General features: G+C 46.5%; 3 protein-coding genes and 1 non-coding gene across 5 annotated transcripts; 2 read left to right on the top strand and 2 right to left on the bottom strand.

The window, feature by feature from the left end:
- The first annotated feature begins 26,551 nt into the window (after positions 1 to 26,551).
- On the top strand, positions 26,552 to 42,803 carry COL9A2 (collagen type IX alpha 2 chain). Its single transcript, XM_041737843.1, has 32 exons — positions 26,552 to 26,661; positions 27,552 to 27,626; positions 28,862 to 28,897; positions 28,982 to 29,044; positions 30,042 to 30,095; positions 30,213 to 30,248; positions 30,348 to 30,371; positions 30,695 to 30,748; positions 30,979 to 31,032; positions 31,138 to 31,185; positions 31,365 to 31,421; positions 31,504 to 31,557; positions 31,807 to 31,860; positions 32,258 to 32,311; positions 32,404 to 32,457; positions 32,560 to 32,613; positions 35,912 to 35,965; positions 36,380 to 36,433; positions 36,656 to 36,709; positions 37,597 to 37,641; positions 38,024 to 38,077; positions 38,623 to 38,676; positions 38,957 to 39,010; positions 39,095 to 39,166; positions 39,389 to 39,424; positions 39,705 to 39,749; positions 39,832 to 39,864; positions 39,970 to 40,116; positions 40,274 to 40,328; positions 40,574 to 40,762; positions 41,692 to 41,769; positions 42,020 to 42,803. Exons 1-32 carry the CDS (start codon positions 26,599 to 26,601, stop codon positions 42,217 to 42,219), a joined length of 2,058 nt encoding a protein of 685 aa, XP_041593777.1. The 5' UTR covers positions 26,552 to 26,598; the 3' UTR covers positions 42,220 to 42,803.
- Positions 42,804 to 50,808: 8,005 nt separating this feature from the next.
- Positions 50,809 to 88,984, bottom strand: ZMPSTE24 (zinc metallopeptidase STE24). Of its 2 annotated transcripts, XM_041739032.1 has the most exons (10): positions 88,710 to 88,982; positions 86,292 to 86,438; positions 81,086 to 81,172; positions 78,972 to 79,088; positions 78,188 to 78,340; positions 76,811 to 76,952; positions 70,890 to 71,074; positions 59,038 to 59,142; positions 55,915 to 56,058; positions 50,809 to 52,532 (listed from the first exon to the last, which is right to left on the bottom strand). In XM_041739032.1, the coding sequence occupies exons 1-10, from the start codon at positions 88,824 to 88,826 to the stop codon at positions 52,308 to 52,310; spliced, it is 1,422 nt and encodes a 473-aa protein (XP_041594966.1). In that variant the 5' UTR covers positions 88,827 to 88,982; the 3' UTR covers positions 50,809 to 52,307. The 2 variants fall into 2 exon arrangements, with proteins under 2 accessions (XP_041594966.1, XP_041594967.1); XM_041739033.1 differs by lacking the exon at positions 86,292 to 86,438 and having other exon boundaries at positions 88,710 to 88,984.
- LOC121481708 lies at positions 58,102 to 58,205 on the top strand. The gene has a single exon (XR_005985378.1). It is a non-coding gene; the product is annotated as a small nucleolar RNA U13 (small nucleolar RNA).
- A 6,681-nt stretch (positions 88,985 to 95,665) lies between the features above and the next one.
- On the bottom strand, positions 95,666 to 98,266 carry TMCO2 (transmembrane and coiled-coil domains 2). The gene is made up of 2 exons (XM_041738017.1): positions 98,021 to 98,266; positions 95,666 to 95,980 (listed from the first exon to the last, which is right to left on the bottom strand). The coding sequence occupies exons 1-2, from the start codon at positions 98,264 to 98,266 to the stop codon at positions 95,666 to 95,668; spliced, it is 561 nt and encodes a 186-aa protein (XP_041593951.1).
- Positions 98,267 to 103,724: the final 5,458 nt, after the last annotated feature.

The raw sequence follows: 103,724 nt of genomic DNA, 5'->3' as shown, positions 1-103,724 counted from the left end.
AAAATAAATAAATAAATAAATAAATAAATAAATAAATAAATAAATATCCTTTCCTTAAACTCTCTTCAACTGCCTCTTTTGCATCAGCCATAAGTTTCCTCTTGGAACTCTAATCAGGTCACCTCCCCTGCTTGTTTTGTCAAAAATGACCGAATAAACCAAGAAAAGGGAAAACACCAAGTCCAGAAAACAGAGCATTTAGCACAGGAAAAAGACAAAGGTCATTCCCAGTGTGCTGGTGAAGGGGAATTCCAGGGTGATGATTTTGCAGAATGCCTACTCCAGATTGGAGCCAGAGGACAGAAACTTTAGAACAGGACAGAGCCAGGAAAAAGGAAACATATAGATGAGCTGATGTGTTGGAACTAAAAGGAAGTTCTCTTCTGTCAGAGGATGAATGGATGGATTAATCAGAGATTCATAGAAGATGAAGCAAATAAAAAATGGGGTGAGTATTGAGTGCAAGGGGAAGAAAGTCTAACCAGAAAAGAAATGTAATCAGAGTTCATCTGTCAGTACTAGTCATTATATCACAGGTATTGAGCATTAATTTAACAAAACATTGTTACCTAACTATATTGGGGAAATGTGGGAGAAGAAGTTTATGGCATGGAAAGGAGGGAGGATATATAAAGAAATCTAAATTCTTATCTTCCATAGCAGGAAGTGAATAAACAGAGATGAAAGGGTATATAATGATCTTATAATCATGTCGTTTAGGTAAATTCATAAATTCTAGAAGAAACATTGCAAAAGTTGAGAGGAGTAGGGATCAGTGAGGGGTAGAGGGTAAGGGTGGGCCATGGCATTATCATGTGTCATTATAAGCCTTGTATAACTAATTGGCTTTTTAGCTATGTACAAGTTTTTTATTTAAAAAAATTTAATTAACCTAATACTTTTCAAAACCCCATAACCTTAGTATATCAACACTCACTGATGCTAAGAGATATTTCAAAATATTTCCTGTCGAGGCAGTTTTTATTCCATTCCAGATTGGCCTTAAATGGGCACTCACCTAGATTTTGTTCTCCTTTTGCCTGTTCCACAGTGCCCAGCTCTCTGTAAGTTCAGAATGCTTTTGAATGTACATTATAAGAAAACCCAACTAAACAAATATCAACAGAACAAGAAATACAGAGGCAGAGCAATCATATACATTTATTCAGCTCCCTGACAAGGCCGTCAGCATTTAGACTCTAGCACCCTATTTTGCCATCATCAGCCTGTGGAATTTTCATCCATGTTCAGTAGATCTTTTTTTTTTTTTTTTAAAGATTTTATTTATTTACTCATGAGAGACACAGAGAGAGAGAGGCAGAGACACAGGCAGAGGTAGAAGCAGGCTCCATGCAGGGAGCCCGGTGTGAGACTTGATCCCAGAACCCCAGGATTACGCCCTGGGCCGAAGGCAGGCGCCAAGCTGCTGAGCCACCCAGGGATCCCCTTGTTCAGTGGATCTTAAAGTGTGTTCCAAGCCCAACAGCATCAGCATCACCTGGAAATTTGTTAGAAATGCAAATTCCCAGCCCTGCTCCAGACCTAAGAGTCAGAAGTCTGGGAGGGAGGCTATATAAAATTTATACTATAGGGATCCCTGGGTGGTGCAGCGGTTTGGCGCCTGCCTTTGGCCCAGGGCGCGATCCTGGAGACCCGGGATCGAATCCCACGTCGGGCTCCCGGTGCATGGAGCCTGCTTCTCCCTCTGCCTGTGTCTCTGCCTCTCTCTCTCTCTCTCTCTCTCTCTCTCTCTGTGACTATCATAAATAAATTTAAAAAATAAATAAATAAAATTTATACTATAAAACTTAAAACATAACACTTATATTTTAAGTAGCCCTCTGGGTGCTGCTGATACACACTCAAGTTTGAGAACCACCGTGCATGCAAATCACCTCATGGTCACAAAATAGTTGCCACAGTTCCAGACATCACAATATCTTTGAAGGCAAAAAGGAGGAAAAAGGAATGTCTCCAGTGTGGCTGTTCCTCTTATCAAGAATTAAAATGTTTCCTAGAAAGTCCCAAAAGACATTTCCCTTAGAACTCCTGGGCCAGAACTAGATTTCATGGCTCAACACCTAACTATGAAGGCAGCTGGGAAAGTATGGACCTAGCTTTCCAGCCCCTCTGGGGGGAGGCAGCAGGAGAGAAAGGGCTGGGAATGGCTGGGGCCAGCCGGAAAACAACGCCTGCCACAGTACCACAGTCAGGGCCACAGATACCATCACTCCTGACTCCCACCTCGGAAAGCGGCAAAAGATCCTAACACTTATCTGCAAAAGTAGGCTTAGAACTTCCAAATTCTTCAGCTGGGAGAATTGAAGACATAGAAATCTCATTCTTACTGTCATCTGCCTCTCATGGAACAGTGGCTCTGATCATAATTCATTATGTTAAAGGAACCCCTTTCCATCAGAAATGAGTGGGGGAAAGAACAAGAGAGAACAGAGAAACCCATCCTGCCCTAGCAGCTTACAGCAAACTTCCTGCACTTTAACATGGAGATTTGACATTGTGGCTACTTTGATACCATTGGCCAAACAGCCCAGCAAAATGTCCTGAGTGGGTACACATCACACAAGAAAAGAAGTGCTTCACTCTGCCTTCATAGTGTTCATCATGGTTTCCAGGCAGCCAGGGAGAAGATTCCAGGCAGGGAGATTAGCATGCAGAAGTAGAAAAGAAGAACCACAAGTTGTTAGAGAGGATGCAGGTGGTGAGCATCAGGAAAAGCTGAAGAAGGGCAGGGGTCAGATCACAAAGGGCCCTCCCTGTGTATGTGCTGAGGAGGTTGGACTCCACCTTTCTCCTGGTACCATTAAAGCTTGGAGAGCATCTTTACCTAGGGCCACAAATGGCCTTTGGCACTTTGTCAAGGCTCTGCAACGATCTGACAAGTTTCATGGCTGTGTGGGTATGTGCACTTTTCTGAGGAGTGGGTGCTACATGTGTAACCCAGACTAATTTAGGAATCGCTTCTCTCAGGAGTCAAGGAATTAGTCATTAACATTTTTTTTAATCACCAGAATACATTCAGACTCTGGTTTCTAGATCCAGGTTAACTGGAAAAGGATAGAGTTCTGACTAGACCCAGGATTCCATTTTCCCATCCAGAACCTTTTTCTGTGCAATGTCCGCAATGGACAATCTCCAACAAGTGCCAAGAGAGGGACAGGTTCTCCTCAAGCATGGGAGAAACGCTTGCCTGTCACAGAGGTCCTTTTCTCTCCAAAAACCTCTCAGTCTTGTCACCATTCCCATACAAGGAGAAAGGAAGACATGGGATATCTGTGAAGAGAGATCTACCAGCTTTCCATCACAGCTATGGCGCTCCAGGATGGCACCCCAGGAAGGCACCAGAAAGTGGAACAGGTGTGGATTTTTCCAAGGGTGGGGGGGCAGGGGTGGAATGAATGCAAAGGAATTTGCCTATGATTTACCCCTGTGATTCCTGGTAAAAAGTAAGATCAGTGGACCTGCTCCCCACCTTGAGTCTTAGAAGTCTCAACCCTGGAGGCTCATGATCATTATTTTAATAAGTGGGCAAGCATGGTGGGGCCAAATAGTATCACTCATTTTTCTTGACTCAAAAAGAAATCACTTTACAAAAATCAAAACGAACAACAGAGCTTTAAAAAATGTTTGTTTTAGAAGAGGACACAGAAATGTTCTTCAGGTGACCAAACCTGCTCCCCCGTGGTGTTATTTTGGTTCTTTTGGATTAATCCCCGAGTTTAAGAAGACTTTTATGTTCTTGGCCCTTTAAGTACCACACACTGAGAATATTCACCCAAGTAAACTCAACAGACCTCAACAGTTAGCACCCTTGATTAGGTAGGAACTTCCCTCGACCCAGCTTACAGGGCCCTACTTACCCAAACATATGACACAACTAGTGCCTGAACAGGAAAGGTCCAGATTTGCAAACCACCACACAAATTCGGTTTTGCGCCAATGATACTGTCTTCCTCTTGGCTTTATTTCTTCCCAGAAAGAGACATGTCAGCCCAGTTTCCTCTTTTCCCAAAGTCCTCACTGATTCCTGGACCTCTTCCGGTCATGCTCTTACAGTGTCCTTGGGTAGGGACACTGACCTTTGTAACCTTTGCTAATCTCCAACACCGTGTGACGGGTCCAATCTGAGCCTTGCACTCTGAGGCACAGGCACTCTGAGGTTCTGTTTGGGTGTCTGCTGAAGGTCATGGCTGGAGAAACCAGTGATTTCTCTGCTGGCTCACCTGGCCTGGTCTCTAGTACTAATGATGTCCAACCGTTGGCTTCATCATGTGGTACATTCATTGAATTCAGAGCACCTAGCTGGGCTACCATTCCACGGCTTTTTGAGATGAGCATCCCATGGCCACCTACCTGCCCCTCCTCACGAGAGGGAAATTCACCCTCACAGCCTCTTAGAGGGCTGGAGAGCCCACTCCACCAATCTTGACTCTATGGAATGGTTGGAGACAATGCTTGTCTTCTTTCTGACTTACCAGCCCTCTGTCATTTCCAACAGCCGCCTATGAGCTGCCACATTGGGAAAGGTGCTCCGGTAAGTGACCTTAGAAAGGATGAGGAAAGGGTGCTTGGACTGCAGAGAAAATAACATGAGGATTAGAAATAGTAAAGAGCTCTCCACTTATTCACTGCGTGACCTCAGACAAGATACTTAACCTCTATATGCCTCAGGCTCCTATCTTTAGCATGGAATTAAGGGTGGTTATGGGGGCACCTGGGTGGCTCAGATGGTTAAGCATCTGCCTTCGGCTCAGGTTGTGATCCCATCCTAGAATCCAGCCCCTATCCTGAGATCCCCCTGGGATCCCAGCTGAGCGGGGAGTCTGCTTCTTCCCCTCCCTCTCCCTCTGCCCCTCCTCCTGTTCCAATGCTCTCTGTCTCTCAAATAAATAACTAGAATCTTTTAAAAAATAAGAGCTGTTATAAAATTTTGAGATAATGTATGAGACGTATCTGGAATATTGTAGGGTGTTTAACAAGTGGTGCCTATCTTTATTATTAATTATTAATTTTAAACAGCAGGGCTATTTTGACCTTCACCCTATCACTGAAGTCATAAAAGTCTTTGCAGTAAATAACACAGCAGCAACATTGACCACAAAAAGCAGAAATAGTAATCTCAGAAAATTTTACAGAAATGCAATTGTGAGAGAATTTAATAAATTGAAAGTCCCAATAGAAAAACAGGGTAGGGGATATGAGCAAGTGCTTTGATTAAAGAAAAACAAAATGATCAATAAATATGAAAAAAACTTTCCTCTCATCAGAAAGAAATACAAATTACTGGAATAATCAAATTCAGTTTCATCTGTTATGTTGGCAAAGCTTTTAAAATTATGATACTGGGATCCCTGGGTGGCGCAGCGGTTTGGCGCCTGCCTTTGGCCCAGGGCGCGATCCTGGAGACCCGGGATCGAATCCCACGTCGGGCTTCCGGTGCATGGAGCCTGCTTCTCCCTCTGCCTCTCTCTCTCACTGTGTGCCTATCACAAATAAATAAAAATTAAAAAAAAATAAATTCAGTTAGCTTGAATTTAAAAAAAAATAAAATAAAAAATAAAATTATGATACCCTCATTTGGGCTAGGGGTTGAAAACCAGTAATACTGTATACGGCTGGGAGGAGGGGTGTGTGACTTATTAACCCAACCTCCCAATCCTGGGAACAATTCAGGAATATATATTAGATGTCTCAGAATAGTGCATATCCTATCATGATGATTCCAGTTTCAGGAATTTATCCTTAAGCAGTAATTATAGCTGAATGCAAGGATATTCTTTAAGCACTATTTATAATACTGAAAAATTGGAAACATACCAGAATCAATCCGTAAAAGGTAACTTTCTAGAGGTTACCACCACAGAGTTTCCTAAGCACAAAGACATAAAAGAATTCACATGTACAAAATATTTCAATCTATATGTTAAAAAAATCAAAAAGTATATTTACAAGCAACCAACAAGCTGGGAAAATATGCACCACAAATTGGCAGAGGGTTAGGATCCTACTACACTACAAATAAAAAAGCCTTCCAAAAGAAAGATAAAGAGTTAGTTAGCTGAAGGCAATTCACAGAAAGAGTATAAATCGTGAATAGACATAAGAAAAATATTTAGCCTTATTGGAAGAAATACATCAAGTCAGCAAAAGAAGTTTAATTATAATACCCAGTGTTGTTAAGGATATAGGGAACTATATATTTTCACTAAGTGCTGTTGGAAGTTTGAATTGGTTTAATTTTTTTTTCTGGAAAACCACCAGTGGTATATTAAATACCTTAAAAAAAGAAGAAGAAGATCAGACCCTGTGCTCTAGGGTCTGTGCTTCTAGCACTAGGAAGGAAATGACTCCAAAGGAAATGATCCCCAAAATCCATAAAGAATTATGTATTGTAAAAAAAAATAATTATGTATTGTAACTTTCTTCACAGATTTATTCACAGTTTTGTGAACATAGAGGCTAGTTGAGTAACGTATTTCTGTAGAGGTGGGAGGTTAGGGCAGGGAAATCAGTTGCATGAGTCCCATTGTTTAACTCCTCATGCATACTCTGGTGGACACCACAGATAGATACAAAAATGATTTGAGGGGCACCAGGGTGGCTCAGTTGGTTAAGTGTCTGCCTTCAGCTCAGGTCATGATCCCAAGGTCCTGGGATCAAGCCCCACATCAGGCTCCTTGCTCAGTGGAAAGCCTGCTTCTCCCGCTCCCTCTGTCCCTGCTTGTGCTCTCTCTCTATAAAATAAAATAAATAAAATCTTATTAAAAAATGATTTGAAAAGTATAACATATAGAAAAATACCAGGTCTGAAGACTATTTTTCTAATATGATCTATAAGAAGAGGAAGAAACTTTGACTTCACACTTTTCTCTCCCTCTGCCCTCCAGCCAGATACAATTTCAGTTCTTCCAGAAGTCAGGATTCTCCTCCCCTCTGGGCCTCCATTTGCTGTTCCCCCTGCCTGGAAGATCACACCTTACTCCACACCCCTCATCCCCACTTCATCCCTCCTCTTCCTTTGGCCAGCTCTCACTCAGATCTAGAACCCAAATCATGAGAGGAAACCCTAGAAACATAAGGGTTGATTGTATTTTTAAAAAAAGTCAAACCCCTCTCAAGAATGTGTATAACTGTTGGGTGGGAATGGAGCGCTGAGACTCCAAGGCTTTGCTCACGAAACCCCTGAAGGTGATGCAAACAACTTTATTTTTTATCTTTTTTTTATTTATTTGAGAGAGAAGCATGAGCAGGAGGAGGGGCAGGGGAGAGGGAGAAGCAGGCTCCCCACTGAGCAGGGAGCCTGATGCGGGTCTTGATCCCAGAGCCCGAAGATCACAACCTAAGCCAAATACAGGCGCTTAACCAACTGACCTACCCAGGCACCCTGCAACCAACTTCTAAAAAGGATGGATGAGTCTAGTCAATAGCACAACTTTTGTTTTGCAAGTCTGGGGCCAGAGCTGAATTGCTTAGGATATAATGAGAAAGAAAGAGAATACATCCCCCAATAGGCTTTCTTCTCCAACCTTTATTTATATAGTATTCATCCTCTCTGCTAAATAAAATTTGAATAAATATTTAAGGACTATTGACTTAAGGGCTGCCAAATTAATATCCTGCCCTAGACATTCAAGGAAACATCCAGGTGTTTCTGCCCATCTACACAGTGCAGCTGAAACATCACTTTCACTGTAGCAGGCTCAGTACCGAGCACTCTAAAAAAAGCTTATAGGATAAATAAGTAATAGGATATAGTAGAACAGAGAAATGACTGGTTCTTTCAGAGAGATTTAAAACTCAGAACCTAAAAAAAAAGATCATGACGTAAGCCCACTTTGTAAACTGGGGTGTTCTGTTCTCCACCAGCTGCTTCCTGCTGGGGGCAGGGGTACATGACCCGGTAGACATAGTTCACAACTGAGATTCAAGGAAGCTGATTTCTTTCTTTTTAACATTTTAATTCCAGTATAATTAACATACAGTATTATATTAATTTCAGGTGTACAATGTAATGATTCCACAATTCTATTCATTAGTGCTCATCACGGTAAGTGTACACTTAATCCCCATCACCTATTTCCCCCACCCTCCTACCTACCCCCGCTCTGGTAACCACCAGTTTGTTGTCTATAGTTATGAGTCTGGCTTTTGGTTTGTCTCTTTTTTTTTTTTTTTTTTTTTGGTTTGTCTCTTTTTCTTTGTGTGTTTTCTACCTTAAATTCCCCGTGAGTGAAATCATATGGTATTTGTCTTTCTCTGACTTATTTCACTTAGCATTATACCCCTCTAGATCCATCCATGTCATTGTAAAAGGCAAGATTTCGTTCCTTTTTATGACTGAGTAATATTCCATTGTGTGTGTATACACACACACACATACACACACACACACATATGACAAAAGAGACTTTCTTTATCCCATTGCATATTCCTGCCTCCCCATCCTGTATGTGTACGTGTATTTATGTATACCACATCTTCTTTATCAGTTCATTTATCAATGGACACCTGTTGACTCCATATGTTGACTATTGTAAATAATGCTGCAATAAACATAGCGGGGGGGCTTATATCTTTTCAAATTAGTGTTTTCATATTCTTTGGGCAGTAGAATCACCAGATCAAATGGTAGTTCTATTTCTAACTTTTTGAGGAATCTCCATACTGTTTTCCAGTGCCTGCACCAGTTTGCATTCTCACCAACAGTGCACAAAGGTGCCTTCTTCTCCAAATCTTCACCATCAGTTGTTTTTTGTGTTGTTGATTTCAGCCATTTTGACCAGTGTGGGGTGGTATCTCACGGTGGCTTTGATTTGCATTCCCTTGTTGATGAGTGATGTCGAGCATCTTTTCATGTGTGTGTTGGCCATCCACATGTCTTCTTTGGAAAAATATCTGCTCATGTCTTCTGCCCATTTTTTTTAGTTGGATTATTTGGGTTTTTTGGTGTTGAGCTGTATACGGTTTTCATATACTTCAGATACTAACCCTTTACCTGATATGTCTTTTACAAACAACTTTTCCCATTCAGGCAGTTGTCTTTTAGTTTTGCCAATTGTTTCCTTCGCTGTGCAGAAGCTTTTTATTTTGGTGCGGCTCCAAAAGTTTATTTTTGCTTTTGTTTCCCTTGCCTCAGGAGACATATCTAGAAATATGTTGCTACAGCCAATGTCAGGGAAATTACTGCCTGTGCTCTCTTCTAGGATTTTTATAGTTTCAGGTTTCACATTTAGGTCTATAATCCATGTTTAGTTTATTTTTGTGTATGGTGTAGAAAAGTGGTCCAGTTTCATTCTTTTGCATGTAGCTGTCCAGTATTTCCAATACTATTTAAAGGAACTTTCTTTTTCCCATTACATTCCTTTGTCATAGATTAATTGCCCATATAATCATGGGCTTATTTATGGGTTGTGTCTTTTGTTCTGTTTATCTATGTGTCTATTTTTGTGCCAGTGCCATACTGTTTTAATTTCTACAATTCTGTAGTATATCTTGCAATCTAGGATTGTGATGCCTCCCGTTTTGTTCTTTTTCAAGGTTGCTTTGGCTATTTGGAGTCTTTTGTGGTTCCACACAAATTTTAGGATTATTTGTCCTGGTCCTGTGAAAAATGCTTTTGGTATTTTGATAGGGATTACATTAAATGTATAGATTGCTGGGGCACCTGGGGCACCTGGGTGGCTCAGTTGGCTAAGCAGTTGACTCTTGATTTTAGCTCAGGTCATAGTGTCAGGATGGTGAGATCAAGCTCCAAGTCAGGCTTCACACTCAACATGGAATCTGCTTGTCCTCCTCCCTCTGCTCCTCCCTGGGTCATACTTGTTCTCTCTCTGTGTCTTTCTCTCAAATAAATAAATAAATAAATAACACATTTTTTTAAGTGTAGATTGCTTTGGAGAGTATATACATTTTAACAATATTTGTTCTCCGAATCCATGAGCATGGAAGTCTTTCCATTTCTTTGTGTCATCTTCAATTTCTTTCATCAGTGCTTTAGTTTCCAGAGAATAAGTCTTTTATCTCTTTGGTTAATTTATCAAGAATGCTGATTTCTAAACCTACCTCTGCTGCTTCTCGTGCAGCTTTAGGCAACTCACTGGACACTAGACATGTTGAAGGCATTAGGTCTATAAAGCACTTGGTATGATTCTGATTAAAACATTTATACTAAAAAAAACATTTATACTCATAAATACAGGGTGAAAAACTCAACTAGGTCAAAATGGTGCAATCAAAATGCCTTGCACAATCTCCCTAATAATGAAAGAAGAAGTTACTTGGCTCTTGCACATTTTTTCTATCACAGTAGCTCACTCGTAAATGATAGACAAGAACTAGAATTGATGAGGGTGTAGAGAAATGGCCAGGCTCATAAACTGTAGCAGGAGTAGAAATTGGTTCCAAACCTCTTGAAAGTAGTTTGAAACATTTTTGGAGTGGATTTTCAATGCACATACTATTGGACCAATCAACTCCTCTCCTAGAGATTGATCCCCCAGAAATAATAGCAGAGGCACCAGAAGAAGCATATCCAGTGGCATTCACTGTAGCATTGCTTGTGTGATCCTAACACATTCCGGGACTCCTGGCAGCCCAGTCTCCACATGGAGTCACATTCAAAGATGTTTAGCCATCAAAATTAAGTGGCAGTAGAGAAGAATGATAAGGGGATCCCTGGGTGGCTCAGCGATTGAGCATCTGCCTTTGGCCCAGGGTGTGATCCTGGGGTCCCAGGATCAAGTCCCCACATTGGGCTCCCTGCATGGAGTCTGCTTCTCCCTCTGCCTGTGTCTCTGCCGCTCTCTGTGTGTCTCTCATGAATACATAAGTAAAATCTTTTTTTTAAAAAAAAAAAAGAAGAATGGCAAGCTTGTGTCTCTCAAAGAGTGATAAACTTTTCTGTAAGCTGTGACCATACCCCTCCCTAACTTCCAATGACACTGGTCCTTTCCCTGGCCAAACCACCAAATGCAAGCCTCTAACTTTCTGTTCTCTTCCTTTCCTCCTGCCCCATCTCTCCACCTGTTCCTGATCCTGAAGTACAAAGCCTGGGACAGGACGGAATTTTGGGTAGGAGGCAAGATAGTGGCAAAGTGAGGGGAGAAGCTGAGCGAAATGAACTTGAATTTGGTTGGGGAGAGACCACTACTAAGATTTGGATATGGGAAAGCACACGGGTAACTGCAAAAGATTGGAGGCAATATCAATGTCCTTCATTAGTGGGATGTGGCTTTAACATTATGCTGTTATACATAATAGATGCAGGTATTTAAAAAGAAGGGAAATTTTTATGCACTTAGTAGGAAAGACATTCATGATATCTTGACATATTGAAGAAAAGTAAATCGTGCACAGGTGCCTGCATGTGTGTGCGTGTGTGTGCTTGTGTTTGTAGAAACCACTCAAGAGAGACACAGAGGGAACATTTTTAAGAGATGGGAGTCTGAATGCTATTTATTATTTTTGGTTTCTTGTAAAGATGTATTTATTTATCCATGAGAGACACAGACTGAGAGAGAGAGGCAAAGACACAGGCAGAGGGAGGAGCAGGCTTCTTGCAGGAACCCTGATGCGGGACTTGATCCTGGATCCTGGGATCATGACCTGAACCAAAGGGTGGCGCCCAATCGCTGAGCCATCCAGGCGTCCCTATTTTTGTTTTTGGTTTTTTGGTTTTTTTGTTTTTGTTTTTTTTTTTTTTTTACAAACAACAATAGACATCAAAACAAAATAAGTGTCAACCTTTTCAAGTTCCTTTCCATTAATGGAAACTCCTCCTGGACTAATCTGGAGGGTGATGGTATAGTTGAAGTGTTGGCTCCAGACCTGGGAATCAGCTGACACCTGCACAGTCGTCAGTGGCCCTGCCCACCGCTCAGCCCTCTCACCCCACCCCCATTCGCAGCTCGGGTGGCTCCCACTAGCGTGATGATTGCCTTGAACACCTCTGCCAAAATCCTCGAGCACATCCTGCAGTGAGAGCTCGAAGAACAGAAGGTGTGAGCTGGAAGGAATCGTGCCCATTACTTGCCAGAGCAAACACTCATGAGGAGCCTGTCTCACAGGGGATCTTGGCTGGCCACCAAGGACACAGCCCTGCCCTCATGGCCCTCGCAGTCTACTAGGGGAGCTGAGAAGTCCACAGTCATGCCAATGCCACACGATGCATTCTGATGGGGGGGGGGGGGTGCTGGAGCATGTGGCAGGGGGGAGGAGGGCAGGGGCAGACAACCCAGGGATGGCTCTGGAAAAGGATGATGCCTCCACTTGACCTGAAGAACAGTAAGTGTGAGCTAGCCGAACCGGGAGCTTGATGGCTTCGTGGAAACTGCGCGGCTGCCAGGAGGCAGCATGGCTGCAAGGCCGGGCGCTTGAGGCCACAGGGAGGGAAGGCGAGAGGCAGTGTCCTCCAGCAGTAATGATCACAAAGGTTGTTCTAGATCAGCTGATGTAGGAACTTGGTCTGTACCCCAAGTCCATGCGGAGCCCTTGAAGAATTTCAAGCAGGAGACAAACATGACCGAGTCCCTTGGGAGAGACCACGTGGGTTAACTTTTGGAGGGTGTGGGAGGCAGAACAATGTTCCCTCCAGGTATCTGGGGCCCAATCCCGGGGACCTGTGACTACGTGACATGAGCCAGCAGGAAGGGCATCGCAGGTGCGATTAAAGTGAGGATCCAGAGGAGGAGCCGGTCCTGGATGAACCTGCTGGGCTCAACCACAAGCATCCATGAAAATGGACAAGGGAGGAAGAAGAGGGATGCAGAGGGGACTTTGTGCTGGAAGAAACGGTCAGAAGGATCTATCGTGGGCAGCCCAGGTGGCTTAGCGGCTTAGGGCCGCCTCCAGCCCAGGGCATGATCCTGGGGACCCGGGATCAAGTCCCAAGTCGGGCTCCCTGCATGGAGTCTGCTTCTCCCTCTCTCTCTCTCTCTCTCTCTCTCTCTCTCTGTCTGTCTCGCAAGAATAAATAAATAAAATCTTAAAAAAAGATAAAGAAAGAAAGAAAGATCTATTGTTGCTGGCTTCGGAGATGAAGGGGCCACAAGCCAGGGGATGCGAAAGCCTTTAGCAGGTAGAAAGAGGAAGGAAATAGACCTCCCTAGAGTCTCCAGAAAGGAAGGCCGACCTGTTCACATGGTGATTTTATCCCAGGGTTGGACTTCTGACCTACAGGACTCTGAGCTACCACATTTGTATCCCTTTAAGCCACTAAGGGTGTGGTCGTTTGGTACAGGAGCCACAGGAAACGAACACCTGGCCTAGACTGCCCTGAACTGACTTAGTAGCGGTAAGGATGTTATTGGGGGTGCCTGGGGGGGTGCTCAGTCTGTTGGGCATCTGCCTTCGGCTCAGGTCATGATCCTGGGGTCTTGGGATCGAGTCCTACATCGGGTCCCCTGCTTAGCAGGGAACCTACTTCCTCCTCCCCCTTGGCCTGCTGCTCCTCCTGCTTGTGCTCTCTCTCTCTCTCTCTCTCTGTCTCTATATCACATGAATAAAGTCTTTAAAAAATATATAAGGATGTTAATGACTCTGCCACTGTAGACTCGGAAGTGAGGGGCACGGAGGAGAAAGCATAAGCCACCCCTGAGGCCACCCGCGCCGTGGGCACAGCCTGGGTGTGAGGATGGATGTTACAGGTGCTGCCGGGAGAGTTAAGAAGGAAACAAAGAACGCAGTGTCAGAAACTCGGTCCAGGGGATCCCTGGATGGCTCAGCGGTTTAGCGCCCGCCTTTGGCCCAGGGCGCCATCCTGGAGTTCCTGGATCGAGTCCCACGTCGAGCTCCTGGTGTGGGGCCTGCTTCTCCCTCTGCCTGTGTCTCTGCCTCTCTCTCTCTCTCTCTCTCTCTCTCTCTCTCTGTCTATCATGAACAAATAAATAAATAAATCTTAAAAAAAAAAAAAAAAAAACTCGGTCCACAGTCGCAAGAGGCCTCGAATTGCATGTCCTGCAGGCGTGTGGAAAGCAGAACTTATAAACAATGAACTACGGTATGTCACCGAGATTTCCAAGCAAAGCGTTGAAGGATGTGGCCTGGCTCCTTCCTGCCGCTTGCTTTAAAGACAGGGGACACAGATCCACCGAGAAGAAACAGTCAAACCAACTCAAACCAGGGCTTGATGATGCGGAGCAATTCTCAGCCGATCTGGATTGCAAATGATATCAAGACGAAAAGATTCAGTATCAGGAAAAGTGTGCTTTTTGGGGATCCCTGAGTGGCTCAGGGGTTGGGCGCCTGCCTTCGGCCCAGGGTGTGATCCTGGAGACCGGGGATCCAGTCCCACCTCCGGCTCCCTGCAGGGAGCCTGCTTCTCCCTCTGCCTGTGTCTCTGCCTTTCTCTCTCTCTGTCTTTCATGAATAAATAAATAAAATCTTTTTTAAAATAATAAAAATAAAATAAAATCTTTTAAAAAGAAGAAAAGGAAAAGTGTATTTTTAGAGAAAAAGCTGAGGGTGTGACCAGACAACCTTTTGTGAACATCTCAGAAAGATCCAAAAGTCCAAGTATTTGGTCACCATGTAAAAGGCCTTTTTTTTTTAAAGATTTTATTTATTTATTTATTCATGAGAGACACACAGAGAGAGGCAGAGAAACAGGCAGACGGAGAAGCAGGCTCCCTGCAGGGAGCCCAATGCGGGACTCGATCCCAGGACCCCGGATCACACCCTGAGCCCAAGGTGGTCGGATGCTCAACCGCTGAGCCACCCTGGTGCCTCGTAAAAGGCCTTTTGAAGAGACTTAGTGTGTGACTCATAGATCACATCGGCTGTCTCAACAGAAGCCAAAAATAGAAACTGAATTATCCAGGGAGCATCTATGAATGAGCCTCTAGCCTAAGGGAGCAAAAATCTGAGACCTACACAAGAGCCCCACAAGGTTCTTGAGACTTTCACACCAGGAGACACAGTGGAACCCAGATGGAGAGGGACAAAGTCTGAAATGAAAGAAGGCTGCGAGGCTCCCAAAATTCTGCAGGCAGGAAAGAGGCTGATAAAATGGGCCTACTGAAAGCAGGTGTTGTCTTTCATGAGAAAGAAAAGAATGACTCACAGGGCTGAGCCTTGAGCCAGAGTATTATCCCTACGCCTTGATGCTTAATGGAATTTGTAATTTCATTTTGAAATTACATGGGACCCACGACTCCTTTATTTCTTCCATTTTTTCCCTCTTTTATCACAGGAATGTCTGTAACTGTGACCATATGTCAATCCCGACCTTCTACTCTGGGAGCAAAGAACTTGTTTTCTGGTTCCATGGGTCCAGAGAGGGAAAGCAGCTCCACCCCAACATAGATTACACCGAGTCTCATCTGATACCTAATAGAGATGATAGGGATGATGAGACACGAGAATGTGAGCTGATGAGACTGAGATTTTGGACTTTGAGTTGATACTTTAATGGGCTGAGATTTAAATAATAATAATAATAATAATAATAATAATGGGCTGAGACTTGAGGCACTTTGGGGAACTATCCCAAATGAGGTAAGTATATTTTGCATGTAGGGAGACATAAATATTTGGAGGTCAGAGAGAAGACTGTGGCAGGCACAATAGGAGCCCTCCAAAGACGTCCACACTGTAGCCCCCAAAACCTGTGAATTTATTTGTTAGATTACAAGGCAAGAGGGTCTTGGTAGATATAATTAAGTTAAGGATCTTGCAATGGAGAGATTATCCTGGATTATCTGAGTGGGTCCAATGAAAACATAAGGGTCCTTCAAAGTGGAAGAAGAAAACAGAAGAGAGCAGTGTAGGGACATCTGACCAAGGAAGAATGGTCAGAGAGATGTAAGTCTTCTTTCTGCCTTCGAAGATGGAAGAAGGGAGTCATAAGTCAAGGAATGAGGGAAGCTTCTAAAAGGCAAAGATGTGGGATCCCTGGGTGGCTTGGTGGTTTAGGATCTGCCTTCAACCCAGGGTGTGATCCTGGAGACCCAGGATTCAGTCCCACATGGGGCTCCCTGCATGGAACCTGCTTCTCCCTCTGTCTGTGTCTCTGCCTCTCTGTGTGTGTGTGTGTGTCTCATGAATGTATAAATAAAATCTTTTATAAATAAATAAATAAATAGTAAAGATGTTAGGAAATGGGCCCTCCCCTAGAGCCTCCAGAAGGGAACATAAGAAGCAAAGGGTAAAACTGAAGCCAAGAGTCAAATTCAGAGGCGGTTGTAATAATCCAAGCAAAAGAGGATGGTGTCGGGGATGAGGCGGTTGGGGGTGGGGGGGGGGATGCGGACAGGTGGAAGGATTAGATAAACATATTTGAGTACCCGGACTGGAGCGTGGTGATAAAACCAGGGGAGGAACGGGGCAGAGTCAAGGCCGACACCCATATTTTTGGCGGGAGCAACGGGGCAGAGTCCTACACCGCTGACTGTGGGCTTGGGAGCCAGCAGATAATTTCATTTTGAACATAGCCCCAGCCGGTGGAACATCCGAGAGGCAGCTGCGCAGGCCGGGCTGCGGAAAACAAGGTGGGAAGCGCACAGGTGATAGCGGAAGCCAGAGGAGGGGGCAGGTGTCCCAGGAAGCACATGGGGAGGAAGAAGGTGAACAAGGGCGTGCAGCACAAGGAAATCCCCACGGGCTGCAGAAGGAACAGCCAGAGAGGTGGGAGGAAAACCCGAGCACTATCATAGCTCGTGGAAGCCAGGGCCACAGTCCAGCAACGCAGCAGGGCACCGGGAAAGCCCAGTGGTTGGCACCTGCGGCCCCAGTAGAGTGGCCAGATCCGAGGGAGCAGACCTGCTTGGGGCCGCAGCTCAGCCTATAACGGGCAGCAGGTTCCCTTCCGGGGAGGGACTCACAGGGAAGGGGCATCAGGTCACCTACCCTGTGCTCTGAACACCAGCCCTGGTCCCCGCCTTTGCTTACAAAGTTCCCTCTGCCTAAAGTAAAGGTCCAAAGCTTGCTTGGCACCGTCCTGGGCATCAAGGGGCATCGGTGTTCTCCCCGTCTCCCAAACGGGGAAACTGAGGCTCCGGGGACTGAAGTGCCTTGCGCAGGGTCACACAACTAGCATGCAGTCCATACAGGAGCCGAGTCTAGCTGAATGCAGACTCTAAGCTCTACTTCCCCCAAAGCCACGATCTCTCCCTCGTTGAGTTCCCACTGTGTTTTATCTTCTCTCCCCGTTTCATCTCTCAAGGATTTTTCTCCGGGAGAAAGTACTCAAGTACTCCACTTGGCCCGGTTGCCGGCCGTGTTGCTGCAGCAGAGACCCGCTAGGTGGCGCCAAAGTACCAGACGGCCTGACATCCAGCGGGGTGGGGTGGGGGTGATGGGTGGGCAACCCAGGGGCCCCGCCTTCTCTTCTCCCCTCCATGCCCAGTCACCCACCCCATCAGAGCCGGGGAGAGAAAAGCAGGAGATTCGAAGGTTAGAGATTAGAGGACTGAGGAATGTACACTGGAGTGGCCTGGGCCTCAAGTCAAATAGAAGATTCTAAGAATTCTCTAAAAAGAGCTGGGACCTGCAAAAAAAAAAAAAAGCTTGTGGCAAGGGCTGGGTGTCAGCCCCCCTCCCCTGTCTGCCCCTGTCTGTCATCCGTTTTTTTTTTTTTTTTGAAAGGTTTATTTATTCATAGAGGGGGGGGGGATAGGGACACAAGCAAAGCAGGCTACATGCAGGGAGCCCCGACGTGGGACTCGATCCCACGACCCCAGGATTCTGCCCTGTGCTGTAAGCGGCGCTAACTGCTGAGCCACCTGGGCTGCCCCTCTGTCATCTGTGTTTGCACAGAGCCCAACCTGTACAGCCCTACGCTGTGATCTTCCCGGGAAAAGGCAGGAAATGCCCATTATTGGTACCTACCATGAAATGGTGGAAATACAGCTGGGTGCCCTTGGCGAAAACCACTTACTCCTCTAAGCCTCCGTCTTCACATAAAATGGGGATTAATCACAGGACCTACTTCACTGAATGGTTGTGAGGCCTTAACCACAAAGTGCACAGAACGGACTAGTACTATGTATGTCATAGAGCAGGTGCTCAAAAAGTATGATTAGAAATATACAATAATTATAATAATACAAATATGTAAATGATAAATTGTATTATTAATAATTAGTAGTTCCTGGGGGCACCTGGCTGGTTCAGTCCGTGAAGCATGCAACTCTCGATCCCAGGGTTGTAAGTTCCAGCCCCAAACTGGTGTAGAGTTTACTCTTAAAAAAATAAAATAAAATCTTTGCAGTAATTAGCAGTTACTAGCTACCTTTTTTTTTTTTTATAATTATGTCAATTATTTAATTATTTCCTCACCCTATAGGCATGATACACAGTAGGTCCTCGGGAAATATTAGTGGGAGGGAACATTAAAAAAATAAATTTCATACGCCCCCCTCCTCTTGTCAGTCCTTGCCCAATAAACTTAGGAGAACCCCCCTTCTCCATACTGAAAAAAAATAAAAAATAAAAATAAAAATAAATTTCAGTCACATTCTCTGGGCTGTTCCAACTTGTAGAGTCTGGAAAGACTTTTTAGAGGTGGAATCTTTAAGGACCACCTAAAGATAATCACACCCTCTTTGATTTACAGAGCAGGGCCTGAGGACAGGAAATGCTCAGTAAATGCTTTAAAAGATTTTATTTTTATTTATTCATGAGAGACTCAGGGAAAGAAGCAGAGACACTGGCAGAGGGAGAAGCAGGCTCCCTGGGGGGAACACCCTGTGGGACTCAATCCCAGAACCCCTGGGTCATAACCTGAGCCAAAGGCAGACACGCAACCACTGAGCCACCCAGGTGCTCCTGAGTAAATGCTTTAGAAAGAAGAGAGGGAATGAGGAAGGAAGGAAAGAAGGAAATGAGGGAGGAAGAGAGAAAGCAAGTAAAGGAAGGAGAGAAATGAAAGAAAAGCTCAAGGAGGTTTTGAGTTAAGAATCTCTGAGAAGGGGCTACAAACAGGATCCCTAGCAAAATGCTTAGTAGAGTTGATATCAATATATGCTTGGTCCCAGGGCACCTGGGTGGCTCAGTCGGTTAAGCGTCTGCCTTTGGCTCAGGTCAAGATCTCAGGGTCCTGGGATCAAGCCCCACATCAGCTCCCTGCTCAGCAGGCACTCCGCTTCTCCCTCTCCCTCTGCTCATGCTCTCCCTCTCAAATAAATAAATAAAGTACAAAATAAAGAAAACTATACACCAATTGCCTCATGACTACAGATACAAAATCCCTAACAAAATATTTGCAAATAAAATTCACCAATATATTAAGAAATGATACATGATGATTGAGTGGGATTTATACCGGAGATACAAGGGTGGGTCGATATTAAAAAATCAAACCAAAAAAAATCAATCAATGTAATCCACCATATTAACAGACTGAAGAAGAAAAATCACATGGTTATATCAATTGATGCAAAATAAGCACTGGACAAAACTCAACCCCCATTCATGATTTAAAAAACAACAACAAAACAAAAAACCTCTCTGCAAACTAGGAATAGAGAACTTCCTCAACTTGATAAAAACTATCTACAAAACCAAGTACAGCTAACATTATACTTAGTAATGAAAAACTAAATGCTTTCTTCCTTATCCTTCAGGGTTTAACCAGAAGGAAAGAATCAGGGGCACCTGGGTGGCTCAGTCCGGTGAGTGTCTGACTGACTCCTGGTTTTGTTTCAGGTTATGATCTCAGGGTTATGAGATCTCAGAACCCTGAGATCCACTGGACGTGGAGCCTGCATGGGATTCTTTCTCTCTCCCTTTCCCTCTGCCTCTCTCTCCGTCTCTAGAAGGAGAAGGAGAAGAAGAAGAAGAAGAAGAAGAAGAAGAAGAAGAAGAAGAGGAGGAGGAGGAGGAGGAGGAGGAGGAGGAGGAGGAGGAGGAGGAGGAGGAGGAGGAGGAGGAGGAGAGGAGGAGGAGGAGGAGGAGGAGGGGTGTGAGGAGGAGGAGAAGGAGGGAGACTGAGAAGAGGAGAAGGAGGAAGAAGAAGAAATGAGGTGGTTAGGGCACTGGAATCCGAGGTGCTAAGGAGTCATTCAAGAAGATGATGAAGAACCCCAGGTGCCAGGACTCCGAGAGAAGGGCAAGATGTGACGCAGGGGCCCAAATCATTGGTGAGTAAGGAAAAGTGACCCAGGGCAAAGAGGAGAGGTGATAGGCCCCGTTGGCACATGAGGGAGCAGGGGCTTCTACAAGCATGTATCTGGAGAAACACTTAAACAAATCATGTGGACACTGAGCCCACATCCTGACCGCGAGGGATGGGAGGCCTCCATCTGCGACGTGGCCGGGAAGCAGCTTGTCAGGGAGGATCACTTGGAGGTCCAGGCTTGGAGGTGGTCAACACGGTCTGAGAAACTGAGAACAGTCAGAAAGTTTGGTGATCATTGAACCAGTGTTCCAGAAGTCCCAGTGGAAAGGTTGGGATGGGAGATTGGCTGAGAACTTGATGCAGGTTTGGGGGAGGGGAAACAGCAGCAAGGAGGAAAATACTTTGTAAAATGGCTGGGAACCCCCCACACTCTCCTTGCTGGACAAGGTAACTTTTAGGTCTTTGTTGTTCTGATGTCTATGGTCCCAGACATTCTCCAGTATACACACTCAGTCTCAGTGTACACACTTACACTGACTTGTCTGAAATTGCTAACTGAGCTTGACCCCATAGGTCTTGTGCTTCGGTTATGTCATGGGGTGCATGAACCTTTCCTGTCAGGAGCTTTGAAAGATGATGAATGAGAGAGGAGGAATTGGAGGGTTCCATGAGGGGAATGCCACCAAACTAATGACCTGAGTAATCAAATGGCAATAAATATATTCCTATCAATAATTACTACGAATGTAAACGGACTAAACACTCCAATTAAAAGACATAGGGTGACAGAGTGGATTAAAAAACAAGACTCATTCAATCAACAACAGCAACAACACTGACCAGGTGTGTTTAGTCAGGTGTAAGAGGATTTAGGCATTTACTCCAAACTAAGTTCTGAGACCCTGCCCCTGAGAGAGAAGGGACGTGGTTAGGGAAGGTCCTAAGGAAAACCTTGGCCTGTGGATCCAGCTGGGGCTTGATTCGCTGATCAGTCACTTGCTCACCCAAAAATCTATAGTTTGGGAGCACAGATGATGAGTCATATTTAGTCTATGCTCAAACATAAAGTATCTCTATGATGAAAACTTAAAAATTTGGGGCACCTGAGTGGCTCATCTGGTTAAGCATCTGAGCCTTCAGCTCAGGTCATGATACCAGGTCCTGCTCAGTGGGGAGCCTGCTTCTCCCTCTCCCTCCACTGCTCCCCTGGCTGGTATGTCTCTCTCTGCCAATAAATAAATAAAATATTTTAAAAAAAAACAACTTAAAAAAATTTTTTAAAAAGTAAAAAACAACTTAAAATTTTATTGAAAAACGGAAACAAAATTCTGAGTTCATTCAGATGAAAAGGAAATAGAAGGGGGACACCTGCATGGCTAAGTGGTCAAGCGACTGCCTTTGGGTCAGGGAATGAACCCCAGGGTCCTAGGATCCAGTCCCACATCAGGTTTCCTGTAGGGGGCCTGCTTCCCCCTCTGCCTAAGTCTCTGCCTCTCTCTGTGTGTCTCAGGAATAAATAAAGAAAATCTTTTTTAAAAAGGGGTTGGGAATAGAAGGGACATTTCTCCTCCTCCTATGTCTTGCTGGAGCCCATAGTGAGGATGCATCCAGGCTGTGTACACTCTTCGGGAGAGATGAGGCTGATTGTGGGTGGCGGGAAGTGTCAAGGCTCCCTTCTGGTCCACGACCTGGGATTCTTGGGCCACCATTTTCAGGCTTGTTCTTGCCAAGTGAATTACTACGTTAAGTGGAAAGACAAAAGGAAACATTTGAGCTTCTTTCCCCTCCCCCAACCCCACATCATTGAGATGATCTTAAGCTTTTCTTCTAACTTTATTTTTATTATTTTTTTAAGATTTTATTTTTTCAAGTAATCTCTTCAACCAATGTGGGGCTCGAACCCACAACCTTGAGATCAAGAGTCACATGCTCCACCAACCAAGGCAGTCAGGCGCCCCTAGATTTTCTTAACTTTGGATCATCTTTACTTTCTTGCTGTGAAACCAACTCGGTCATGATGTACCTTTCGAAAAATTGCTATATTCAACCTGCTAATACTTTCAATAGGATTTTTCCGTCCGTGTTCATAAGACAAATTGGCTCTAATATCCTTTCTTGTACCACCCATCACTGGTTTGAAAACCAAAGTTATATTAGCCCGTAAAATGAGTTTGCGTGTTCTTTGTTTTTCTACTCTTAAAAAGCTTGTAGGAGATTCAAATTAGATATTCCTTTAAATGTTTGCTAGAGCTTGCTTATTGATTTGTAAGACCTCTTTGTGTTCAGTTGATTCCCCTTAATGGAGGAGGAGGAGGAGGAGGAGGAGGAGAGGAGGAGGAGGAGGAGGAGGAGGTGGAGGAGGAGGAGGAGGAGGAGGACGAGGAGGACGAGGAGGACGAGGACGAGGAGGACGAGGAGGACGAGGAGGACGAGGACGAGGAGGACGAGGAGGACGAGGAGGACGAGGACGAGGAGGACGAGGAGGACGAGGACGAGGAGGACGAGGAGGACGAGGAGGACGAGGACGAGGAGGACGAGGACGAGGAGGACGAGGACGAGGAGGACGAGGAGGACGAGGACGAGGAGGACGAGGACGAGGAGGACGAGGACGAGGAGGACGAGGACGAGGAGGACGAGGACGAGGAGGACGAGGACGAGGAGGACGAGGAGGACGAGGACGAGGAGGACGAGGACGAGGAGGACGAGGACGAGGAGGACGAGGACGAGGAGGACGAGGAGGACGAGGAGGACGAGGAGGACGAGGAGGACGAGGAGGACGAGGAGGACGAGGACGAGGAGGACGAGGACGAGGAGGACGAGGACGAGGAGGACGAGGAGGACGAGGACGAGGAGGACGAGGACGAGGAGGACGAGGACGAGGAGGACGAGGAGGACGAGGACGAGGAGGACGAGGAGGACGAGGACGAGGAGGACGAGGACGAGGAGGACGAGGAGGACGAGGAGGACGAGGACGAGGAGGACGAGGACGAGGAGGACGAGGACGAGGAGGACGAGGAGGACGAGGACGAGGAGGACGAGGAGGACGAGGACGAGGAGGACGAGGACGAGGAGGACGAGGACGAGGAGGACGAGGACGAGGAGGACGAGGACGAGGAGGACGAGGACGAGGAGGACGAGGAGGAGGACGAGGAGGACGAGGACGAGGAGGACGAGGACGAGGAGGACGAGGACGAGGAGGACGAGGAGGACGAGGAGGACGAGGACGAGGAGGACGAGGAGGACGAGGACGAGGAGGACGAGGACGAGGAGGACGAGGACGAGGAGGACGAGGACGAGGAGGACGAGGAGGACGAGGACGAGGAGGACGAGGACGAGGAGGACGAGGACGAGGAGGACGAGGACGAGGAGGACGAGGACGAGGAGGACGAGGACGAGGAGGACGAGGACGAGGAGGACGAGGAGGACGAGGACGAGGAGGACGAGGAGGACGAGGAGGACGAGGAGGACGAGGAGGACGAGGACGAGGAGGACGAGGACGAGGAGGACGAGGAGGACGAGGAGGACGAGGACGAGGAGGACGAGGAGGACGAGGAGGACGAGGAGGACGAGGACGAGGAGGACGAGGAGGACGAGGACGAGGAGGACGAGGACGAGGAGGACGAGGACGAGGAGGACGAGGACGAGGAGGACGAGGAGGACGAGGACGAGGAGGACGAGGACGAGGAGGACGAGGACGAGGAGGACGAGGAGGACGAGGACGAGGAGGACGAGGACGAGGAGGACGAGGACGAGGAGGACGAGGACGAGGAGGACGAGGACGAGGAGGACGAGGACGAGGAGGACGAGGACGAGGAGGACGAGGACGAGGAGGACGAGGAGGACGAGGAGGACGAGGACGAGGAGGACGAGGAGGACGAGGACGAGGAGGACGAGGAGGACGAGGAGGACGAGGAGGACGAGGACGAGGAGGACGAGGACGAGGAGGACGAGGAGGACGAGGACGAGGAGGACGAGGACGAGGAGGACGAGGAGGACGAGGACGAGGAGGACGAGGAGGACGAGGACGAGGAGGACGAGGACGAGGAGGACGAGGACGAGGAGGACGAGGACGAGGAGGACGAGGACGAGGAGGACGAGGACGAGGAGGACGAGGACGAGGAGGACGAGGACGAGGAGGACGAGGACGAGGAGGACGAGGAGGACGAGGAGGACGAGGAGGACGAGGACGAGGAGGACGAGGAGGACGAGGACGAGGAGGACGAGGACGAGGAGGACGAGGACGAGGAGGACGAGGAGGACGAGGACGAGGAGGACGAGGACGAGGAGGACGAGGAGGACGAGGACGAGGAGGACGAGGAGGACGAGGAGGACGAGGACGAGGAGGACGAGGACGAGGAGGACGAGGACGAGGAGGACGAGGAGGACGAGGACGAGGAGGACGAGGAGGACGAGGAGGACGAGGACGAGGAGGACGAGGAGGACGAGGACGAGGAGGACGAGGACGAGGAGGACGAGGACGAGGAGGACGAGGACGAGGAGGACGAGGAGGACGAGGACGAGGAGGACGAGGACGAGGAGGACGAGGAGGACGAGGACGAGGAGGACGAGGACGAGGAGGACGAGGAGGACGAGGACGAGGAGGACGAGGAGGACGAGGAGGACGAGGAGGACGAGGAGGACGAGGACGAGGAGGACGAGGACGAGGAGGACGAGGACGAGGAGGACGAGGACGAGGAGGACGAGGACGAGGAGGACGAGGAGGACGAGGACGAGGAGGACGAGGACGAGGAGGACGAGGAGGACGAGGAGGACGAGGAGGACGAGGAGGACGAGGACGAGGAGGACGAGGAGGACGAGGACGAGGAGGACGAGGAGGACGAGGAGGACGAGGACGAGGAGGACGAGGACGAGGAGGACGAGGAGGACGAGGAGGACGAGGAGGACGAGGACGAGGAGGACGAGGACGAGGAGGACGAGGACGAGGAGGACGAGGACGAGGAGGACGAGGACGAGGAGGACGAGGACGAGGAGGACGAGGACGAGGAGGACGAGGAGGACGAGGACGAGGAGGACGAGGACGAGGAGGACGAGGACGAGGAGGACGAGGAGGACGAGGACGAGGAGGACGAGGACGAGGAGGACGAGGAGGACGAGGACGAGGAGGACGAGGACGAGGAGGACGAGGACGAGGAGGACGAGGACGAGGAGGACGAGGACGAGGAGGACGAGGACGAGGAGGACGAGGACGAGGAGGACGAGGACGAGGAGGACGAGGAGGACGAGGAGGACGAGGAGGACGAGGACGAGGAGGACGAGGACGAGGAGGACGAGGACGAGGAGGACGAGGACGAGGAGGACGAGGACGAGGAGGACGAGGACGAGGAGGACGAGGACGAGGAGGACGAGGACGAGGAGGACGAGGACGAGGAGGACGAGGACGAGGAGGACGAGGACGAGGAGGACGAGGACGAGGAGGACGAGGAGGACGAGGAGGACGAGGACGAGGAGGACGAGGAGGACGAGGAGGACGAGGACGAGGAGGACGAGGACGAGGAGGACGAGGACGAGGAGGACGAGGAGGACGAGGAGGACGAGGACGAGGAGGACGAGGAGGAGGAGGAGGAGGAGGACGAGGAGGAGGAGGAGGACGAGGAGGAGGACGAGGAGGACGAGGACGAGGAGGACGAGGAGGACGCTGTACGGCAGGGGGCCTGGGCAGGGAGGCTTCAAGGAGAGCATGGCCAAGGGCGGCTCCAGGAGCAACAGGAGCTTCAGTGCTTCCGGGGGCACTAAGAAGGCCTGGGGCTCGCTTGTGGCCTCCAAGAGCCTGACCTCCTAGCTGCGGCGGGAGCAGGGAGGTGAGAGGGAGATGAGGGGGTCTGGAGGTGGGGCGCAGGGTGCATGGGGGGGCTCCCGGGACCTCCGACCCAGAAGGCCTGTGGTAGGCTTTCCTGCGGAAGAGGCCTGCCGGTCTGTGCCGCTAAGCCAGGTGGGTGGAGGCCTCTGCGACCAGGGGTGCAGGACCCGGGCGGGTGGGGGCCTCTGCGACCGGGGGTGCAGGACCCGGGCGGGTGGGGGCCTCTGCGACCGGGGGTGCAGGACCCGGGCGGTGGGGGCCTCTGCGACCAGGGGTGCAGGACCCGGGCGGGTGGGGGCCTCTGCGACCAGGGGTGCAGGACCCAGGCAGGTGGGGGCCTCTGCGACCTGGGGTGCAGGACCCGGGCGGTGGGGGCCTCTGCTACCTGGGGTGCAGGACCCACGGCTCGCTCTCGGCCTGCGCCCTGGAGCAGAGGAGCGACGGCCGGGGCTAGGCCCGGGGTCAGGCTGCAGGGGCCCCCCCGACGGCCGGCGCCTCCCCTCGGGGGCAGAGGGTGGGCGCTGGCTGCGGCGCCGGGCGGGGCGGAGCTGCGCGCGGGCTTCGGCCCCTCGGCCGCCCTCTCGGGTGACGGGCCCCGCGGCCCCCGCCCCGCCCCGCCGCATATTCAGGCGCCCGCCCGCCCCTCCGAGAGCAGCCCGCGCCGCCCGCCCGAGCCTCCGCCGCCCGCCGCCCGCCGCCCGCCGCCCGCATGGCCGCCGCCCGCCGCCTCCTGCTGCTGCTCCAGGGGCTCGCGCTCGCCCTGGCGCAGATCGTAAGTGCCGCGGCCGCCGCGCGGGGGCCGGGGTGCGGGTGCGGGGGCGGGTGCGGGGGCGGGTGCGGGGACCGGTCGGGGTGCTGGCCTCGGCGCTTCCCCTCGGCGGGGCGCACAGCGGCCGCGTCCGGGCGCCGCGGAGGGAGGCGGAGGGGCCCGGGGAGCCAGGGGGACCCTGTCCGGAGCCGCGCGGCCCGGCCTGGGACCGGCGGCGTGGCCGGGAGCCCCGAGAGCCCAGGTGGCGGGCGAGACAATGGTGCCCATTCACTCCGGTGCCCCGGCGCCGCCTCCCCCCGGGCGGCTCCAGCCAGACGCCGCTCGGCCCCGCTGCCGGGGCCCCCGGGGCGCGGGGACCCACCGGGACCGGCCCGGGCGCCAGCCTGGCACCTCGCTGCGCGGAGGGCGCGGGGCCCTGCGGGGGGCGCTGCCCCGCGGAGGGCAAAGGGCAAGCCAACGGGAAGCGGAGGGGCTCCGGGCAGGGGCTCCCCCGCGCCCCCCGCATGCTCCTTTCGGGTTACGCGCGCCAGGCGCAGAGGGCAGGGCACCCGCTCACCGTCTGTACCTGTCGTGCGAGCGAGCGGTCCCGGAGCCCGCTGTCGCCTGCCCGCTGGGACCCGCGGCGCCCTGGCGTCCCCCCCTCCGCCCTCCGCCCTCCGCCCTCCGCCCTCCGCCACCGCGCACGGGCCCCGCGGGCCAGCGCACCGGGATGCGCTCCGCGCTCGCGCGCGCTCTCCGTGAGCCGGGTCCCCCCGCGGCTAACCCGGGCCCCGCCTCCGGTCCTGAGCGCCGCACAGTCGGTTCCCGTGAGCGCGCCGCGCCCCCGGGGGGGCTCTCCGCAGGGACCCCCGCCCCCTGCACCGTCTGAGGGCCTCCCCCTTGTGTGTTTTCAGAGAGGTCCGCCCGGAGAACCGGGGCCCCCGGGCCCCCCGGGGCCGCCGGGAGTGCCTGGATCCGACGGCATCGACGTGAGTCTCTAACCTGGGACGGGGGGGGTGGGGAGCTGCGGACAAAGGGGGACTTTGTGAGCCTCCGGAGGCGGGGGGGTGGGGGGTGCAGCGCCCCCTGCGGTCAGTAGGCGGCGCCGGCCTCGCCACAAGGAGCCCGTTTGTTCCTGGAAAACCCCGAAGCAGCCCGGAGAGCCGAGCGGGTGGCCGCCGCCCGCCGACAAGGGGCTGCTGTCCCGTGGCCGCCGAGCTCACAGCCGCAGCCCCCACCCCCGATCTCTTCCCTTGGGGGCGGGAGCCGCCCTAACCTCCGGCCCTGCCCCCGGCACGTCTGGATGCTTCTTGGGGTGGCTGCAGCCTCGGTCAGACCGCTGCCCCGCCGAAGCCAGACCCCGCTCTTCCTTTGCCTCCTCCTCCCCGATTTAGAAGCACGGGGCTGTCGCCGCCCTCCTAGCTCCCTAGCGGGCGGAGGGTTAAATGCCCCATTCAGGAGGCTCCCCCAGGAGGTCAGCTCCGTGTTTACCCATCTGGACAGACTTCTATTGAACCTGGTGCGCCGCCCCCCAGCCCCGGCCGCTGGGTCCCTGCCAGGCTCCCTGGCTGCCGCAGGCCCTGAGCTGCCTGAAGGCCGCTCTGGGGCTAAATATGACTTCACTGGCCCTGTCTGTCCTTTGTCACTATGAGTCCTTTGTCATGGGAGTGGGGGGGGGCCTTCCTGCCTTGGGAACGGATTGGATCGGAGCCCTTCGTAGTCCCTCTTGGCCCTTGTCCTTGTCCCAGTCTCTTCTCTTCCTGACCCCAATCCAAAAATAGCTGCTGCCCACCCAGTTCATGTCCCCTTTCATGTGTTTCTGAAAGTCCCACGTTTCTGCCACACTTGCCCAAATCCAAGAGGCGCCCACGCTCAGATAACTTGGAACCCACAACCCTCTCTGTGGGTCCTGTAACTGGCACCTTAGCAACAGCGGTGTGTCTATAGCCTGCTTGCATGTTGACAGAACCCTCTCCAGCCTGGCTAGGGTTGATCTCAATCCACCCATGATTTTGGGGGGGGGGGGGGGCGCGGGGGAAGGGAGCTATTTTCATAAAAAATAAAAAATTAATAAAAATATAAAAATACCAGGCTGAGGGGAACCCAGAGCAGAAGAGAAGAGAGTGAGGAGAGGGCATGTGGGACCAGCCAGCCAGGGCCTGTGTGTGGCCATTTGGGGTAGCGTGAGCCACAGGGTACTATTTGACCGACTTGTATCTTGCAGGGTGACAAGGGGCCCCCTGGGAAAGCCGGCCCTCCGGTGAGTACTTTTTCTACTTTGACCTTTGACCTTTCTGGGTCTTGCCCTCCTCTGGCTAATATTTGCCCCACCTCTGTTTTTAAGGGACCGAAGGGAGAGCCTGGCAAACCCGGGCCAGATGGGCCTGATGGGAAGCCTGGGATTGATGTGAGTACCTGAGTGTCGGCTAAAGCAGGTTAGGGCTGCACTCCCTGACTTTCAGAGCCCAGTTCTGGCATCTTCCCTGCTTTTCTGTTCAGAGCAGGGCAGCAGGATGGAGACTGTACAGCTATGAGTTCCCTTCACCTTCATGTGGCTCATGACCTCACAGCCACCCGGAAGCATGGATCGCAGGCACATGGGGTCCCAAAGAGGGGTTCTGTTCCTCTGCAGCAGCTAATGGATTTACTCTCACATTTCTGGCCTCCGAGTACAGATCGAATGCTGTGGATGGAGCTGTCCCTTCCTTCCCTGCCGTACCCTACTGCCTCGCAGCCCCAGGAGAACTCAGGAGAGGAATATTATTGACTGATACCACAAAATTCCCAGGGACGCCAGGGTCACAGGCTCCTGGACACAGCTAGGACTACTGGGACAGTCATCTGATTGGGGAATACACTTGGGTTAATCACTAAAAGATGGAGGACAAAGAGGTCCCATGAGTTGTCTTTGTCCTGCTGGCTCAAGAGGTGTCATCAGAGCTATGAGCAGCCCCCAGGGCCCCTCCAAAATTTTCCACACCCTGCAAAGATTAAAAATCGCATGCCTTCCACTAGCGCCTTGGTTCTCACATCTATGCAGAGAGCTGAACGTGATTAACCCATTTTGCAGATGTGAACACTAAGGATCAGAAGAAGTTGCCAAGGGCAGGCCTACCTCTAGGTCTCCCAGGCTCCTAACCTGGCAGGTGTGAGGCCTGGGCAGACAAATCCTTGGGCCTTGGTTTCTCATCTTTCAAAAGAGGGGAATCACTCTGCCTGCTTGCCTCCCACGGTTGCTGTGGGAACTGGCAAAAGGGAAAGCAAGGTGTTGAGGCCCCTTGGCCTTCTTGGAGCAGGTGAAGGGCAGCTTGGGCCCACCCAGGAGAGACCTCAGGCCCTGGCTTGTTGCATGGTTCAGGGAACAGGTTTGCCCTTCCCTGATCTACCTTCTCTTTCTTCCCCAGGGTCTAACTGGAGCCAAGGGGGAGCCTGGCCCCATGGGGATCCCTGGAGTCAAGGTAAGTGGCCTGCTGAGGACTCAGCTTGGGTATTCCAGGGGGGAAGGTGGGCTGTAGTAGACAGGAGCAGGGACATAGGAGACCCCAGCCTCTGAACCTGTCCCATTGCTCCTTCAGGGCCAGCCTGGGCTTCCCGGTCCCCCTGGCCTGCCGGTGAGTGACATCTGGGCTCCAAGGGATGCTTTTACGGGGGGGCAGGGGAGGAACTTGGAGAAGGAGCCATGAACCCGAACTCCTTTCCTTCTGTTCCAGGGCCCTGGCTTTGCTGGACCTCCTGTAAGTCTTCCCGGATGGAACAGGGTCCCTGAGACTCTTGGGGAAGGAGGACACAGAAGGGCTTCCAGGGGACTGGCCATGAAGGGGAGGGTGTCAAGCACAGGCACACTTGCCGGGAGGACTCTGGGCCAGCTCACGCTGGGCCTGTCTGCCGGCTCTGGGATTCTCCGGCCCCTAAAGCCCTAAGCTGCCAGTGTCTCTGGGCTTGGCTGCAAAGTAAAAGTGGGGAAGGGGCCTCTGGGTAGCAGAGTCCCTACCTTTGTGTCAGGGTGAGCTAACCCTCCGAGGCATCCTGGCCAGTGACAGCTCTGCTCTGCTCCTAGGGACCACCTGGACCTGTTGGCCTCCCCGGTGAGATTGGAATCACAGGCCCCAAGGTGAGCCCCAGCCCCCACTCCGCACTCTCTGCCTCCTGCCCTTTACCTCCAAGCTCGCCTACTTCTGGGTCTGAGACAGAAACCCCTCCTGCTGAGCCCACCCTGCCGTAGAACTTTCAGGCAAAAAGAAGCCGACCTGGAGGACGGAGTGGGCAGGGCAGTAGCAGGAGGGGGGCAGAGTGACCTTGGCAGTGCCAGGCAGAATAAATTTTGGCCCCTTTTGCTTCCAGGGGGATCCCGGACCAGATGGGCCATCGGGGCCCCCGGGGCCACCTGGCAAACCGGTAAGTGTCCTCGGACCTCCCACATGGGTCAGGATGAGGGCCTCTGGCACAAGCCTGGGGTGGGAAAGGTTGGGGTCGGGCTCCTTCTTCATACATCTCCCTCAGGGCCGACCCGGAACCATCCAGGGCCTAGAAGGCAGCGCCGATTTCTTGGTGAGACGCGGGCCTGGGGCGGGTGGGCTCTGGAGGTGGAGTCACGGGGAGGGGGAGAGGCTGCGGCTTCAACCTAGAGGGGTGAGAGGAGGGTTCAAGAGTTGGCAAGATGGGGGGCACGGCCCCGCTGGCCTGAGGCAAGCTAGTGACCCCAGAACCTGGCGGGATTTTCTTTCCAGTGTCCAACCAACTGTCCGGCGGGGGTGAAAGGCCCCCCAGGGCTGCAGGGGGTGAAGGTAAGCCACTGGCGCAAGGCTTTGGGGGGCAGAGCAGGTGTTTGGGGGTGGACCTCACACTGAGCTCCCTCCTTCCCTTCAGGGGCATCCTGGCAAACGCGGGGTTCTGGGCGATTCTGGCCGCCAGGGGAAGCCGGTGAGTGTGAGGGCAGAGGCCCGGCAGGTGGTGGGAAGAGGGCTCACAGGGGCCTCCCGTCCTCATCCCCCCCTCCTTCCCTTGTGGGTCTCTGGGGCCCGAGCCTTGAGCTGAGAAGCAGGAGGCCCAGTGTGTCCCTGGGCAAGTCCCTTCTCCTCCTGGGTGTCCATTTCTCCTCTGTCTGTCACACATGGGACTGTCTGGGTTCTAGGGTCCTGCCTGTCTGATCACTCATTCCTGCCCCCCTAGGGTCCCAAGGGAGATGTGGGTGCCTCTGGAGAGCAAGGCATCCCTGGACCACCGGTAAAGAACACTCGGCGCCCCCCACCCCGGGGCCCTCCCCTCCTCATCCTAGGGCATCTTAGTGGAGCCACCCCCTGGGTCTGGCCTCCAACCTGAAAAAGAAACAGCCACGTGCAGGTGGCATGTCTCTGCGTGGGGGAGGGAGGCCGAGGCGGTCAGAAATCGGGGGACAGGAGCCAAGGCTGTCAGCCAGCAGATCCAGCCGAGGCCCAGGTTTGGCAGTGTCCCCCGAGTGACCCTGGTGAGTCCCTCCCCGGTCCCTGAGCCTCTTTGTCCCCTCTCTGAGGTTGGGACTATGCCCCCTGCCTCAGAGAGGCGTGGTGAACAGCAGGGGTGGGGGTCAGAGAAGCTGCAATGAAGTGGAATTGCCATTGCTGTCATTCTTCTGTCTTGACAGGGTCCCCAGGGCATCAGGGGCTACCCGGGCATGGAGGGACCCAAAGGAGAGATGGTAAGTCAGCCGGGGGTACTGCAAGAGTCGTCATGACCTGCCCTCTGGCCTATGCGCTCCAGCAGCACTGACTGTCCCTCTCCTGTCCCCAGGGTCCTCGTGGGTACAAAGGCATGGTGGGCTCCATTGGTGCTGCCGGGTCACCCGTAAGTGTCCTCTTGCTCCCGCTGGAGCTCCTGGGGCTACAAAAGGAGGGTGGCTCCCCCCGAGCCCGGGTGACCTGGATTCCCCTTTGTCCTTCTTGCCAGGGTGAGGAAGGTCCACGGGGGCCACCGGGCCGAGCGGGGGAGAAGGGCGATGTGGTGAGTCCTCAGCCACCGCTTGTCGGGTCGGGGCCCCTGGACAGCACTGGGCGGGACTCAGCTCCCCCTGGGGCTCGAGTGTGAGCGGGTGTGTGCGCGAGTGTGTATTACTCTGTGTCTGTGCGGATGCATGGGGGTGTGTGCGGACTCCGTGCTGTGCTGCGCAGGTGTGCACACATGGGTCACTCTGCACGTGCGTGTGTGCGGGTGTGTGCATGCATGTGTGCCACTCTGTGTCTGTGCGGATGCACTCTGCATGTGCGTGTGTGCGGGTGTGTGCGTGCGTGTGTGTCACTCTGTGTCTGTGCGGATGCATGGGGGTGTGTGCGGACTCCGTGCTGTGCTGTGCAGGTGTGCACACATGGGTCACTCTGTGCGTCTGCACGTGCGTGTGTGCGGGTGTGTGCATGCATGTGTGTCACTCTGTGTCTGTGCGGATGCATGGGGGTGTGTGCGGACTCCGTGCTGTGCTGCGCAGGTGTGCACACATGGGTCACTCTGCACGTGCGTGTGTGCGGGTGTGTGCATGCATGTGTGTCACTCTGTGTCTGTGCGGATGCATGGGGGTGTGTGCGGACTCCGTGCTGTGCTGCGCAGGTGTGCACACATGGGTCACTCTGCACGTGCGTGTGTGCGGGTGTGTGCATGCATGTGTGTCACTCTGTGTCTGTGCGGATGCATGGGGGTGTGTGCGGACTCCGTGCTGTGCTGCGCAGGTGTGCACACATGGGTCACTCTGCACGTGCGTGTGTGCGGGTGTGTGCATGCATGTGTGTCACTCTGTGTCTGTGCGGATGCATGGGGGTGTGTGCGGACTCCGTGCTGTGCTGCGCAGGTGTGCACACATGGGTCACTCTGCACGTGCGTGTGTGCGGGTGTGTGCATGCATGTGTGTCACTCTGTGTCTGTGCGGATGCATGGGGGTGTGTGCGGACTCCGTGCTGTGCTGCGCAGGTGTGCACACATGGGTCACTCTGCACGTGCGTGTGTGCGGGTGTGTGCATGCATGTGTGTCACTCTGTGTCTGTGCGGATGCATGGGGGTGTGTGCGGACTCCGTGCTGTGCTGCGCAGGTGTGCACACATGGGTCACTCTGCACGTGCGTGTGTGCGGGTGTGTGCATGCATGTGTGTCACTCTGTGTCTGTGCGGATGCATGGGGGTGTGTGCGGACTCCGTGCTGTGCTGCGCAGGTGTGCACACATGGGTCACTCTGCACGTGCGTGTGTGCGGGTGTGTGCATGCATGTGTGTCACTCTGTGTCTGTGCGGATGCATGGGGGTGTGTGCGGACTCCGTGCTGTGCTGCGCAGGTGTGCACACATGGGTCACTCTGCACGTGCGTGTGTGCGGGTGTGTGCATGCATGTGTGTCACTCTGTGTCTGTGCGGATGCATGGGGGTGTGTGCGGACTCCGTGCTGTGCTGCGCAGGTGTGCACACATGGGTCACTCTGCACGTGCGTGTGTGCGGGTGTGTGCATGCATGTGTGCCACTCTGTGTCTGTGCGGATGCATGGGGGTGTGTGCGGACTCCGTGCTGTGCTGCGCAGGTGTGCACACATGGGTCACTCTGCACGTGCGTGTGTGCGGGTGTGTGCATGCATGTGTGTCACTCTGTGTCTGTGCGGATGCATGGGGGTGTGTGCGGACTCCGTGCTGTGCTGTGCAGGTGTGCACACATGGGTCACTCTGCACGTGCGTGTGTGCGGGTGTGTGCATGCATGTGTGTCACTCTGTGTCTGTGCGGATGCATGGGGCATGCGTGTGCGTTACTCTGTGTCAGTGCACGTGAGCGACTGGTGTGGGGCAGGAGCCTTTGTGCTGGGAGCCCCGCACCCCAGCAGCACCACTCCTGCAAGCCCAGCCTGCACTGAGCAAATTCAGTTTGAGAGAAGCCGCGGGATCTGGTCCCAGGCCCGCGGCGGCCAGACAATGACATTCCAGCGGATCAGCCACGGGGCTAATGGGATTTGGGCCACATCCCAAACCTCTGAACTTCCTTTTTTTTTTTTTTTTTTTTTTAATTAATTGACTTCATTTTTGAGCAGTTTTGAGTTTAGAGAGAAGTTGAGCAGAAAGTAAATGTTTTTTGGCCGTGCCAGTCTTTAAACGTACATAGAAGTAGAGAGAATTCTAGAACGACCTCCATATACCTGTCTCCCCAAGGTGACATTCTGTCGCAGTCAATCCACCACTTTGTGGCTCATGTTTCCAAGCAAATCCCCTCATATGTCATTTCACCCCTAAATACTTCTTTTTTAAAGACTTTATTTATTTATTTGTGAGAGACACACACAGAGAGAGAGAGAGAGAGGCAGAGACACAGGAAGAGGGAGAGCCACCCGGGCGTCCCACCCTTAAATACTTCTGCATGTCTCTACATACAAGGACTTTTACAAGGAAAAATAAGGACTTTTCCTCCCCCAAATCACACTATCCTTCATTATCATACCAACAAAATGATCAATTATTCCTTAATGTCCGCAAAATAACCAGTCTGTGTTCCGTGTTTCCTAATTATCTCAATAATGTCTCTTCAGAGGGCACCTGGGTGGCTCAGTTGGTACGTGGCTGCCTTGGGCTCACGTCATGATCCCAGGGTCCTGGGATGGAGACCACCCCCTGCCCCCCACCCCCGTATCTGGGCTCCCTATTCATTGGGGAGCCTGCTTCTCCTCCAACTCCCTGGCTGTGTTGCCATCTCTGTCTCTCTCTCAAATAAATAAATAGAATCTTAAAAAAAAAAAAAGTGGGATCCCTGGGTGGCTCAGCGGTTTAGCACCTGCCTTCAGCCCAGGGTGTGATCCTGAAGTCCCGGGATCGAGTCCCACATCGGGCTCCCTGCATGGAGCCTGCTTCTCCCTCTGCCTGTGTCTCTGCCTCTCTCTCTCTCTTTCTCTCTCTCTCTCTCTCTCTCTCTATATATATATATATATATATCGTGAATAAATAAATAAAATATTTTTTAAAAAAGTCCCTTCAAGGTTCTTGTTCAAATCAAGACCCAAAGTCCACACATTGTATTGAGTTGTTGTGTTTCTTCAGTAAGTGGAGCTCAGAGCCCAGGTGGGGGAGGTCCCAGTGAGCACCAGCTCCTTCCCCTGGACGTGCTGCGTCCCATTTGTGCGGGGCTGACTTCTGCTCCCGCCCCCCCAGTTCCCAGGCCCCCTCCCTCAGCTTCTGCTCGGTGTTCCTGTGCCAAGAGGGATCCTGGGCCCCACACCTTCTCATCACCTCTCTGAACAGCCAGGTGGGGGTTCGGCACCCTGAAGGTGACCTCATTTCTGTCTACTTTGCAGGGTGGCCAAGGTCTCCGAGGACCTCAGGGCATAACAGGCCCGAAGGGAGCAACCGTAAGTGGCCCAGGGCTACCCCGACAGAGAGCGGGTCAGTCTGTCCCAGCTCCTAGAGGACCGGGAGCCTGGGATTCTAGGAGGACAGAGGGCCGGCTGCTCTGTGACCTGGGAAAAGCCCTCTTGCTGGGCTGTAGTTCCTTCACCTGCAAATAGGGTGATGGTGGAGCAGAGGGTGGGGGGATCTTGCGGCAATCTGGGACACTTGTCCCCCACTCAGAGGAAGGACTGTGGTCTGTCCCCCCAAACCCTCCTCCCATTTCTGCTCCCCTCCCAGTTGGCTGGTGGGGGTTCTCGAGATAACCAGACCCACTTCCCACCCGCACGCTGCGGCCGTCACACAGGGACGTGTGCGTGGCCTGACCCCAGGCGTCTCCCCACTGTGAGTCTCCCTTCAACTTTCCTTCTGAGCAGGGGCCCCCAGGCATCGACGGCAAGGACGGGACCCCAGGCATGCCAGGCATTAAGGTAGGAGTGGGGACTGCCCGTTGGGAGGGTCGGGGTCCCTCCTGGCTCAGGCCAGTCTCATCACACTGATCCCGGAGGCCTAGGAGCCTGGGATCCTCAGGTGTGTCACAGACACAGCCCTACTTGCCTCTGGGCCTCAGTTTCCCTACTGGCACTTGGGTGGAAGCCATGGACCCTCTTGCTGGGGCTTTCACTTGTGCTTCTGTTCTCCGTGTCTCCCAGGGCAGCGCGGGACAGGCAGGGCGGCCAGGAAACCAAGGCCACCAAGGCCTAGCGGTGAGTGAGGGGGTCCCAGGGGCTGCCCCACGGGCACACTGCTTCTCCTCAGGGCTGCCCACTCCCTCATGGCGGCATGGGTGGCTGATGAGGCTGGGTGTGAACACACACCCAGGGTTCTCGCTCTAGTCCTTGTCCCCACGCAGCCCAGGCCCCATCACCATCTCTGTGGCCACTCAGATTCCCCATGTTGGCTCCTCCCCACTGAAGTGCTCTCCGTGGCCCCCATTGCTTCCAGGAAAGCCATTCCATCCAGTGCTCCAAGACAGACAGAGTCCCCGGGGCACACTGAGTGGCAGGGAGAGTTGTGAACAGGACAGCCACAGTGCTTGTCCTCACAGCCCACCCTAATCTGACGCCACCCTACCCTTCCATCCTCATCAGCCACTGCCCCCGGGGTCCTCTCCTTTCTTGGCTGTTGGCTGTTCTAACCCCACACCTTCAGGCCCTTGCAGGCGCTGCTGCTTGGACCGCCCTTCCCCATCTCTCTGGGCCTTGTCACCGTTCAGGGCCACCTCCATCCCACGCCTTCTGGGAGCCCAGTCCATGGGCGCCTCGCCTCCCTCCCTGCTGGGGGTACTGAGGCCAAAGCCTGATAACATGCTCAGGTGCAGAGCACGTTCCTACATGCGTTCACGTGTGCCTGTGAGCGCAGGGGCCTCCTTTCCTCCCTGCAGGCTGCAGGCCCCTGTGGCCATCCCTCCACACACTTCCACACCCCCCCCACACACCCCCAATCCCACCAGGGCTCAGGGCTCAGTCAGGTTTGTGAGGCCAGAACTGGGCCTCCCAAAGGAGGGGTCTGGATTGGGGATGGGAGGTAAAGCCGGAGATGCCTGGGGTTCCCCAAAGCCAGGGTAGAAACTGATACCAACTTCTTTCTACAGGGCGTGCCGGGCCAGCCTGGGACAAAAGGAGGCCCGGGAGACAAGGTATGGTGACTCCAGGCTGGGGACAGAACTGGCTTCATCTGAGCAAGGGAGCCTGCGGGCAGGGTCTAGGGGCATGGCTCAAAGACTGCAAGGCCAGGTCTCACCCCAGGCTCAAGGACATGGCCTAGACACAAGTCCCCTTGGGCCTCACCACCTCCCGCTTGCCCCCTCCCCCTGCCCTCCGTGGGGACAAGAGACACGGCTCCCAATCCAGAGGAGGAAACAAACACAGGAAAATCTGTGGACTCCAGAAGACCTGACCAAAAACACCGTATCCCCAATTCATGTGGTTCTAGATTCTGTTTAGGGTTCACCAGGCTCCCCAAGGTCAAGGGCTTGCCTGGGCCCGCCAGACTCACCTTAAAACTGTGTTTTCCTGCAGGGTGAACCAGGCCAGCAGGGCCTCCCTGGATTCTCTGGTCCTCCTGGGAAGGAGGTAAGTGCTCTCCCCAGAACACAGGGCTCTTGCACCGGCCCCCCTCCCAGGCCTGAAGACCCTGCACCCAGCATATGCGGCCTGGGTGAGGTGTGGGGTGAAGCCCCAGTGGCGGGGGGTGCCACTGACCCCACTGACCCAGGGGTGCTCCCTTTTCCTCTCTGGGTGGTCGTTTCTCTATGTACAATGCAGTGATGGTGGGGATCGGTTCTGTCCTGTATGGGTGTCCCCTCCTCCGATGGCCACACTGACCCGAGCTAAGAATCCAGCAGACAGTCATTCATTCATTCATTCCATAAACATTCACCAAATCCCTGTAGCTGTGTTGGACAAGACAGTCTCTCACTCAGAGCTAAAGTGTAGTGGAAAAGGCGGATCTTGAACCTACGATCACAGGATAGTAACTACAGCTGTGGGTCCTATTGGAGGAGGAGTACGGGGACCCGAAGGACAGAGCACAAGGAAAGGCTTCCCTGATGAAGTGACTCAGCTGAGGCCCAGGGCGGCCAGGGGCCAACGGCTCACTCCCAATTTCTGTCCCCCAGGGAGAGCCAGGACCTCAAGGAGAAATCGGACCCCGAGGCATCCTGGGGCAGAAGGTGAGGGCCTGGCACAGTGGTTTCTGCCGCCTGCCTGCTTCCCGGGCACTCGGGGACCCAGATGTGGGTCCTACTAAGGCTCCAGCACCCGCCTAGTCCTGCCCAGGCTGCGTGGGGCCTTCCCAGCAAGGGCTGATCCCTGGTGTGTGACGCGGAGCAAGGGTCTCCAAGCTGGGACAGCGGAGGGGAGGGCACCCTGACCAGCAGGATCAGGGTTGGAGAGGGGGCTGGGGGGGTGCCCTGCTGACCCCGTGCTCCTCATCCTCTCTTTCCGTTTCAGGGTGACCAGGGTGAGAGGGGGCCGGTGGGGCAGCCAGGCCCTCAGGGACGGCAGGTAAGTGGAGGCAGCTGGGAGGGGCAGCAGGGAGCAGCCTGGGCGCCCCCTGCCATTTACTGCTCTGGATTCTTGTCTCCTCAGGGCCCCAAGGGGGAGCAGGGCCCCCCCGGAATTCCAGGGCCCCAAGGCTTGCCAGGCATCAAGGGAGACAAGGTACAGAAGGGGCTGGAAAATACCTGGGAGCAAGGCCCCAAGACCTGCGGGGAGCGGGGGATGGAGCGGGCTGGAGGGGCGAGGCGGGCTGCAGGGGGGTGTGGCCAGAACGGGGGCGGAGGAGGGGGGGAGGGGGGGCGGAGGAGGGGGGGGGAGGGGGGGCGTGACCCCACTGGGACGGAGAGGGGACCTCACCAAGTCCTGCCTCCCCGCTTGCTGCAGGGCTCCCCCGGGAAGACCGGCCCCCGCGGCAGCGTGGTGAGTAGCAGCGTCCTGGGCAGCGGCGGGGTGGGGGTGATGGGTGATGGGGAGTGGGGGTGATGGGTGATAGGGGGTGGAGGTGGGGGTGATGGGGGGTGGAGGTGGGTGTGATGGGTGATGGGGTGGAGGTGGGTGTGATGGGTGGGGGTGATGTGGGTGGAGGTGGGGATGGTGATGGGTGGGGGTGATGGGTGATGGGTGGTTGAGGTGGGGGTGATGGGGGGTGGAGGTGGCTGGGCGGCCGCCGCTGCTCTGACCCGCGGTGCTTAATCCGCAGGGCGACCCGGGGGTGGCCGGCCTCCGGGGAGAGAAAGGCGAGAAGGTGAGCGGGCGGCGGGGGGCGGGCGGGGCGGCGGGGCGGGCGGGGCTTCAGCACCCGGTGACCGAGCTGCCTGTACCTGCAGGGCGAGTCCGGCGAGCCGGGGCCCAAGGGACAGGTGAGTCCAGCCCCTGCGACGCCGCCTTCCCCCTACCCGGGGCGCCCCCCCCCCCCCCCGTCTCCCCGGCACGTGCGAAGTCTCACCCGCGCTCCGCCCCGGCAGCCAGGAGTCCGCGGAGAAGCCGGCTACCCGGGCCCCAGCGGGGATGCGGGCGCCCCGGGGGTGCAGGGCTACCCCGGGCCCCCCGGCCCTCGAGGACTGGCGGGAGACCGAGGCGTGCCCGGACTGCCCGGGAGACAGGGCGTGGCGGTGAGTCGGCCGGGCCGGGGCCGGGGCCGGGGCGGGGGCCGGGGCGGGGGCGGGGGCGGGGGCCGGGCCGGGGCCGGGCCGGGCCGGAGGGGGCGGGCGGGCCGCGGCGGGGCCGGAGCCGGCGGGGCTTCTTCCTGGAGGCCTCCTCTGCCCGCAGGGCCGGGACGCCAGCGACCAGCACATCGTGACCGTGATGATGAAGATGATGCAAGGTGAGGGCGGGCGGCCCCTCCTCCCCCAGCTCTGCTCCCGCAGGGCCCGCGGCTGCCCCGCCTCCGCCGTCGCTGGTCTTCGGTTTCCGCGAAGGCAGGGGAGGAGGAGGGGGCAGGACGCTCGTGGCTCACGCGTCTCCACACCTGGGGGTCTTCACACCTGGGGCCCGGGGCCCTGCGCCCGCTCCGCCTTCGGGCTGGACTGAGCTGACCCCCATCTCACTGACCTCCCTCCCTCCCTCCAGAGCAACTGGCAGAGGTCGCTGTGAGTGCCAAGCGGGAGGCCCTGGGTGCCGTCGGGATGGTGGGTCCGCCAGGACCCCCCGGGCCTCCTGGGTACCCAGGCAAGCAGGGACCCCATGGGCACCCTGGCCCTCGGGGCGTTCCTGGCATCGTGGGAGCCGTGGGTCAGATTGGCAACACTGGCCCCAAGGGTGAGTGCTGATCAGGGTGCAGGTGGGGTTGTGGGCTCTGTGGGCTGATGGCTCAGCCTCTTGGTTTCTCTCCTCATCCCCCCTCAGGATCCCCTGTTCCCTCTGCCAAGGGTTCCAGAAGTCATATGTGACTCCTGGGCTTTCTCAGTAGCAAATTGATGGAAATGAATGTACTATTTTATAACTTGGGGTTTGGGGGAGGGGGGGTTGTAAATTTGCTTAGTGGTGCCCCGTAAACATCTGTGTCTCTGGAAGCCACGTAGCAAAGTCGTAAAACACGCAAACTCGAGTCACAAGACAGGTGTCTGTCCAGACTCTGCGACTTTCCCCTTGTGGACCTGGACAAGTTCCCTGATAATCTCCCTGGGCCCTAGATTTCTCATCTGTAAACGGGGGGTTAGTAAGCACCGCCTCATACAGTCCTGAGGATTACACATGGAGGTAATTTCGGTAGCGTCGGCACATGGTAAAGGCTGGCTGGATGCTCATTAGACGCTCTCCGTAATGAACCCGACCGGCTGTACCTTCCATTCTGCCTGGACTTTCCTTTATTTAGTTTTAAAAGATTTTATTTATTAATGAGACACTCACACACACTCACACACACACACACACACACACACACACAGAGGCAGAGAGACACAGGCAGAGGGAGAAGCAGGCTCCATGCAGGGAGCCTGACGTGGGACTAGATCCCGGGTCCCCAGGATCACACCCTGGGCTGAAGGTGGCGCTAAACCGCCGAGCCACCTGCCCTGGACTCTCCTCTGTGTAACCAGTTCTACCAACATTTCCAACTTCTTTTTAGTATAAAACTAGCACAAAACAGGAATAACTGCTGCGTAGGAAATAGACATGAAATAGCAACCAAAGTCGCAAACTTTGAATTTCCAGTTCTGCAAAACGACAGCTCCTTTCTTTCTCCGCAGGAAAACGTGGAGAGAAGGGTGACCGGGGAGAGATGGGACGCGGGCACCCCGGGATGCCTGGACCCCCCGGGATCCCAGGTAAGACCTTGGCCCTGCCCCTGGGGCCCTGGGATTCATGACCCGCAGACACCCGGTCTCTGCCGTGGAGGCCTCTCCTGCTCGCCCGCGCCCCATTCCTCCAGCTTCGGCGTCCCTCTGGAGCACCCAGGAGCACTGGGTGGGCTCCGTCCTGCCCACCCCCCCACCCGCCTCCATGAAAAACAGCACTTGCCCCCCTGGCGCTGGGACAGGCGGTGCCCCTGACGGCAGGGTCTTCTCCCTTCCACAGGGCTCCCCGGCCGGCCCGGGCAGGCAATCAATGGCAAGGACGGGGCCCGCGGCGCCCCAGGGGCCCCGGGGGAAGCAGGCCGACCGGGTCCGCCGGGCCCCGTGGGGCTGCCCGGCTTCTGTGAGCCCGCGGCCTGCCTGGCAGCCTCGGCCTACGCCTCTGCGCGCCTCACGGAGCCCGGATCCATCAAAGGGCCATGAGCAGGAGGCCAGGACAGAGCCTGATGGGCATCCTGGTGGGGGGGGGGGGGTTCTAGATTCCCGCGGGGTGGACACGCACCCCATCCCTCAGACCAGGAAGCCAGCTTTCCAGGCCCTTCCATCCGGGACCCTGGAGTCCTGAGGAAAAGGAAATTCTAAGATTCGGGGGAAGCGAAGGGAGGGCATTGGGATGAAAAGGTGAGGCCAACAGATGTCAAGGGTCACTGGAGAGTCCCAGCTCCAAAGAGGTGGCTTTCCTCCCAGAGCACGACTCACAAGGTACCAAAGCAAATGTCTCCGTAATCTGTGCTGTCCTCCAGCAGCCACCTCTTTGGGGCAGGTGGACTGAGGTCTCTGCCGGTCCCTGAGCCCACCTTCCTCCCCTGGACTTGCTGGGTGACTGCTGGTGGGTGACCCACCCAGAGGTGGCCGTCTGAAGCGGCCCCACTACTTCCTCCCTGCGTCCCTCCCATCTGAGTATTTAAGCACCCCTCCCCCTTCTCTTCCTGGCCTTACCCCCACCCACCCTGAGATCCACCCCAGCCTTTCTGTAAATTAAAGCCCCCCGACTTGGGTACAAACTAGGATGGGAGTTGGAGTTCATTTCTGGTGGACTGGGGGCGGGAGGTTGTTGCCTGGCACCCCCCCACCCCCCCCACCCCCCGTCTGGGCAGGAGGGTCAGGGGTCCTGGAGGGGCGGCATGTGCTTTTTTCGGGGCACCCTGAATGTGAGCATGAGGACCAGGGGACATTCGGGGAACATCTGTGGGAAGGACCTGGGGCGGAGTCGGGACAGTGACCTGCTGTGTAACTTTGGGCAAATCCCTTCACGGCTGTAGCAGGGACCCAGCCAAGTCCCAGGAGGACACACCCAGCGTCTTGCCGGGCCCAGCAAGGTCCTCTGGAGACCCACTGTGCTGGCCCTAGTGCGGGAGCTCATAGCGAAAGACCCAAAGACTTGGTTCTTGCCTTCAGGGGTTCCCAGATCTGTGGCACCAGATGAGAGTAGAAGGGACATTCATGCCACTTTCCCTTGAGAGATGTCCAGGGGAGACTGGCTCACATCTGATCTGTGCCCCTGGGCACTTCCAGCCTTAGAGCTATGTAGGCCAGGAAGGCTGCTCCGGGCAGCAGGGGCAGCAAAGTGGGGTTGGGGGTGTGTGTGGGGTGGTGGTGGGGGGGTCATGACAGGTACCTTGGACCCTGCAAGGATGAGAGATTTTAGGGTACCTGGGTGGCTCAGTGGTTTAGCATCTGCCTTCAGCCCAGGGCATGATCCCAGGGTCCTGGTATCCAGTCCCTGCATCAGGCTCCCCACAGGAAGCCTGCTTCTCCCTCTGCCTTTGTTTCTGCGTCTGTCTCATGAATAAACAAAAATCTTAAAAAAAAAAAAAAAAAAAGGATGGAAGCTTTTGCTATCCAGGGAGTGACCAATCCCCATGCTCCATTATTGATTTGGGCATTTGTTCCCAAACAAGCATTCTGCTGTCCTCAGCCCCCCCCGTGAAGGCATAGGCCTCCAGTGTGAGACCCAAGCATTTGCTGAAGTCTGGGTCCTCCTACACCTCACCCTAATGTTGGCACTAGGTCCCCAAGCAAGCCGGGGCGCCCTTCCCCTCCGACCAGCAGGGCAGAGAACTCTCACTAATGCACTCCCAGCCCTCCCTCCCCTCCCCCATCACACACACACCAGTGAGGTCTCAGTCCCCTTACCCCAGCTAAGGGACAAAAGGAAAGATAAGGTGACATAGCCCCTAGCTCCAAGGGCCACAGAGGTGGCTTCACCCTCAATGCTTTGACAAATCCTGTATCACAGCATCCCAGCCCCCCACCCCCCTCCCCCAGGAGGCCCCACTTCTGCTGCAGCTGCTGGAGCAGGCTGGGGGGGGGGGCAGGGGAGGAGGGTGGGAGCAGCAGGTAGGGAGGGGGGCTCCCTTTCCCTAGGCCAAGTCACAGTGCTTGTCCTAGTGTGTGAAGACATGGCTCAGCCGGGGTGCACCTTGAGGTTTCCCCGTGTGCTCTGGGCTCTCTCCGTGGCCCTCTCTGCAACTTTTCAGAGACCATGTCCACTGGGGGATTGTTGCCACGGGAGGAGGGGTTTGAATCCTATAGTTACACCTCATTCCTTCTGACTCCAGCATCTGAAAGGGCTGGAGGGGGGCTGTGGATTCCTCGGCACAGGTGCCCCAAGACTTCCTGGAGGCTGAATCTCACTAAGGAAAACCCCATCTACGGGACTCTCCTAAGCGTCTCTGACCTCATGTCTCCACTGGGACCCTGGTACATCCCACTCCAGCCATGCCAGCCCCTCAAACATGCTGTGCCACACATGTTTGGGCCCCCTGTTGGGAGTGTTCTTCCCCAAAATACCATCACTGCCAGTGCTCTCACTTCGGGTCTTTACTCCAAAGTGGCCTTCACATCCCCACCTAATATTCCAGATTCCCCTCCCATGCTTTATGTCTTTACACTTGTCACTATTTGACAATATCCTATAAACTCTGCAGGGCAGCAACTTTGGTCTCTCGTTTGCTGCTCCATTCTGGAACCTGCACATAGAACAGTGCCTGGTGTGAGGATCTAATAACATGGTGACTGCAGTTGGGAACAGCATACTGTATAATTAAAACTTGCTAAGAACAGAACTTAAGTGTCCACACACACACACACACACACACACACACACACACGAAAAAAGCATTTGAAAAGAGAAAAAGTTTCAAAACCAGAAACATGCCTGTCACATAGCAAGTGCTCAATAAGTAGTTATTAAGTAGATGAGTATGTTCGGGATGCTGAAAGGAAGACCCCACCAAGCCTCACACTGGGAAGGAAGGGGTTTGGTCTCCGCTTGTATGGGGCTGAGGCATGTTCCAAGAGGGCCCACAGCGTCCAGGCTCCTCCCTTCACCAGCAAGAATGAACCTCCCCCAACTGAACCAAGAGACAAAAGTCTTAGTGTAACAGAAACAAAGTAGGAACTCAACTCCCCTGTTAGTAATTAGGAAAAGGGGGATTCGGGCGGCCTAACGGAGCACTGCATCAAGTGGGCCCGGCTCCTTCATGGAGGAGGAACCTCCTTCCCGGAGGCTCAGCAGCTTCTCCTCCATCACGTTGCCTGTGAGGACTCAGGGTCCCAAACCTGCCCCTGGCAGAGGTCCCGGAGTCTGGATGATGGGCTTTTGTTGCAAGTAATTTAGTAAGTCACTAATCTTCCAGCCCAGATGGCCAGCGTCCAAGCCACGCTGCTAAAGTCAACAGTGACAGGGCTTTCGGCCAGAGCTCGGGCGTCTTACTGACAATTAGGATCTCAGTTGGCTGCCAGGTATTTTGGCAATTTTCGGAGTGGGCGTCGCTATGGTGGCACTAGGCGGGCACAGAAGCTGACGAGGTCCTCTGCCAGGTGAGCACTGCCCAAGAACAGCAAGCAGTCCAGAGGCTGCTGTAAAGGAGCCGGGGAAGGGCAGAAAAAGTCTCAGGATAAATGGGGAGCCTGTCCTTATCCCCAGAACAAGGCTTTGACTGGTGGTAGGACCCACTGCCAGTTGCTTTGGTTACTGGGCCTGTCATGCTGCCATGAGGTCACAGTCAACCAAAGTCTAGTGGCTCTAGCTCTAGGTGGGTGAGGAGCACTGTGTCCTCTGCCCCTTTGCCTATCCTGCCCCCAAACTGCTTCAGCACTGATACCTTATCTCAGTGACCAGTTACACCACCTACCAGGGGCCCAGGCCTGAAACCTGCACCATCTTTTAACTCCTTTGGCTTTCATCCCCATCGCTAATTCGTCTCCAACCCTGTCGATCTCTCCTTTTCACTCATTCGTTCAGCAAATATTCATTCATTCCGCTACGTAAGCTCCATGAAGGCAGGGGACTTTACCTGTTTTGTTCCCTGCTGTGTCCTCCGAGTTTTCAACAATACCTAGTAGTTAGCAGGAACTTCATACATACTGGCCAAATGAATATTACTTGGGGTAATATCCACAGTCGTTATTATGGCACACAAGCCCTTGGGCCTGACCCCTCTTCCTCTTCAGTCATTTGTCACTCCTAACTTCTTGCAATTCCTAAAATGCCCCATGTACCCGGCACCTGGGTGGCTCAGTGGGTTAAGCGTCTCTGCCTTTGGCTGAGGTCGAGATCCCAGCGGCCTGGGATCGAGCTCACCTCGGGCTCCCTGCTCAGTGGAGGGCTTGCTTCTCTCTCCCCCTCTGCTGCTCTCCCAGCTTGTGCTCTTTCTCCCTCTGTCAAATAAATAAAATATGTGAAAAAAACAAAAAAGCCCCATGTTCTGATGTTTTTGTACCTGCTGTTCCCTGGAATACCACTCTCACCCTTCCTTAGCTGATTCCTATTCCTCGTTCAAAACTTGATCCTGTCCTCTGGTCTCTGGTGATCCTCTCCTCCCCGCAGCTGCCAGCTGGGTTAGGCACTTGTCTCTCGTGCTTATTTATATCATAGCAATTATTGTAAATTATTAACTATTATTGCTATTTTTTTAAAGATTTTATTCATTTATTCATGACAGAGAGAGAGAGAGAGAGAGAGAGAGTGAGAGGCAGAGACACAGGCAGGAGAAGCAGGCTTCCTGCAGGGAGCCCGACATGGGACTCGATCCCGGGACTCCAGAATCACACCCCGGGCTACAGGTGGTGCTAAACCACTGGGCCATCAGGGCTGCCCCTATTATTGCTATTAGCCAGTTACTGAGCTTTTATTATCAGATACCATGCTAAGCACCCTACAAACACGATCTTATTCTACCCTTACAGCAACCCTGACACAGGTATTATCCCTATTCATCCTGTTAAATATAATAACTCTCCTGACTTGACTTCTACCTACTGCTACCATCCCATAGTTTTGCTCCCCTTTATGGGAATAGAACGCTGCCTGATTTGGGCTTACAGCTCACCACACGGTCCTTCTCAGACTCCTCTGCTGACTTCTCATCTCCCAGTACATAAAGGTCATGAAGGTCGGAGTGCCACATGGCTTGTCCTTGGAGCACTTGTTCTCTCACTCCTCTTGCAACCTCCCTTGGTTTCATGGCTTTAAATTCCATCCCCACATCCCTAACCCAGGCTTCTCCCCTTAAATCAATCCATTTCTCCAACTGCCTCAACATCTTCACTAAGAAGTCTGGTGGGCATCTCAAGTTTAGGCTGCCCACTGTGCAAGTCCCAACCTGCCCCCCTCTGGAATGCCCTTTTCCTTCCTCCTTCCCCATTTCAGTTACTGGCAACTTCATGCTTTCAGTATACACTGGAATCATCTTCTACTCCTTTTCTCACACCTCAAATCTTCTCCATCAGCAAATCCTGTTCTTCCAGCCATGAAAATACATCTAGAATCCAATCACTTCTCACCACCTTCTTGACCACCACCCAGGCACCATTTTTAGTTCTTGCCAGAAGTATTGTGATCAACTAATCCACTTAACTAGTCCACTGATGGCACCCCTGTTCCTCAATTGAGCAAGCAGAGTGATTCTGCTAAAACTGAGATTAGATCATGTCTCTTTTTGCCCAAAACCCTCTGATGGCTTCCTCTGTACTCTAGGAAAAGCCTGAATTCTTCAACAGCCTACAAGACTCTGTAAAAGCTACCTTATCCCTACCTTTCTGACTGTACCTCCCACTATTTCCTTTTGGTATATCCCATCCCAGACACTCTGGCCTTATGGGGTTTCTCAAACACACCACTCACTACCACATCAAGGTCTTCATACTTGTGGTTCTCTTCTCCTGCAACATTCTTCCCCAGAACACCCACTTCCCACAAATCACCTACTCACTTCCATCAGGTTTTTGTGTGGACATTACCTCTAGCGACACCTTATGATCACCGTATGTTAAATTCCACCTCTCGGTGCACCTGGGTGGCTCAGCTGGTCAAGCATCCCACTCAATTTCAGCTCAGGGTTGTTTTTTTTTTTAAGATTATTTATTTATTTGAGACAGAGAGAGAGAGAGAGAGAGCGCGCAAAACAGAGAAAGAAGCGGGTTCCATGCAGGGAGCCTGATGTGGGACTCGATCCTGGGTCTCCAAGATCATGCCCTGGGCCGAAGGTGGCACTAAACCACTGAGCCACCAGGGCTGCCCTCAGCTCAGGGTTCTGAGATCAAATTCCACATTGGGCTTTACAGTTAGCATGGAATCTGCCTGAGATTCTCTCTCTCCCTCTGTCCCTTCCCGTTTGTGTGCATGCAAAAGCTTTCTTTCTCTAAAATAAATAACTCTTGGGGCACCTGGGTGGCTCAATCAGTTAAACATCTGCCTTCTGCTCAGGTCATGGTCTTGGAGTCCTAGGATGGAACCCCACGTCTGGCTCCCTGCTCAGTGAGGAGTCTGCTTCTCCCTCTCCCTCTGCTCCTCCCCCAGATCATGCACTTTCACTCTCTCACTTGCTCTCTAAAAAAATAAATAAAATCTTTATAAAAATAAGTCTTTAAAAAAAAACTTTAAAATATAAATCTTTAAAAAAATAATAAATTGCAACTCCCACTCCCCATACACATGTATACAGGTCTCCTTTTTCACCAAGACATGTATCACTGTTTAATATCTATTATATGTATTTTTTTTTTAATTTTATTTATTTATGATAGTCATACAGAGAGAAAGAGAGAGAGGCAGAGACACAGGCAGAGGGAGAAGCAGGCTCCATGCACCGGGAGCCCGATGTGGGATTCGATCCCGGGTCTCCAGGATCGCGCCCTGGGCCAAAGGCAGGCGCCAAACCGCTGCGCCACCCAGGGATCCCTATTATATGTATTTTTATTGTCTACCTCCCTCCACACTAGAATGTGAACTCCATGAGGGGGTGATTTTTCTATCACCTATTTACTAACATATCTCCCAGAGCCTGGAGCACAGTTTGGTAGAGTGAGGACTTGGTATTTCCTAAGTAACAGATGGAGAAATGAAGGCTCAGTCATGTTTCTTACCCAAAATTTTCATAGTAAGTGGTATATGGTACACTGGATTCTAGAACCCTGGATCTTAACCCTGAAGTTACACCCTTCCTGTTTATCACCATCCTCCAGAGTGCCAGAGAGGAGCTCTGATCTGAAGGCGCAGGCTGGTATCTGAGATGCTGGCTTCATCCTGCTACTGGGTGTAGGAAATTCTGGTTTCACAGATTTTTAGAAAACATGGGGGTGTGTGTCATCCTATCTGTCTCTGGTCAAATTGTTTGGAAAATCCTCCTTCCTGGAATCCATCCTGGATGAGAAGATCCAGAATTTTTCCTATCCATATTGTCTGAACAGGACTATACCATGCCACTACGGGTTATTTCTGCCTCCCACCAAACTATATGTATAGCTCCATATACAAGTTACTTGCTCACTCATTGTGGTCTTGAAACATAAGTTTTTGAATATAAGTTCCCTGTAATTTTCTTTGTATAGAGCAACTAGAACAGAACTTAGAGCCCTCAGGTAGTACTTAGTAAACTTTCTGCTAATGATGATAAAACACTCAAAACAAAGCAACACAGAGCATATATGTGCAGAAGAATCCAAAGGATTGGGACGCCTGGGTGGCTCAGCGGTTGAGCATCTGCCTTTGGCCCATGGCATGATTCTGGGATTCAGGATCGAGTCCCACATCTGGCTCCCTGCAGGGAGCCTGCTTCTCCCTCTGCCTATGTCTCTGACTCTCTCTCTCTCTGTGTCTCACATGAGTAAATAAATACAATCTTTAAAAAAAAAGAAAATATTAAAAAAAAAAAAAGAATCCAAAGGATTGATGAAGAAGACCAAGCAGAAGAATGCTTCCTCAGGGAGGGGAATACCACACAAGGGATTAAGGATGACAGTGAGAATATAAAGACCAAGGGCAAGTTGGCACCATCAATGGAACTAAAATTACTGAATTAATCCTAGGAACTCTGCTCCTATCCTAAACAGAGACAAAATTTACTAGTAGCTCTCAGGCTTCCACAAAGGACTATGTTAGATAAAGGCAGTGTATACTCTACATTCATGGAGACTCTACCTTAGATTTAGAGATCAATACTGCTGAGGTCATGCCATTTTACCTGAGGCCCGGATTTGCTTCATCCTGCCCCCTGCATATCCCCTGAGTATTAGGGTCCAGAGTGCCACCTCTTTCCTTGGCTGGCCTCTCTATTCCAGCCCCTGATTGGTCAATACCTTGAGAACCTACTGGTAGTGTCCGGCCATCCCTATGCCTCTGCCATCAATAAACTGGAGAGGACTAGGTCAAAACAATTACATATTAAAAAGCAAGTTATTGCTGCCACAGGTAAAGGAGCCCAAAGAGGCAGCTGGAGCAGACCAGACAGGCCCAAGACCATCGGAGCGGATGGAAGTGGAGGAGTGGTTCCAAATGAAGCTTCTGATGAAACATCAAGAACCAGTGGCGTTCTGGAGTGGAACAGGAGGGAGGCACGGAAGAGGACGGTGTGGGTCAGGCACAGCGCGGCATTGACATCAGTCAATGGTAAGGCTGCTTCTTCCTACTCTTCATGACTAGCCCCCAAGTCCTCTTGGGAAATAAACATACCTCTAGGTAACAAATGACACACAATTTTGTCAAATCAAAGACAAAGTCCATTAATCTGCATTGGCAATTTTTAATGTTTCACTTGTGCAGAAATGAAATTTGTATTGAAAGGCACAGAAGGAAGGAAAGGCAGTTATCACAGCGTGAATTCACAGATAAAGGATGCTGGATAAAAGCAAAAGACTGCTCCTCTTTAGCCTTAGGAAAATAAATAATGCAGTACTAAACTAGATCTTTATTTTTGTTATACTTCCATGTAAAGACATTACCCAAATATGAGCTGAGTAAAAGACTTTCTGGCCAGATACCAAAGGTACACAGTTGATTCCACTTTGGAATAAATGTCCAGAAGGGAAACATTACCAGAGGGTGGGAGCTCTGGGCATAAAGTAAGTTCTCGTTCAGAAAATGGACAGAGATCTGAAGCAGTCAAACACACAGCTTTGAAAACCGGAAATCTTTCATGACATCTGTTTTGAAAATAAAAATTAGCTGCACATCAAGAATTGTAATTTTCAAAAATGGAAACCAGGCCTGATTGAGTAGTACTTATGACTTCCTGATAAAAATTACAAAAATAAAAACTGAGACTCTTCTGTCCTTGAAAGAGATATAAAACTATATTTTTTCCTGAAACACCATAAGAGAATCATCGTTTCACCCTTACATCTCTTAACACTTCCTTTCTCCTTCTTTCCACATTCTGCCACTTTAAAAATAGCAAAACCTGTTCAATAGGGCAATTTCTGCTAAGTGAAGGATGCACTATTTACTGAATAAAAGAGTATAAATGAGGAAAAAGCTGAGTGTTCTGAAATATACTAGTTTACCTCTAATGGAGTCGTATCCATCAGGTAGAAAGAAAGGTAAAGACTGATATTTTCCTAAAAACAAAAACAAAACCCAGTGATTTAAAACATTCTAAACATAATTTCAAATTTCAGAGCACTATTAGAGGCTCCTAATCAGTGTGAAGCAAGACGGGCAACAGAGAAATTTGGTAGAACAGTAGAAAATATCTCTAACTGCTTTCATTTAAATAACATCAGTCTTACTGATTATTTTCTTCCTTACTTAAAACAATGATTGGCCAGGTTAGGTCACGATAGCATGAAAATAACAAATCTCAATTTAGGTATGAGCACAATGATTTGGGACCACTGTCTCTGCCTCACAGAAAGGACTCTGAGGTGGTGTTCCTCTATTAAATATATGCCCCTAAACACATTATATGCAGATTCCATATAAGTGTGTGAATAAAACAAGTTTTGTATTTCTTAAATAATTTTAAAAGATGATGGTAAATTAGATGTGAAAGATAAAACCATGCCTTTAAAAACATTAAGACTCAAAATGTGTTTTGAGTGTTTTTTTTTTAAGAAATGGATTATTAAAATCATTTTTGACATGAGATATTAAATGTATTTAAATCTGGGTTTTCTGTACTTAATAATTTCCCTTTAAAAAAAAAAAAAGTTTAAAAACATCAAGAGCTGGAACATGCTGCCAGGACAGAAATAATCAGAAATGTCTTGAGTCGCAGACCCTGGACACATCAGTCTTGTTTTGAGCTTTCCAAAGCTTGAAGCCTCTCCAGTAGTGGAGGGTGAGAATAATGCCACATTGAAAACAGCCAGTCCGAAACAGGGAATCCCAAGTTATCTTTGTTTAGTTTGATTAAAGCAGAATATAAGTCTTTAGCTTTCCCAAGTTTCTTGGCAAATGCATCAGCTTGAAACTCAAATCTGCGGCTTAGGACTGTTAGGCAGAAAGAGAGAACCTGAAAAAGTAAACAGAAGAGTTTTAACCACTGCCCCCCTCTTTGCTGCCACTGCCAGCTGCATGAGCAAGGCCTACAGGGGAAGTTCAGCTCAGGATAAGAAACAGCAGACCCAAAGAAAGACCAATAGTATTTAGGGAACGTAGGTGGGAAATTATAAATTGAGCTTTTTTCTTCCCCAAGCAAACAGACCAGAAAAAGATATATATCCAAATCTATATGTTATTCTGACCAAGAAAATACTAATTTTTAAGAATCTGCCATGTGCCAGCCACTGAGGGAGGCACTGTACATATTCCCCAACAATCCTAACAATTACCATGGTAGTTACTCTTACTGCTGTTTCACAGGTGAGGAAGGTGATGTTCAGAAAGCTGAAATAACTTGGTGGAAGTCACACAGCTAGAAGGTGGTGGCACTGAGAGTCTCGGTGCCTCCACAGATCACGCACACCACCTTCCTCAGGATCAGAGGTTAAGTTGTCATTTCTGCTCAGACTCTTTCTCTTGTTCACTAATTACACATAAGAGGCTACGGCCTCTAATGAAAACCTCAAAATTGAATTTTCTAAAGTGTTCTGAGCTACGGCAGCATTGCCAGAATAAATATCCAGTTACTGATGATGACCATTACAAAGGAGTCCAATTTCATTTGAAAATATACATTTCGGGATCCCTGGGTGGCGCAGGGGTTTAGCGCTTGCCTTTGGCCCAGGGCACGATCCTGGAGACCCGGGATCAAATCCCATGTCGGGCTCCCGGTGCATGGAGCCTGTTTCTCCCTCTGCTTGTGTCTCTGCCTCTCTCTCTCTCTCTCTGTGGTGTGACTATCATAATAAGAAGGTGGTGTGACTATCATAAATAAATAAAAATTAAAAAAAAAAAAGAAAAAATATACATTTCGAGGGGAAAACAATTTCTTTGCACACTGGAGTACTTCAGATTGAATGGCACGAATTCTAGTTCTTACCTTAAAATACTTCAGCATCAAAACAAAAAATAAGTTTTAAAAAGTCTCTCATTTGTACCTCTCACTGTTATTAGCAAATAAGAGAGTTGCAAAATAACGCCTGGGAGTTCCTAATACCTTCTTAGACATATTCAAAGCTATCACCTGAATGAATTCTGCCAGAAATTTCTTTCTACATCTTTAATATACTTTTCAGGATAGAATCATTAAGTGGGGGCGCCTGGGTGGCTGCCTTCAGCTCAGGCCATGATCCCAGTGTTCTGGGATACAGTAAAGCTCCCTGCTCAGCGGGGCATCTGCTTCTTCCTCTCCCTCTGCTCCTCCCGCCACTCATGCTCCCTCTCTTTCTCTCTAATAAATAAATAAAATCTTTAAAAAAAAATGGTTAGTCTCTATCAACCTATCTGATTTTAAGTGTTCTTTGAATCTCATATTAAACATATAAGTAAAAACATAAGCAGATACTAACCTGCACCTGCCTGCTCTGCTGTAGGTTTCCAAACTCTTCTTAAGGGGGAATTTTCCCAACTTTCCGAGGAAAATAGCTCTTTTTTATCATGCCTTCTCAAACACTGACATTAAGCATAAATTTTTTTGTTTAAATATCTAGTCCTTTTCAAACAAATCTTCTGGGTTCTCCAAGATTTTTTAAACAGTTGCTAGTATCTCTGCAGATTAATCACACTTCAAATTACTCTAATACCCTTCATATATTTAGGTGTTTTTTGAAGTGAACTCAATCACTCAATAAAAGGAGGCAAATAAGCAAAACAAAAACTCTCTGAGCAGCCAAATTAACTGCCACAAAGGAGAACACTATTAAATACTGTGCATGCTTATACTTAGAATGGGACCCTTCAAATCAGAATCTGGTAACTGCTCCTTAATGAGTTTGATGATCTAATTTCCCCATCTAGGGTAGGTTAAGGATGAAAACTAGAAAGGGGGCAGCCTGGGTGACTCAGCAGTTTAGCGCTGCCTGCAGCCCAAGGTGTGGTCCTGGAGACCCGGTATCGAGTCCCATGTGGGGCTCCCTGCACAGAGCCTACTTCTCCCTCTGCCTGTGTCCCTGCCTCTCTCTCTGTGTCTCTCATGAATAAATAAATAAATAAAATCTTAAAAAAAAAAAAAACTAGAAAGGGATAACGATGTAAGTGAGTCACACTGACTGTAGTAAGCATTATCAGCTTGACAGGAAAATACCCCCAAAAATTAGTTAAATAAGTAGGATAACTGCTTAAAAAGCAGTGGAGGTCATTTAGTATACATAGCTCACTGTCAAAGGCATGGCTGAACTGCGACAGAAGACAGAAATGGCAAAATCATTAAAAAGTGTTCCCTACGGGCACCTGGTTGGCTCAGTCGGTGGTGCATGAGACTCTTGATCTCAGGGTTGTGAGTTCAAGCCCCATGTTGGGTGTAGAAGTTACTTAAAAATAAAATCTTAAAAACAAAAAGTGTCTCTATTTAACTAGTAACAAAATGCATAAGGCATTTTAGAAAATACTTTCAGTTAAAAAAAAAAAAAGAATGTAAAGGTAGTAAATCTCAGTGCTTTGGGAAATTTTCTTAGTTTATATGGACAATGCTATGTAAATATGATCTATTCTTTTCTACTTTTCTTTTCCAACCCTTTCCCCCTTTGTAATGGAGAAACAGGATTCATTTAGTTTATCTTAAAATCTTTACAATCTGTCTCCAGGAAAGAATCTTTCTGTATGGAGACATCTCAAAATCCCCAATATTATTTCTTGGCTTAATTTGACTTAATTTATTAAATATCATGACATGTTGCCATCATCAGATTTGTTAATATACAGTCTCATTAACCCATGCCTTACCACCTGCATGGAGTCCCGCTACTGAGCAATCTGAACAGCGGTTCTTAGACTTCACTTACCATAACACACCAAAAGGGCCTGAGGTGGGACCCTTAAGGCTATTCTGAAGCGGGTAGTCAGAGAACACAATCAGAGGAACAGTGTCATACTGTCTCCCATATTTAGCCATACATATACTCAACTATCATTGTTTCATTCCCTCACATACACAAGATTTTCAGCCAAGCACTGGGGAATATGTGATCTAGAACATAGCATTCCAATAGTTAACCTCCATCTACCAAGTCTCTGAGGTACAGGTTAGATCAAGGTTTCCATCACTAAAGTCTAGTCCTCTACTCACCGCCCACCCCCCCCCACCTCCACCCCCGCTGGCAGCATGCAAGCATTTGTTCATTTGGGCTTGGGTTTTTCTGCTACTTTCTTAGACTGGCCAGCAAATCAAAGGATTAAAAAACTTTGTTTCATCTACTTGTTAAAAATATAGTTTTATTTCTTTTTTCACTATCCTAAAGGTTCTAGATTTGAAATGCAAGGACATATGTGAGATAACTTTAACGATTATACATTACCTCATTGTAAGGTGAAAAAATAAACTGGAAGATGATCAATAATCCAATTAAAGTGGGTTGGCTGTTATAAAAACCAAACGCAGCAAAAAGTTCCTTTCGACCAATTAATACAGCAAACAAGAAGAAACACAGGAAAGAATTCATCTAGAAAGAAAGACACAAAATTCCTAAGTTATTACTAAGGTGATTTCACAATGGGATCAGAAGCACCAAAAAACTAGAATAAGACATCATGGTGTGATTCTAACTACGAATAGTTTTAGTGTAATCATAGAAAAAGTTATTTGGGTAATTTTACAGTTTTATTCTAGAAAGAAAAATAAAATTTCCCCAAATGTCTAAACTGTAGGTTTCTATATGGATAAGCAAGCTTAAGTGGAGCCTCCTATGACTGAGAGTCTGAAGTGGCCAATAGCAATGGAGTATTTTCTTTCTGTAAAAAGTTAAAAGGCTAGAATGAATTCAGGCTCTGTTTGCACTAAATTGTAATCAGACACAAGGCCTTCCACTCACCTTGATGTGGAAGCTCCAAAAAAACAAGACTCCCTACTTTTTAGAACCACTGGAGCTGTACTGAGTACTAAGGTCCAAGAAAAAAGTAGATGTACCTTTAACAATAAATGAGGGGAGGGAAAATTAAAAAATCAAAAATCTGTACCAAAATATGAGTAAAAGGGGTACTGGGTGGTCAGGATCTTGGAGGCCAGAGGTACCCTATTCAAATGTACTGCTCCAAACCATTTGCCAGATGACTCAAAAGCTACCAGCCTAGAGTGGGGCTCAGCATAAGGTTCGCCAGCTGGCCTGGGTTGAAGCATAACCAGCTCTATCATTTAGTCCTTATAATTCAGTAGATTCAACATGACAAGCTCCAACAGAAAACTTCACTCACAGTGAAGGCCCCTAGAGTTAAAATAAGCTATGCATGCCATTTTTGTCAAGTAACTACTTGCCTTTTGAAAAACAACTTTTAGTTTGCTATTGGGCCCTACCAGAGACTGATTCCTGATTGTGGGACACTACAAACCTGCAATCTGAGCTGCCCTTCCTAAACTGATTGCTATGTTGATCCACCTAGCCAGAAAACTGGTAGGCCCTGAAGCACTCCAAATCAGGTATAAGCGGCACATATGCAAGTGGGAATGAAGGATGTCATGAAGGGAGAAGTACATTAAATGAGCAAGTGGATCATACTCCTAGTATGTCAACTCCTGCCATGCTACCACCCCTCAATCAATCCTTACTCATGGGGAGCTCCCTATAATCATTTAATTGAGGAGGAAAAATGTGAGCCTGTTTTACAATTAACTTAGTACAACTATGCTGGCACTGGCTCAAAGTAGACTGCTGTGGCATTACAGAACCACTTGGGGCTGTTCTTGGAAGACAACAGTAAAGGAAATACTCTAAGTGAGGGAAACTTTAGGTAGTATATTTCATTGCTCACTCAGCTTGGAAAGACAGAAGGCCTGAGCTAAGAATATATAATCACTGGCAGTGGGCAAATAATGGTTTGGCTGGATGATCAGGGCTTTGGAATGAACTTAAGAATGGCTAACAAGATGTGGAAAATAGGGTATGTGGAAAAGCTTCCAAAATTAGCCCAGAGTATGATAATATTTTAGTCCAATGTGAATGTTCACTAAAAGAGGCCACAGCAAAGGAAGCTGTCAGTAAGGTGAAGATATCTACTCTGCGGATGTTAGCTTCTCTCCCCAGCTATTCTAGGACTTGGTCAAGGGGCTCTTGAACAAAGTGGCCAAGGTGCCAGGGATGGAGTCAGTGCACTAACCAACAACCCAGATATTCCCCCAGCTGGCTTTTGCTGAGCACACAGTCTATTAGAAGGGGCAGTCAATCCCACCATGAATCAGGTACCACACCACAGGGACTAGCCCACCACCTCGTGGTAGCCTGATTCCACTGCACGCCTGCTTCCTTCACGAAAGCAGCAGTGAGTTTCCTCTTTAGACTAAATACTTTGAACTTGGATTTGGACTTATTTATTGTCTTACTCACTGCCATCTATCCAAATAACTTCAAGCCAAGAAATTCATTTTTTACTGAAAGATGCAAAGCAACAGGAAGGACCCCCAGAGGCTCACAAGTCTTCCCTTGTAGGCCATCATCCAGAACCAGAGGCTCACAAGTCTTCCCTTGTAGGCCATCATCCAGAACCCACTTCAGATCCTTTTATAGTTCATAAGTATGATGACTGGATGTTTACGCCATTGTAGGACATGTGCCTCCCTCAAACCTTGTTATGACCTTAGCACATTACCCATCTGACATGAAAACAAAACAAAACATCCACTTCAGACTCAGCTAAGGCCACATCTGCTCAGAACCAGTCAACAGAATATAGTGCTATTTCACCTGGAGCCTAACAACTGTGGTAACTGTTGGTTTAGAGAGCTGATTTAGACCCCAGAGGAGGAATGTTACAGGAATTGTTATTTTCTTGTTTAGTTACTACAGTCCTCTTCAATAGATGTATAATGACTTGTAAATGAGAAAAAAGGTTTAAAAAGAAAGCATTTTAGGGGCGCCTGATTGGCTCAGTCATTAAGCATGCCTTAGGCTCAGGTCATGATCCCAGGGTCCTGGGATTGAGGCCTGCACATTGGGCTTCCCTCCTCTGCAGGAAGTCTGTTTCTCCCTCTGCTCTGCATGCTCTTGTTCTCTCTCTCTCGCTCTCTCAAATAAAATCTTAAAAAAAGAAAACAGAAAGCATTTTAATGTCTAGCTTATCAAGGCTCACGCCTTTTGATTTTCACAGTTCCTTAACTGAGGGACACCGGAGCTGGCCACAATGGTGGTAATAGCAATAAACACTGTCACGGTACTTACTGATTCCACATACTACTCCAAACTCTACACGCATTAACTCATTTATTCTTACATCAGTCCTAGGGGGTAATATCATTCAACAAGGGATGGAGGCAGAGAGAGCTTAAGGAACTTACCTGAAGCCACAGATATTAAGTCAGGGAGCTGTGAGGTGAAGCCAGGTAGCCCAGTTACAGTCTGTCTTAGCCTCTCTAACTAGACTACTTCTCCTGCCTGCTGTACTTCTCCTTTGACTACCATGCCATACAAAGAGAACTGTCACTTCCAACTTACCTGGCTGATAATGATATTTTTGACTGTGTGTCCCAACTTCCAGTGCCCCAGTTCATGGCCTAGTACAGCAAGCACCTCCTCATTTTTACATCCTTGTTTCTTATTCTAAATCAAAGAATACATTGAAAATAAATTATTAACAACCTTCAGAAACTTTATGCCTTTTAACTCAGTAAGAGTCCTTCTTAGATTCTAACTAATTTAAGAAAACAATCAGTCTTTTATGCAAAATTTCTCATCTACCTAACAAAATATTCTCTGAAATCATTCCATGGTAGACATTGGGTTAAGCATTGGAGAAAGAAACATGAACAAGACATTCTCTAACTTCATGAAGCTCAGTCTAATCTGGATTAGAAAAAATATAAATCTTTATCAATAGAACAATATTTAAATAAATCATGACAAAGCTGTATGACAGCCATATTGTAAACCCGTTAGAAATGTTTCCAAAGTTATGCTCTGACATGGGAAAATGGCTTATTAGGTGAAAAAAGCATGATACAAAAGTAAAAGTAATGATTCCGATTATGAAAAAATATGAATGTGTATTATAAAAACACAAATACAGAAAACAAACTAGATGTGTATCAAATGTTAATTAGTTTTCTCTATGTGATACAATTATAGTAATGTTTAACCGTCTTCTATTTTTTCTATTTTCCAAATTATCTACAAATAAGCACATATCACTTATGATCCCCCCTAATACACTATCAATTGCCATTTAAAAAATCGAGACTTGCAAGTTAAGATGGCAAAAAGAACATTCACAATGCACAACTAATGTTACTCCTTCCAAAATCCCCCAAAAAACTATAGTCCAAGGGACTTTAAAAAAAAAAAAAAAAAAAAGATAGAAACCCACAAGGATAGGGAAAACAGAAGAGGTGACAATAGTAACATCTGGGAAGCAGGAAAGCAGATGGGCAAATGAACAGGCTTAGTAGACTAGAGAAAGCTGACTCACAAGCCAGCAGTGGAGCAAACAGAACAAGCCGGATTTAACACAGTCTTCAAAGGGCTTGGGAACTAACAATACTAGGAACTTTTGGAACTGGGAGAGAAGGGGAAGTCACTAGAGTAAGAAATGGGTAAGAGTGGTTTCAGGAGTAGTTAAGGCTCCAGATTCCTTCTCCAACTCTACACCAAAAGGCAACTAACTGCTCCTCCCTCACTGCAGCAGGAGCCTGAACGGTTGTTCTCTCTGGATAGGGCAAAAGAGAACGTTTCAAAGGAGGGCTCCACAAAGCGGAGGGTAGAGTACACCAGCAGCAGACTACTACGTACCTGGTTAGCTGCTGGGAAGGGATGCTGAATACTGAGGACTCTCTCCTGACGGAGCCCTCCCCATACCCAGCTCCTAGAACACTACCCTCTAGGCAGAAGATCAAGAGAGTACTGCCTGGGAACTCTCGCCACTCCAGGAAAGACTGGAGGATACTAACACCAGGTGTTCTCTGGCAAGAAGACCACACGGGGTACAGGGAACCTACAGGAAACCTACAGTGAATACCTCTTATCGATAGGCTCAGAGATTCCAATCAAGTTTTTAGTCTCATTCTCTTGCTAAGGAGTAGACAACCAAGAATTACCAAATATATGAAAGAAGCTGTTAAGATGGAAGACTAGATGCAGGAAAGTAAAGCAGTATGGAAGACATAGACATTATATAAGGAGAAAATTTTAATTTTTCCCCTTCAACACATATAAAGACTGGGCCAGGAAAGATGAAAAAATAACCACAGAAATTGCTAATGTTTATTAAACAATAACTACAAACATAGGCCCTCTGTGCTAAATACTTAACTATCTCATTTATACATCATTATCACCATAGGATATATTTTATAATTACCACTTTACAGATGAGAAAATCTAGGCACAGAGAAGTTCACTAATTTTCCTCTGGCCACACAGCCAAAGTCTGGCATTTGAAGCCAAGTAGTCTGATGCCAGAGACCTGTGCTTTCAACTTTTACACAATTATGAATGTAAAAGCTTCATCAATCAAATAAAATAATTTTAGTTGAAACATGTGTAACCCTTTGCATATTATTACAGTACTGCCAAATAATTAAACATAAATGCCAGATGGTCATATCAATGATGAAATATGTTTACTAAGCCAAATAGAATTGTTTATAAACTTCCCAGATTCAATGTAAATAGTGCCAAGACACAATGAACAATTTAATCTTAATACACACACTCACACATGTGCACATACATATTCATTCACCAATAAAAACACACATACACACCCGCCACCAGACACCTTCTTCCTGCAATGTTAATTACTAGATAGTCTAAAAAAACATCCCAGACATCTAAAAATGCTTAAGAAGTTATAAATATCCTTTTAGACATACAATTTATAGGGAAAAGCCAAAGGTGGGGAGTTGAAATTGATATCCCTTGCACAAGCTTAGAAAAAAATACAGTGGCCAAATTACCCAATTGTGTCAAGTCTTACCTAAAGTGGAAAAAAAAGTCTCTGATTAAAATTCAAAATCATTATCTGTATGGTCCAGAAAAATCCCAATCTGACAGGTTAAAGTACTTCTGGTTTGGTAGCACTGGGGACAGATAACAGGAGCAAATGCAAATCCTCTAATTGAGAATTGTACCTTAAACCCAGATCCCTCAGGATTCCTAAAGATTAAAAGCAGGGACGCATTATAAGCTCACAATAAAAATTGCCAAAGACTTCAGAAGATGATGGAATAATGAGTAAGAGCAGAAAAAATAAAGAGCATGATTAGCTCCATAAGACTTTAGACAATGGAAATGTTAGATACAAAATATTTTAAAAGCAAGCTTTATACAAAGAAGAGATCTAAGAACACGGAAGAAGGAAGAGGAGACCCCTAGAAACAACTAAACTGATTTGAAAAAGAAACAAATAGAGCTTTAAAAGTAAAACACAAAAAAAAAAAAAAAAAAAAAAAAAAAAGTAAAACACAATGGCCCACTTAAAGAATAGAGTAAATATATCTAGAAAAAGAATCAGTGAACTGGAACACAGAGACAGAGAGACAGAAAATATCAAAGGGTGATCACTTGTGAAAGGCAGAATGCGACAGTGTAACATTCATCTAGTTGGAATTCCCGAAAAATAGACTGGAGAGAATGGGAGAGAGGCAACACTCAAAGATACCAATGACTAAGCTTCTCAAAACTTCAGGAAAGATCTTATTAGATTTAGGAACAATGCTATATCTCAAGTAGGACTGAGATAAAGTCCATACTGTTGAACATAAAAATCAAAAAGAAATCTTTTTTTTTTTCAAAAAGAAATCTTAAGAACAACCAGAAAGAACTATAAAGAAATGACAATAAGCTGAGAGTAGACTTTTTCATAGGAACAAGGTAAGCTACAACACAACAGAATGGCATCTTTTTTTTTTCTTAAATATTTTATTTGAGAGAGAGAGCACAAGCAGGGGGAGGGGAAAAGGGAGAAGCAGAGCCCGAGCAGGGAGCCAGATTTGGGACATGGGGCTCGATCCCAGGACTCAGGGATGATGACCTGAGCTGAAGGCAGACACTTAACCGACTAAGCCACCCAGGTACCCCAGAATAGCATCTTTAAAGTGCTAAAACAGTTCAAAAAAAAAAAGAAAAGAAAAGAAAAAAGAAAAAGAAAAACAGTTCAATAAGATAATCAGTCTTGAGCTGACATCCAAGAATGAGAATGAAATAAAAACAAAACCCAGAAATTTCCAAAGACATACTTCTGGAAGAAAGAAAGTTATGTCTGAAAGGAAGGTGTAAAATGAATAAGGAATGGTAAGCAAAGAAACAGGTAAGTACAGGAATAAATCTAAATAATGACTGTATAAAATAATAATAATGCTAATTTGGGGGGTAAAAATTAAACAAAGCTACAACACAAGATGAAAGGAGTGATTGGATTAAAGTGTGTATGGTCCCTGGATTGCTCAGCAGTGGAGATACCGTGTTTTAAGATTTTTTTTAAAGATTTTATTTATTTATGAGAGACACAGGGAGAGAGGCAGAGTGTTTTAAGATTTTTTTTTAACATTTTATTTATTTATGAGAGACACAGGGAGAGGGAGAAGCAGGCTCCACACAGGAAGCCTGATGCGGAACTCGATCCCAGGTCCCTAAGATCATGCCCTGAGCCGGAGGCAAACCCTCAACTACTGAACCACCAAGGCGCCCCATATTTTAAGATTTTAAATTATATGGGCAAGCTTAATTTTTAACAGTGGTCTCTGAGAGAATACTCATACAAGAACTTTCCAAACTCAACAGCAACTCAAATAGAATTTTTTTTTAAAGATTATATATTTATTTATTCATGAGAGGCACACAGAGAGAGAGAAAGGTAGAGACATAGGCAGAGGGAGAAGCAGACTCCATGCAGGAAGCCTGATGTGGGACTTGATCCCAGGACTCCAGGATCACACCCTGGGTCAAGGCAGGTGCTAAACCACTGAGCCACCCAGGGATCCCCCTCAAATAGAATTTTTAAAAGGCCCTCCAAAAAAAAAAGAAAGAAAGGTGTACATATATATGTTTGGGGGTACAGTGCATGTATGGAAAGGACAGAAGAAGAGGGCATAAAATAATATGGTAGAAATAATTTCAAATATATCCATAATCAAAACAGACTTAATAAAAAAATTTAAAAAAAGATAGTGACTCTCAATTTGGACTTAAATACAACCATAATAGGGCACCTGGGTGACTTAGTCGGTTAAGCATCTGACTTGGGCTCTAGTCATGATCTTGAGGTCCTAGTATCAAGCCAGCTTGCCACTTTCTCTCTGCCCTGCCTGTGCTTGTGCTTTCTCTGTCTCTCTCTTTCAAATAAATAAAATTTAAGAAATAGGGATGCCTGGGTGGCTCAGCGGTTGAGCGTCTGCCTTTGGCTCAGGGCGTCTCACATCAGGCTCCCCACAGGAAGTCTGCTGTTCCCTCTGCCTGTGTCTGCCTTTCTCTGTGTGTCTCTCCTCAATAAATAAAGAAAATCTTAAAAAAAAATTTTTTAAGAAATAAATAACAAAACAACGGTAACAACAAAACCTATCTACATACTCTGTATACAGCATTTAAGACAGAGGATGGTAAGGTGGGAAGCAAAAGGATGAATGAGACAGTAGTAGCTGGGGGGTAGCTCAGTGGTTGAGCCTGTGCCTTTGGCTCAGGGCATGATCCCAGGGGCCAGAGGTCGAGTCCCACACTGGGCTCCCCACAGGGATCCTGCTTCTCCCTCTGCCTATGTTTCTGCCTCTCTCTCTAGGTCTCTCATGAATAAATAAAATAAAATCTTTAAAAAAAAGAGAGAGAGAGATAGGGGGGCTGGTTGCACATGATGAATATACTAAAAATCACTGAATTGTACACTTAAAAATGGTTGAAATGGTGAGTTTTAGCTCAATTATTTTAAAAAGTAAATGGATGACATCTAGCATACATTAACTGAAGAAAATTGGTGTAGCTATATTAAGATCAAACAAAATCAACTTAAGGGCAACTCAAGGGAAACCTGGCTGGCTCAGTTGGTGGAGCATGGGACTCTTTTTTTTTTTTTTTAAGATTTTATTTATTTATTAAGAGACACAGAGAGAGGCAGAGACACAGGCAGAGGGAGAAGCAGGCTCCATGCAGGGAGCGCGATGTGGGACTCGATCCCAGGACTCTAGGCCCATGCCCTGGGCCAAAGGCAGGCGCTAAACCACTGAGCCATCCAGGGATCCCCGAGCATGGGACTCTTGTTCTCAAGGTGGTGAGATGGAGCCCCACGTTGGGCAGAGAGATTACTTAAAGATAAAATCTTTAAAAAAAAAAAAAAAGAGAGAAGATGACTTAACAGCGTTAAAGAAGGTCACTACAGAATGTTCAAAGGTTCAAATTACCAGGAGGATGCATTAATTCTTGAATTTATATGTACCTAATACTATTCCCTTGGAATATATCAATTCTGACAAATCTATCATAATAGAGGATATTAACATACCTCTCTCAATAACTGAAACATCAAGCAAACAAAGTATCAAAGACATATAGAAATCGGAACCAAAGAATAAACAAGCTTGATCCGCTGACACAACAGTATCCTGCAATAGTTAGAGAATATATATCCTAGAAAGTGAAGGCTAAGGGTTTTGAAATAAACTGCAGCTACTTAAAAGGATGAAGTACAAAAAAAACAAATGAATGTGGAATTGATTTTGTTGTACGCAGGTTAGAAAAATGCAACCTAATGGGAACACAAACAGCCAGATTTATTAGAATCTAGATATTGTACCACTTTTCCCCCCCTTCCCCAATTCCTCTGGGTAGATATGTAAGAAAGAAGATAAAGAGATTTTGCAAGATAGTATTGACATATATTATTTCTTTTCCTTTCAAATATTAGAATTCAGGTCAGAGCACATTTGGTAGGGGAAGAAAAGAATGAGAAAACTGACCTAGTTCTTTAAAAGGCAGAGAGACACGTGTGCACCTATACCTTCAGGGCCATTAAGGAAGAGTAACAATTTAAAGCACCAATTAATAGACATCTATTCTAAGCGGGAAATGAAGAGTAAAGATCCACATATGAAGACATTCACTGCAAGAATATTTTTAACAGCAAAAAACTGGAAACAATCCATGTATGTACTAGGAGAATGATGAAAAAAATGATGGTTTATAAAGATCAGAAATACATTATGGTAAGATATTTATGGTCAGCTGGATTATTCATGTATTCTAACTTTTCTATTGCTTCCAAAATAAGCAAAAATATGGCTGTTGTGTTTAATACTTAGAATAATGGTAACAGCTCTCACAGTAACAGCCTATGCAGCAGCCACCAAATATATTACACCAACTTACACACAGTCTGCTACTCTCCACTGCTATAAAGTAACACGATCCTCAGGCTTCTGTTTTCACTAGTTGCCAGCTTCCTGATATGAACTATGAATTCTTTCATAGAACAACCAGCTGTCTACTGAACAGCACAGGCACTGTTGTCTGGCGTGTGGCTGGGTTTACAACACTATTTGGAAGCACACAGAGTCACATTCAGATTTGGAATGATCAGAGCTTAAATGAAGGCCACTTTCCACACAAAGGAGGCTTGCTTTTTGTGATAGATTCTTGAACAAAACTGGATTTCCTTTACTTCTCACACTCACTTCACATAAAGGAAGAGAAGCACCACACATCTTTTACTTTTCTATAGCAGTTTCTTTTCTTTTTCCAGATTTTATTTATTCATGAAAGACACAGAGAAAAAGGCAGAGACACAGGCAGAGGGAGAGGCAGGCTCCCTATGGAGAGCCCAATGCAGAAACTTGATCCTAGGACCCCGAGATCACACCCCGAGCTGAAGGTAGACGGTTAACCACTGAGCCACCAAGGCATCCCAGCATGTTCTTTTTCATGGGATTCATCTACTGACTTGTTTGATCCCAAGACTACCAAACTAGGCAGGAGGGGAGTATTATCTTCATTTTAGAAATGAAGAAAAGGAAGCTGAGAAATTAAAAATGCCTTTCTTCAGATTGTCTTGTTAGTGAGTAGTAGGTAAACCCTGAACCCAAATCTCTGGAGCCTGTGCCCTATTACTCTTATTAACTGGGAAGACTTACACACAACCCTAGCACTTGCAGGGACATACTTTCTTCTGTAAAGGGACAGCTTTTCTATAGTTTTACTTTTCCTTTTAATTAAACTACTTTCAAGACAAGTTGTTCCAAATATCGTTTGTCTCCAGAAGGGTAAAATCCCAGAGTTAATTTTCCTTGACACCTTTTAAAATGTTAATAACTAGTACTGAGCCATGCACCAAAATGTTACTAGTTCTCTCTGAGAGGAAGGATTTCTGATCACTTAGTTTTCTAGTTCTCTCTGAGAGGAAGGATTTCTGATCACTTAAGTTTTAGGGGAACCTGGGTGGTTCAGTTAGTTGTCTGTTTGGCTCAGATCATGATCCCAGAGAGTCCTGGGACTGAGCCCTGCATTGGGGTCCCTGCTCAGCAGGGAGCCTGCTTCTCCCTCTCCTGCTCCTCCTGCTTGTGCTGTCAAATAAATAAAATATATTTTTTAAATGAAATGGTTCATTTTCTCTACCCCAATCAGATTGACAACCATTTTCGTAACCCTCACTGCTTTATATACAGGTGTTCAGTAGCAAGTGAATAAACCTGTTTCCTAAACTTCTGCTGTATATCTGTGTACTCAGTGATTATTTACTCAATAGCTTTTTTTTAAACCAATTCACTTTTAAAAACTTAGGTTTGTCATAAATGGCAATATTCATGAAGTCACTGTATGCTAGTTCTATCTTTGTTCTAATATACCTTAATAAATACAAATATATAGCTATTCAAATTTTTAATTATTTATTTATTGGTATTCCCATTTAAAATACTGATATGCTACCTAAAATAGTAGTATGGCACATGCACTGGAAGGCATTACATTTAATGAGTGTTGAGTCAATCTCTGTTATTTTTTTATTAACTTTTTAATCATAATTACAATATAGTGAACATACTGTGTTATATTAGTTTCAGGTGTTCAAAACAGTGATTCAACACATCCATACAACACTCAGTACTCATCACAAGCACCCTCCTTAACCCCCATCACCTATTTCCCCCCTGCCCACCCCCCCTCCGGCAACCATCAGTTTGTTCTCTATAGTTAAGAGTCTGTTTCTTGGTTTGCCTCTCTTATTTTTTCCCCCTTGCTTGTTTGTTTTGTTTGTTAAATGCCACATATGAGATCGTATGGTATCTGTCTTCCTCTGTGTTGGTTGAGTCAATCTTTGACTTCCTTCACTTCCCACAATAGCAATCACTGGGTACTTTAAATCATTTTTTACTGTGACTCTTGAACATACTGACTTTCAGTCTAGTGCAGACCCTCAATGTCTTGGTTATCTTGATGCAACAGGCCTCTAGAAGTCTCCTTGCCTCCAGTCAGCTTCATCCTATATGCTGCCCCCAAACTGTAATTTTCCTAAAGCAAGCTCTGGCTTCTACCCAAATCAATCTAAATCTCCCAGGCCACTGGAAACAACAACTTGATGTTTTCAGGAAGAAGTTTACAAACTGGCCCCAGCCTACCTTTCTATCCTCACCTTTAAGAATCCACATAATCATTAGTCTTAGAATAGCCAGCATGTAGTTTTTTTTTTTTTATCTCTATAGCTTTATTCATTCCATAACTTCAATCTGAAAAGCCCAATTCCCCAGTCATAATTCTTAGTTCAAGTATCTTTTTTTTTTTTTAAAACATTTATTTATTCATTCATTCATGAAGGACACACAGAAAGAGAGGCAGAGAGGCAGAAACACAGGCAGAGGGAGAAGCAGGCTCCATGCCAGGAGCCCGATGTGGGACTCGATCCTGGGTCTCCAGGATCATGCCCTGGACCAAAGGCAGGCGCTAAACCGTTCAGCCACCCAGCGATCCCCAATACCTTCTCTTTTAAGAAAACTATTAGAATTCTCAATTAATTTCTTAATTTCTACAAGTCAAACTATCCCAGCCACTATTCACTGCACTCTACTTTAATTTATGGGCTATGTGTAAACATGGCTAGTCTCCTCTACTATAGGTTCTTCAGGGCAAGACTATGTCTAGTGTATCTTCATCATATAATCTATACATAGATGCTAAAATATTTGTAGTTGTCAATGAATTTAAGTGGGCTCTTCAAGAAGTCAGCAAAAATAACTCAAACTCCACTCAACACACTTCTAAAGACTAATCTTTTGTAAGATTTAAGCCAAAGAATACTGTTCTCCTAGATACTAAAGGTCAGTAATTTCATTACTGTTTGAAATCAATAGACCACTAACACCATGATTTGGCTATGATTTTGTCCACCCCCACCCACATCCCCCTCTATGTGGATACCTCTTAAGCAGGCTGACTTGCTGAACGTGCATGATTCCCCAGTGCCATTCCTGGGTTACCCTTTCTGGACTTCAGTATTCCTACTGATGATTTTTTTTAAAGATTTTATTTATTTATTCATGAGAGACACAGACACAGAGAGGCAGAGACATAGGCAGAGGGAGAAGCAGGCTCCACGTAGGGAAACCAACGTGTGACCTAAGCCACCCAGGCATCTCTGATAAGATGATCTTAGAACCTCTTCCTAGCTTAAAATCCTGACATTTGATCAGACCAAAGTGATTTTTATGCCAATAACCTAACTGGAAGGATAACCCTACTTCAAAAATAAGCAGAATCAAAGCAGTTAGCCCTTTCCCAATGCTACTTAATCCCTTCACAGAATCTTGCTCCATGTACATATTTATAACGGGCTAGGCACATTACTCGGCTATCCTTTTAGGATCAAAATGGATGTTCAAAAGATAATGGTTATTTTCTGGTAGTTAGAATGTATAAAATGGAGTATAAGGTATTCCCCCTGTATTATTTTATTTAATCCTTCCAACCCTGGTGCTCAGTCAAGTGTCTGCCTTCGGCTCGGGTCATGATCCCAGGGTGCTGGGATCAAGCCCTACGTTGGACTCCCTGTTCGGCAGGGAGCCTGCTTCTACCTCTCCCTCTGCCACTGCCATTTCCCCTTGCTTGTGCTCTCTGGTTCTCTCTCTCTCTCTCTGTCAAATAAATAAATAAATAAAATCTTAAAAAAAAAAATCCTCCCAACCCTAAAAGGCAGGCATCTTTAGCCCAGTGTTTCCCAATCAGAAATGATTTTGCCTTGCCCCCCAGGGCTGTCTGGCAATGTCTAGAGATATTTTCAGTTGTAACAGTTGTTAGGGATAGGGGAGGTTGATACTGGCATGTAGTGGGGAAAGGTCAGGGATACTGCTAAACAAGATACCCTCCCACAACAAAAACTACCTGGCCCCAAATGTCAATAGTGCCAAGTTGAGAAACCCTGCTAGCATCATCTTTTAGTTAAGAAATCTATGATTTAGAGAACTTACTTGCCCAGAGTTACACAGATCCAAAATGAAACCAAAGCCAATAGCACATTCCCATACATATACAAATACTGGCAGCTGTTTCTGATTAAATTTGTTTTGTTTCTTATCATTGTCCCTTCTCCCCCTTTTAGTTTTCAGTACTTGAGATCTTGCTAATCAGCCTCAGTTGATCTCATCCAGGAAAGAATTCAGAAAAAGCTTGAGACTCAAGTCAGATTTAAGAAATGTCTTCTCTTGTGCTCCCCACTGTATCCAGTACATGTAACTTCACTGTTGTAATTATCATATTGTACTGTGCTTCGGTGACTTTTTCCCCTTAGACCATAAACTGCTTGAGAGCAAAATTTCCCTCTTTATTTTTGCATTTCTAGTGCCAGGCAAAGTATCTCAGCACAGAATATATGTTTCATAAATACGTGTCAAACAAACAAAAGAAAACAAAACTGACCACACTGTATAGTGTACCCAAGGACACACAGCTACTGAATGACAGAACCAGGATTCAAATCCAAGTCTCTCCATTGTCAAAGCCTATCATTACTGTGTCTCAATGAGCTAAAAATCAGATGTTTATCTTCTCTTTATCCTGCTGTGGGAATTCTCTGAACATAAACATATAGGGAATATATACAACACCCCTGTTTTAAAGATAGCTTATAATCATAAGAATTTTCCTATCTTATGCCTCCAATTTTCATGTGTACATTCTATAAAAGCTCGTGAGGCAGTTAGCATGTAATAATAGTGATAATCTCTCCCAAATACCAGAATTATAAAGGGGCCATGGGGTTCTTATTTGATGGCCTCCTTGAATTTACCACTCACTCACTACATAGAAACTGATGTTATTTTGAGTTGTCATAGGAACTGTTTATAAAAACTAAGCCAGAGTCTCTTAGGAAAAGAAGAACTCACTTTAACTTTAGCTTTTATTTCTTCACTGTCCCCTTCTCCATCTTTGCGGGGTTCCATGCCAGACTCCTCCAGGATGTCTTTGTTTAGTACAGAATACTCTTCTAGTAGAGTGTCAAACAAAACTATTCGCTTGTTCTTGAAGAAGCCATAAAAATAAGCATTGCTGTGGGAAGAGCGTTTAGATCCTAAGGAAAAGACAGTTCAAAGCATGGAAAATAATTAAAAAGTTTTGGGTCCTCTGGAGAGACTCCTAGAAATTGCATTACTGGAAAGGACATTAACATTTTCAAACTGTTTAATACCTGAAGAAAACTGTATCAACATAAATGACCACCTGCAGTGGAGAGTGTCTGCTTTCCTACAGACTTGCCAACAAATGTTTGTGCTCATCGCAGCTTTATAGCAATTAGAAAACAAGTAAAGTCTAAATACCTAACAGTAGTGGAATGATTAAAGTATGGCAGTGCTGTGAAATGGAATTTTAAACAGCCAGAAAAAAAGCAATATTTTTCGAAGAACCTTAACAAGATAGGAAAAAGCTCACCAATATACTGTAAAGGATATAAAACTTCATGTATATAAGGTTCCATTATTGTCATGAAAAAAAGTACATGTAAGTAGAAAAGCATAACACAAGCCTATGAAGACATATTTCGAAACACTGAGGTGTTTAGCATTGGCTTCTAGGACTATGGATTTTAGTTCCCTCCTGTATACTTTTCCAGGCTTTTTAAAATAAGTATACTTACTTCTATAATGAGAAAAAAAAGTTAAAGCTATTTTTAAAAAGACTGGGAAAATAAAACTATACCTAACAGTATGTGGCTAACAGGAGCTAAACTATGGTTGATTTTTTATTTGCTTCTTTATATTTTTCTTTATTTTCTAAATGTTCTACCTGTGTGGTTAAGAACAGACTTGGGGTTTAAATCTTGGCTCTGCCATGTAGTAGTTGGGTAAATGTAAAAAACTTCCTTAATTTCTTTAAGATTTACCTGTTTATCACATGAAGCTAATGTCCACCTCACTGAGCTGGATTAAGGATTACATGAGAAATTCTAAGCAAATAAATTCATACACTGCCTGACCCATAAACTTACTATTACTTATAAACCTTTTTTAAAAGAAAGGACAAAACATGTTTCACTTGAGAAGCTGAGATACAAATACAAAATGTAATAGCATGTTATTAGCATGTAACCACTCATACTTCTAATATGAAGTATGTTTAGCAATATATTTAGGATGCAGTACATTCTGCATATAGAGTAGTATGTGTGGCAATACGTTTAGAATGTAGGAAGACTTTGATAAATAGTAGTTTATTTATTGTTTTTTCCTTTTTTTGATTTCATGACCTAGAAATGCCAAACATGTGGTCCAATTCTGTCAGTCGTATAGGACCTCAGCATCTGGAAAGCTATGTATCATTTGGAGGTCTCATACTTCTCTCTCATGTCTGTCTTCTCTGATTCTAATTTTTAAATGCAAATATTTCTTAAAAGCTGCCTTATGGCAGCTTGGAAGTAGGCAGACTGTAAGCTTATAAACAAAATAAAATTAATGTCTTAATACCTCCCACTGGTCCACATTTCTCAAAGTATAGCCCAAGGAATACCTACACCAAAATCACCTGGGGGTGCTTGTTAAAGGTAGACACTAAAATACCTCAGCAGGGAGCCCAAGAATCTGTCTTCTAGCAAACCCTCCTGAAAATTCTTACACTCACTAAAGCTTAAAGGTCCTTGCCCTAGACCATCAGTTTTTTGTATCACTGGGCTGACATGTAATATATATTCAATAATGCATGTTTACTGAATAGGTTGATGATTCCACTTGAGGTATGAAGTAATATACTTGAGAACTCTGAAAACCAATGTAAGGCATTGCCCTCTGTATCTTTTATGTGTTTTATGTCGTCTTACCTTCACATCTCAGCAACATCTGACACAGCTGACCACTTATTCCATGAAAGACTTCCTTCTCCTGTCTCAAAAGAATTACCACTTTCTCCTGGCTTTCTTCCTACCTCAATGGTCTCTCCTCCTCAGCCTCTGCTACTGGCTCTTCCTCCCTTGCTGAATCCAACCTGATCCCCCTTCTCTTCTCTAAATGATCCCCATCCATGGCATTAAACACCATCTATGTGCCAGATGCTTTCCTATCAATATTCTGGCCCTGACCTCTCCCTAGAACTCCAGACATATATTCAGCTACCTATCTGATATCTCTACATCTCCACAAGGATATCTATATGGCAGATTTGTTGTTTATATTCTTATGTTGTTGGTTTTTTTCCTGCCCAGTGCTGAATCCTCCTTTCAGAGTTCTCATCATGTAAGTACTGTAGTAGACTGCTTCCCATCTGAGAAATCTAGAAGGCCAGATACTTGTGCCCCCAGCACTCCTGGAACCCAGCCCATGCCCTGGCTCAGTTAATCAGCTATACCCACTGGGGACTCAGAAGATCTAGCTAATTATGCAAAGAAGCAGGCAGTGAGGAATCAATGCTAAGAGTGCTAGTAGGGTGGAGGGGATGTCAAGAGAACAAACTGCCGAATTCAACAGCAGGAGGCAACAGCAGGGTCCTCACCAGACTGGTTCTATGGTGAGATTCTCAGCTCGTCTCCCTGAGAACAGCCCATTTCCAAGCTTGTAAACTTAACTTTCAAGGTGATCTTAGGAATCAAAGATTGTCAAAAAAGGAATTTTCCAGCTTCAATCAGCCAGAGTTGGTTCTACTGCATACTTGGAGCTAACCACTGTTTGAGGAACTCTAATATGGTGTTCAATAGATACCTCAAAATGTAACATCCAACAAAACTTAATTCCCCACAAACCTGTTCTTCGCTCAGTTTTCCTCTATCAGTAAACTACCATTTATCCAGCTGCTCAGGCCAAAAATCCAGGTCATTACCCTCAATGTCTCCCTTTCCCCAATTCCTCACAGGTAACCTGTGAGTAAATTTCATCAACTCTACCTGTAAAACAATATCCCTAATGCATTGACTTCTCTCCATAAATTACTACTGTCCTAGTCTAAGCTGCCCTATCTCCTTCCTGACCACTGCCACAGTCTCCTAACTTTTCACCCTGCTGCTACTCTTGCCCTCCCACTACAATCTCTTCTCCATACAGCAACCCACAATATTTAAAAACTACAAACCAGACCATGTCACTAAAATTTTCAACGGCATTTTCCCCAAAACTACAATAAAACCTAAACTCTCATCCTGATTTGCAAAGGCCTATGTGGTCTAATTCTTGTCTGTCTCATACTTCATGTCATAACACCCTCCTACTAGGCTACAGCCACACTGGAACTTGTTTCTTACAGACACAAAGCTCTAGAAGGTCTTTCCACTGATCTTGGCATGGATGGCTTCTTCCTTCAGGTATCAGCTCAAATTCATTTGCTCAGAGAGCTGTTGCCTAATGACCCAATCTAAAATATCTACCCAGGGCAGCCCGGGTGGCTCAGCAGTGTGATCCTGGATCCTCAGCCCAGGGTGTGATCCTGGAGACCCGGGATCCGGTCCCACGTCAGGCTCCCTGCATGGAGCCTGCTTCTCCCTCTGCCTGTGTCTCTGCCTCTCTCTGTGTCTCTCATGAATAAATAAATAAAATCTTTAAAAAAATAAAATAAAATAAAATATCTACCCAGCCGTCCTTGATCACATCACATTAGTTTCATTCTCTGCACAACACTTGCTATCTGTTATTTTCTCAGAGCAGAATGTTGGCTTTTCATTACAATATCCCTATTAATTTACAAATCCATAATGTACCTTGTTATTCTTAGTAACAACACTTAAGCATTCAAAATACTTTAGAGGATTGTTACCATTATTAACAAAAACTTATATTACTGATCAGTAAACTTCTGATTAGTAAAGGTAAGTTGCCAAACTCATAGGTAATTTGTGATAAACTGGGATTCAAACCCAAACCTACTGACCTCACAGCCTGACCTCTGAAATGCTACCCTGTACCTACTCAAATCTTTTTTTTTTTTTTTTAAAGCAATCTCTGGTCAGTTTTATTAAATAAAAAATCTTTTATTAAATAAAAAATGACTCACTTTTCACTGGCCTTTTCTGGCATGCTTCTAATAATATCAGAATCACCTGGATCAATGAGAGCCAGTGTGCATACTCCACAGTACTTTCCACTTTCTATGCCAATTCAATACTATTGCCATTATGCCACTGTAGTGATGGACACAGTTTTGGCCAACACAGCACAATACTCTATCTCAGATTCCCTCAAGGCTGGCAGTTGCTGGCAAGGATGATTAGCTTCACTTTGTCATGTCTAATCATTTTCAGAGTTTGCTTGTACCCCAGCACGTACTTCCCACTTTTCATACTAATTTGGAGCTCAAAGTAGATCAACTCCAGTGGCTTTTTCATCTTCTTTGCAGCCACTATCTTCCTGCCTTAGGTGCAGGCCGGCCCCACAAGATGGCCGGGAGTGAGGAAAAAAAGGCCAAATCGTGATATTCCAAAAAGTACTAGCTCATGTTATATTTCTTCATAAAGCCTTCCCTATTTCATCTAAAGCCACGTGGCAATGACAGTATATATTACACACCTTACCAATTAACTCCATTGTGATATCGTTAGCTGTCATTTCATATTATCTGATTATAACTTAAGTGATAAGCAACTTAGTTAAAGTTGCTTAAAAGACGCTAAAAGATGGTCCTACTGTACTGATTAGTGTGCCTCTAGTTTACTAAGAGTAGAGATCAAAGAGCCTAAAAAGTAGCAGCAATTGTCATTCTTCTACCATTTCCCCCAGAGAAATGTCCCAACTACCCCATTAGTTGGGCAATACAGCCTCAGAAGCCACTGGTTGCCTAAGACTTCTATACTCTTCTAGTTGCTGTTAATTTGTTCTTTTCCATTGTAGCCATCTCTGTTCTCCCTGACCCCATAATTACTTCTGTTTCTACTCCTTCATCCAATACAGCTGTTTCTCACTGGTGATTTTTTTTTTTTTTTAATTTAGAGGAGAGATGGACAAAGTATGGTTTGCAGGCCAAATCTAATCTGCCACTTTTTTTTTTTAAGTTATATTAGAACATAGCCATAGTCATTTGTTTGTGTATTATCTATGACTGCTTCTGTACTCTAACTTGCCAACTATAATGGCAAGGTTGAAGAGTTGTGACAGAGACAGACATTGTGGCCCACAAAGCCTAAAATATTGACTGACTAGCCTTTTACAGAAAATGTTTGCCCAACTATGGTTTAGGGGAAGCAAAACAAACCTAGAGGGGTGAAGGGATTCATCCAAGATCCTACAGCTGCTAAGTGGCAGAGGCAGAACCAGTTTCAGGCATTCACATGGATTTTAATTTATAGATTCTGAAAGTCATGGTATCATACAACAGTTTCACTCTACATCTTTTTGGGCTTGAGATTTTAGTAGTCTTATGTAAGCTAACACATAGCTTAACTCTCAAAAGCAATTATCAAAACAGCAGAGAATAACTGATCTGAAATATTCAAAGGTACTACTGTTTTTGGTAATGTACAAGTGAAATCAGACTCCTCCAGAACACTGGAAGTTTTACTGGATGAGACAAAGCCAGTAATACTGGTTTTATTTATGAGGCCCCAAACTAGTGCCTGATTAGGCAAAAGTCCAACTCAGTTACCTGAGGGAGCCAGGCAGATAATAGAAATACATAAGTCAGCCTAATATACATGATGTAACAAGGAGTGAAAAAAGCCTTGGCCAAACAACACTATAAAGCCAACCACACACAGCTGCAGGTAAGAACAGGTATCAGGCAACCAGTTTCTGTCCCTGGACTATGTCATCAATTCCTAGGAACCTTAAAAAACCAAAATGCAAAATCCTAACAAATCAAAACACTTGAATAAAACTTCCTCACCTCTCAGTAGCCTTACCTTCAACAACATACACCTTAGTCAAAGGAAAGTCAATACTCTTTGCCATTACTTCAATTTCTTGTTTAAGCTTTCCCTCAGGCAGAGGTGTAAATTTGTCAAATAAAGGGGCAATATAATCAGCATAGATCGTGACAAGCACCTGAAAAATAAATTCAGAACCTATGAATTTGTCCTCAAAAACTGCAATTTATATAGACTATATTGAGACAACTATGTGATCCAGCCTTGAGAACATGGGCCTTATTTGCTCTGGTATTCCCAGCCCCAAATAGTACCAGATAGTAAATGCTCAATATTTGTTTGTTAAATTAAATCAAAGTGAGTAGTCTCAGTGACTGAAAAGTCAAATGGTCCACTCAAAATTATCTTGGGAATTTCTGACACTTCACATGCCCATAATAACTTGGAATCCTGCCTTTCAGAGTAATCCTGAGAGACCTGCAGTCTTTGCTAGAAAATAATTACTAGAGCTTGACTATGTGATGTTATTTGGGTGGTCTGCTAAAATTAACTATCTGCAGTGTGTAACTATTCTGTGGTTGAAATGGCACTTCCTTAAGCATTTCTGCAGCATTTCCTCTGTTCTCTTTCCCCTTACTTCATTTGCCACACACAGATGTGTGTAAATCCAACTAGTACCTATTTTCAGAGCTTGATCCCACCAATGGAAAGTGAAGCAGTGAGCATCATGGCAATTCAGACTAAAGTAAACTTTATCATCAGAGGAGCTGAAGAGGAAATAGATGCTACTTTCTGGGGCCTGTGAACAGGTTGTTTTCATTGTGTTGTAGTGTATGTGCTGTGAGGTGGTTTAGAATACGGTAGAAAGAAGCAGCAAAGACGTGAGGAAGGAAGAGGGTGGTGGTGGTGAGGGGACAAAGGAGGGAGAGGGGAGAGGAAAAAGGGGAGAAAAACAGAAGAGAGAAGAAGGGAGAAAGGAGGAGGGGAAGGAGGGCAGAAAAAAAAATCAGGTAAGGTTATGCTTTCTTTTTCTTGTCCCTCTTAAATCTAGTCTTTCTTCAAAACATCCATGATGTTTTTTTAGGCACTGGAGCTCAGTAGAGTCACTAATCAATCAAACTTAGTCATCCATTCTGGTGACAACTCACAAATGCACAGCCCAAAACTACCTGACAACTGGATCATTAACAAAGAGTCTCTAGAATCTGAGTCAGCATAAGAAGAAAATCTATGGTCAGAGTCAGCTCTCCTGTTTCTGTACCCAAATACAGAAACCAAGAGGGAAATTTATAAGCCCACTTATTTATATTGCATTTGCTTCTTAAGAACTGTCCACATGTTAATGAAGATTAAATCATTTATCTTGCCAAGGACATTTTATAAAAGAAAATGAAAAAAAAAGATTCTACTCACCAGAGAAACAACTAATGTGAACAGCCAGGCATATATAAAAAAATAATCACCCCCAATTTTAATAATGTAAAGTAGAAGTGAAGACACAGGCAATAAAATGCACTGAGTCACAATAAATTTCTTGACTGCATCTTTCATGAAGAATCCCAAAGTCTGAAAAAAAAGATCATCACAAGAAACTGAGAAATTGCTTTTAAAATAATACATGAATACAAAGGATACACTATTAAAGCAATTTAAAAAAAATAAAAATAAAAATAAAAATTTAAAAAAAAAAGCAATTTTAAGTTAAAAGCCAGTGAGTCTATATTATAGGATAGCCTAGGACAATTAGTAAATGTCTGGCATTTTACAGTTCAAAATATACCATTTGAATGTTAGCAGAAAAACACTAGACTTTAGTACTAGAAGAATTTATGGCAAGACTTTAAGCTATGATCCTTATCGTATCTGCAGTTCCTTTTCCCTCAATTAATTCATGCTCTAAAATAGCAAATTATGGAGGTGCCTGGATGGCTCAGTCAGTTAAGTGTCTGACTCTTGATTTCAGCTCAGGTCATCATCTCAAGATCATGGATACAGCCTCCAGTCAGGCTCTGCATTCAGTGACGGTCTGCTTAGGATTCTCTCCCTCTTCCTCTGCCCCTTCCCCCTGCTCTCTCAAATAAATAAATAAATAAATCTTAAAAAAAATAGTAAATTATGTTTCAATTATTACCAGCAGAGGGGATAAAAAGCACAAAAGTCTTTATATTTAAAAGAGAACGTTTATTCTCTAGTTTACCTGTTGATTGAAACCGTGTTTTTCTTCTATCACGAAAGTATTATAAAGACTCCATGGCAAACCAGTCAATGCACTGAAAAGCGTAGCTAACAAGAGAAACACCAAGGACTGAGTGATCTAAACACAAGAAGAAAAAAATAGCAGTTTTTATAGTGTAATATTAATCCATTTTTCAAATGAATGATTAGTAAACAAATGAACAAGCAGGCGTTGAGTACATACTACATCTCTAGCAATGGGCTTGATTCTATGGGTAAAACAACATCATCTCTACCTTCGGAGTTTACTTGCAAGGAGGCGGCAATAACAATCTCTCTTTTATTACACAGGCACTATGTGAAAGTTATCTGAAGCCATACAAAAAAGAACTAGAAAGTTATCTGAAGCCAGACAAAAAAGAACTAAAAAATGAGGGACAATCATGTATGCTCCAGAATTCAAACAAGGCTTAAAAGGCTGAGACTCGGGATGCCACTCTGAAGAAAGAGGTAAATTAATGGGACAGGAGAGACAAGGAAAGAAGGAATTCCTTGCAATTTGTGAAAGCATGGAGTACCCTGTAAAAGGAAGAGTAAAAGATGAGAGGCCCTGGGACAAGGCAGAGATATTGATCCCAGAGCATCAAAAAAGCTAGGCTAGGACAGGTGGGGTGGAGCGTGCTAAAGTTTTCACAAGAAGCCAAACACCAACAGAGAAAATTATTCTCAAGAACTACTTTAAGTGGGACAACGCCTGGGTGGCTCAACGGTTTAGCGCCTGCCTTCAACTCAGGGCATGATCCTGGAGTCCCGGGACTTGAGTCCCACATCGGGCTCCCTGCATGGAGCCTGCTTCTCTCTCTGCCTCTGTCTCTGCCTCTCTCTGTGTCTCTCAGGAATAAATAAATAAAATCTTTTTTTTAAAAAAAGAACTACTTTAAGTGTCTTCACTATAGATTGTTGGGAAATCAAAAGCCAAGAACTGCTTCATTTCTCTTCCAAATTTTCCCTAGGACAGTGGAGGAAAAGGGCACCTGAGTGCGGAGGGAGGTGGGGGACAGAGAAAGAGTGATGCGTCAAACAGAATCTCTGCTCTCTCCTTCTCACCCTCTTACCACATGGTATAAAATGTAATGCTTTTAAGGTAAGTGTGAATATGCCACACATCACCAAAACACATTTGATTTGGTAACAAGATTCAGCCAATCTAAGTTTCTAAACACAGAAAGAAGGGAAGAAGGGAGAGTGAAGGAGAAAGGAAGATTTGTCTGGCTATAACATGCAGGGTGGTTTATTTTGGCACTGTTCCCAAACAGGAAATGGGAAAAAAATTAAAAACAGATTCTAGGACCTTTCTCAAAACTAATGAATCAGAATCCCATCTTCCAAAAATGCAACTGTATTGTACTGATTGTGTGAATACTTGCTTTTCTCACTAAACATCTTATAAAAATCCTTCCATATCTATATCTATCTTTTCATCATTAAAGACTCTAGAATATTCCATTGTATAGCTAGACACAGCAGCTCCATGGAGATTCTAGAAGATATACTCTCTGTCCATGTTTGAAGTATCTGCTACATGCATATGGCACAAGACTATCTGTTTAGTGAGTTTAGCAAAATTCATGCTTCCCCTTTCACTGCAAGGGGTTGTCCCTGAGAAATAGTTGCCTAATCAGAGACTACCATTTCCCAGTTCCTTTACACCTGAGATTAAATGACCAGTGTGCCAACAAAATGTGAATCCAAAGGACACTTCATCAGAGACAAAGGAGTTAAGAAGAGGGTGTACTTTCTCCACCTTCTCATTCCCTCTGGCTATTGGATGCAGAGAACTCTGGGGCACTTGGGGGATGGCAGAGCCAATTAGATGAAAAGAGACCAGGTCCCTGGCTTCCTACATAGAAGAATGTCACCTGCTGACCAAAAATCCTTACACTAGGCTATTATGTAATTGAGAAATGAACTATTGTGATAAGCCATTGGAATTCTGGAGTTTGCTACAATTAACTAGCATTATCCTAACAGAGCATACGTGTGGACAAGGACTGTACAGAGAAGCCTAAAGACAGTCAAAAAATTAACTTTCATATAAAGCTGGCCAAGCCAAAAGACTCTCGATGAATAACATACCTCATATTCTGTTCCAAAGCCAGCATAGCCACAGAACCGTCCAGAAAGTCTCCAGAGATAAGGAATTCCTCCAAAAAGAAGAATAAGCTATAAAACAAGACATATTTTGGTTACATTTGAACAGACTAGAAACTATCAGGTGAGAGCATTTTATAAAGAAAAAAAGGACAAAATAATTATCTCTAAAGAAAAAAAGAGGGGCACCTGGGTGGTTCAGTGGATTAACCGTCTGCCTTCAGCTCAGGTTATGATCTCAAGAGTCCTGGGATCAAGCCCCACATCAGACTTCCTGCTCAGCAGGCAGTCTGCTTCTTCCTCTGCCCCTCACCCCACCCCTGCTCTTTCTCTCTCTCTCTCTCTCTCAAATACATAAATAAATATTTTTTTAAAAAGAAAGATAGAAAAGAGACCTATCTTATTTAAGGTAAACTATGCATTTAGATGAATACAAACCAACTGAGATACTAAGTTTAGACCAGTAAAGATTTTTACCTATCCATTTCATTCAGATAAACTAATATGGTATGTAAATTATATCTCTATAGAGCTGTAAGGGGAAAAAAAATGCCAAAGACCACAACAACGGTCTTATGAATCAAGAACTTAAAGCTGGGGGATCCCTGGGTGGCTCAGCGGTTAAGCGTCTGCCTTCAGCCCAGGGTCTGATCCTGGAGACCCAGGATCGAGTCCCACGTCAGGCTCCCTGCATGGAGCCTGCTTCTCCCTCTGCCTGTGTCTCTGCCTCTCTCTCTCTCTGTCTCTCATGAATAAATAAATAAAATATATTAAAAAAAAAAAAAAGAACTTAAAGCTAAGAGAAAAGGTAACCAATTTGTCCAGAATCCCACACCTGATGAGTGACATAAAATGGGATTTGAACCAGGCTATGTGGCTTCCTAAGTGGCTTTCCTTGAAAAGTTTCCTCCTTCAATCAGAACAAAGTATTAGTATCTGCTTAAGTAGAGAGTCAGGTCCACTTTCCAAGCTAAGGGGCAGAACGGGATATCTGTGCTTTCCCCAGGTAAGGAATCCTGAGGTAGGAGTCAGGGTTTCATAGGAGGCACCCTTCTCGGCACTACCCTTTTGTCTTGGGCAGATAAAGTGAATAAAGATATTCACCAAATCACCATGACATTTCAATGAGTGAGCTGGTCTTAAAATCTAAAAAGAATATGTGCTTACAAAACACAACTTTCCACAACAGATATTAAGTTTATGGAACTTGGGACGCCTGGGGGGCCAGTGGTTGAGCGCTTGCCTTTGGCCCAGGGCGTGATCCTGGAGTCCTGGATGGAGTTCCACATCAGGCTCCTTGCACGGAGCCTGCTTCTCCCTCTGCCTGTGTGTCTGCCTCTCTCTCTCTCGAGTGAATAAATAAAATCTTAAAAAAAAAAAAAAAAAAAAAAGTTTATGGAACTCAAGAGGAATCAATTTATTTTTCTTTTTTCTTTTCTGTGGAGGCTCAAGAACACAACAATCCATCACACTCCTTGGTTAGAAGCACAGTATTTTCATTGGTTCACATACAGTTCCTTGGGGTTGTGAGGAGTTTTGGCACTATATTTCATGGGTAGACTTCCAATCTACTTTCCATTTTTATGTATCTGTCCATAAATTTTGTAGTGATTTACATATGCTTTTTAAGACTATATATAAATGATATATCGTACTTATCATTCTACAAGTTGGCTTTTTACACTCTACATATTTTTAGATCCATCCATGGTGATTTGATGGTGATTTGTAACTTTATTTGGTATTATTATCAGCTTGTTGCCTACACTGTTTTAAGATTTTATTTATTTATTCATGAGAGACACACAGAGAGAGAAGCAGAGACACAGGCAGAGGGAAAAATGGGTTCCCCTCAGGGGTCCCACAGCATAGTCCCAATAAGGACTCGATCCTAGGACTCCAGGAATAAATAAATAAAAAGAAAAAAAGAGAAATGTTTCAGATAAATTAACCAAAGCCAAATATAATCCATAATAAAGCTACCTTTCCTGGCTTGGTTGAAAAACATCAGGTTTCAATACTAATCTTTAATGTCTCAGTAACTAAACCAGGCTTTGACTAGTAAAAATATAATTAAAAAATCAACATTGAAAAGAATAATTACTAGAAATCATTAAGTATCCCAAAACAAAAGCAATTTTGTTTTTCTTTTTTTTAAGATTTTATTCATTAATTCATAAGAGACACAGAGAGCGCGAGGCAGAGACCCAGGCAGAGGGAGAAGCAGGATCCATGCAGGCGATGTGGGACTTGATCCTGAGACCCCAGGATCACACCCTGAGCCGAAGGTAGACGCTCAACCTCTGAGCCACGCAGGTGTCCTGCAATTTTGATTTTCAGACCGTTTACTAATTTTTCTAAAATACCAAGATTTAATTTTTCTTAACTCTCTGCTACTTTTCCATCATCCTGAGGCAATGGGAAATATTATTTGGTTCCAACCACACTAGACCATAACTGTCAAGGAAAATTTTGTGACTAGCTAGACATCACTTAAAGCTACGAACAGCTAGTTTCTTCTCTTTAACTGACAAAATAGTTGTGGTAGCTAATCTCATCTATTTTCAATTTAGAAATATTTCTCAAAAAAAAAAAAATTAGAAATCTTTCTCTTAGTGGTACCAGGAGATCTAAGAGAGTTCTGGAGGAAAAGTGATGATAATCATGATCATGATGATAAAAATAATAACAGCCAACACTTATAGAGCACTTACAATGATCAAGCACTGTTCTAATCATCTTACATATATTAACTCATTTAATCCTCTCAACAACACTATGAATGAGGAAATATTATCACCACACAATTTAACAGATGAGAAAACTGAGGCATGGTATCGGTGACATGCTCGAGGTCCCATAGCTGGTATGATAGAGCTGAGACTCAAACTCAAGCCACCTGAGTTCAGAGTCTGCTCTTAACCTCTGTACCATGCACTTTCAGCTGTTCATGGAGGTGGAAAGCCAAGAACTGGTTTTTGGGAAAGGAAAAAAAATCTTAATTTATAAAGCACAGATACACATACATATAGTACAGACACAGATATACAATCTATCTGTGGTACTAAAATTTCATGGAAGGGTGATTAAGGAAAAAATGTCTAGGGGTACCTCAGCTGGTGGAGCATGCAACTCTTAATCTCAGGGTCATGAGTTCAAGCCCCATGTTGGGCACAGAGCCCACTTAAAAAATAAAAAGTCTAAAAATATACAGGGCCAGTGGCCAGAGGGGATCATGAAAAAAAGACTAAGAAACACTGCTCTACACTATACAGCCTTTCTTCTTTTAGCATGGGGGTTAGCCTGGGTCTGTTTTACTAGGTAAAAATGATCTGCCACTTGTTTCATTCAATTAATATGAATAATGTGCTTATTTTTATACCAGGCACTAGGTACCAAAAGACTACAAAACGTTAAAGTATCCTTTCTTTAAGGAACTCTAAGTCTGTCAACTAAACAGGAAAATTCAATACAATGTGATAAGTACTCTGATAGGAATAATGATAAGATGCTACCCTGTCCAGTCCTGAGGGACAGGGGAAGTTTCAAACTGATTCTTAGAAAACATGACGTCTCAGCTGGAACCTAATGGGAGGATTGGGATTAATCAGCTTCTAGCGAGAGTGGACTTGAAGAGGTGGGAGCCCCTGGCAGATACCAGCATATGAAAAGACCCGAAGTCACAGGAAACCAAGCTGGGTATGAGGTGGACAAAAAAGAAAGGGAAAGAATTTGGGGAAAGGGAAAAAAAGATGGAGCTGAAGCAAGTAATGGCCAGGTTAAAAAGGACCTCAAAAAGCCCAAGAAATATGGGCTTCACCCTGAAGGAAACAGTGAGCCAATCATAGCTTTTATATAGGAGAATAACATGATCCGAATTGTCCTTCAGGATTCCTTTGACTGCAATGTGGAAGACAGGGTTAAGCTAGAGGCAGGAAGGGGCACCGGGGTGGCTCACTATTGGAAACAGTGAGCCAATCATAGCTTTTATATAGGAGAATAACATGATCCGAATTGTCCTTCAGGATTCCTTTGACTGCAATGTGGAAGACAGGGTTAAGCTAGAGGCAGGAAGGGGCACCTGGGTGGCTCAGTCAGTTAAGTCACCTGGGTGGCCTGGGGATGTCTTTGGTCTGCTTTTGGCTCAGGTCCTGACACTGAGGTCCTGGGATTGAGCCCGTATCAGGCTCCCTGCTTGGTGGGAAGTCTGCTTCTAAAATCTTTTTTTAAAAAGGTTTATTTATTTGAGAGAGAGAGAGAGAGAGAGACCGCGCTTGCGCGCATGATCAGGGGGAGGAACAGAAAAAGGGGGAGAGAGAGAAGCAGGCTCCCTGCTGAGCAGGGAGCCCTATGCAGGGCTCAATCTGAGGACCATGAGATCATGACCCCACTGAAAGGCAGATGCTTAAGTGATTAGGCCATCCAGGGGCCCCTCAAATAAATACACCTTAAAAAAAAGAGGCAAGAAGGAGGTACTGCTATAATAATAACTTAACAATATAAGGTTGTTTTTCACACCTGACCTATGACAGTTATAGCACAGTTTTCAACTCACTAACAATTATATTTCAGCCTCTTTTGCTCTACATCCATTACTATTGACAAAAAAAGGTTAAGAAAGCATTCTGGGATTTGTAGATAAGGTACCTTCTTTTGTGTAACAAAAATACAAGATGAGGGGGATCCCTGGGTGGCGCAGCAGTTTAGTGCCTGCCTTTGGCCCAGGGCGCAATCCTGGAGACCGGGGATCGAGTCCCACATCGGGCTCCCGGTGCATGGAGCCTGTTTCTCCCTCTGCCTGTGTCTCTGCCTCTCTCTCTCTCTCTCTGTGTGACTATCATAAATAAATAAAGAAAAAAAAGTTAAAAAAAAAGAAAAGTTAAAAAAAAAATACAAGATGAAAACAAATATTACAAAGTATCAAATGTTTTTTTTTAATCTTTTTTTTTTAAATTTTTATTTATTTATGATAGTCACGCAGAGAGAGAGAGAGGCAGAGACATAGGCAGAGAGAGAAGCAGGCTCCATGCACCGGGAGCCCGATGTGGGATTCGATCCCGGGTCTCCAGGATCGTGCCCTGGGCCAAAGGCAGGCGCTAAACCGCTGCGCCACCCAGGGATCCCACCCCAGGGATCCCACAAAGTATTAAACAATTTGATGGATTGTGTCTCCAAGAAGTAAATTACTCACAGTGCCTTCAATCTCTGAATAGAGTCCTGACCAGAAGCTGAAAGTACTTTTATCCAGCTGATACAGTCGGGACTTCTCAAAGGTTTCTGAATCCATGATCTGTCCTAACTCCGGTGGCACACGAGTTGTTGTTTTATAGATCCGTCTCTGAAATATTTTGAAGAAAACACTCTGAGACAGTCAAACCAACTAATTTTTTTTATTACAGTAGTTATTTATGTTCAGATATTGAGTGGTTTATAGCATTTATTGTCACTTAAGCCTACTGAATTTGCTTTATAGATACACAAATATTGCATTTGATCAAGTGCATTGACCACTAAACAATTGATTCAACGAAGTAAAAGCAGAACAAGAGAAGCCGAGGCTGGCTGACTAGGTAAAATTAAAATCAGGGTTGTCATCATACTTCAGTCTGCATATGTAAACCAAAACTGTACATCACAAAGGGCACCACTCACTCCAAGTAAAACATACGTCCTGTAAAATTTAGAAAACAAATTCATGGAAAGGAGAAGGAAGCAAATATGCTAGCTGTAAGTATTGTGGCTCATTATTAAACCTGGTGCTAGAAACCAAATTACAGGAAATTTGAGGACTGACAAATAGAAACTGATCAGGTCTTCAAGAAAGACAAACTTTATTATTACCCCAAATTCTAAATGGTAATTTCACCCCATGGAACCTAATACAGGGCACAGAAACTAATATAATGGACGGCATCTCCTATAATGGTTTTATGACACATGGCTTCTCTATATATTGTTGGGCACCTCAACAAAAGGCATTATATTAAACCATCACTGAGTAAAGGAGATATTATTGAAAAGTAGTTACTGTAATGGGGTTTATCATTAAAGACAGATAGGTGTTCAATACCCCATCCCCCATTTAGACAGTATATACCTGTTTCTTTTACACAAAGGATCTTCTCTACTGACCTAATGAAGCTAGCCAAAGAGATCTGTCAAAGAACCTAGTATTCTGCACCTAGGCTAGGGGCACCTGGCTGGCTCAGTTGGGAGGGCATGCGACTTTTGATCGTGGGGTCCTGAGTTCCAGCCCCATGTTGGACATAGAGATTACTTAAAAAAAAAAAAAAAAAAAAGACAAGATGACTCAAATGATTATTTAAAAATAAGTAAATAAATAAAGACTCTGGACTAAAAGAATAGATCGAGGGCAGCCCCAGTGGCTCAGCGGTTTAGCACCGTCTTTGGTCTGGGGATGTGATCCTGGAGACCCGGGATGGAGTCCCACGATGGGCTCCCCGCGTGAAGCCTGCTTTTCCCCCTGCCTGTGTCTCTGCCCCCCCCTCTTTTTGTATTTCTCATATATAAATAAAATCTGAAAAAAATAAAATAAAAGAGATCGAGATGCAACTCTGACACTGACGAAATACTAAAATTTTCCATTTAAAGATTCACGCAGGATGTAATGAGAAGAAATTTGCAGAGGAAAATGGCTGTAATGCTCAAGAAAAAAAAGAGTTCCAGCAGTTAAAAAGAGAATGGTTCTCATAAATAACCATCATGGTTGACACAATTCAACGACAACATACAAGAGTGTAGGTAAAGCGAATCAGCAGTGAGAGACAGCAATACAGCAGACAAAACTTAAAATCTCTCATTTAAAAGTTCAGCTCTCGGGAGGGCAGGGTGGCTCAGTGGTTGAACACCTGCCTTCGGCCCAGGGCGTGACCCCAGGGTCCCGGATGGAGTCCCACCATCTGGCTCCCTGCACGGAGCCTGCTTCTCCCTCTGCCTGTGTCTCTGCCTCTCTCTCTCTCTCTGTCTCATGACTAAATAAATAAAATCTTACAAAAAAGAAAAAAGGTCAGCTCTCTAATCCAGGGGGGCTGTTCATTATGATCACCTCCAGAAAAAACTGTTAGTCACTTTCACTCCCTTACTTTCTACAATTGTAATCGTCTAAACAACAATATAAAGACGTTTTTAAGAAAAAAAAATGAGGCTATTGCTCTTTGGGCAAAATATCATACTGTATAAGGTTTAAAAAAAAAAAGTCCAGGAAGGGCTGTGAAGTCTTTATTTTCAGAAAATGGTTTCCTAAGCCCGTGGTGGAGCGTGATGACACAAAGGTCATGAGGAAGTTGGGATTCTAAAAATTGTGCTTCTGGAGGCACACGGGCCGCGGCCACAGACGGGAGGTAGGTCCGGGCCCGAGGATCCCGGGGGCGCTGCGGGCCAGGCCCGGCGCGTCCGACCCAGCGGCGGCCCTGCCTTCCCCTTCACCGGGCCCCAAGCGGCCGGGGTCCCAGGCTCGCAGCGCCGAGGAGCTCCCAGCTGCCCCACACGCCCTCCGGGTCACAAGGCCTCGCGGGGGGAGCCCCCGGGGGCGCGGCGGGGGCCGGGGCTGACCAGGTGTCGGGCCCAGGTGGGCCCCGCCTAGGCTCACCTGCCGCTGGGCCAGGAAGGTCTCCCAAAGGTACACGGTCCAGGAGAAGAGCAGCACGGCCCCGAAGATACGCTTCTCCGCCGGCATCTCCCACACCGCGTCCAGCGACGCCCACATCCCCGCGGCCGCCCGGTTCCGCCGGCTCCCTCGGCGTGCAGCCGTGCCTCCGCGACACGCGTCGCCTCACGCCGTGCCCGCAGTGCCACCGCGATATCCGTCCCTTCCGAGCGCCCCCACACGGGCCCCCGCCTCCATCCCACCCCCTCCGCGCAGCCCGCAGTGTTACACCAACAGTCTTCCCCATGGCGACGCCCCCGGGGCCGCCTCCTTGCTGCCGGAAAAGGACAATCGCGCCCGCCCCACTTCCGGTCCGAGGCGCGCGGGCGGCTTCCGGCGGCGCCCGCTCGGGTCTCGCTGGGCTGCCCGGCGCCCGCGGTCCTTCCGCTTCCCGCCAGGCGCGCCGGGCTCCCACCGAGGGTTCTAGCCTCCGTCCCGGCTGCGGCAGCGCGGCGGAGCCCCGAGGGCTTCCTCCCTCCGTCGGGGTGCGACGGGTGCCCAGGCTGCGCCGCCGCCGCTGCCCGCGGGGGGGAGGGGCTCGGCTCCTGGGAACTGCCCTGGGCCTCGAGGGCGGGCCCGGGGAGAGGGCGCGGCGCGTGCCTGTGCGGGTGCTCTGAGCGCAGGCCTGCGGGAGTCTCCTGCGGCTCTGCCCTGCCCTGCCCTGCCCCTAGAGCCTGGGGTCGAGCCCCAGCTCGGGCTCTCCGCCCTGCGGGGAGCCTGCTTCTCCCTCTGCCTGTGCACTCTGCCAAATAAATCCATAAAATCTTAAAAAAAAAAAAAAAAAAAAGAAGGGCTTTGCCTCTTCCACCCCGTCTGAAGGCAGATGGGAGATTTTTGCCCCAGAGTCTGTTCTAGAGCAAAGCAAGGAAAGCATAGATTAAGAACACCTGGCTCAGCGGTTGAGCGTCTGTCTTCGGTCCAGGGTGTGACCCCGGGGTCACGGGATCGAGCCCCACGTCGGGCTCCATGCATGGAGCCTGCTTCTCCCTCTGCCTCTCTCTGTGTGTCTGTCATGAATAAATAAATAAAATCTTTATACATACATATATACACACACCTGGGCAGCCCAGGTGGCTCAGCGGTTGAGCATCTGCCTTAGGCCCAGGGCATGATCCTGGAGACCCGGGATCGAGTCCCCCACTGGGCTCCCGCAGGGAGCCTGCTTCTCCCTCTGTCTCTGCCTCTGTGTCTCTCATGAATAATTAAATAAAATCTTTATTTTTTTTAAATTTTATTTTATTTATGATAGGCACACAGCGAGAGAGAGAGAGAGAGAGGCAGAGACATAGGCAGAGGGAGAAGCAGGCTCCATGCACCGAGCCCGACGTGGGATTCGTTCCCGAGTCTCTGGGCCAAAGGCAGGCGCCAAACCGCTGCGCCACCCAGGGATCCCTAAATAAAATCTTTAAAAAAGTAAAAACACCTGAGCTGAAAGGGCCTTCCTTTCTCCAAGGACAAACTCCTGTCAAAGCTCAGTGCCCTGTGTATCTTGGAATTGAGAAGTGAAATGGAGTCACCTTGGAATGGCTGTTAAGGCATTCATTTGACTTGAAAAGGGAAATTTCTTTTCTCACCACAGAAAAGTCTAATTTGGTTAATTGGTTTGTCAGAGAGACTGGCTTTGCTAATTTGCATAATTATTTACAATAAATTGAGCTAAATATGCAGCTGCAACTAAAATATATTTAAATTACAGTAATATTGTAATGCTAAAGATGTGTTGAAATTAATGTCTCCAAGTCCCCAACTCTTCCTAAATGCCTCTAAGAGAAAGTAATCAGTATAATTTTAAAAATCACTTGATGAAGTGAAGGACTCAAATGACAGGATAACAAATTCTTTTGCTAGACAGATTGTTTCTGTTTTGTTTTTTGGTTTTTTTTTTTTGCCTTCAGTAGAATTAGTAATAGACCTAATTGAAATGTCAGCTGAGGAAGAAGCACTATTTGACTTTTGGCATATCACTCAGAATGAAACCAAAAAATTGATTGACATTTCTAAACAAAATTACCAGCATACCCATCTATCTATGTGAGTAGTATTTCTTGGCACTGTATCTATGAAAAGAGAAAATTGAAACTGAACCCTGTTAATGTAGCAGCAAGAAATAGTCATTTAGATACATGCATTAATTAGTGGGGAAACCCCATCCATCTCACTGAGAGATGCATTTTCAGTAGAATTTTACCTTTTATATTTATGTATCATCAAAATTTATAATCGTGTCATTTTGAGTGGCTATATATTAAAGATAATTGTAATGAGTACTCAACTTGGAAGAATTCTAATACATAGAGCTATACAATTACAGGGAAAAAAATTTAATTCCCTTAACCTATATTTTATCTCGAGTAAGTGATCAACAAAAGGTTTCTTTGAAACATAAAAATTGAGTAGAACACAAATATAATTTAGGGATGATAAAATATTCAATTCACTGAATATTGTTCACCGAAATTCATTCGGTGAATGTTAAAGAGCTCATTTGCATAATTTCATTTATTTTTTTTTCACTTGTGTAATTTTTTTTTTAATTTTATCCATTTTTGTTTTGATTTTCATTTATTTATGATAGTCACAGAGAGAGAGAGAGGCAGAGACACAGGCAGAGGAAGAAGCAGGCTCCATGCACCGGGAGCCTGATGTGGGATTCAATCCCGGGTCTCCAGGATCGCGCCCTGGGCCAAAGGCAGGCGCCAAACCGCTGCGCCACCCAGGGATCCCATCACTTGTGTAATTTTAAATGGATGATGACGGTCAGTCATTGCTATGTAGAATCTGTTCGATATCTTATAAAAAGTGATTTAATAGTTTTATCTTACATTGTCCTTATTTACAGCTTGTCAGAGTTTACATTGATTGCAACTATTTAAATTTATGATGAAAACTTTTTATTTTTACAGAAAGAGCGCCCATACATACAAGAGTGTGCAGGAGTTGGAGGGGGGCAGAGAAGAGGGAGAGGCAGAGAGAGAATCCCAAGCAGGTTCACCCCCAGCAGGGCACTATCTCACAACCCTGAGGTCCTGACCTGAGCTGAAATGGAGAGTTGCAGGCTTAACAGACTCAGCTACTCTCAGATGCCCCTATGATGAAGACTTTTAGGTATCAACTTTAAAATATGAGGGGATAAACACTTTTTCAAAATGCTTTCTCCCTTGGGCTGTCATTGCCATACCCTCTTTGGTTTTTTTGTCTTCATCTGTCTGGATTCATTCAGCTCCATCCTGCTGCAGTTTGTCCAAAAGCCTCAGAGAAACTCCTGCCAACCAAACTTTGTGGCTAAGAGCACAGATTTAGATTAAGCTGGTTGAGTGCCAGTCACGGTTGCACCACATATTAGCAAGTTACCTAATCTCTCTGTGCATCAGTTTCTCATCAGCAAACTGAGAATAATAGTACTTACCACCTCCTATGGTGAGGAACAAACTACACAAAAATCGTGTAGCTTTTAGTTACGTATCTGGCTCTAAACAAGTGCCCTATGAAGACTAGCTACTAGCTGCCCATACTTGGGAGAGCCACATCGTAGTGTTGATATGTCACCATGTGTCTGAAGACACAGGGGAAGAGGAAGCTGATAAAGCGTTTCTAAGAGTGAAGACTGGAATTCACTCATTCATTCGATGAAGATGGAATATCTGCTAAGTGCCAGGCATTGTTCTGGATGCCTGGGATATAGCAGCGAATTAGACAAAACCTCTTTCTCCCCTAAAGCTTACATTCTTAGTAGGCAGAGGTAAAGGGAGGGGAAGATAGATAATAGGAAGATAGGTGCTGTGCAGAAAAAGCAGGGAGAGGGGGGATACAGCATGTTGGCATGAGGGGCACCTTCCTTATATAGTCAAGGAAGGGGCGCCTGGATGGCTCAGTCTGTTGGGCATCCAACTCTTGATTTCAGCTTGGGTTGTGGTCTCAGGGTCGTGTATGGAGCCCTGTATTGGGCTCCAGGCTTAGCGACGAGTTGGCTTGGGATTCTCTTTCCTTCTGCCTTTCCCTCTGCTCTTGCTCTCTTGCTCTCTCTCTCTCTCTCTCTCAAATAAATGAATAAATAAAACCTTCTTTAAAAAGTTTAAAATAGTCAAGGAAGACCTCTCAGATTGACATTTGAGCATAAACTCAAAGAAAGTAAGAGAAGAAGCTACATGGGTATCTGGGGAAAGTGTGAGGCAGTGAATGGCAAATGTAAAGGCCCTAAGGCCAGTCTATGGTTAGCATATTTGAGGAATAAGAAGGTGTGGGATGAAGAGTGTAAGAAGGAAGGAAGACAGATCATGTCATCATACACAGTCCTTTAGTTAATAACTTTTTTACTCAGAGTGAAACAAGAAGTCCTTGGAAATTTTGAGCAGAGAAGTAACATCTCTTTGTAGTAACTGTGGGGAGAATAAATTGAATGGGGACACAGATGGGGGCAGGGAGTCCAGTTAGGATGCCATTTTGAGAATCAAGGTGAGAAATGATGGGGGCTAAGACTAGGGTGGGATCAGCAGAGGCAGAAGCAAAGTCTGGAAAGTTAATTATTTGTTCCCCTTGTACAGAAAGCTAGTGTTTATAAATAGAGGGGCTCATGTGTGTGAAGACCTAAATAAGAGCCTCAAAGGAGGCTATTGTTAGGGTTTTGCCAAAGGAGAGAAATTGTATTTGGAAAATAAGGATTCTCATCTCTAAAGTGGTGGACACTGGGGTAGCGTAGTTCATCTACCCCATCTAACCTGAATGGTAAAGTAGCTCTCAAGCCCTTTTTCCATTTTGCCTTGAATCTCTGCTTGCTACACATCGGTTTTCTTAACTGATGCCCTGGACATAAGTGCTCTGGTCTCAAGAATGGCTTACCCTCCACACTGGGAATGTGACTGTGGTGTAAATTACACACCCTTCCTGGGGAGCTGAGAGCCAGAAACAAGGTGACTCCCTCAGTTTCTACCACACTGTGCATCCTCATAGAAGTAACCAGCTGTTTTATCTTTAACATCTATCTCATTCTATTCTGTCTCCCAGATTACCTTATCTCTGTTAATCCCCTATCTAAAAACCTACAATGAGGGACGCCTGGGTGGCTCAGTGGTTGAGTGTCTGCCTTTGGCTCAGGGTGTGACCCCGGGGTCCTGGGATCGAGTCCCACGTCGGGTTCCCCGCAGGGAGCCTGCTTCTCCCTCTGCCTGTGTCTCTGCCTCTCTCTGTGTGTCTCTCATGAATAAATAAAATCTTAAAAAAAAAAAAAAAGTAATCTCTGTACCCAGTGTGGGACTCAAACTCATGACCCCAAAATCAAGAGTCCCATGAGCCAGGTGCTCTGAGACATTGACTATAAAAGATTGCATGGCACTCCTTCAGCAGCATAGTTAACAAACTTCTCACCTACGCTGTCAGATAATGCACATCATGAATTAAAGCTGATCTGAAGATGAGATTAGTGTGTCTTACCCTGAAGCCAAAATTCTTTATTGTAGCTTAGGAAATAGCCAGTGCTCCAGCCACCCTGAAATTGTCCTTGTTTTCCAGCCAAGTCACCCTCTTTTATTTGGCTCCATACTAATTCCACAGGCATGAATACCTTCCAATTCGTTGTCTGCCTATGTAACCCCTTATGGGACTACTCTGTGTCACTTCCTAGGGAAAGCCTTTCCTGGCCCTGCCTTGTATTCACTGACCTGTTTTTACGCTGAGGACACTACACTACACAGAGGTTGCATTTTAATGCCAGTGCACTGGAAAAAAATTATGATCAAAATTGCCCTCGTTGTTCCCTTAGGAAGATGCCACTAGGGAGATTATTTTTTCTTCCTGTTGAATAACACAGCCAGTTTTTGCTCCAGCATGGCAATAAATCACTGCTTCTTTGCAGAGTTTCATTTGGGTGTCAGATGGTTACGAAGTATTTCAATGACTGTTTAATCACCTTTATTGTGGCAAGAATGCACACACTAGGCTTGTGGGATCTGAGACCCATCCACTGAGGGGATCATCTGCTACCATGTGTCCTCCCCCTTCCCATCAGAGCACACACTCATCAAGTGAAATGACAGGTGGTACCTCCTTCCCTCCCTGCCCACCTGGGATTCACATAGGAGAATTCAGCTAAGTTCAAGATGATGAGATCCCACTGTATTTTATATTACTCCTTGTTCTAAAATTACCTGCCCAACCAGCCGAACTGGCTGCTCCTAAAGCACTCAGTACAGATTCCCAAGGATTGTCATAATGCTTTAGCCTGGAGTATCAATAAAAGTTGGATAAAATTAAAGTATCCTTGTCCATCTCTGAGTAATTAATGCAGACAAACTCATGGGCTACATATTTACCTTTAGATTGAAGACCAGCACAAGAGCCAGCCCACCTCTACAGGACAGTCCACAGCACTTTCTGGGATGTCTGGGTGGCTCAGTGGCTGAGTGTCTGCCTTTGGCTCAGGGTGTGATCCCGGGGTCCTGGGATCAAGTCCCGCATGGGGCTCCCTGCATGGAGCCTGCTTCTCCCTCTGCCTATGTCTCTGCTTCTCTCTCTCTCTGTCTCTCATGAATAAATAAAATCTTTATTTAAAAACCCCAGCACTTTCTTGCTGTTTTTATTATATCTAATCCAACCTGTTCAGCATGGAGCTCAAGGCCATATCACTGACCCACTTTCCCTTCTTTCCCATGGATTCCAGTTGGGCTCTCCTTTTCTATATGGCTGTTTAGGGTCTCCAGCCTACCAAGCAGCATCATTATCTCAGAAACATTTTTGACACTACTACATCCCACATAACCCCACCACATACATAAGTAGAAGCTGGGCCCTACCAAAGAGAGGGCCAGTCCTTACAGGGTCATTTCAATATAGTTCTCTATCTTTATTGTTACAGCATCACACACATGAGGGAAAAACAGTGATTTTCTGGAAAAGATTGGAGTCCATCACATTTCAGATGTGGAAGTAAACCCTGATGTGGGTAAGGGACTCTGGCAGTCAGAGCAGCTGCAGTAGGGCTCAGAGGAGCACTCCCTCTTTGTGGCAGGTTTGTGGGAAATGATCATCCCCTCCAGGTCCTTCACTTTGTTTTCCACCGTCTGAAGTTTTTTCAAAATTCTCTCTTGCAGACCCAAGGACAGGAAGAGATTATTGTCTTGAATTGGGAGAAGATTCCCATCTGGGCTGACCAGCAAAGCCTGAAAAAAATCTGAGCCCTTCTTGTAAAGTTTGTAGAGTGTGATTATAAACAACAATATTTTCTAAAATAAAACAACAGAAGTTGAATGTTACTAGTTTATTCATGTGACTGCCTCAGATTCAAAACAAAACAAAAACCTAATAGTAACAATAATCCCTCATTACTATGCCAAAGCTTCTGTTTAACAAAACATCTTCACATCTATTTTGTCTTTTGATCTTCATCACAAAACAGAGTGATAGGCAGGTCAGGGATTATTATTTGTGTTTAATTAATAAAGATGATAATAATAGATACCATTTGCTAAAAACTTGCCACATGCAAGGGTCTGTGCTAGGAGGCTGTTTTCCCTATGAATGACCTATTCATGTAGAAAAACCTCAGAACTAGGTAGCATTTAAATAACTTCTAGTTTGGATCCTGACATTGTCCAAGGTCATATACTTGGAAATGATAGAGCCAAGACTGAAATCCAGCAATACTGACTTTCATGTAAGTTCCCTCAGGACACAGTGGTCTGAAAAACTAGATTTTCTGGTCATGGGGAAAAAAATTTTTTTTAATGATGTAGGACAGATTCCTGTCAGGATAAAAATTAGAAACCAATCATCTTTCTTCCTTATTATGATCATTGGCACTGTTTATTGAGTATTCATTGTGTGCTGAGCTTTATACACACAATATCTCCTTTACCCTCATGACCACCCTAAGGGAGATGCTGTTGGCAAACCCATCTTACAGATAAGGAAAGTGGGGTTTTGGAGGCTGGTTGCTTTCAGCTCACACAGCAAGTGATGGGACCAAGGTTTGAGCCCCAGCAGTCCAATTCCAGAGCCCATGCTATTAACCACTTGTTATACTACCTCTTTCTTGGCTGAGGTGTCTGGAGGTCTGCAAATTTATCTAATTGAGCCGAACATTAACCAAACAAGAGCAGGACCCAGAATTATTGATAATAGTTTGGGTTTTTTTTTCTTATATTCTTCTACTAGCTAATTGAAATGCATGTATGCCCACATATCCCTGTTGGGGATTTAGGTTAGTTGGATTATATTAAATGAGACTTTGGAGAAGATTTGATTTTGGAATTCTAAAAATTGGGTTCGAATCTCAGATTTGCAAGTTTTTACAATCTATGTCAACTTGACTCAGTGATAACCAAGTTACCTTGCCCACAAGATGGACATGATAATCCCTGCCATGACTACCATGCAGGGTTTTGAAAAGTTAAGAGAATGCATGTGACCATGATTCCTTGACAGTAGTGATATATGAAAAAAGTGAAAGCTACAAAATGATCTGGTTATAACTTCTCTCAGCATTTACCAAATAAACCTTAAGAATGACCTTTTAGAATCCTACCCCCTTAGATTTCCACTGAACCTCAATGCACCTCAGTTTCCTTGTTTGTCATATGAAAATAACCTCTATCCATTTCATGGAACTGTTGGGATTCTAAAAGCATTTTGACTATATTGTAAATAGAACTATTTTTTGGTGATTAAACTATGAAGTTATAATCATTGGTAATTAGATGGAAAACCCTATGTTTCTTACAATCCCAGCCAATTATACTTCTATTCCCCCAAAAGAACCCCTGTATATTTATTGAGCCTGATATTTGTTAAAACAAGTGAATAATGAGAATATTGTGATGCCTAAATGAATATATATGCGTTGGCATCAGTTACAGAACAATGTCATAGTAGGGACAGAAAGGCCAAACCCAAGATCCCAATTATATTTGCAATGCTTATACTTTTAAAAGGTATCCCTCACTGTGTCTGGCACATAGCAGGAAATGAAAGATGAATATGTGATCAAATAAATTTGGGGTTAGGCTGCCTTCTCAGTTTATGAACTTGTTTGATCTATTTTATTCTAAAACAAGCCAAAGACCACTGTGAGAAAGAGCATTTTATGCTCAAAACCTAATTGGCAAAAGTTTTTAAGGTTAATCTAGTTTCAACTGATTTCAGAGACTAGGGTTCATCTTTGCTCATCTGCAGGGTCTTAAAACTGGGTAGCAGGAATACAGGAGAGGACTAACCAAATTTCAATTTAGAATTATTTAAATTCCTCTGTAACAAAAGAGTATAACCTGAATTGACTGAACACTTCGTTTCCACATGGCATACACTCCTATTCCCAACAAAAGCAAAAAGGAAATCCCCAGGATAACTTGCACAGTTGGACCAAGATTATCTAGTAGACCCAAATTTGTTTGCTGAGGTGGACTAGTCTCTCCCAGAAGAGTTGCTTGTAGCCAATTCCATATTGAGCTCAGAGAAAGGTAATCTACGATGTTGTCCCAGACAGATGAAGATGAAGAAAAATATGTTGACATTTTAATAAGACAGCAGCTCCAGGAACTACATGTACAGAGGCTTCAGGAACCTAGATATGCGTTAGGGAGAGTGGCCTGGGAGCCCAGGTGTTCTGGAGCCACTGTGAACTGTGCATTGTGATGTCACTGTTCTAAAGGTCAGCTTGCGGGATCCCTGGGTGGCGCAGCGGTTTGGCGCCTGCCTTTGGCCCAGGGCGCGATCCTGGAGACCCGGGATTGAATCCCACATCGGGCTCCCGGTGCATGGAGCCTGCTTCTCCCTCCGCCTGTGTCTCTGCCTCTCTCTCTCTCTCTCTCTCTGTGACTATCATAAAAAAAAAAATAAATAAAAAAAAAAAATAAAGGTCAGCTTGCTTCCCACTCACCCAGTGAACTTTCTCACTCAATCAGACACTCGCCTAGATTTTCAGTTCAGTAATATTGCTTTCTTCGATTTTTGGCAAGTTTTAGCTGTAGCACAGCACTGTCCAAATAGAACTTTCTGCAACGATGGGAATATGCTATATCTGCTCTGTCCAATATAGTAGCCAGTCGTCACTTGGAATGTGAATAGTGTGGCCAAGACATTGAATTTTACATTCTATTTAATTGTAATTACACTTAAGTTAGCCAATATGGCTTGGAGAGTGTAGATACAGAACATTTCCAATGACACATGGAAGGGACAGCAATTATTTTTACATGGCAAATGAGAAAACTGAGGTTAAGTGGAGACTTGAGAGGATTTAAAGAAAGCTTTCCTAAAGAGTGAATAGTTTACTTGGTAAATGTGGAAGGAGATTATTACTGGATTATTTTGCAGCATTCATTTTTTTCACATATCACTATTATGTAGAAATTGTGATCTTAGGGAAGACTATTTAAACATATTTGAGCCTCATTTTGTTCATCTGTTTACAGATGGGGATTCCACATCCTTTACAAAGTTTATATTAGAAACAGATGGTATAATTTTCTAAACACTTTGTAAACTGTAGCGTATTGTGCAGTAACTTATATGACATGTTATCAAATCAATTATTTGCTGACTTGTACCTATCTACATTCAGCGTGGAGGTATGAAAATACATACCATCTGTATGCAAAAACCTTATGAGAAGAGTTCACACACATGTATATTCTAAACTGTGAGGTCAATTGTGAAGTCAGCAAGAATCCAAAAGAGGGTTTGTACCAATAGGAGGGGGGAGGCACAAAAAGGAAGGGGCGAAAGGGTCGGTTATGACAATTTTTAGAAAAGTACTGTCTGATTGTATTTCAATTTGTTCATTCAGGTTGAAAGAACAGTAATAGGGAGGTTTGTAATAGGAGGAATAATTGTTTTGTTCTTGCAGGAAGGGGAGGTATGGCAGGTAGCTTCAGGTATCAGAGACACATCCAGAAAATGGAGTCTCGAGTGCTGTTGGAAATGTAGTACTGGGACGCCTGGGTGGCTCAGCAGTTGAGCGTCTGCCTTGGGCTCAGGGCATGGTCCCAGGCCCTGGAATCGAGTCCCACATCGGGCTCCCTGCATGGAGCCTGCTTCTCCCTCTGCCTGTGTCTCTGCCTCTCTCTCTCTCTCATGAATAAATAAATAAATCTTAAAAAAAAAGAAAAAGGAAATGTAGTACTTATGTCAGGGTGAAATGACCTACCGATTTAAGAGTGACTGCTATTGATGTTAAATCCACAGTCGGCTAGAGGCTGACAATACTGAGAATTCTTTCTAGCAAGGAATAAAAGTGACTCAGACAAGACTTTGGATTTGGCTATTATAGATCAGACATAGGTCAGAAAGCATTAAAGAATGGTAACCAGAAACTTTTTGGAGAAAGATAGGGCTGTGACAACTAAATCATTACTTGAGACTCTCCTTACTACATTAGAGCCCCCTGTTACACGGCACCTTACCCCTTACTTTCAAAGCACTTGACATAATTATAGTTATTTGTGCAATTTATGGTTTAACATTGGTCTTCCCTGTTGTAAACTTTAAAAAATTTTTAAAATTTACTTATTCATGAGAGACAGAAAGGCAGAGACACAGGCAGAGGGAGAAGCAGGCTCCATACAGGAGCCTGAAGGGGGCTCGATCCCCAGGCCCAGGATCACACCCTGAGCCGAAGGCAGAGGATCAACCACTGAGCCACCCAGGCGTTTCTGTGACTGTTGTAAACTTAAGGAAGACAGGGACCATGCCCCTTTTATTGACTACTGTATCCCTAGGGCTTGGCACATAACAGGCATTAAACAAAATATTAGGTGAATGCAAAGTCCCCGGAAAGAATCCTAAATATCGGGATCCCTGGGTGGCACAATGGTTTGGTGCCTGCCTTTGGCTCAGGGCGCGATCCTGGAGACCCGGGATCGAATCCCACGTCGGGCTCCCGGTGCCTGGAGCCTGCTTCTCCCTCTGCCTATGTCTCTGCCTCTCTCTCTGACTATCGTAAATAAATTAAAAAAAAAAAAAAAAAAGAATCCTAAATATCCTTATGGCCTAAACTGTTCATTCATCAAGTGCCTATTACCGTATTTGTGTACTTGTTTGGACAGAATCTTTATAGAGTAGCTGTTAAGAGGGTAGGCTTTTGGGAGTACAATGAATCTGGGTTAAAAGTTTTGGCTCTCCCATTCACCTACCTTGTTCCCTTGAGCAAATTACTAAACCTGAGCCCTAATATCTATCTTCATTTGTGAAGTGGGAGTAATTCCTTACCTTGTAGGCCTGTAATGGGAATTTGATAATTTGTATAAAAGAAGAAGCTAGGGTGCCTGGGTGGCTCAGTGACTGAGCATCTGCCTTTGGCTCAGGTCTTGATTCCAAGGTCCTAGGATTGAGTCACACATTGGGCTCCCTGCAGGGAGCCTGCTTCTCCCTCTGCCTATGTCTCTGCCTCTCTCTGTCTCTCATGAATAAATACAAATCTTAAAAAAAAAGCAAAAACAAAAAACCCCAAGCTACCCTTATAGGTAAGTGCAACTATTATTTGTAGTGACATTTATGACAAAATACACAGTATTGTAAATCTCAATAGTGTAAGGTGCCTTAAAAGAATCTAGTCCAAAAAAACCCCCATTTATAGTTTGACTCCCTTCTTAGACACCTGAAAACGTCCAACAACGAAGAATTATCGATATGCAAGGCATCTCAGCCTACCTTTAGATGGTCATCTATCCATCTATCCAGCCAGTCCACCCAGTAATCTTCCACATCGGACCCTATTAGGATGGAACTTCGGACTCATGCAATGCTTACTTTATGCCTTATACGTTCTTCATTGCCTTTCAAACAAAATCAAAAATCTAGAAGCTGGTTACATAGCCCTAAAATACCTGGTTGCTGTTTACCTATCCAGCCTTCTCTCATTTCCTTTTCCCATTTTTAGCCTCAGTACCAGCTATACCAGACTCATCAATGTCATGAACATACCACAAAGCCTTTCCACACAATACGATTATACTCTCTGGCTAATTCCTACTGGTTCTTTGGGTTTCACTTCAAACATCCCTTCCTCAAAGCAGCTTTTCCTGGCCTTTTTTGGGGGTCCTGTCACAGCCACAGCTCTCATGTAGCGCTTCATTTTTATTGTTTTGTTTATTGTGTATCTTCTTTACTAGACTCTCATCTCCACGATGCAGGAAACTGTGAAGTTCGACACCCAGGAGTTGGCAGATAGTGTTGCTTCGTGAATATTTGGCTGTAGCTTTCCTGTGCCTTCAGGCGCCTGGAATACAGGTGAAACCTGTCAAATACAGGTTGACAGGTTAAGTCTGACTATCCTGGTTCCTGTTCTCAAGGTGGTTCCGACTTCCAAATGCAGTCTATCACAGAATCTATTCCTGCAGGTGTAGACCAAGCAAGTCAGATTAGAGCAGGTCCCTCTTTCCAGTCTCAGCTCTACATAAGAGAAGGCTTTGCCCCTGAGTCAGCAGGATAAAGTGAGAGGCATCACAGTCTATCGTGAGGGTGAGAGGTGGGGAGAAGGGACTGAGAAACCTTTCTGACTTTTATAAATTCCTCTCAGAAAGAGAAACAGGCTCACAGAAACAGTATGAGCCAGTTTTCCTCTCTTTCCTCAAATGAGAAAACGTCAACAGATGTAGAATTAGAATTGGATCTGCATGACCTAGCTTATACTTACACTTCAAACTTTATATCCCATTATTCACTCCCACAAACAATATACTGTTTTTGATGTACTTTCTTCACATGAAGTTCCACTCCCTGATATCCTTCCAGTCAGAAGAAATTGGAAACGAGGCTCCACCTATCCCCAGCTTCTAACAGCTAGGGAAAACACTCCATCCTTAAGTCTGTATGTCAAATGAAGGGAAAAGTACCTACTTCCTGAAGTTATGAAAATTCAACAAGATAATTTTATGTAAAGTGCTTTTAAGAAAGTGTAGCTATCCTGAATTCTCACAGTACTTTCCACTATGTTCTAGGCCATTGCTTCAGGAATTTTTCTGTGCCTATGAATCATCTAGAGATCTTACTAAAATGTAGATTTTGGGCCAGAAGTTCTGGAGTGGGGCCTGGCCTGACATTCTACATTTCTAACAAGCTCTAAGGTGATGCCCATGCTGCAGGTCCACTGCCACACTACGATTAACAATGTTTAAGCTACCCTAGCCCTCACATGAAGGCTCCACACTGGCAGATGCCTTGACAAATTTATTTTGGGATTTTTATCTCCCTAAGCATCTGAAACTGCCTCTAAATACGTGTACACTTGAATATTTGGTTAATGACTAATTCCATCTTCCAATGACTATGTTCTTGGCAATGCAGGTCAGAAGTAGGCAACCCAGGACAAATAGAGGATAGATTTGGGATTAATAAAAGGTTTCTTCTCCATCATTCCCCATCCTCTCTTTCACACATGTTCATGAACAAGGGGAAACACTGAAACAAGTGCATTCTGGGTAAAAGGATAGAATGAAAGTGGCACTCTCAACTTCTGTCAGTTACAGGGCAGATCTTGAATTTAAAAAGACTCTGAGGGGCACCTGGGTGGCTCACGGAGTTAAGCGTCCAACTCTTGGGTTTCAGTTCAGGTTGTGATCTCAGGGTCATGGGATAGAACCCTTTGTGGGGCTCTGTGCTCAGTGTGTGGTCTGCTTGTTCCTTTCCCTCTGTTCCTCCACCCACTCTCTCTCAAATAAATAAAATCTTTAAAAGTAAAAATAAAAATAAATAAAAAATAAAAGGGCTTTGAAAACAAAGTCATTGCTTCCAGGTTCATAGCAGCATTGGGGATAAATCCTAAAGACACATCAAATATAAACGATAGTAATAAAAGTACAAAACTCTGACCTTCTATATTGTCATGTAACTTCACATGCTGGGTTTGACATAAAACATGGTCGTTAGTAAGTCCACAAAATGAAACAAGATCTCCAACTGGAATAGAAAGTGATTTAGGATAAATCATTTAGGCTTGTACTTGAAGCAAACTTTCAATAGGGTTCTGAAATT

This window comes from Vulpes lagopus, chromosome 23, assembly GCF_018345385.1.
Source record: "Vulpes lagopus strain Blue_001 chromosome 23, ASM1834538v1, whole genome shotgun sequence".
Taxonomy (NCBI): domain Eukaryota; kingdom Metazoa; phylum Chordata; class Mammalia; order Carnivora; family Canidae; genus Vulpes; species Vulpes lagopus.
Note: the sequence above shows the minus strand (reverse complement) of the source record. Positions and strands in the feature narration are given on the sequence as shown.

Coding starts and splice junctions, on each gene's coding strand:
- COL9A2 (XM_041737843.1), top strand. CDS start 26,599: ATGGCCGCCGCCCGCCGCCTCCTGCTGCTGCTCCAGGGGCTCGCGCTC. Junction 31,422..31,503: donor CAGGGCTGCAGGGGGTGAAG/GTAAGCCACTGG, acceptor CCTTCCCTTCAG/GGGCATCCTGGCAAACGCGG. Junction 31,558..31,806: donor CTGGCCGCCAGGGGAAGCCG/GTGAGTGTGAGG, acceptor CTGCCCCCCTAG/GGTCCCAAGGGAGATGTGGG.
- ZMPSTE24 (XM_041739032.1), bottom strand. CDS start 88,826: ATGTGGGCGTCGCTGGACGCGGTGTGGGAGATGCCGGCGGAGAAGCGT. Junction 59,143..70,889: donor AAATAAAAGCTAAAGTTAAA/GTGAGTTCTTCT, acceptor TCTTTGATTTAG/AATAAGAAACAAGGATGTAA. Junction 52,533..55,914: donor TTTTTTCACCTTACAATGAG/GTAATGTATAAT, acceptor TTACTTTTTCAG/GTTCTCTCTTTCTGCCTAAC.
- TMCO2 (XM_041738017.1), bottom strand. CDS start 98,266: ATGTCAACATATTTTTCTTCATCTTCATCTGTCTGGGACAACATCGTA. Junction 95,981..98,020: donor GAAGTGTTCAGTCAATTCAG/GTTATACTCTTT, acceptor GTTTTATTTTAG/AAAATATTGTTGTTTATAAT.